Source organism: Syngnathus typhle, linkage group LG4, assembly GCF_033458585.1.
Source record: "Syngnathus typhle isolate RoL2023-S1 ecotype Sweden linkage group LG4, RoL_Styp_1.0, whole genome shotgun sequence".
Taxonomy (NCBI): domain Eukaryota; kingdom Metazoa; phylum Chordata; class Actinopteri; order Syngnathiformes; family Syngnathidae; genus Syngnathus; species Syngnathus typhle.
In genome coordinates, this window is record NC_083741.1 from 12,584,160 (window position 1) to 12,708,226 (window position 124,067).

A 124,067-nucleotide genomic window follows, 5' to 3' on the forward strand; every position below is an offset into this window, starting at 1 on the left:
CATCTCCAAATGGGGAGCTGCAGAAGGCACACTAAGACTGCCAGTTTAAAAATACAAGAAGTGAGCGAGGGGCGCTGTTATTTATGGTAATGTCGACACTTCTTTTTCCATCTGATGAGATGACAGGGTGGCTCATGGAACACAGCAGGTAATGAGAAGATATCTTCAGGGAAAAGTTTCATGTTACCGTTTGAAACGGTGACTAACAATTAGATGCATGAAAAGAAAATTCCACAAATGACATGCTACATACAAAAAGGGAACCTCGTTAACTGCCTGGTCAAAAATGTTGAAAAAACAATTGGTTTTAATATTTACTTCTCACTCTGCTGCTACCTTCAAAATAATGTTCTCATAGTTCATCGCATAACGCTGGATTTATACGGAATAATTTATGTGACGCAATTATGATTTCACTTTTCCCTATTTGACCCAGTTCTTAGATGAGTGAAGGCAATGTGAAAATAAAAAAAACACAGACAATAAAAAAAATGTTTCGGCTAAAACTCTAATGTCAACTAGATAACTGTCAATGTGACACAGCGGATAGATTGGACATAGCCTGTCAACAAAATGCTCCCATCAATGACATAATACATCTACCTAAACAACACAAATCAAAACTACCGTGAAAGTTGAGAGGTGAATTGGGAGATAAAAAACAAAATATGTCCGGATGTGGCCTGCGACATCATGACGAGGTTACCTTCAACGTATAGAAGGAAGAGCTAAACGGTATGTAAAGTTTCATTTCCCCAATGCCACTCGATTTAGTATTAGGCATGACATTTCTGGCACTTGCGCCTGCGGGTTGTTTCATGTGTAAATGTAAGGACAGCAAAATTGGATACGGGTGTCTTGCCTGTTGATGTAAATAGACAGTCCGAAATGACTGGATATCAGCACTCAATTTAGAACCGCACATTAAATGTCATGTAAATCCAGCCTTTCCTTTAAATACACAGTCTGCGTGCAGTTGTGCAGATAATGTAGTGGCTTCAGTGGCAAGGCCAGGCTTTTAGTGTCAAGAGATCATATTTCTGCCCAAGATCTTGGAAAAAAACATATCAGTATTCTGTTTCCGTGGCCATGTCTGGCAATGAAATGATGGATGTGTCTTCGAAGCTGCGCTCGGAAAAAGGAGCCTAAAGAAGGACGGGAGCAGAGAGCACAGCTCCGATCTCCATTTGTGCACAACAAAAACACAAGAGCGATCACTCATCTGGTCCTAGCGTCGATGACTGCATATGAATACCATATTGGTGTTGATGGATGTGTACGAGCGGATGGCAAATTGCAAAACATCGGTGCAAACTATTTGAAATAGTGCACCTTCTATTCAGCTTTAATGGGCCTTTGGATAGTAATGTTTTGCACTCTGTGGACCAAACCACACATCTGATAAATTATTCACAAAACCATTACCAAGTGAGTCATGTTGTGGTTGCACATCACGATAAATGTGTTTCTCTGTACATAATTGCAAGCATTTGTTATTGATGTAAACATTGAATTTGAATATTTATAAATATGTACATGTGCGCACTACTGAAATCACGATATGGCCGCTAAATGCGCTGCCTACACATAACTACATATTTGAGCGGCCAAAATATATCAAAGTTTTCAATGACTTGAATATCCACCCCGCAACAATGAGGCACTCTTATAAAGACAGGAGGACATAGCTTGCAAAGTAACGACGTCAGATAACCACTGCAGCGAACAAACAAGAGGCGAATCAAACTGCTTTAGCCACTGCTCACCGAAAAAAAAATAATAATCAGGAAAACTGGTGAAAACCAGTTGATTCCTATATGTCACCACAATTCCCATTTACATGCAGTAGTTCATACTCTGCACATGTTTTCAGCAACTATCTTTAAATTTTAAAATGTACTTACAGACAAATCTTTGAAATCAATTTACAGGGTCATACACGAAGGCAACTTTGCAGTTTACGTACGCTTGGCCTGAACATATTTGGATGCATTTGTCTGTCTGTACCTGAGGGTATCGTCTCTTGGTTAAAACAGAGGCAACATGTCACTCCAAATTGTTTTGATAAATATTTAAGTGCAGCAAAGCCCAACGGGCCCCGAGTGAGCCGAGACAACAAATGCTACAATGAGATAGAGAGAGATCGAGAGATCGAGAGAGAGAGAGAGAGAGAGAGAAGAGAAAGAAGAAAGAGCGGTAGTAAATATACAGATGAGACAAGAACCTTTATAGCAGGGCTCCAGCCAGCATTAAGTTATTCTCAGTTTGAAAACACAGCTTCATTATACATTCCACAGGGGGCATTAACTATGCATTTCATCTTAAAAATATCTTCTGCTTTGTGTTTTTCTGCATTTCAATACACAGTATTTGATTCAACCTGTTTTTGCCATTTTAATTACAAGTCTGGCTCATACCTGCCATTTGGTGTCAATCTGTACGAGTCCATATGCTCTTTAGCCAGTCTGCCCCAATCTTTCCCCCAGACCCATATCATGTTGCCTCCATGGAAATACAGAGCTTCTCCTTTGCTCTTTCACAAGTCACTGAGCCTAAAACTCAACTTCAAAAGTTGCGGCATTACTTTTCATTACATGACATGAGCTCATTACGCAGCTGCTTTTGTCCTCAAAAGTCATCTTACAATCAAACTACTTTGTCAAAAGTATGGAAGCAGCTGTGCATCAGGAAAAAAAAAGAAACATGATTTCCATACCACATCGCCCAGCACTAGAGTATTGTATTCTCCACCATGGAGCACATGGAACCATTCATTTTCTCTCACGTTATGGTCATTGCTCAACAACAAATGCTCTTTGAAATAACAATTGAGATCCTCATTTTGCTAGACTGAACAAAAGCCGACAATAAATCCAAAGTTGCATATAAAGATCATGAGATAAGTCTGAATAAATAAAGTAGCCCAATGGCGGTAGCTTGAATAATGGGTATGCAGGCAGTACAGAATGTGCAGAGGATAATGTTTTCAAATCTTTCAAATCCTAGCAGGTTTTCCCTTCCTTTTCTCTTTCCCATCTATTTCCCTTTATTTTACCAATGATAATGATCAAGGAGCTGCCTGCACAGAGGTATACAAATTCCAAGTCTAATTGTCTTCAGATCAATGGAACTGAGAAGGCACAAAGCATTTGCGGAAGCATGGCTTCCCACAGCCCTTAGTTTTAGCTACACAGCTCTAATTAACATCGCTCGATATTGAGCGTTACTTTAAGCAATGATAAACAACACTGGCTTTATCTCACTTACTCCTTTAATTGAATCAACAACCTAATTGACGTTTTTTTTTTTTAGTCTTGGTGAACAGGACATTCGATTTCTCCTCAAGTTAGATGCGACCTTGGTGTGTAGTACAATGTGATGACCTTGACTATCAAGAAGAAAAAAAAAGAGCTTCAGTGAGGATAAAGTAAAGGTTTGAGGGATACTGGCTAATGTGTACACACATTCATATGGAGGCATATTGCGGCCACACAGGATCAGTATTGCTCAATTATGTTCACGTTTGTTGTGATAACAATATTTTTCCAATGAGAACATGTATTTGGCTTATTCTAAATGAAGGACAAGCTTCAACCTGGGGTGTTGGGAGAAGACTAGACTGTAGCAGTGAGGCTGCCATACTCACAGGGGATGCAATGTTCAGACAGAATTTGGGTGTCAGGAGCCACAAATATGACTGAGCATAGTAAAGATGTGAGGGCTGAAGTGATAGTAAAGTCAAGGCACTGGAGATGAATTCTGACACTAGCACTTGTCACAAGTATAGCCAACTGGATACCTGCCGGATGTGTAAATGTAACGTTTAAAGCATTTATAGGTTTTACTGTGTATAATTTGTATAAACGCAAAGACAGATTTGGGTTAAAAGGGTTATAAATGAGAAATGTCTTTAACTCACCATGACGTCACATTCTTCTGTGTGGAAAAAGCCGAAGCAATCTCTTCCATGTCATTTCACCGATTGAAAAAATGGCATCTGGATGGAATTAATTATTTTCTTCCGGGGCATTATGGGAAGGCTTCTTTTCCTCTGCTGTAGTTCGGATGTTTGAAATGTCTGGCAAAAAGGTGATACCACATAAAATAAACTGCTTATAAGAGAGACGCAAGGCTAGCCATAATTTCAACAGGTAAGTTCATTTATATCCAGATACGAGGGAAATTCAGACAATAATGAATTCAGAAGGTATTAATAAATGAAATACCCTAATCTTGGTCATGGTAGATGTGTGAAGGCTTAGTTTACTAGCACAATTTGTAAATGAGCCTAGCCCACTGTGGAGTTCTTTTCACTGAGCAAGGATTGGAGATATCCATAGCATTTTTAGTATGACAGCACACAATTGAAATGACAAATGCGAGGGAACAAATGGAACAAGAAAACCTCTTATGTGAATTTCGGTGCATGGTCGAGGAGGTACAACATTTTGCTGTGCTTCCTTGCAGATCAAAACTTCCTGCAGCAAACTTGGCAGCCACAATTAATTAATCATCAGAGTCTTCAGAGATTCCAGTGAAAATAAGGGTCAGTGTCAGTAATTTCTCTCATGTCAAAGTGATTGATTATATAAAGAACTAATGCATCTTTCTACATATTAGCTCGATTAATTAATGCATTACACATAGATGGAATAGCATGTACCAATTTATGTAGCAGTCTTTGATTATGGGGAATCCAACAAGGCAAACCCATGAATCCAAATACAGAGTAATTGAACGTGCAATGTCTTAAAAGCTACAAATATTCCACACATAGAGGAAACGTGGAATTAAGTCATTTAGAAGTAAAAATAAAACACCCAATTGGTCATCTGGATCATGTGCCAAAAACTATATTGTCAGACCAAACCAAAACAAATTATAGTAGAACAAAACAATAAAATATGTTTAGTCAAGCTGAATCCAATCTCATTTTACAAAGTATAAACTACAGTTTATGCTTCATTTCCTCACTAAATTAAAGAGACATCAAGCTTAAAGTTTTGGTTTAAATATGCTGATGTTTTTTTGTCATGTTTTCCTCCCTCAAGTCTACAATTTGGGCTTTTAAGGGGCCCTTGCTTCCTTCCTCCCTTCAGTAAATGAATTTCTTTACGTCCTCGTTAACACTGCGCTAGAATTGCACTGCTCACAAAGAAGCAGATGTTTACCTTCTTCACGTTACAGGGAATTTCAAGAGCATATTTTTCTTGGATCCAACCTTCATTCAGTCAAGTAACTACAGCGTTACCCTGTTTATCATAAACTCAATAGCATAATTACCTAGGTCATGTTTTTCAACTTGACTCACTCTTTGTCAATTAGTCTGACCACAATGACTGAGGATTTACACATGCTGAGAAATATATTTTAGGGAGGAGATTGGAATTTCTTTTATCAATACTGTGAAACAGTGCAAAAATGACAAGATTATAATAAAATAAAAATAGTTAGGCATGCTACATAAAACAATTACAATGGAATTATTACCAACATCTACGGTACATACAGTACATTGCAACAACCTCACAAAAACGTTTGGCCTCATGTACAGAAGCCTTTTCAAATAGTGGATACAGTTGAAATGTTTCAAATTAATTATGTGAGTCTTTAAAGGCTCTTCTGCCCAATTCCCTTCAATATTCATTTAGGCCTACCGAGTGACGCCGACAAATGCGACTAGAAAAACAAAAACTACATTTGGCACCGCTTTGCTGGACCTCAAAAGATTTAGCACAGACTGCAACAAATTGATCACATAATACTTTTTTTCTTTTTTTTTTTTTTAACTACAAAAAACATGCCACGATTGTCAAGGAAGAATAAACAGGAAACACTAAAGGAGAGAGTGTTCACGGGCTATTCACTGACTGCACTCGTGCTTCTCAAAAGAAGATATTGTTCAAGTTTTGTTTTGTACTGTAGGCACAGGTACAAATGAACTTCTAAACATAGTTGAGTATTATAGCCGGCTGGCTCGGTCTTGATCGAAATGTTTTTTTCTTGAAAGAGCATACAAATTTTTGAATGGCAGTTACATCTTTCATGTTGCGGCGGCGTTCATCATGGAAAAAAATAGTGGCTATTCATTAAAACTAGAAGCAGAAGCTGACACATTGCACGAAAGTTCAGTGGGTTTCCCTCATGTTGCTCTGTATGGTGGGCCTTCAACTGAAAAGAATGAGAAACATAGACATCCTACATCAAGACATACTGTGTGTATGTTCTGGAAAAACAACAACAACATTGACTTGAATGAAGGTGTGGGTTCTTTCATTGCTTTGTAACATATAATTAACAAGCCTTTCATCGCCAATGACAGAAATACATATGTAACTGTTATTATTCATGTTGTATTCACTCACATGTGGTGGTTTACTAAACATTACAATAATCTGGTGATAGCGCAATCAAACATAAGGTATCCTTCTTAGGGAGCGGTCACCATTGATATAGTGCAGGTTATCGTTAGGGTGAGGAGTAATGGATGCATGTTGACACCCTATTGCAAGCCTGACCTTATATGCTCAAAAAAAAAACATCGCATGCACAAATTGGATGATGTGGTCTATGCCACATCTTTGTTGTTTAATTTGCTAAACTGTCGGCCTCTAATTCCCCTCAAGTGGCATCCGAGATCAAAACGCATCCACAATAACAACATCAGTGCCCATTAAACAAGTTCAGAGATGAAGTCTGGAAACCATTTGGGATTTCGTTTAACTACCTCAAATGCATTTCAATAGGAAACCTGAGCAAGACCATTTTCAAAGATTCCTTGATACACAAATAGAAACGGGGGCGCTGACTTTCACAGAGGCCAACCTTTAAACGTTTATATTTCGTCTCTGTGGTCTAGTAACTTTCTTTATGTTCTCAAGCCTCACCTTTAAACACACATCGGAGTCCCACAATAGTCTGTGAAATTGAAAGGTGGACCATTCGCTAGCTCGCTAAAGAATTTCTTGCTAAATCAAACCTCACCAAATTAGTTTCAGCTTACTTTGCTTTAGGATTTTCCCTCCAAATTGAAAAAGATGATTGCTATTTTTTACAAAATAAGTATCGTAATTTTCGGACTATAAGTCGCGGTTTTTTTCATCGTTTGGGTGGGGGGGGGCGACATACTCAGGAGCGACTTATATACATATATATGTGTTTTTTTTCACTTTTTTGGGCATTTTATGGCTGGTGCGACTTATACTCCGGTGCGACTTATAGTCCGAAAATTACGGTATATATATTTTTCCTCAAGTCAGGGAAATGCATTATAATGCATTTATGATTTAATACTGTGAAAACTGACATTTTTATTCTTGCGGCAAACATCCAAATTGCCGCGGACATAACTAACGGTAACCAATAAGTTATCAAGTAACTTTTGCAACACTGTTTGTTGCTGAATGTCACCTCATTCTTCAAAAGTAAGTCAAACTGAGCACAATCAATCATGGGAACTAATAGTTGAATGAACTCAGACTGCACAAATGCACTTCACGACACTTCTTATCTGCATTCTAAAGTTAAAACCAAAAGTTCAATGTAGTGAGTTGGGGCAACATTTTTACTCGTCCAATGGAATTTCCTAGTGCTTGGAGATTCCAACACCAAGGACGCAATTTAATTAAGCGAAGCTTCAAACACAATCTAAACAAACAGACAGCCACAAACAAGCAGCAAGTCCAATTACAGAAATGTTTATATGCAGGGCAAAGCAGCGTTTAACGACCAAAGAGTGAGTGGAAATGAAAAGAGGAAGAGGAGGAGAGTCTGGTTGCTTTGATCCATGTTTGGGAGATCCAACACAAACGCTGATGCCGATTTCAGCAGGGAGCCACAACAGACACACGGCTTCTTTCGGGACTTCAATTTTTAACCTTTACAAGTTAGACTCGAAATATCGCAGATGAATCACATCAGAAAGGACTGAAATTTTATCTTCCACCATGTACAAAATGTATTCAGAAAAAGATTTATTAGAATTAGATTAATTTTAGGATTTATTTTACAAGGTTTTAGGGAAAATACGTAGTTTAACAACAATACGTGTGTGCTCTCATGATTGCATTTTGTAACTTTCCAACTTCAAACTACCCAAAGATATTGGTGAAAGCGGCCCACCGTTCAAAGAGCCCAAGGGGCTTGACGGATTGCTGTGATTGGACGGCAGGGATGTGCGCTGTCTCCAGTTTGTGGAGGCAGACATACACAAGCCGCACCAAATGATTCCCTTTGAGGGAGCAGATGTGATGTGGTATTAGAGGGCAATATTTCAAATAAACGAAACAATAGCATCTTTTCTTTTTTTTTTGGAGGGGAGTTGATATTGGATTATCTTGAGCCAGTGGCCATGTCACTGCGTCTTCCTCCTCAGTAGAACAAATAAACAGAAAATACTGTAAAGAAATGGCCTCGAGATACCCACGTCCCCTCCACGTATTATTGACCCAACCAAAAGTATGTGTGAGTGGAGGGGGGGGGGGGGGGGGGGTTGTCACCCTTATTGGAGTGAGCAAGGAAAGTGAGTGTGTCAGTATATTGGGGCGCTCCCCTTGAAAATGTAGGCTAATTGAAGCATGAGGCATATTCATTCCAGATAAACCAACATTAATGAATATTTTCCCGCTGTCTAATTCAAATGCTATGCCTTGTAGATTTTAATGTGTGTATCTCTATTCGTGTGTGTGTGTGTATGCTTGAGTGTGTTGGGCCGCGGGAGCATTAGCCTATATTCGGCCTCATTACGACGAGTGTGTTGATGGGTTGGCAAGGTTAATGGCGATTCATAATCTGAGCACAGCTGCAACCCCCATGCTTTATTAGGCTAGAATGTGTGTGTACGTATAAGCATGTGTTTAATATTCATGTTAGCTTTTAGACATGACTTTTATGTGTGCTTTTCTCTCCTGTTTGCACGCCTCTTCATGCGCTCTGTAATCTGGTTTACAGGATACACACCACAGCCAAGCACATGGTCAATTTCCCCTCCTGGTCCTATCATTATCCAGAGGCGTAATCCTCCGTTATAATTCGAGAGACAGCTCCTGCCAGTCAGGGCGTGCTAACCGGTCAAATAAATCTCAGTGTGAAGCCCGGATTGGGTCGAGGCCCAGTGATGTCATGTATTTTCCTCATCTACAGTCAAAGATGTCCTTGAGGGTTGATTACCAATAAGGGTTGATGAAAAGGGCACACATGTGAAGAACATGTGCGCACACACATAGATGGGGTGATAATCTAAGAATGTTCATGCTTTGGATATTTCTCATAGGAGAGAAGCAATAGAACTTGATATACGTACTTTGCCATTGCCATATGTTGAATCCCATTAACTATTCTTGCAGGATCGTTTTTTACATACTAGGTGGATCGGAAAATTTCCAGGACTAGTGTTACAAAGGATATATTTCAAACTGAAATTAGTTCACAATCCCCTGAGCATCTGACAATTCCTGTCCGAGAAGAACATCGCTGTGCTGGAACAACCTCGGTAATGAGCGACCTCAATCCATTTCCCCCCCTCTTTTCCCAGCTCAAAGTGACCTGTTTGATAGATGTGAATGACATCAAGATGGCCATAATGACCGAGATGTGGCAGATACCCAAAGATTCTTTCCAGGAGGACTTGAAGGCATGGCAGAGAAGGCTGGAAAGGGTATTTCCAAGAGGGAAACTTTGTATTTGTATTTTTGTGACATATCTCGTTAATAAATGAATGAAAGTCACCTTGGTATATGGATTTATACATTAGATTTAGGTATTTCTTTTTGACATAACATGACATGTTTCAAATAGGATTAAAGATCCTTGTTTGATATAGGATTATCACAGTTATCCACAATTCAAATGATCCCTGTGGTTTAGATCTCCCACCACAGATAATCCGGTACAATCTGCTGTGACTTGAATATGTGCAGCCATATTAATTCCTACATGTGACATATGTTCCTAATATTAAGGACCTCAAATCGTATTTTCAAAGATCAATTTATACTGATAAAATGCATTTGCTTCAGACTTTTTTTCTGTAAGGGTTGAATGTATAACACTTTCTTGGCAGGAGAATCTGAGAAATACTTCCAATATTTTGGGTTACGTTTTTATCAGGTTTCCAATCACCAATGCGATGTTCGAATATTGTAACACATTTCTAGTCAAAGGTTATTTCAAGTCATTTAATTAGTTTCATCTCAATACGGCATATCAGAGTAACAGTTTTAAAAAGTTGGAACGTATCGGTAGTAGGTACAATACAATCACTCATTGATAAATTGGTAAATGTGGAATATGAACTAGGGATAAATATTAGGCTACATTTAATTATCCATTACTTGTTAGTTTGCATATAGAAAATGTGACTTCTGCCATATTGATAAGTATGGTAAACATTTTAATAATATGTCTGTGATTATGAGTAAACAGCATCCTGTTTATTCTGCAATAAAGGTAATTAAAAAGGAGCAGTCAGGCAACTATCCCAATTAAAATGTTCTAGAAGACAACGTGACAATGTAATTTAACAAGCCTCCACTTTTTTGTTGACAGGACTTGTAAGAAAATGAGAAAAACAAGTTGGAGTTATTTGATCTTCAAACTTAAGAAAATAACTTTTGAGCATGTTTCCATTCCACCTTCAACATCATAAAGGTTCTCTAGTGTGGACTGTATGACTCGATTCATATTTCCAAACGAAGCAGCAACTTCGACCTAGCTGTCTGGCAAAACAATATTGTATTGCAAGGACTAAAATGTAAACTTACCAAATGAATTTGTTTGACACGAGTGCATAAAATGTGGCGTGTCATAGCGTTCTGAATCACTGACACAATAGACTATTTCAATGGGGAGAAGGTTTATATGTCTCGTGCCAAAATATCAACCGTCCTTGTCGCTCTGTATAAAAACATTTTTAGCCTACAATCCACAACGACTTTGTAAAACGACGCAATTAAAGTCCCAAATGAATATGAGGGAAAAAATGGCAAAAGCCAGGTCTAAGAACAGTCTGAAGCATGCGGGAACCTCAGTAACTGTTAAACATGGACGGATTCGGTGGAATAAGAACTCTATCTCACACCTGCAGCTGACTCACAAAGATTTCAGTAAGTAATTAGTGAACAGAGTTGGAAACGTACGACTACTCTATGTGAGGCACACATTTCCCTTTTAAGTCAGCGGAGGTCATTAAAAATTGGAGCAAGCACATACAAGGCAAAGGCAAATGCAAAAAAAAGAAAAAGATAAGGAGCAAACTCGTCTTAATGCAACATCAATAGCAGGTCATTATAGAAAGTGTTGAATTTTCAGAAATGTCCACAGCTCTGCTTCTCGCCTTCTCGTGAGAAGGTATTTACAGTATAATACCAAGTGACATATAGAGGTCTCCTGAGCAGCAGTATGATTAGCTGGCTGCCTCAACTCTTGCCGTGCGTATATATCCATCTCGCTTTCATTAAATGAATAATCCACCCCTTCACTCACTTGAATGTAGAACCAGAGGAGGGGGGGAAAAATAAGAAAAGTTGTCTCCATTTTGGAGGGCAGAGTGACATAACAATAACGAGAGAGGAAGTTACTTCGGGGCGAAGAAGGAACATTTGAACTTTCATTTTCATATGGTTGGATTAGGTTAATCCTAAACATGGAGAGAAGATTTGACAAGTGCTTTGTGGGACTCAACAAGAATTAGGGCGTTTAACATACTGGGGTCTGGGGGCTCTTAGGAAATCATAGCGATTAGCCCATTTCCATATATTGCAGAGTATCATTGCCCATCAAAGGATTAGTTTGCTTTGAATGAGGTATAAATGATCTGGATGGATGGACATGGATAGTATATGGACTACAGCAATTCTATTTGCCCAAATCTTTTTTAGGAACAGCTTTTTGACCCAAATACTGTATGGGATTCTATGAAAGCATATATAATGGTAAATTTTCAAAAATAGAATGCAGTGGAGCTCAAGTAGAATTCAAAGTATATTTTAGGGAAAATATTATGTTAAACTTGAGCGATGATCTCTATCATGTGTATCAAAAGTTGAACTCTAGTTGTGAGTTTTGCATTTCCTCTGGTTTTTTTTGGGGCAATTAAAAAGATGGACTTCTATTGTTTATGACCTCATTTGGGACCACATTGTACCCGTTGTGAAAGATCAAGTCGCAAACACCAAAGGACTATTTTATAAAGTCATTCCAAAAAACGTTTCAACATGGTTGTGGTATAAGAAGAGCAGAAAAAGAATTGGTCATGGACATTACAGCTATAGGATGCTTTCATACTCGGACCCTTTCATTTCCCCTCAAGTGTGGGTTATTTGATCAGGCGTGTAGTAACCCAACCTAAAAGCTGCCCAAAACAATCAACCACCTCTTCTAGATCATTGCTTCCTAAACATTTTACACCAAGGATCACCTCAATAAATACTTAGCTCAGCAAGTACATTTGTAATGACCAACATTAACTATATTAGTGTAGTAGGCTTCAATTTTTATGGTCTGGCTTGCTATTGGTTGGTTTTGATGGAATCGGTTTTCCTCTCACCGTCTCATTTTCCCCGCTCTACTGGGATAACTCTGCTTCATTGTCCTTACAATGTAGCAATAAATTTGTAACATGGCAACGCTGTACCCTCTTCTACAATCCAGAAAGTATGCAGTGAGAAGATGGAATAGGCCATTGTATGAGAAGGGAGGTGGCAGCAGTTCAGGATCATAACAGATTAAGCACATTTTTAAGTGCATGAATTAAAATTAATTCCTTTAAATCAAATACTAAAACTTCATTGACGTTTGGGGGGCTCTGAAAATATCAGAGGATTCTGTGTTTGGGTGAGTCCACCTCTGGTGAAGGAACAAGGTATTAATCTTTGAGGTTCCATGATAATATTCAGTATGGTTAATCTCAGCGCTACATGTACCTTGGGGTAATAACTAAAACAGATCATATCAAAACAGTTTCTTTGACTTTGACTGTAATGAGGTGCTAATTAGAATGCCTAAAAGTAAAGAGTGTATGCAAACAAATGCTGCCATCATGGGATTATTTTGTTCTCATGGTGATGAGAAAAAAAATGTAGCAATGCAAATATGTTGACTCAAGGCAACCTGTGATACAAGATTAGTAGCTAGCCAGTCGCTAAATAACTACTCATTACTGAGTGCGGGTTGCTCAGAATTCCTGCCCGTGTGCAGTGAATCACCATCTGTTAATCTTGTCAAGACAAACAAACACAGATGTGGATATTAAAAAAAAAAAAAACTAGAACAGTACTCTTCAGCTTGACTCTTACGGTCGGTAAGAAAGGGCACAATATCATCATATTAAAAAATGTATACCAGAAAATCACTTTCCTGCAAGCCTATTCTCAGGAGTGTTTAGGATTCTAAAGAAAAGCGGTCTTATTTTGAGATGACTGCACTTCAAAAAGCTGAATATTCAATTGGTTTTATGAAAATAATGCAAATAAACCCTAATTATTGGTGAGTCGCACAGGAGCATGTTGTTCTCAGATAGTAAAATTTGAACATGATAGAGTCCTTAACTTTGTGTACAATGTCATATTAGATTCCCTTTCAGCACCAACAACTCCTGACCTACTTTTCAGACGACTTAATATGCTTTTTCTACTACCTATGCAATTATAGACAAATAATTAATCCAAACTCATTCCCACCATTCAGCTGCAGACTAATCATAAAATGCCATAATAATAATAGGACTGGTTTCCATATTTGCCCTTGTTATTAGTCCTTATTAAAATACACTCTATAGTCAGGCTAAATTTTCAATATGCAATTAGCCAGGAAGTAACATTCATGGCTAATGTGCTTACCAAAGAGAGAGGAATGTTCATGAGCTGATGTTCATCTAATGAATTCGGATGAGGCAGTCAGCGGGGGAGGTTGACTTCTTTCTCTGTGTGAGATGAGCCTTTCAGAAATTGAAGCTACAAGGAGATTCAGCAGCCCACAGTCATAAAAATAATTCATCCAAATTTAGTTAATGAACCTCCTCCCACATGTCCTATCTCTTTTGTCTTGCATTTCACCTCCACCATCGCTTTTCTTTTCGGCGCGCAATCGACATCTCCGACTAACTTGCGGAACCTCCCGCTTAATTGTCTTTGTCTGTTCCTCTCTGAGCCTCTTTCTTGCTATCTACCTCTTCATCATCTCCCCGCTCTTTCCCCTCGCCTCCGCTCCACCGGTGCTCCCACCTTAACACTAATTAGGGTAACATGAAATCATTAGGATAGCCATCACAATCTCTGCCACAGTAATTCCATAATCATTACCATGCCTCCCTCCCCTTCTTGCGGATACGACAGAGTCATCAGAAGGGCTGCACTACCTGGCTCCGTTTCCAAGACACAGCAATTAGTAAAGCCCCCTCGCCAAGGATCTATATCCAAGGTAAACAATGGAACTAATGCTTCTGTGTACCTCGACAAATTACCCCAAATAAAGCGTTTAGACTGGTCATCATTCTTAAGCCCTAGCTACAAAGCTGTATGGAATGAGATTGAATCGTTTCTCACAAAAATGGACTCAACTAGGATAGTATGGTGCAAATAATGAAACTCAAGCTAACATATATGACAACTGGGATCGATCACATGAAACCAAATGAGGATCCTGGGCAGTGCGGTAATATAAGAGCCCAAAAATTATGGAAGGTGAACAGGAGGATTGATCTTGGTTGTTAAATAAAAATAATATTAATTAAAAAAAAAAGGGGTGTGGGTCTGTCTTAAAAAAATGTGCACATTAAAATTAAAAATATTCAAAAGGTATGGACTGTTGTCTTCTAGTTATTGCTTGTTAATGACAGTGCTGGCCATCTTCAAGATTGGACTGAACACTAACCTGTACCTTAAAACCTTTAACTAAACTATACTTATGTCAGGCTATTGTTTGTTTTTGTTTTGTTCTCGTATATAGTATGTTTGCTTTCGCTTGATATTCATTTTGTATATAAATAACTTGAAATATGACAGAAAACAAGGGGGTGGGACTACATATGTGTTTGTCCTTCTTCCCATTGCTTTAAAATATGTCGACCATTTTGAACTATAACATCTATTGATTTTCCTTTTTTACTTCCAAACTTTTGACTTTTTTTGTGTGCTGTGTTTACATGTTCAAAAAATCAAAGTCAAAGTCAAAATGTAATGTCATACAAAATGAACAAACCAATTATGTGAACGATGGGTTGTTTCCTGTTGGAACTTTAGCGGTAATTGCTTGAGGTTTCAAGATGATGTAATTGCACAATTAATGCATGCCAAGTCGCGGTTGCTTGATTAGTGGTAATTAGTTGATTGCAAGGAGGAGATGCTGGGAGCAAAGCTCGCATGCAATGAGTGAATAACACTGCTTCTGTCAGTCAGAGATCAGACTAACGTGCTGTTGCATATGCAGGCAGAGATGACCCTTCTCCCTGCATGACTCCAGCCTGGCCATGATTCTGCATACATTATCCTTGAGTCCAGGCAGCCAGAACACCACAATTGAAAGAAGCTTGCCTTCACTGGCTCTGGGAAATTTCTTATAACCAAATTTACCTTTCCATAGGTGGCAAATTCAAAAACAACAGAGGAAGAATACTGCCAGCGAGGCCACAAAGGTTAGCTGCTTTGTGCATATCATGTACAAGGTGTCAGTGGCACACACATAAATAAACTCAATCATAAGAGCTTGATTGGAATTGGAAAATGTCCATGGTGGTCACTTTCTGTCTTTCAGGCTGCATGACTGCATTAAGGCACACTGCTAGCTCAACATCATTTTGCCCTTTTGTTGACCTCGTATGGCTCAAGTTGCTGCATGCTTGTCACATCATGTTTAGGTTGCCGGTTTCAAGGTCTGACATTCCTTTTGGGTCATGAGGCGTAATCCTAGTGTAAACAAAGCTTCTGCCTCTGATAAAAGATAGGAATTGATTGTTATTATCAAACAAATATTTATACGGTGACTTTGATGCTCATTGGCGTTCACATAGATTGATTGAGACAAAGACAAAGACAGAGACAGACACAGAGAGAGAGAGAGAGAGAGAGAGACACAGAGAGAGAGACAGAGAGAGAGAGAGACACAGAGAGAGAGAGACAGAGAGAGACGGAGAGAGAGACAGAGAGAGAGACAGAGAGAGAGACAGCGAGACAGACAGAGAAAGAGGGGTAAAATACATGAATATTTAATTGTGAGGGACGCTTGACCATGTATGGAAACAGTATTTATAATTGTGCCAGGGCCTGTTACATTAGAACCAACCCAGTATGAGTGCACCCCTAAAGTGGACCCATGAGACGCAAGAGCTTATAGCAACAGAAAACTAATTGACCTTCAACTTTTTCCACATTCATCTTTTCCATTTCTGTATCGTTTTTTAACCTATGATAAGTACGGGAGTGAGATTTGGCCCAAGGATGAGAGGAGGGGTTTCAATTTGAAAAGGAAGATGTGTAGTTTCCCCTTAGTGCTGACTATTTTTTCTTCAAAAGTGAAAAAAGTGAAAAGAAAACCTGCAATTTCCAGAAACCGCCACCACCAAAATCCAAAGTGAAATGAAAGCAAAGTGAAATTCACTAATAATTAAAAATTGGTTCATAATATATTTTCAAGATGAATTACAGAATAGAAAGACCAACAGACATTCATTCGGCAATCTCCCGAACAACAAATACAAGCATTTGAGATTCTGACAAAAGATTAGAAATGATCTCGCTGATCTTCTCGACAATGGCGGGACCCATACTAATGTGAATCAAACCACGCCAAAAACCTTGCCCGGTAGGGGTGGTGTTTGCAATCAGAAAATCTCCATGGACCAGGTGACACGCTCCTGGGCCAAATTAGCCGTCAAGATAATAAAATCAAGCATTCATGCTGACATACATTTGCCTCTTTTTGTCCTCTACGGTGCAATTTCTGTGACTCATCCCTCACGTCTCTGCATGCAGAAATCCACTTTCACCAAGGAGCAATGCTGTACATCAATATTTATGATCCAAAAGTTCCCATTGACCATTGCTGTGTTTGTGTGCGCACGCCTCACTGCAGTGCTTACATCAGGTAGGAGAGGATTAAAGGATGAAAGTGAAATAATGAAATGTGTTTTGTGACCTCCACAGGACAGAGAAGGGGATTTAGGCTTTATTCGGATGCCGTTTATATTATGCTAACTTAAAGAAAGGGAGTTACTGATCCCACTATTATTAGCTGGAAGCTTGAATAGGCGAATAGAAAGGCCTCGAGGCTGCACAGTACAGCATTTCCATTAACTTGAAAAGATATGACACTTTGATGGTCTGTGAGAAGAAACTGGTGACTACCACAAATAAGTATTAATAGAATTCAACACAACTATGCTCATTACCGTAAAATAGTTACAAGGACTATTTAGATAATGAAGGTTTCAGTTAGCTTTTGGTCAAAATACAAATTCTTGGATAGTATTTTTTAATATAAAATGTTCTGATCATTTTAAATGAAAAATTAAGATTTCATATTAGGCCACCAACCACCTAATGATTATGATTATTATCTGCCAATCAGTTTGTCAATTAATCAATGAGTCTGATGGAAAAAACAAATTGTCCTTTAATGCTCTATTCCTTCATTAAAAAAAGGACATTATTTCAAAATCACAGTGGTGAAAATGCACAAACAGGAATTATGACTCAGTAACTGGATTGGTCCATAGAGCATTTCAGAAAATAAGCAAAAGTATTGATCGTTGTTCCCCAAAGTAAAAGCAAATTTTTCATTTTGATTCTACAGCAAAATAATCAGTATGCAGTCGTAAAGGACTCCATCGATCAGAGAAAACTTACTGTATGGAACCTGGAATTCCAAGGAGTTGCGTGGACAATTTAAAATATTTATCTCAGTGATTGATTGTCAAAAGTACGTCGATTCATCTTACAATTTATGAGTTGCATCTCTTCAGTCGTCAAAATGTAACAAGTTAAAAGTTCCACATTGTGTCCCTACATCTGTGTTTTAACATGTTATCACAATGTGTTAATATGTTGAAGCATCGACACTCTAGTGGCACCTTGAGATTGGAGTTCCTTGTAGTAAATCAAATCATCTTTGCCCATTGAAACGAATGGAAATGCCATGAATCCATTCAATCCAAACAGATTAGCATATCTGTATGTACCTTTTGTTCTCCAGCATGACTGTGACAAATACTGTAAACCAGGCCATCTCTCCACCATCAGTCACCTCTCTATGTTCTTTAAAATGAATGGACAAAATTCCCCAAAAGAGTGAAATTCCCCAATTCACTTGCTGCTTCGTAATGGGTGGATGTATTAATACTTTTGTCCATGCAGTCATTAGAATTCCCCTCATACTTGAACTATGAACTAAAACAATAACAAGGTCAAGGAGGTTGAAGATAGTTTCCAGCTTGTTTTTGAAAGCAGTTTATCAAGACAGGCGAGATGATAATAAAAGCGACAAAGACTTAACCCTTTTTTAATCCAATACATTTGGACTGTTTCATTATGTGGTAGGCCAGTAACAAAAGGCAAAATGCAAAGCAAATGTCTCGGACCACCAGTAAGCTTTGCGGTGATGTATGCTTTGTTCAGTTGTTTACAGCACAGGAGTTGGGTAACAGAAGGCAATTTCCTGGAACAAGCCTGTTGTCAGACTTTCAAGTTGTCACTCTACATCAGAGATGACAAAACTGAGAAAATCCCACTCAATGCATCATTCTTTTGGGAGACAAGGGAATATTAGGTGCCTTACAAGTTATTCTCTGAATTTTTAAAAATGTGAAAAAATGCTCTCACTCTCTCTCTTTCCACACATTTTCAGTATATCCATAAATGGTGCACCAATCCACCTTCAATGGATGCAAGCACCAGAGGCTGTTGGTTCTTTCCTTCTTCTCCTCTTGCCATTAATTCCATGGGGAGGAGGAGAATTATTGATGCCAACTTGACCTGGCTGGTTTGCATATTCATGAGGAGATGGTGAAGAAGGGCGCAGCATGTTCCTGCTCTCTCTTCACCTCTTTCTGTCTGTCACCCAGTCGCCTTCTCCCCTTTCTACCAGACTCCCCAGTACACGATGAGGCTGACAGATAATAACCGCCCCCTCCTCACTCTTAAGTATTACTTTTGCCAGTCAGAACATGTAAAGTATTTGGCAGCTGTAGGCAGAAACACAATCTCTGTCTAATGAGCAACTTGATATGGTGCTTTTCTCCCAAGCTGCACCCTTTGAGAAAGCTGGTTTGAGCCTCAGTTCAAAACAAATATGTTTATTGGTTTAATGTCACTCTTTGGTGGCGGAAGCTCATCCTCATTCAAAATGGAAGTTAAGACGATAGTTTATCCTCAATCAGCATCAAATCAGATTTGAACAAGCAGAAATAAGGCGGCATTGTGGATGGATGACTGATTAGCCCATGCACCTCACAGTGCTGAGGTTGTGGGTCCGACCGTATAATAACGGAAAGATGTATAGCTAGTAGTGACGTTTCGTACCACCAATTTCTTCTTTTCTTCGTACTGCGGTAGGCCCATGTTTGTGGTAATCAAACAATGGTGAGAAAGATTTAAAATTTAACCACAGAATGGGACTTTTGGTTCATCCGAGTTGAAATTCAGTCTTCAGCTTGTTCTAATAAGAAAACTGATCACTTAAATTCCATTCCCTGAGGGTTCCATGAATTTTCTAATTACTATACACGGAGGTGGGCTCACAGGCCAAAAGAAAGAATGCAAAATTAGAGCGAATGAGTAAGAAGCAGTAGGAAGGGCATAAGGAAAGATTGTGTGACATTGCTTGGCATTGTCATGTGTGCAGATTGGAGGGGGAGGCAGCGGGCCGGGGGCTCAGTGTGATCCCAACTGAGGCCAGAGATCATGAGCTAACCTTGCTGCTTACTCACACACAAGCTAGATAACAGAGCATGCTGGAACAATGTTTTCGACTGTATTGTGAATTGGTATAATTGCATCCTATTTGTTCTGCACAAGCATCTGTCCATTCAAATGCAAATAATACATAATGTATATACCACTCTGAGAAGGAATAAATAACCATGAACCAGAGCTAATTGGGACATAACATTGGAGGATGGAGAAGGAGGCACCAACACTCTTGATGTGCCTCTAGAAACTCTAAAATCATACTTATTAAAAAAAAAAAATCATCATTAGATTTGTGTTACCCTCTCTCGACATCTGCATCCTGTTCACTTGTTGGATGTACACAACACAGTTCATGTAGCATAAACCAGATTTTGTTTGTCGTCAATGCAGTCCTCTGAGAGAGAGAGAAAAAGAGTGGAGTCTGATATTCTATCTATGGTGCATTCAAGGTAAATGTTTATCTTCTAAATTGGGAAAATTGTGAACACTTGCTTGGTAGGCATCATGGTTTGACTGATACCTTGATCAAATGAACCATATTACCAAATCACACAACAGGTCTTTTTAAAAACCTAATGAAATCAAGTGTGAAGACAGTTGTTGATAATATTCACCTTTGTATATGAAGACATGGAGTTTTCCCTCCATGCTTACTAATAATGGCTTATTCCACCTTTTATATTAAGTGCTTATTCTAGGGTCATTTTCTCAAATGTGAATTTGCATTACAGGCAGACAAACTTTCCAAGTTTGTTAAGTTGAGCAGACAAACAAGGTTGGAACGTCTCTTTCTCAAAGTCTGTTGGTTCTATGCGCTTAACTAGGTGTTATTTATATATTGCGAGGGTAACGCTTCGAATACCCTCCAGGAAAGTCTCCTCTCTTTGATTGTGCCTTCTGAGAAGTTTTTGCACATAACCTGTTGAAATTGGTATATAGTAGATCCCTTCTCCATCTGATGTGGTCAGAAAGGCACCACACAAAATAATTACTCTCAACCATGCCACTGTCTTTATACTTTGTAAGGTCACGGGGGGAGCTTGGGAATATCTCATTTCTCCTCGGATGAGAGGCAAGGATAACATGAGAGGGTTTCTGTCGATCAGATGGCTTTTACTGTTATTCTCTGTTTGCTTTTAGAATTTTCTGAGTGTTTTTATGACAATGAATTGAGCAAACATTCAAGCCACAATTGTTTCACCCAGTCACACCGAGGCATTTTCAGAGACACCCGCATACACTTGCAATGCCAAAAGGGATACTTTGTCATAGCGAAGCTGTCTATAATGACCCTTTAGAGATTTGTATCAGGCCTTTAGTGTCCTAATGAGTCTTAGTAACCCTCTGCTATCGGTTGATGTCCCTGCAATCAGCCCTTGTGTGTCTGAGTGGGTCTAAGGTTGCTGTGGGAGCTCCCTGTGCGTGCCTTCTTATTGCCATAGCCAGGATGGATGGTACCTCAATTGAATAAAGGGGCTCACCGCTGCACAAAACAGCCGACGTACTGAATTCACAATGAGGGCTGGATTTACACATCCCTTCTGTGAGTCTGAATTAGCATTTCTTACCCCTCGCGTTATGTGTGTTCATTTGCTTTCATCGCCAACTGGGACCTCTCCATAAATACTACAGGTGATAAATCCCCAAGCCCCCGAAGGGAAATATCAGTCTTGTTACCGGACAAATGGCCATGGTTTCAGGAACCGTGGCTTAGATTAAGAGTTTGTGAAAAAGGAAGGGAAATATGCTTTTGTCAAAGCTGGCAGATTGAACTTGCTTTTTAAACTAGGTAGCTGTGGCTGAAGAAATTTCCCTGCCTGATGGAACATGTTGAAGCAGAGGGAAAAGCGTGTAAGATAAGAAGATCTTTGATGTGCCAAGTTTAGGGGCAATGGAAAAAGAATTGGAAGACGCTCACCTTGCTTGATCTATATTCAAATTCCTGCCAACCTGAAACTTAAATCCTTGTTGATGGGTTACTGTCACTTGGAAAGAATGAGACAACAGTACCGTAATTTTCGGACTATAAGTCGCACCGGAGTATAAGTCGCACCAGCCATAAAATGCCCCAAAAAGTGAAAAGAGAAATATGTATATAAGTCGCTCCTGAGTATAAGTCGCCCCCCCACCCAAACTATTAAAAAAAACGCGACTTATAGTCCGAAAATTACGGTAAGTCCACAATTGCAGCCATTTTGCTTACATAGCTACTCAGATTCTGCAAAATAATACACACACACACACGCACACAAAAGCTTAATTACATGCTGCAACACAATGTCCGCTCTTGTAAAGCATTCCACTCTGATAGGGCAAAATGCTCTGATTTAAACCCCAATATTTCTCAAAGAATAAGCAAAAACTACAAATTAGTTATCAGAAGAAATACTTGGCTATCGCTGGGGCTATCTCTGCTCTTCAAGTAGAAGTTTTCTGCATTGAGATCTTTTACAAACAACTGACCAAGAGAATGAGGGGATCAATTTGTCTCAGTGTGTTTCTGGCGTGAATGAAGCCAAAAATTCCTTATCTCTTGAAAACACTGGAAGTCCCTGCTGGCTCTGGGAGAAGGGGCTCCTATTATTTCCCTCTGTAACAGTATTCACAATTCTAAAAGAATATAGTATTATAATGCACCAGCTGTGTGATTTGGTAACTTGGAAAAGCTGATGAGGGTGTCTCTTTTGTGTGTTTTGGAAACATAATGAGAACATTATGCAGAGTAAACAAGGGGACCAAGGACAGGTTGATGAAGTAAGCGTATCTGCATGGAGCCCATCCAAGGGACGTCAATGAGCTAGTGATGCACCAATCCCACACTTTTTAGACAAGGAACAAGTACTTACATTTAAGTAATCACCAAAACTGATACTTGATAATGCCGCCACGTTTTATTTTCTTCACATTGTTTGAAACACACAATGATGATCAGACATTGTCTATTATCTAAAGAATTTCAATATATATGTTAATTTCTTCAGTAATCTGTTTTCTAATCCTATATAGAAAAAAATAAACGCATTCACTTTCATTTACAAACTGCAGCAAACCACAGCCCACAAAGCTGTTACCTGGCCGCTAGTGTAAAGATGAATGGCAGCTGCGCAGTGAACCGCAAGCAGCATAAATTACAAGACACGCAAATAATGTACAAATAAACACAGAAATGTTATTGACTATGCCATTTCATCTGCACAACACACAACTGTAAACGAGTTCATCGTAGTTTCCATATGCTTGCGTCCAGAAATGTTCATTTTGAAGGCGACACAGACTACAGTTTTGAATCAACAAGAGCATGGTAAAACATAATAATAATAATAATAATAATAATAATAATAATAATAATAATAATAATAATAATAAGAATAATAATAATAATAATAATAATATCCCATGAATACGTATTGCCTTAAAAAACAACAACTAGACATGCTGACCAGAACGGGCGATGATGCACGCAAATATCTGTCAACCACAAGTTCTGGTGCTCTTTGCCACTCGAGACGTTCATCATCTTGTTCCCAGAGCATAATTTACAGTAGCCTAAAAGTGTTTGTCATATGTCCTTAAAGTCTCTGTAAATAGAAAAATGAGTATCTTCTAAAAAAGTGTGGTTAACATCTTTGCAAAATTTTAAAGATTTAAAAAGAAAAAGAGAATTTTACTTTATCGAGCATCTCTCATATGCCAACACATCTCTACAGTAAGGCGTTTTGAAGTAGCCTAAGTATATGTCTGACTTTTTTTGTTTCCTTGCTGTTCCAGCCAACAACTAGGCACTCTACAGCAGCAATGCCAGAAGACTATCCGAACGGGTTATGCATTTTCAGGGTAGAGACATATGTAGCTAGCTAGCCAACTGCACGTCGCAGCAGTGATTGATAACCACTGATGCAAATGAAGGCATGTCCAGACCTCAAGACTGGGCAACGTCCACAAAAACAAGCCTATATATCTTTCTCTCCTGGCACATTTTTAGCAATTATTTTCAAATGCATGTAGTAAATGTATTTCACAACTATTCTCTTATTCTTATAATTGTTATTATAGAGTTTTTAAAGTATCTTCACATGCACTAGCTTGACATGAATCATACTCGCAAAGTGCTGATGGTATCAACACCGATGCAGAAAACTCATACTACCTGTACATGGACTTTCATGTTGCACAGTTCAAAGCTTAGGTAGCACTCAGAGTCAAGCCTTGCCTTTTCCACAAGTATATTTTCTCTTTACCGCTTTTGCCCTTTCTTCCCGCCTGTAGATTTGTTATAGCTCAATCAGGCCTCACCCTGGCTCACAGGTAAGTCACCTTCATTTCTTCTTGTATCTCTTCCCACGCTGAGTGGACATTTGATTGCATGATGAAACCAAAGTGGTGCAAGTCGGGTGTCACTCTGACTTCTCACCCCCTCTTTGCTCTCCTGACTTGCTCGTGCACAGACTGAAGAACCACCAATCTGAAGCACCCAGAGATTGCGCAGGATTTGTGAGCGTGAAAGCAAGGAGAGAGTTCTGTGAAAGCTAAACAGAAAGACATTGATTAACTGGGTGAATTTAAATTCCGGGCACGATTTTTGACAAATTGTGTTTTTCTGTATGTGTCAGTCTATTATACTCTGCTCTTTGCTCATGACTTTTGAGCATTTGTTTGTTTTTATTGTATTTTTCCTGATTTTGCTCTGTGACTATTAGGCACTTGCGGGCATTAGGATGCCAAGTAAGTCACACATGAGATTTAGTCCCATTAAAAATTAATGTACAAAGATGAGAGACAGTATTTCCATTATGCTGGATGATCTTACCATCTATCACTGCTGTCATTGTGACTCATGCACTTTTTTTTAGTAATTCATTTGCTTTTGTCTGGTGTGGCTTTTTTTGTCTCTGTGCTTCAACATCCTGCTGGCTACAAGGACAACCTCTGAGGGTTGCAATTGAAAATGCCACAGGAGTACAGTTTCTGCATCTCCTTGCTGATTTCATTGACTTCTGCTTGTGATGTCTGGCAGCCCATCAATGCAAAGTAATTACAATGAGGCACTGTGGGGTTGAATAATTGATGTGTTTTTTGGAGCTGATGTATACTGAAAAAGCTATCTGCCCACAGTCCCGTCAGTAGTTTATCACAAAGTGAGAGAGGGGAGAGTGCAGCCAGACTGCCAATGCATAGCACTGTGATAATGATGCAGGTCTCGGCCTGTCAGCACAGGGAAGACTGGGACTGAGCTCCCAAGATGGTTACAGCTCAGCTATCAGCTTCTTGCCAAAGATCAATACCTTGAAGAGAAATGGTTTCATGCCAAAAAACAGCTCAACTTCCAAGACTGCCTCCTGTTTGCAGTGGTGGTTTGCAGCATTCTACTTGCTGCAAAGTCACTTCGCACGTAAAATCAAAGTCTAAGGGCTCTATTTTTGTAGACAAGCAGACAGGGCATGCAAACCGGTGCATCTTCATTTTCGTGCAGGTGCAAGCCTCTTTCCGTGTTTGGGAATTGTTTTAGCATGTTTTGGACATTCTGGGAGACCAAGGCTGTTTTCACCTGACAGTTTGGTGACTGAAAGAAGACAAGACTTTAGACCAGCTAAGTTGTGGCGGAGGTGCCACACGATGTTGGTCAATTTGACTGAGGTGCAGCCAGACGGATTTGGAGCGCTGCAGAAAATGTTGAGTGTGCATTGAACCCTGTGAATCATTGTAGAAATAAATTCATTGAATGCACTATATATATATATATATATATATATATATATATATATATATATATATATATATATATATATATATATATATATATATATATATATATATATATTTGAACAATCTCCTTGGGCTGTTCTGGTTGTACGAGAAGACAAGAAAAGAGAAAGATAAGACAGCTCTTGCCAAATGTTTAATTCCATATGTCCATATTATGTCCATATCATTCAAAACCAGACAGGAGTCACATCCTAGAGTTTTGCTACTGTCTACTATGATTTCTTTTGCTTTTCTCAAAGGCAATTAATCTCATTTTTTGTCTAGTTGCCCGATGCTGGCTTAGCCTCTTGGTCAGTGGGCCACTCTCTGTTCCCCATTCCTCCTTTTGCGCTATCGTGCTGCCATGCCTGCAAGCCCATAAGCCAAACTCCACACTGACACACTCACAAAGCATTCATTATTTACAAGCCAAAAAGGGAAGAATAACAGGCTCGGGACAAAGAGTAACACATATATGAAGTGCAAAAACTAGGGTAAAAAAATCTAGGGTAAAAGAAGTACGGTGGTTTGGGTGCTAATATTTCCATGGAAATATACAAGAGTAACATTCACTCCTTTGTCAAACCGAAATCAATACAAGCCTTTGAGATATTTTTGCAAGACAGTGTTTATTTTCTTTCGCTTTCTGTCCAAACCAGAATCCCTTGTACATTAATCTCTATCGTGCAACATTACATTTGGCTTTATTCTATTTAGTTTTTTTGCAACCACATGGTGCTTGCTCCCACAACTGGATGGCGCCTACAAGCTAGTGCACAGTGAGCCAAAAGTACTTTCTTTAGCTGCATGAGGAAATATTATGCATGTTCTCTAAACAAGAAATATGATTCAATGTGCAATGCAAATTATAAGCAAGCACAACTTTATAAATAACTGTTCGTTTATTATGGCAGCATTCAAAGGATCGTCACCCCTTTGCTGCTCACCTGCTTGTTTTCCAAAGCACATTAACTGGAGTCTCTGGGAGGATCTTCTCAACAAACCCTCCTTATTGCAAACAATACAAAGAAAAATATTTTTCTTTTTTTTTTTGTTCTGTTCATTAAAATGAAATTCAAGGGGCTCCATCTCGATATGACAAGAATACCAGCAGCTGGGATAGGCTCCAGCTCATCCATTACCCCGCACAGGATAAACGGTAGAAAATGGATGGATAGAAAAACTAGATGATCGTGCAATGACACAAGCCAAGTGGCTTGTTGCCAGTGGCAGCGCGCTTGGCAAATGGCAATGTCCAACATAGCTATTGATGTAGTGATGTGCAGCAGCCGACATCAAATTCAGCATTTTAGAAGTAAACAGGTTGTTTGAGCTAGATTATTTGATTGAAGGTGTCACCAACAGGACAAGCCTGCTCTCAATTGCAATATTTCATTTCAAACAAATAAAACAGGTTCTCATAAAACTAGTTGAGGGCAAGATGAGCACGGTGTTTGAAAGATAAATTCATGATCCATTATTTTTGTATTTTTGACATTGATGGTGCTTTAGACAAATCGTTCTACTTTTTCGTAGAATTCCAAACATTGCACTTAAAATGAATATTAGAATAACACAATTGCACAGAGAAACATAACAGCAAGTAGTCTTTAATTTAAATTCTTCTATAGAATATGTCATGAAAGTCAGTGGATTCAAACACTCTCAGTTTGTAATTCTCCTATTCAAAAGTTTGGGAAAATAAAGTTACATAAAGATGATCAAAATCTCTTCTTCAGACAGAAAGGTGCCATTTGCTGCACAAAATGATTATAAAGACAATTCCCCTTCTGTCCTACTTTAATTTAATGCTCTAGTGATGGAGGTCAATTTCACACACGTCAACCTTTGAACGTCTGGTTGCCTTCTCTTATCACCCAGAAAACGTTTATCATTAAGACCCACGATATTACTTTACAGAACGTGTGTAAGGACATGTTTCAAGGACATGTTTTGCTTTAAAATAATAGCTATTTTGAGCAGGACATCAACACATACACTTCTGCGCAAAAAAAAAGATCTTTCTTCAATGGCACCACAACTAAACAAACAATTTGACCATAAATGATCGAGAAATCAGGGAAAATGGTTACACATTAGCCTTCTTGTCTACTGCCTTCTTGTTGTGTGACGTGTCAATCAATTGCTTTTATCAAATTAACGGCAAATTTTTGGGAAGACTCAGATTTTGTGTCGCATGAAAGCTAGGTCATTGTCATTGATAAATATAATTTCAATTCATATCAGAGTTCCAGCCAGACTAGATGTAGCATAATGATGATTTTTACATTTAAGCCTTTGCTTTTATTTGTTTCTTTGCCAGTTTGTAAAAAAATGTTTTTAGAGGCGTAAAGAAGTAGGGGAACCGTTGGTTTAGTCACTCAGCGTGTCTGTGTGTTTCAGTATTGTGCAGCAAAACTTGTTGATAAGCTGACCAGATGTCTGTAGCGAGCGGAGCAGTCGACTTTGCCGAGGGCTGAAGCCTTGGAGGCAGCCTTTGACTACACCTTATCTTCTCACTCAAGGCACACGGGGCAAGTTTCAATCAAAGCAAATAGCCTCCCAGATGATTCCCTGTAACCCCGGTGAGCCAGCCTCTGGACTTTGGATCTATACAGTCCAGTCGTCTGTACGGAAAGTCATTTTCCCATGCAGCAGAAGTTGATGTGCTTTTGCAGAAGGCAAATGGTTTGTCAACAGCAGAGGGGAGCTCAACAAAAATTCACATTTTTAACTATGTGTGCTACCTTAATGAGGAAATAGGATAAAATATATATTTTTAAAACCATTTACTGTTGTGCATTACATAGTCTCATTATTTTCGCCAGGATATACTTTTTCCCACATTCCTGCCACTAATTGGAATATTTCATTTTATTCTTGCAGTATAATGTTCCTTTCAGGGTGGCCTTAACACTCATTTGTTAAGGCCACTGCGTGGATAGAATATTTTTTTTCCCAAATTTTCAAGTTTTGCTTACAATCCAAATCTTGCAGTTAATTAAAGGTGAGAACCTTTTAAGTAGCAATGACATGTTTTTGCTTTTAGTGTGGCCCTCATACGCCTTCATATAATCTACAGGCTTTTCTGGAAGAGGAGAAAACAGGAAAATGCAAACTCAATCTTCACTATTTAAAAAACACTTTGAGAAGCTTCACACTACACACATTATCATCACGGTTACTATGACAACAAAGGTCATAGAATACTATTAGTAGTGTTAAATTAATCCCAATGTAAATCCTAAAGCTCTTGTTACAACAATCCATCCATTATCCAAACCGCTTTGTTCTCACAAACAAGTGATTTCCAATCAACGTCATGAACAGAAAGGAAAAGTGACTCTATGAATCATTGTTTTATTTTGTGGAACATGCTCCGTAATGAGTTTGTGTCTTAATGAAAATTACAAATACTGGCATCTTATTTTGTTACAACCAGTTTGCAGCCCTTAGCTTAATGTCAGTCAGGTAATACTATTTGCAGACATGCAGCATGCAAACCTAATTGTATACTGTTGCACAGATGATAATATTTGTACTCTTTGGGTGAGAATATTTCAGTTTTAAGCCACCTGGGTAAACAGGCTATTGTCCATATCAATCATGTACAGTGACAGAGTGGTGGCCAACACAGAGTAGTATATTGACCAACACTGTGACAGAGATGAATGCATACACATACTGCCTCTTCTACACAGCCTCCCAGCCACACTCCACACAAACTTCTTTTTTTTCTTTTTCAGGTTCCACTTCAGGGTGTACCCCGCCTACCTCCCTAGGACAGATTCAGCACACCCGCAGTCCTCGTGAGAATAAGCGGTTGAGAAAATGGATGGACAGATATGATAAAATGATAAATCGATAAAACCATAGATTGATAGTAATATGTTTCATGTAAATACGTTAGAAATCCCTAACAATGACCAAAAAGTATAAATGGGCAGGTCATTAAATATTAATTTCAAATGAATGAACGGCTTTGGACAATGCAGACAAGGATGCCACTGTGGATGTGGGAGACTGAGACCATAACCCTGTTGGGTACCATTGTATTCTGAGGCCTGCAATAACAATTGCACATTGAACAATAGTCCTGCATGGCCTGCATTCACCCCCGAAAATTAAGCGAACCAAAAAAATATGCCATTAAATTCCGCAATGTTCTAAAAAGCACAACTCTACACTTTGCCTTTACTAAAATCAGAGGAGCAGCAAAGGTTAACCTGGCAATGCTTTATCGGCGATTGATATCGACAGTCACACAATGTTTCTGTCTTTTTCATATTCTTATTTCATATTTACTACAGTACATAAACTTTATAAATAACAATGAAACCAGAGCTTGGATTCAATAACTGAATGTAGGTATATAAATAAAGGTGCTGTTCCTGCTCCTGCCAGGGTTGCAGTGTTGTCAGCCAACCCTCCTGATGTGTCTTCAAAAGCCGAGTGTGTCATGATTATGCGCGATTGTTTGCTTGTTTGTTTGTTATAGTTTTTCAAAGTGGGTGCATTTAGTAAAGCGAGCAAATGCCTATTGAATTGAATCATACAATTTGCCGAAACCTGATTATTTAATCCCTATTTGATTACGTCATTATTGTATGTTTTTTAAAATACAATATTATAGAGAACTGTGTTTTCTTATTAAAGATATTTAACATTTTGTTCTTTTTTTACAGAAAATCGTATTGGATTAATGGCAGATCAGTTTATTTTAATGGGTAAATATGATTTTAAATCCATGGTCATGGAGGGAATTAAACTTGTATCTCTAGGTACTAATGTAGATATGTTCGCCTTTTCCAAGTGCCTTTAAAATGTGCCATTTTGCACAGTTTGTGTTTCTTAAACAACATACCAGGCTATAAACCGAGCAGTAAATATATGTGACTGCTTTTCCCTTTTCACTGTAAATGTGAATTCAGAGTGCAAGGAGGGAAGAAAATAAATATTTTAATGATAAATTAATCCCCCCTGGTGGGTGTGGAGCAAGATGAGTAAATCAAGTGAAAGCAAGTGTTAAATGCATCAGAGTAGAGCTCATATTTTATTGATGGCCCTTGACATTGCATGACCAGCCACACATTTACACTTACAAATCATAAAAACACACTTTCAGAAATATATGCAAGTACAGGCCCAATTTAAAACTACAGTCGGCAATGAACACTGTCATATTGAGGGCCAATGATAAATAACTTGTTTATTTGGAGTTGAGAAACTGTTTACACAGAAAGTGTTTAAATGTTCCCCATGTAGGTCCACTTCTAGTCACTGTCTACTGCAGCAGAAATTATCGAATTTTTGCTGTCTCACAACTTAGTTCTCATAGACCAGTAGAAAGTTTTCCTTTTTTTTTTAATTAAAGCTCATCTTACCTCCTTTGACTGAGTTCTTCTTAATTGGAATTTCAAATGAAGAGATTTTCACAATGTAGCTGAAGTCTTTCAGACACACAAAAACAATAACGAGGCTGAATGACACATTCTGCAGTCAATCAAAAAAAAGAGGGGGGGGGGGAGTGACAGCTTGAACGCTTGCTCAGCGATATTTCTACCCAGTTTACCATGATTTGACTGTCTACTCTGCAATGACCTTGAGGATAGGAATAAATAACATTTAGCTTTCTCTACTGCTAGTCGGTGGTCAGAACATAGAAAACCAAAGCTGTGTTCAAATTCACAGCCTGTGTCCTCCAAGGCCAGCTTGAAGGATGGGTCAATTACTAGAACTAATAAGTTAATTAATAACCCTTTTCAATATAAACTCCATTATATCTACTTTGATTTAAGATTTAAGATCAGGGGATGTTTGAGAATATTTGCCATTTTTCACATGTCCTGAATGTTGTTAGTCATCTAAATGTTGAACAGAGGGTGTGATTTACCGAAGTCAAATTCCTTGTTTGGCACGCTCAAACATGGCGAATAAAAACTCTTGAATCTTTGCAACCATACATTTAGCTTGCTAATATTGGATTTGTTTAAGTTTCCTTGTAAATCATTCACTGCCATTGAGACTATAGACGTCAAAAATCAATTTAAACTGCAATGGCAATGAATGAGTATAATATAATGAATGGCAATTTGTTTGGTTTTGATGGCCAGCTAGCGTCACTAATGTTGTAGTGCTTCATTCACCTCAGTTCTATGTAGGCAGCAAGCGTTTCATTCTCAATCAGTAAAAAATGTGGATGTCAGTGTGAAAGGTTATCTGTTTCTATATGTGCCCCGTGATTGACTGGCGACAGCTCTTGAGCATAGTCCGCCTTTCGCCCAAAGTCAGCTGAGATATATGACCCTGAACTAGATAAGCAGTATAGAAAATGGTTGGATGGGATTTAATCTATAATGGAACCTTACTGAGCATTTTGTTCAACTGTGCCGAGACTGCAACATGTCTTGAGAGCATGATTCACTAAGGTAGCCGGCGCTAAGTTGTGCATTGGCAAGAGTAGTAAAAGTAGTCGCGACTGCCGTATTTAAGAGTTAATTTTGACCATGAGGTAGTTCTGATTACCACGGAAAATTTGTGAAAGCACAATGAAGTTTGAAGTGTTAATGCAAGAGGCAAACTGGCAGGTCCGCAGACGAGACGCCACTGGAAGCGCCAAGGACTAAGCGGAGCCTCAGAGGGGATCGAGCCTTTTCTGTTGCCAGTCGTTCCCTCTGGAATGAGCAACAGTGCCCCACAGTGCAATTCCCACAAAAGCTAATTTTCACATTTGAAAATATTTTGTTGAATTACCTTATTATTGAGATTTGTTACCTTGAAAATTTGAGTTGACACACTTTTTTTCCAGTCGAGTTCAATTATGTAACATGTTTATGATATGATTGAAAGATTCATTCATCTTTATGTAATAAAACATTCAAGGTTGTAAGCAATAATTAAAACAGAGATAAGAGCTTTATGTAAATAATAACAGGCATGTGCGTACTCTTGTCGCTCTTTAATGAGACAACCACACTTAGACACTTGACAAAAGGACGGACATCCAAAATGGCAGCCCATGTTTGAACAAGTTAAATGCAAACATAGCCAACATATTCTTTGTTAGAACGACAATCCATTTACATTTTCGCCCAGACAACTAACCCCTCACATCCTACTTTGGCGCATTGACCCTGACCTTAGCTATGAACCACAAACCGCGTTGTGACCTTTTCATCAAATTGTTTGACTAGTCTGGATCTGCTTTTTGTCTCAGTGCAATCAGCATTAAGCGACTGTATGACAGGGAACGGCCCACACAATGAGACAAATTACACACAAACGCACAAATGTTGTTGTTACATGTTTTGTTAAGTGAGGGAAGCCACCGAGGCAAATTATGATGGATATCTTTGGTTTCTTTTGGAAAGGATGCTGTCAGATGTAAAATACCTGTCTGGGTCCTTACCGGATGTGCATGCCATTTTTCCATTTAAAATTATTTATGTCCCTGCTCCACATTCAGTACTTTGTCCACTTTACTGAAATGCATTCTGAACGAGCTGTGACAGAATGAGGTTTCGGACAAATAGAAATGTAGTGAGGCAGATTCCCAGCAACCCATTTCATCACTACCTTTGCTGACCCTCAGCGCACACGCGCTCAGACACACATAAACAGGACTGTGTTTGCCAGATCCCAAGTGTTGGGCACTGTCTGTTTGCAGAAGGCAGCCTGTTAAAGTGTCTGATTAGAGCTCTGTTTGAACAGAAAGAGGCAGCATCCTATCAGCGGACGACAGGGGCCAGCCAATGATCACCAGTGACTCATTTGCAGCAGGCCTGCTCTTCTAGGTGGTTCGCACCATGACATCATGGCTGATCGCACAAGGACGAACAGAAAGACTCAAAGACTGACGGCATAAAATGCGCATGTGAACCTGGGGGGGGGGGGTTCACGCGCCCACACAGCCAGCAGGTTTCCGCCCATAATGGATTTAGTGGTTCTCAGATGCATGTGATGGGACGCACACAAATTAGGCTGATTCGATTGGCAGTGACCTTCTCTCCGTGGAGCAGATGCAGGTCACTGCAGCTAACAGCTGGCAAGCAGGGAGCACACCGCCTCGATTTTTGTGCCTTTCCATCACCTGATATATAGTCTTCCAAAAAGCAAAGATTTTTCAATCACAAGAAATGATATAGAAATGAACAACAAAATAAAAATTGTGGAATTTGTCAGTGTAAAATCTTTAACTTGAGCCCGTCGTACGATAATAAGCACTAAAAAAGGTGATATTTTTCTTTTATTGTTTCATATGGCCATTGGACCGTGGACGTGGAACTTCGATTTGGTCATCAAAGTAAAAATGAAAGCAGTAGGCCATAAATGAAAGTTTATGTTCTCACTTGGTTTCGGCCTAGAAATACTGTCGACATTACCCATAGCAGCTGCATATGATTATGTAAACTTCTGAGCAATACTTTAAATTGAACCTGCCAGAGGTCTTAAAAATGCCTCGTTGGCTCTGTGAGACAATAAAGGTCATTGCCCACTGATATTTTACAGAAAGGAAGCTGTGATTTTTATTATGTACCTACGGAGGGGAAGCACTTAAAGGTGAGCAAGGAACCAAGACACTGATAACAAGGTTTGGTGAGATGAAAATGTCAAAGAAGAGAAAATTAGAAATGAACATGAGACTAAGTAGAAAAATTGCTATGTGGGTGGGTTTATTGTGTTTTTTAAGTTAGACAGTGGGTGGACTGACAGATTGACAGATAGACAGACAGACGAACAGACGGACGGATCATCTGGGAAAGCTGTGTACAATGCATTATGCAAAAGTTTCTGCAAAACTACTGTCTGCCTTTTCAGTCAAGGGTCGTTTAGTGTGTGCTGCCGACATGTGCGTTGGGAAGGATGATCCAGGACGTGTGGGCTTGGAATGACTTCTCCTTGACTGAACTCCCCCTTCTGTTCTAGAGGCCGGGAGTGTTCCCTAAACTCCTAAGTGAAGCAGAGACAGACAGTCTGTCTGTGGCAGAGGACGCTGGCCAGCTCTCAGGAATGACCCTTCACATTTCGACAGGCCCTTTCTTCCCCTCAACCCCTCAGCATGATTCTTAGCCCCATGGCCTTCTAGTCGCCACAAAGAAGCATATCCATAGCAAGTCGCCTCTCTGTCCAGTGTCCGCTGCTCTGCTCTATATTCCTTGTCACACATTCATCCCAGTTTATAGGGTTTTTCACTCCTTTGTTTCTTCCACAGTTTTTTAAACTGCCTGGTATCAGACTCCATGCACCTTATCCCACGATTTTTTTAAGTCTATATTCTTAATTTAAAATCAGTTTTTCCAGTGTATTTAATTGCCACTTTTGTCCTTTGAGTGTGTCTTCATAGTTTGTGATGTGCACAGAAAGATAGAGAACTAAGTTAATGGCTGATGGGAATCTTTTTGTTTTGTTCTTGTACAAACTGGATTAGAATACAATGAGACGAGGGAAAAGGCATCAGGAAAGAGTGAGCACATTGCTTTGTTCCATTGGGCACTTGAATATTCCTATTCAAGCAAACCGGCCCATCAGAGGCAAAAGTAGTCAGCATTTATTCACCTGTCATTTCAGGTATTATCCCTTCAAACATTGATAAAGTATGAAGAGCACCCTTACAACGAATTGTGCATTTGAACCACTGGACTGAACACAATCCATTGATTTGCAGTCTATCCAGGGTGCACTCCACTTCTCACCCAAAATGTGTTCGTTAGAAAACAAATGGATGTTGCGAACATCAAATGTAAGAGGGAGATTGTTTAAGACACTGAACTAGGAGAATGTGAAAATTCTTGTTTCTGTGCAAGAGACAGTAATCGGCTGGGTCTGGGGTCAGACGTTTATGAGGGGTTTGGGCAGTGCTTTCCCAAAACATGGCAGTGACTGTTCAAAAGCACTTGATCTAGAAACACAAGAGCAAGAAACAAATCATTTGCTTTTTCAACATTTAAATGCCTCGAGTGTTGTTTGTTGATTCACCAAATTCCCTGTCTCACCTTCTGTGTGTGGGCGGTGCACTTTAATAACGTGTAACACTGAGCGTTCAGATTTGTTCAGAGACAACGAGCAATAATAACTGTGATTCGATACTGCGAAATACCACACAGCAATCTCAACCGATTGACCTGGAATGATGTGAATAGTGTTGAATTTTTAATGCTGAAACAATGAAAAAACATTTTCTTCATCACCAGTTTATCTTATTTGTTGGGCGCCTTAAAAATATAATATACCGGTGTACCAAATGTATAAGTTGAAAGTTATACAATATCTGCTTATTAGTTAAAACAAATATGGGCATGTGATCAAATTGCTTTTAAAAAAAAGCTAAACTGGGTCATGTGCGCTAAAATTCGCCCTGACCCATTTACAGTAGCATTGGGTATTTAATAGCGCTGCTTGTCCCAAACAGTTGCATTTTTAAATATTTATTATTCCATTGGTATGGAACCATTCCATCACCCCCATTCCAGTAAAATATGGTTTTGTATTTTTATTCTAGCCTTTAACCTCTAAGTGCCCATAGAAAACCAGGACTGGGGCAGAAATGAACTGCGACTGCAAGGATCAGAATGGGAATATAGGTCATCCGGTCCTACAGATGAAAGATGCATAGCACTGCCTGCCGAGATAGGAGCAGGGTGGCAATGGGGTAAATATAGAGAGGCTCCCATCTCTTCAGCATGGGTTAAGATGTTAAGATGACCGCAGGGAGGAAGAAGACGAGGAGAAAAAAGGCATTTTTGTTGGGCGGGGATAAGGGCTTAGAGAACACAAGATATTTAGAGGACAGAAATATACATCACAAAAATATGAGCATGGGAGTATCAAAGGATTCAATTCCCTTAATGGTAAAGGGAAATACAAACAGCAGACAGCTGTTGCGAGAGCAACTGCAGCTCACACACAATGCGGTCCTCTGTCTGCTCGTGCCTGGCAGCGATCAGAGGGCCTGTCTAAAGATCACGCCCGCACCGCCGCTTTGTTTGCTTTAGAAGTTGACTTTTTGTGGTCTCGTTCAGCTCTCAAACCACCCGTTGTTCTTTGGTGCCAATGCCGTGTTTTAAATGCAAAGCGTGCTCATACGAAAGCTTAACTTGTTTATCCATATGCTAACAGGATTTAATCATTTACTGTTAATCCTCAATAGAAAAGCTCAGTGGACATTTCAACAAATGTTGCATTGAATCTGTGATAGGCTACTTGTTATTATTTGCTTAAAAGTACAAAAAAAATGTAAGGTGGGGAAAGAACAGATAATCCATTCAACTAATGTTGCCTTAAGTGGCTGCATCTCACTAGTGAATGGCACTTCTTTAGAGGAAGGATAACATAGGTTACATGACCATTATTATTTCACCTACCTTGTTAATCATCCATCCATTTCTCCACACTACACACCAAGACAGATCCTTCTGTTCAATTCTTCCAGCTTGCCATTCACCTGGGGCTCCACCCACTAATCCATCAGATTGAATTATCCACCCGCCTTTTCTACCATAATTTGATCATATCCACCAAATCCCCACATCTATTCATTCATTAGCCAGCATCCATCCACGCCTCCATCGACTATATGAGAGCATATGTGAATAAATAATAACGAATAAATGACTGTAAATTGAACCATCCACTCATCTTTCCATCTATCCATTTAACTCAGTCCTGGGAAGACATGCATATTCTCAGTGGCGAAGTGCAAAAGGAAAAATAAATTATATTTGCTGTTGTTTTTTCCACACAAGGAAATAAAATAACAGTGGTCATAATGTGTTTAAGAACTGCTGATGAAAATAAAATAAACTTGACCTCCGGAGCAGCTGTTCAAGTGAGACGCCTTACTAAAAAAATCCATCATCAGAGCACTCCGGGAAGAAAAGTGAATAGTGTCAGACTCCTTCCCCCAGTGATATGGATCTGGATTGCTAATATAGTGCCTACTGCCACGGAGACGCTAAATCACAATGCTTCCCACACCCTAACAAAGTGACCTCTTTGGGATGCAGACAGGTGTCTGCCTCTCCTCCCATGATGCAGACTCCAAACCAGAGTGACACACACATACACAATACAAACACACAAGGCTGCTTTCGGGTTACTAGGTCACTCTGACATGCACAGGTCAAGCTGTCAAGTCAGGCTTCATTAAAAGCCTGGGAGTCTGGAACATTTAATTAGCGTGAACCGTGTTAGGTAAGTGCGTAGGGGAGATGCACTGGGGCGAAATTAGGTCTGTGACAAGACCTCTTAGACCTCTTAGACTGGTAAAAAATTAAAGTCAGCCCACACTTGGCCTTCGCATACTTGCACGGATGTCATTGAATTGTTCTTAATGTTCAGAAAAAATTGTTGATCATGAAATTGCAGATACAGAAACACCCCCCTTCCAGACTACCCCCACATTAAGTGAACAGAAATATTTAAATACTCCATAGACAGTTTTTTAAATGAATTTATGACGCTTTTTACCATGTCTTTCAACTCTCTCTATAAAAAACAACATTGTTAAGAATAGTTGATACAGTGAAACCTAATGTTATGACTGGTGAGTGTACATGCTGGGTCCAAAATTGTCTTTAATGATGATTGACTACAGATGCAAGAGTCCCTGTGCCAACACAATGGAGGTTGATTCAATTTTATAATCATGAGCGCTACCTGTGGAGACTTGTTGGCCTTTTTTCAGCAATTTTTCGATCACAGCTCCAGCAAAACAGACAAATAACAATAATAATAGGAATAATTTAAAAGAAATCAATTTGCAGTAAATCATTCCTGCACTAGAATTTGTGGCAACATTTAATTAGATCTGAGTTGTGATATGCGCTCATAAGAGCTCATCTATTTTGGATCTTTTTTGGGCACGGCCTCACAGAAACGTATATCCCACGGTGGCTATTTTCCTAATTTGTTTTAAATTCAGACATTTGCGGAATGGCTCAATTCCAGTTCAGATGAAATAGTGTGTGTTGGGTGACGGGTAGATCTTTGGTTTGTGATCAACAGCATTTAGTGGTTGAGAACGACGCGAAATGAACTTGTTACGCCAAACATGAGTAAGGGTAGGGAATTGTTCTCATTTTATTGCTGTTTTTTTTAACATGTTTGCTGTGTTCCATCTCTACAAATTTGTTACGTTGGCATCATTGTAAATGCTCACATACACGTGTATTTATCTAATATGTTTGCTTCTTATAATTAATAATGTGGTAGAAAAAACTACTTATCCAGTGGTGTTCCTATCTTAAATGGTGGCCGTGTATAGACAAACAAGTATTGACATTATGCACTATTTAGATTCTTCACTTAATCCAATAAACGTGTATTTGGAATGTGCGAGAAGAGGTCCAAACACTGGGAGGGAATGCAAACTTCTTGGAGCAAGGATGAAACCCAGCTTCAAACATCCAACCTCGTAACTGTGAGGTGGATGTCCTCGCCACTCTTTGCCACTTTTGAAAAAAAAATATTCAGTACGAAAATTATCGATCATTACAAAAATATTAACTACTGGGCCTGTAAATATTCAAAACATTAAATCAATTGTTGTCATTCAAAGGTACACCTTGTAACTCTACCATTTAACTCCAATGGTGTTGTACAAGTGGCTTTATTACCACATTTGATGTGTCTGAGAGTGTAACACACAGCTCTCCAGAGATAACTTTGTATTTGGAAGTAGCTTGCCAGCCACCGTGTTGGATGACTGATCAGCTGTTTCGGAAACGGGGACAGGAGGCTATCAGGGATTTTACCTCCACAACAGCAAGCAGATGGTCTTGTGTGTGTGTGTGTGTGTGTGTATGCGTGTGTGTGTGTGTATACACATGCAAACACATACGGTCCATGCACACGTTGGCATCGAAATGAAATACAAATGACTGCAGGACCAGTTCAACACAGGAATGACGCAAAAGTAAAAGCATGCCGCATCTCGCTCGGATTTAAAGGCATGCAGGTTCCCCCTCTGGAGCTGTTTAACATCCAGCATGATTAGTTATGAACCCACTCGGTGCTCCACGGTGACACACACCACGGAGCTTCGCAGCATGAATGGATGCGCAACACTCACAAGTTACTTTGCCATGCTGCTGCTCATCCCTGCCCTGTTGCCAGCTGCTTTTCTGTCACACAAAATTACATGCAACCAGGTGCTGCTCCACAGCCCCACCCGCATAGACATAACACATTTGCTGAGACATGGCATAAATACATGCAGGTCCATGTACTTCTCTATGACCCTACCAACGTGTGACTCAGCTGCACATGCTTTTGTCACTGCTCATTACATCACAAAAACAGAATACAAAGTAAGCCACCGCGTGGATACATTTTCAACAGTTAGAGCTGGGAAATGTGGCCTAAAACACTTGACCTAATCAAACAGGACATGTCCCAAAATGAATTCCAATCCAAGAGCTGTATCATGAGTCTTTCCTTTACAAAGACAGCAAAGCTCATTTTGGAGTACTGCCATGAATTCTGAAAGTAACTTTTATCATGCTACTGTTCAGTGGGAAGATACGTATCACACATTACATCACATCATCCACAAGCTAAAGCTGGTGGATGTCTGTGACCCATTAAGCAGCTGATAAGCCTTGTGCATGTTTCATAACCTTGTCAGGTGGGAGGGAGTGCAAACTGTTCATATTGTTAACCTAATATGAAAGAAAAGAAAAGAAAAATTAAAAAAATGCAATGATTTAAAAAAAAAAAGATCTTTGATCCTTAAATGTGCTATCACAATAAAATGCTTTATAATTATTTTTAAAGGATATCTAAAACATTGTCATCTTTTAATCAAAGTAGTTTTGAAAAGTCTCGAATTTGGTTGGCTTCATTAAACTAGTACCCCCCTTTTCTGAGGTTTTGGCAGACGAAGCCACACAAATGAGTCAAACATGTTGCATCCCTGTTCCATTTTCATTTCTGTCACATTTTGATGTCAGAAAATGAAAGCAGCCATAAGAATTGATCAAATACACTAATGGATGCACATTAGCAGTGATGTTGTCATCCTTTATTGATGTTGCTTCCTATTTGGAGATGTGAATCCAAACTGGAAATGCCATCCACGTCCAATGGAATCAGATCAAACAAAACCAGCAACCATCATTACCAGCTACGGAGTAACCATCATTACCATCACAGCTACGGTTGCTGGCACCACTTTCCATTAACACAGCAGATACATATTTATCTGAATGGATCTTACTGATGTATTTTGAGATTGGAAGCAGTTTGTATAATTTTCAACCAAATCTGTCTTTGAATGTCAATGGGCAACAGTACGTATATATGCGAACTATAATCCAGCAGTGACTGGACATAAAGTTGGTAAGTATTTATTGAAAGTTGTTTTCCATTCTGCTGAATCTCATTTAAATGTTTTCTTCTCAATAGTCTCCTATGGGAAAATGGGGTAATTTATGCCTCGTGATTTGAAGTCTTCTGCTCTAGTTTTCAACATCATACACGGCAGCGCTGACTATCTTCGTAAGATTGGTGCCTTTGTGTGAATATGCACGCGTATTTATTTGTGCTTGCTGTCTGAAGGTGTCTTAATGCCTAAGGCAAGTTGGCACACTCAGCAGATGGGGGAGAAGGATCTCCTGTCTGTTGACAGTGCACTTAAATGCGTGTTTGGCTATAAGAATGTGTGTATACGCGTGTGCAAGCATGCACATGCATAAAACTTGACACTATCAACTTGCTTCGGAGAGTCGTAAACAAATCATAAATGAGTGAATCAATCCAGAGTTCATATCCAAAGGTGAGCAGGAAAAAGTGCATATGCCTGAGCTTTAGGTTTAATACATGGGTTGGATTTGAGAATACTATTATTGGCTGTTAAAAGGATCCATTTTACAAAGGTGCTTTGATGTACAAGAAGAAAATAAACCTACCCAGGTAAACAGAAGAAGAGTTATGTTTCAGGCTGAACTTTGTGGAGTAGGAGATGCAAATTCAAGGAAGCAAGGCAAAAGATATTTCCTTACAAAAACATAATGAAGGAAAACGAGGCACTTTGGAACAATCATAGCCTTAAATCCCCAGAATCTGATTCAAAATAACAAACAATTACACTCAGTGGAACAGGGAGGTGACTACTAACAGGGACTACAAACAAAAGCAATGGTCCAACAAAGACGGAATGGAAGCGGAGAACTCAATACAAACAAACTGCTGATAAACTCCATATTTTATTCTATTTTCAGATTTTCCCCTTCCTGTAAGTGTAATGACCTGGTGTCCTCATACTTTTAGTTGATATAGCGCAATACATTGGTGTCATTCACAGAGCATCAGAGACAGACAGCGCGAGACTGAGACGTCATACACTAGCAGAAAGGAACGACGTCTATCATAAATGTTTTATAAAGCTTTCAGGACTGTGCAGGATTTATCCAGAGGTATAATTTTAGCCGTTACAACCTCTACTTACTCTTCTTTTCGTTCCTTCCATCGACTGGTTTTAGTACAGTAGAAGCAACATCTCGAAAGGACAAAAGATAGCATCTACAGCAGAGCTATCGTTTGGCAATTCTTTTGCCAAATCTATTAACCCCACAAACCCCTCATCGAGACTTTCTGCTTGCCCCTCTGTTTCCTTATCAAAGAAAAGACCGGATTATCTCCCTGAAATTGTTCAGTTGTAAATATATTTAGACTTCTGTAATACATTGTTACATGAAAGGGAATGGCTTGTTTTTACATTACACAAGAGGATCGAGGACAGAGAGATACCGTTTCTATAGAGCTGCTGGCTCCTGAATTTTTCCCAAGGGGATCAATAAAGTATCTATCTATCTATCTATCTATCTATCTATCTATCTATCTATCTATCTATCTATCTATCTATCTATCTATCTATCTATCTATCTATCTATCTATCTATCTATCTATCTATCTATCTATCTATCTATCTATCTATCTATCTATCTATCTATCTATCTATCTATCTATCTATCTATCTATCTATCTATCTATCTATCTATCTATCTATCTATCTATCTATCTATCTATCTATCTATCTGTCTGGAAAATGGCAGGCAATGCACCCAATTAATACAGATTGCTTAGACCTTAGACAGAAGCAAGGAAAAGTCTGAGATATTCTAGCTAAAGGGATACCATGAATGAAGAAATTCTGTTCTTATTTGATTGATAGAACATCAGACAAAACTGCCACTATGGCATTGCTTTACTGCTTTCCTCTTTTGGCACAAGTCCACCACACCGGTAGTGGCCACCTCTATCTGAAAGGATATTAAATGGCCAAGCCATATTTAGAAGTTTAAAAGAAAAATGGTTTAGCAAAATGACATACTTGTATTCTTTTGAAACCAATTGTCTTGCAAGGTTAGAGGATGGTTGTCAAGGATCAGAAACATGGCTCATTTTCTAGTGTGTCTGTGTGTAGGTCCCAACCTAGTGTAATAATGTGTAGCAGAGCGTGCGCGACACAAAACAAACCCTTACAAACATAGAAACAGAAGAGATTATGAATAATTACCGTCGGCAGACCTTCATCTAGATCAAAACAAGTGGGAGACAAAAATGTGGTCCCATTCATGGCTAAGCATGTTTAATGCATGTTGAATTTAGTTAAATAAGTTGAATTTTGAAAAGGCAAATGTTTGGATTGGTAAGAGGATAAAGGCAAATTATTCCTTTTGTAAAGCGTTTGAAGTGTTTGTTTACATTGCTGCAAAAAGAATTGAATCAAACATTGAGTGTAATTAATAAAGGAATAGTCAGGTAGCCCACAACTGTGATGAGATGGATAATAATGTTTCTACAATCATATTGGACACTAAATTGGGACGACACTTGAACCACAGAATGGTAACTTCATATTTTCTATTTGATTAAAAATGTTTATCACGATTTCTATCACAGACCCAACAAGAGAATTCTCAAACATAATTTGATTATAAAGTCAACCAACCATTGAGGTGATCGGCAGTGATTTTTTTTTCTTATTGATCACCTCATCACATGATTTGCCCTTGAATACCGTAACACAGTTTCAAGGTCAACAGCCCATCAAAATAACTGTGAAAATCAAGGTGTAAATTTGACAGTTTGAGGGTGAGGAGGGCAGAATTCATGTCTAATGAGTGCCAAAAGGGGAATATTTGTCAGAAAACATTGCAGCACGAATGCTCAAAACAAGAAAAGATTATAAAAACATAACAGACATCTTTGTATTGCATATATAGTGCACATGGAATCCAGCGTACCAAAAGAAAATAATTAAAATTCCATCTTGGAGACAAGCATTGGAATGAAGCAATCAATACAGTCATAGTCCTCTAAAATGGCCAGACTTAACTTTTCCTACTCCCGTGGCTTTAGCTCATTAAATCATAGGGTACTTTGAAGGACAATAATAGCCCGACATGGACAAAAATGGAATGAAAACAGGAGATCAATAATGAAATGTCCCGGTCAATTCACACCAAAATGATTGGCCGTGGGTGACGTCAATACAGCCTGTTAATCTCTTACAAATAAAAGGCCGAGCTTTTCAATTTTATTTTTCTTATATATCACCCCACCTATGGTGGAAACACAAACCAGATCAGGGATTATCACAAAAGCACTGTATTACTTGGTGAAAACCTGACTAAAAATGTTTGCAGATGGGAATGTGAGCATTTCTGTCTCACTGTAACGCTTATCATGAAGCGGTTCAATTCAGTTCAAAGGTTGCCAAACAACAACAAGCTTTCATTGGTCCAGACATGTAGCTGGATGTTGATCAGTAACTGTCAAAAAAATGGTCTCGTCACTTCCATGTTACCACAGCGCACGGCACAAGTTTCACTCTGTTCAGCTGCTATTTCTCACACACCCCACAGTGGGAAAATCAGATCAGGTTTTAGTAATTCACACAAACCTTGGAGAATAGAAGTGAACTTTTATTGTGGGGGTTATTGTCCCCAAGTCAAGTCCCAGGATGACAACAGGATTGCTGCATGAGTATTACAGGTTGTGATGGACCTCAGAGTAGACACTGGTAGCTGGTACTGCTTTTCCAAAAACAAGCAAATGAGTTCAACCAACGACGTTGCTTGAATGTTTGTGTGGGTCCTTGTTTTCCAGGTGCGTGGGAAGGGCCTGCCCAAATTATAATAGCTTCATGCCAGCTAAGCATGCCAACTCTACATGTACTAGCTGGAGATAAGGTGATTGACAGTGGAGATCATTAAACCAGGAAGAAAAACAATTGTTCCCCTTCTCAGGCTGAATATGAATCATGAAACCAACTTGCATGTGCGAATGTGCAGACAGGATGCTTGGGAGAGGAGACTTGGTCTGTTGTTTGACATTGGCGCTCTCTTTTTCTGGCAGAACGCATTGGATCGGAAAGACTGAGGGTTTGGGATAATGGACCGTCGTTGCACAGTGCGTTGTCTGCCATTCCCTCAGACAGCCTCTCTTGCTAGTGCTACATGGCCCCTCTTTTCAACCCCAAGGAGCTGCTGGCCAGTGGCCAAGCATCACTGAGTGTATTTGAGTGCATGTGAATTGCTACACTGTTATTTGTGCATGTATTTTGTGTGGGAATATAGGAGGTACTTCTTAGCTAAGAGCCATGCTTATTAACACTCTTAAGTGCTCTCCATTTTCTATTGTTTTTCCACTCGGCTCCATACAGCATCTCCACAATCTTCTCACCAGGGCTGAGAGAAAACTAGGGATGGGACACAGGGAAGAGAAGTTGGAGCCACAAAGTAAACACAATTTCAGAAAGAACACGAGTTGAGCCCTCCTGCTGTCTCCCAGTAGTTGACTCTGCTTGATGCTGAGAGCAATCAATACACTCAAGTCAGAGCATCACCTCAGCTTGTCCCTCACGATCTGCAAACCTTTGAGTTAAACAAAAACCCTCAGCAATAGTAAGAATACAATACTGCCAGACAAACCTGGTGACATATATTTCAATGCTGCACATAAAACTTCACACATGACTGTGTCCCTCTGCAACTCCTTCTTTTTTGTGTGAAGGGATTTACAAGGATCCCTGACGTTTCTGGTTAAAAGCGACAGTTTGTCACACGAGCTCAGTCTAAGGCACATTAACTGCCTTTAAAACCTGCCACAAAGAGCCAAAAAAATATCTGCGGTCGGGTGAGACGTTATTCTAGCAGTTCCGCTTGGTTCAGCGTTGCATAGGAGTCAAAGTGTGTTAATGTGGTTGTGTAATGACACACCTGGGATGAGGAATAAAGAGGCCCATTGCTGCTGTCTGAGAAACAGAGGCACACAGACCAGAATACACTTCGGGGCACCATAAAAAGAAGACGGCCTCTTGCATTTTGTTGAAATACAGTTGAGGCAAAGCCACGATGTTGGTTTCCTTGAATCGACCATCCTTTCATGCATATCCTGTTTTAACCCTCCTCCTTTTCACCATCCTCTTTTGCTGCTCTCCATACTGTGTATTGTGCTGGGCATGGGTGGCCGTGTGCCATTTTGCCCTCTGGGCCCTCTTGTCTGATTAAAAAAGGGAGGTTATTGAGGCCATGACATCTGGCATGGTTGGGACACATACAAGAAACAATGGCGTATAGATTCTCCAGCACATAGCAAACAGAGGGAGACGGTCCGACTGGACCAAACTGAAAGAAGCCATACCAATGTAAGCAGGCCCAGCATTGCAGAGCGGAGCCCTTGAATGAGGGGTCCTGTTTGGTTTAATCCCGACTATGCACCCTGAACCCCTCGCGCACACAGATTTCACAGGCATTACGCAGGGCCACTGTTTGCACTGAGGCAACGCAACGCAGAGAGGTAAGCCACTGGGGATGCCAAAGGTTTAGATTTTCCCATGATGCCAACCACTCTCACAGGATAGAGGGCGAGTAACCAGGAAGGAATCTGGCCCTTTTCAACGGCAGCTGAAAAGAGAGCTGTGAAATTGTCAGAAATTTTGCTGGGTGTAAACAGAAGACTGAGGGGGGGACCTTGCCTGGACCAGACTAAACTGCTTCCCAAGACTCTTTCTCTGTTCCACTTTTCTTCAGTCTGTCTTAGACACCCCTCCATTTGTCACTGCTCAGCCCTGTCTTAAATTAATTTTCTCTCTGCCTGTTCCCCCTTCCCTGTGAACAAGTCCCATACTGTGAGGACACATTGACCTACTGTGAGGACATTTTAACACATGGCATTCATTTCTTTTTTCCAGTTTTTCTGAGTGACAGGGTTATTGTCAATACTCACTTACTACAAAATGCATATTTGGTCGCCCAAGTAAAGACCTCTAGTACACTGAGATTAAAGCGGACGTGAAGAAGGAAACACATTGTAAATTACTTATATTTTTACAATTGTATTTGACATGGGCATGAAATATGTGGCCCGCTTGATCTAATTAGAATCATGTACTGATATATATTAGCATGACCACGCAGGAATCTCCCTAAACATTTCAGTGGTTGCTAAGGGACTGCCTCAGCTTCTGTGAGTATGCCGCATGAATGAGGAGGGGGTTACTAATGTCCTCACCCACTGACCACACTCAACAGACTGCTCTTGTCTACTAAAAAACAACATTATTCTACTTCCTAAATACAATCAAACACAGCATGCAGCCTACACTGAAAAGCCTTAATACCCAACATGCTGTCAGATGTGTTTAAAGTGAAACGACAGAAAACTGCCCAAACACCTTCAAAATTATGTAATAGGGCGCACTAAATAACAGTTTCAAAAAGTGCCTATATTATGATGAGTTCTTTTTGTAGACATTGTGAGGTTAAAGGAAGAAAGAATAATCGGATGAAGGCTCTGCTAAAAGTTAATTTTATGTCAGATTAAAGATATTCTTGCATCTGCTGTTAAAGTGGGCCATTCTTTTTTTTTTTAATTTTCTAACAAACACTACCAACCAGTGTGGGAAATCACCGAATATTGTCAGTCATCAGCGATTGAGAATAAATATTTGCTGATATCTGGATCAGATATAATTGGAACTCAATGAAGTTAATTTTCCATAGCTAGCGCGATAAAAGGCTTTAATGAAAAGACTTTTAACCTCAAAATGAGTTGAACGCACACTTTATCACTGTTGCCTTCTATGCAACTTCCACGCTAACTGTAGCAGAAGGCACACTGCACCAATACTCAAACTTGGATGGTATACGTATACAGTAAATAGAACATAATAGTGTGACTGTTAGTGTAGTTTGTGCCATGGCAGCAGCGGGAGCATGATTAAAATAAGTAATTAAAAATAAAGATTATGAAATTGATTCAAACCACCAAGTCAAACCCCAATTGACTTGGTCTGATGGAATCATTTATATATGCAGATGTCCTTGTAGAGTAAACCAACAAATTAAGCATGCCAAAGAGAGAAGGATAAGAGGAAGAAGAATGCTGTTTTGGGAATGACTGCTACCTTTGCTCAGAAGTGTGTGCGTGCGTGTGTGTGTGTACATTAGTGTGTGCGTATGCAAAATCAGAGCAAGGAGTGATGTTATCGTGATGTAAAAATATAGACATATATAATCTAGAATTTCCTGCAACATTTTCCCAGGTCAGGTTCAAAAACAAATCATAGATATAAACTCTTCATTACAACAGTTGCATCCTTTGGGAAAAGCCCTTTTCTATTCCAGAATAACACGAGATAAGGTAAGATCCGAAAAGGTGCAATTTGATGAGTTTTGTATTTAAAAACTGGCCCAATCCCATCAAACACCTTGCGGATGATTCTAGAGTAGAGGGGTTCCTCTCTCAGGTCCAATGCCAGTGAGTTTCACACACTTTCTTCTACATGAACTGAAAACTTCCTTCAGACATACCCAAATATCACTAGTTATAAAAAATGTTTATGTTATAAAAGTCTAGAGTCAGTGATTGAAAGGCAATACTTTTGACAATCCCATGCCATTGCAATGAACTTTTTGGGAGGCAAAACTGTACTGCCAGAAAGTATTTCTTAATGACAAAATGTGGCTACTTGCCGAGAAATACATTCTGAAGTCATACCCAAGCTGTCAAACTAAGTCCTGAAAGTCAGTTAAAGGAATAAAAGGTCCTTCCCAAGCAGAGTTAGAGTTTCTGCTGTCGGGCCATTTCTCTGCAGAAGCTCCCTCATCCATCTCCTTGACAAACCTAATATTTTGTCCATTTGCTTCAAAACCTTTGTGCCAAATGAATGACACTAATAAATCTCTCTTCCGGTCAAAGCCAATGATGAGACAGCTACTGACTTTTAACCATGTTTACCATCAGAGACATCTACCAACCTTCCTAATTCGGGTTATGGCATGGCGCCCAGATCACTCACTTTAAATATATTTAATTCATCCGAACAAAATAATTAAGGGTGAATTCTGAGATGTGCACTCACAAAAGCTCTAAAAGCCTCGATGTGACAGTGATTTCTCGTGGGACTGTAGGCAAGGAAGAACAGCTTGAAGTTACTCATTACAAATCTTAAAAAGTACAACATGCTTGCACGAAGAACATTTTAAAGTGCTTCTGCCATTTTTGTAGCAAATGCTCAAGAAAATATCCTAAATGAAGTAGATGAATTTTATGTTTTAAAAGTGCTTTGATATCATGTCTCTCCATCTGGTGGAAGATTTGATTTGGGTCAGTTGTCATCTACTATATATATTCAAGACCTAAATATTATATACATGTCCTCATCCGATCAATAAATGATTTGCTCAGACAAACATTTGCACATGACCAAGTGCCATGGATCCAGAGGCACCACATAACCTCAGACAAAACAAAATTTTAGAAGCAGAATAAGGGAGACGACGAGATCAAATAGAATCAAATGGACATTTTGAAAACATGACTTCATTGCAAACTAGTGATTTCTGTAGCTGACCACAGAACAAGAACAGGAATTGTCTGATGAAACAATATATTCAGAATCTTTTTGATGGTACACTGCCGCGTAATAAGAAAATCGTAAATAGTCATGGAAACCATGAATCACTGACTCTCGTGGTCTGTAATATCGGTGGACCATGCAATGTTATGTTTGCCCTGACGTCAGAAAGAACGTTACTGTTCATAATTATGTACAGTGCTTGGACAATTATTGTGGACCTCATTCACTAACCTTGTATCCACGTTTTTTGTTATTTTTTTTTACTTATAAATCCAACAAGGTGAAGATAGTGTTCAATTGTAGACCAGTTAGTCAGAATTTGGTAATGACTTTGGGACAGTTTAAAAACTCCACGGATGAAGTTAAAAGTAAAATTACACATCTACATACTTTCCATGTATAGGATTAGTGTACGCCGACAGCGTTGTTTAAAGGTGTCACCCTCCTGCATTTGACACTTGTCCCTCCAGGCCCAGGACAGTGACCACATATGTACACTTTAATCCAGAAACAAATCTCCTGATATGGTTCTATCCTTATCTTTATCAGAAGAATGGTTGAAATAGCACTTCTTTTAAAAGCAGGCCTTAAGAGGCTTAGCTGCAGCAGTGCTTTAGCAGCCAAAAGGTCACTTTTGCAAATTGGGTTCATTAATCTTCTGGTGTATGCCAGCACCGATGGGACACTCTTCATACACAGGCACAGATTAAAATGGGAAAAGCACTCTTAGATTAGCCCATAAAAAAGAAACTCTTGGAATGATAAAGACACCTCAGAAGTTGAGACTTGGCTCTGTTAAGTCCAATTTTGGCTCATATCAAAGAGACACTGAAAGCTAGTGCTGTCACAAGAGAGGAAGCTGCAGGAGCCCAGAGTGGCATTCGGTATGATTACACCATCATAGATTATTACACTTAGGCATACTGTACCTCTGAACCAGTGCAACGGTGGAATCTCAATCTCTCTGTAAAATCCCCAGAAGTGAAAAGCATCTGCTCATGTGTCAACATGTGACAAGATCCCTTATCTGGTAGACTGTAGAAGAGGCACTAAAGTAGTCTGACTCCTTAAGGCACCGGTGTATTACCTGACCTGATATTTCTCCATTTAAGGAGGGGTAAGGGGTTAGGGTTAATCAGATGAGATCCCGAGTCTGTTTGGCAGACTGCATGCATCAACATCAACAGTGGAAAAGATTTTTGTAGAAGAAATGTCATCATGAAGCAGTCTCTTCCAGCCACTTGTATTCACAATAGCAAGGAAACAGCACATCAATCCAATTTGTTATTTATTTTCTTAGTGATTCTTTTGGGGTGAGGAAATGGAATAGTACAAATGCAACGCTTCTCACTTTCACAATTCCTCCAGAATATCAACTCCTTTTTTTTTTTAATCCACCAAGTATATGGGACACTTTAGCCATTAACATCTGGAAATATTTACAGTGCCTTTGTGCATTCAATTTGATCTCAAATTAATTCGGACATTAAACAAAGTTCTGTAAAAAATTATACATTTGACCTGATTTTGCATAATAATCCACTCTTTAGGAATAGCCACCTCCAGAGAGAGTCAGAGAAGCAAACTTAGATGCTTGATACTTCTATAATTTATTTAATCAAATAATTGTTAAGTACAGTTGTTCAAGTGTACAGCTTAAGACTCACTGAACCGGCAATAATTAGTGAGGATGTCGTGCTGTCTTTCATCGTCCTCATAAACCAGCTCTAGCACCAACAAATCTTAATTGCACAATAAAATAAAAGCACATGATCGTCATAGTGCTATGGCCACATTTTATATTGACTAGATGAGGATAACAAATATGTATTTCCGTTTTATTAACTCTCGTTTTCAACTCAAGTGGCACAATTAATGGTTGAATAAACCAGGCTCTCATAAACCTAATAAATATTTTAAAACAAACCCCCCGCATATTCCAGATAATGTTTTGTGTTTTCAGTCTGTATTCTGCCCCCCATGATGCTTACTAACAATGTTTCATTTTAAAACAAACCTTCCTCATATTCCAGATAATGTTTTGTTTTCAGTCTGTATTCTGCCCCCAAGATGCTTACTAACAATGTTTCATGAGTTATTCATAAATTCCATTCTCTCTTCAGTTTATTCTTTATGGCGTTATAACTCATGCCATGCCACGAATGGCCGACAACGGTCCCACAAGCCAATAAAAAAAAGTAAATTCTATAAAGTTACAAAATTCTATCTTAACATTTTTTTGTTTCTTTTAATTTTTTGTCTTGAGGTTGAGCCACACTTCTAAAATGGAAGTGCTGTAGCAAAAAGAAAACAAAAATCAGGCTGTGCAATGTCATTCATCACTCATAATGAAAATTCTATCATCAAGGAAAACTTTTAAAGTTGTTATGAAACAAAACTCATAACGCCTTTCCCGTAATGATCAGCCCGGATGCAAATGGGATTTGGAAATGCTTGCATCGCCACACGCACGCAAAAAGACAACATTCAAATTCAGAATTTCTATTTCATATTCTATCCATTGGGTGAGTAATGACGCCCGTTATTAAAGCGGGTAATTGTCTTACAGTGGTGCAGCGATATTGGATCCGGGAGGCTGTTCTGGCGACACAATCGGAGGCAACTGGATGTAAAGTCGCTGAGCGGTGAAATAGGGAGCAGGGCTGAGCACAGGCACAAAAGATGCTATCAGCACCAGCGGGAGATGCAAGCATTGTACTGCCTGACCTTTGTGAATGACACACGGCCCACCTGTTACCTAATCCTCCCCAGAGACTTGAAATGTCTCTGTCCGCTTGGCTCCTGCAACTAGACACAAAGTTTACTCCAAAATCTGATAAAAGCACTGCATAGAGTGATCCAAGCATCAAAGACAACAAGCAGTGGGCTACAAATACTGTACGTTGTAACCTTGGGGGAAAAGAAACTACTTCAGGACATCCAACAGTTGGTCCTGCTGAGGTTCTACACCAATCATATCGAAAGTCATACAAGCCCCCACTAGAGATGGCGGTCATGTTTTGGTGTCGTTTTGCAGGGTCCATTAGTTGATCTGTGGCTTTATACTACCCCTGAATAACCCATTGCCCTACTTTTACTAGTAGTTTCAGTTCAATGTAACCAGCCTGCTTGCCAAATTTTCCATTACGCCCTAGTCTGTATATTTGTAAATTGCTTAGCTGCACTTATGCTCGTGTTTCACATCTCATGTTTGCGTGTTTCTTTTCTCCAATAATATCTCTCTAATATATAATAAGTCACTATATTGAAAATGTCAGAACAGGAGAAGGAAATGCAATCAGTCAGTTAAAAATAACAATGTAGCACTAGTAACAAGTGTGATGCTGCTCCTAGCAAACAAATGCAGTTGTAATTAATGAGTTTGGATGCACTATAGCAACACTTAAATGCACTAAATGGATATTTTATCGAATTTTGCATTGTAATCCAACCTCCTACACTAGCCAGCGAGATAATAATGTTGCTGAATTGAATCTGTTATTCCACTTAAATATGCTGTCGGCAACCAAGCCCCCCCAAACACACACGCCAAGAACTAGACTACGGTAATGACAATGAAGCATCATCATGGAGAAATATCCACAGAGCATCACAACATAATGTACACATACACCAATTTTAGTAAACTGCCAATGACCCTGCTGCCTGTAGGCAATCATCATCAATCAATAGCAGACGAGGCTTTTCATTGCCTCTCCAGTTAAACAACAACAAACCTATCCTTCTTTTATAGCATCATTTAACTCTCAATTAACGCTGGTCCAGAAAACAACGTTAATCCACTTCCTGTCCAGCTGTGCACAGCATGTGGCCACGAAAGAAGGATGTGGACTCTGAGAGTCCTGTTAGGCAGCAGCCTGCTTCCCTGCCAACCAGCTGGTGTTATTGGATCTCTCCTGACCGGGCAACAAAGGTGATTGCTTAGTCAGGGCTTGCAATTGGGATAAAGGTTTCGTATCTTAAAAGCTACTTTTAACAGGACTCCTTAAATCGGCGGGCTCTCCCAGAAATATAGTCTAGTGACAGAAACACACATTTGTTATAGGAATAACTTAAAGGCGCACACACACCTAGTAAAAGATTATACAGCACATCCAAACCTAAAGAAGATCCGTCTTGTTGGTGTTTAGGAAATGGAGCCTCAAAACACTTTCGGGGCTGAAAACCATTATGCCTGTTGAGGCAAATCCAGCAGAAACACAAGTGTCAAAGCATCTGTGGCTGCAAACACAGCAACCAGGTGAGGCCAAAGAAAATGTGTATGCTTTTAAAAGTAATCATGGCACATGGGCACACTTGTTTGAAAAACTTGCAACAACTATTTTGGTCTTAAGAGTGAAAACAAACATGTTTTGTATTTTATCACGATAATAGTCAATTTATTGGCAGTTCTAATATATGCTAAGCCCTGCAGCATACATCCAAAGAAAGAAAGAATGAGGGAGATTATCAGTGTTGAAGATTACGATCTTGTCTGTGCAAAGATAATCAGAAGATAATCAGGTGTCAGTGACTTTTTTTGGATAGAATATAAAATAGAGCATAAAAAAATACATATGAATATGGTTTATTCATAATCTACCAGCATATAGATAAAGACTGCACAGTTTTCCAAACTTCCAGGAGTCGAGTTGTCTAAAAAGTGTCTCAGCTTTACCTCAGGCTCATCGTTCACATCAGGTCCTCCATCTATTGTCTCACGAAAGGCAGTCCATTACTGCATATTAGCAGCAGAGTGAGGCAGGGAGATAAGGAAGACTGATGATCAAACACTCAGACAAATCACCAGTGACAGAAACACACATTTGTTGCTCAGGATTTAACTTTGATCTCGCACTCTGCTGAGAGCCAACGTCTCAGCCTTTGAACCAGGGCTCTTAAGTGTAGGTCTCACACTCTCGTTTTATGGAGACCTATTTGCTCCTTCAAACTGGTCTAGTCTAGTCCAACTAAACTAACATTTCAGCATAATGATTAGGCTCCGTTTGCCCAATGCACCCTAGCAGCCACGACAGCTATGTTTCAGGCACAACATGGGATGGCCATGAGACAATGTGACAGGCGGTGAATGCGAGCTAAAGTGTCAAAAAGAGAAACCTAGTCAGCCATAGTGAAACGAGGTAAACACAACTATAGATGACAGGGTTACCATAGGGCGTTACCAAAACTTGGAAGCGGTCTGTGTAGATTCCCTGAAATTAGAGGTTCCTTTCAAGTTGTAACACGTTCTGCCGTGTTTGGTAAGTGTTTTGCCACGGTTCATACGGCAAGCTCGGGTATATGGTAGATATTTGGTTACATTCGATCACAATGTGTCCTGGCGTGTGACATTCTCGGTGAGGATACTGAGCTTTGCGTTTTACTACGGTCTGAGAAGGTACACACAAACTGAAAGGCATAAAAGCCGTCTGTTTATATGATTGCTATTCCTTCAGCAACAGTTATAACACCAGTGAAGAATAGACAGAATCAAATATCCACATATCCAGATCCAATATTAAAATATTTCTCAATGAAACTATTGTCTAAGCAGATGACATTATCGGGATAAATGTTTTTATTTGAGTGCAGTTAAGTATGTAAAGTAATTCAAAACTATAGCAAAATCATACACCATTATTGATTGTCATAATGTGGACCATTAGCGTCTTGTACGTACTTGTAACATGTAGGGAATCGTTTAAGGGCAAAGCCTCGTGCAACTTAAGAACTCTTTGTAATGTAGACCTTTCTTGAGAGCTTTTTGGGAAAAAACATGTTGTTGAATCAAGCTCGGTGTCTCAAGAATCAGGTGAGTTCACTTGTGCAGGTCATGTGTGAAAGAGGCTTAGCTGTTCAGCTCCACATATAAGAAGAATCCCACATCAACAAAAGATTAGCATCAACTATCCTCCGATCTTGCAATGTGTTTTAATGTCATACTTTTCTTTACATCCTCGCAAACATATGCACATACTCACGCTAGAAGATCTCTGAGTGAGATTGTTTTTTCAGGAGCGTAATAACAGATAAGTGGCTGCTGTGTGCCTAAGCTGTCAGCCATGGATCATCTCATTTCCTGACCGGACCGCCCCTGCCCCCTGTGTGTTATTACACAGCCTCGGATCATGTGACAGCGGAGGGAGATGACTGGAGCAACTAATTGAGACCGCTCTGTGTGTTGACTGGCCGAGAACAGTGGGGTGACTGTTTGGCAAGGCGGTTTGATACTCGATCCCGCTACCACAGAATGACTCTTTCAAACAATGACCCTGGCGAAACCATCAGATCTTGCCACCTAGCTGTCAACAGCTGTTCTTTTTAAGATTTGGGATTCCCCCTTATCCTGCAAGGGGACAACGGGTATGGAAGCTTTAGCACACCTGGCCCAGCATATCATGTGATTGGCGGACTATCACTTGTTCTGGACTTTTTGAAACTGTAGCACTGTTCACGAGTCACAAACCGTTCCCCCGACCCAGCATGCATTGACCTGTTTTGTTGATGATGCATGTTGCTCTGCCTGCAGTTTAACAACAAGAGTGCAGCTCAGAGCATCAACCAGTGTCTTTCTGGGGCATTGTGGACAGTGGAACAATGGAGAGGCCACCAGCAGCAGCTTAAGCCCACAGGTCCTCACACAGGAACAACTGTCAGCTACAATTTGCTCAGTGTAGAGTAGCCATGCTGTCACACAGCACTATTATTACGACACAGCCCTAGGTCACGCTGAGGCTCCAGGGCAAAACACGATAATCCAGAGTCATCACTTTCAACCCTGCCATATTACGGAGTACTGTACAGCCCTTCTGACGACTCAACATTGAAAAACACACTAATCCAATTTGCTAATAGTCTGTATACTTGAAATCTTTGAGCTTTGAATGACAGATAGGCCTTGATTTTCATCACCACTTCAACTGTGACCCTAATGCACACTGTCCTCACGTAGCGTAAACAATTAGTACATGTTCAGCAGCACTTGCATACACAATTCAAAATGCATTTCTTGCTGAAGCGGACAGTGGGGGGAGGGAGAAGGAGATATTCCATTTGCCACTGCCAAGGTCAGCAAACGCTACTTTTACTTTTTGAAATCTGAGATACACCATGCTTTTAAGGCTTTTGCTGCATCTCAGATGACACCCCCCAGCCACCAATAACGCAATAATCTTGACCACTCCTCAGGCAAGTCGCTGTCTGGTCATGAGTAATGCACAATGTGTGAAAATTGGTTATATGATCAGTGCCCTGAGGAGAATCGGCCCTCTTAGACAGGTGTCGAGGGGACCTACACTTACAGATCTGCAGAATGGCAAAAACATCTCAAATGTGTCTACCTAGAAACAGAGAGCCGTCAAATGAGAAAATAAGAACAATTGAGGGATGAGAGCTCAATCTCCATCATGTTACGGATTTGGGGACTATCAATATCAGTGTCGTGTGCAAGTGTAGGATTTGAGGCCATAATAACACAAATTGTCCTCCTCTGTTTCACGTTGAATTCACTTTCAGCAATCCACATTCATTTGATGAGTTGTATTTGTTCTTTGCCTCTTCTCTAAATTCCATCTCTTGTTTCGTTACTTGTTCCTTTTAGAGGGTGCATACTGTTACTCAACACAATGCACTGCTGACACGTTCATACTACAATTGGCTCTGAATCGGAAAAACAATCCAACAAGTTTAGCACAACAAGCAATGTTTTAGATCCTTTAACACAATACTCCGCCCAACAATATGTCACCACCGCTCCTTCTTTTCAGTCTCATCACAAACCGCTTTGTAGTCTTTCAAAACAAAGTTTAGTCTGTGATGCTTTTAGTGCTTGCAATGAAGGCCAAGACCAAAGAGGAGAAAAAAAAGCAACACATTCAGCGATAACCTCTGAATGTCATCATGCCTGCCGCTCCCTGGGTGGCAGTCAATCGCGTCTTTTATCACACACGCATTACGTGGAACAACTCGGTGACTTCTTGGTTGATGTCCACTGCGTGTTTGTCACCATTACATGTTGGGAAGTGAGTCTCCATGGATAGCGCCAGGATAGTAATTGAAGCCACCCATCCATTATCCTCTCCATCCAACCTTTGGAGCAAATGAGTGAATCAAATAATTGGAGGGAAGCGGCATAGAGGACAAGTCCACCTGCAGCCAGGATAATGTCTCCAATTTATGACCAACCCTCCTCCCTCTTTGTGACATTTCATCCTTTTTTCTTTCAAGCACTTGCTGTAGCCATTTGATACGACAAGAACAGGTTGCTGTTTTACAAGGGCTGCACGTATTAAAAACAACATGCTTGTAGCTCCGGCACATAAGTGATGGCAATTAGAGCAAAATTAGAGTTACAATTGTGATTCATTACAAAATTATCCTTGGCATGGAGCGTTCTGCGCCACCATAAAAACAATCACACCCTATTAGGAGCAACGTGGTGGTGCAGCTAGTTAGCATTCCAGACCCTGCTGATGTGAATTTGTTTATTTACAACTGGCTGGCTTTTGACTGCTCAACATTTGACAAGAACAAATTCAGAGTGATGCCAATTTTCTCCTGCATGATAAAAACAACGAGGCTTCTGTGGGTTCTCTCGGGGGACTGATCATGCAGTCAACCAGATATCAGAACACCCGTTAAAAGACACATACAGAGTCTTCTGAACACATTTGATTAGATTTGTAAATGACTTGAATTCCCACCAGAGTTGCCTTAAGGATTAAAAACATCTTCGAGTCAAACTCCAACTGTGGCTTCATCTTTGGATCATAGTACAAACTTGAACGTTAGGTAAATCCTTGTTGTTAAATCTTAGAAAAAACGTCATCTCAAAATATATAAGTGTCTGATAAATATGCTCCAGAGATGTGTCGGTTTAATGGAGGTATCATCCAGCCTTGATGTATTAGAGGCAAACAGCATATGAATCAGACAAGGAAACAGAGAGCGAATACGAATAAGGACAGGTCTCCTCCCGAAGCATTCTGCCAGCTTCCTATCATTTATTATGATGATCTATGGCTGCTCTTTACATCCTGACTTGATATTCAGGCTCATGTGAGGTGTGGATCATTAGGGAAAGCTTTTACCATTAATAAACCAGTGTTGTTTACATGACTAATACGCCAAGAGGCAATGAGGTTGAGGCATTTAGAGGAGGGCATTCATCTTCCCCACACCAGTTAACACCAATCACGAGCTATTGGTATTTACTGGGACTGGATAGACTTCTGTGTGACAGGTGATGTGAGTTGCAATTGTTTCAATCAGAGAAGCCACACAACTGTGAAGGTATCTGTTTGAAGAATCAAGAGACCTTCTTAGGACTCTTTGGTTAGGGAGTGAGCAGTTCTCATCACACTAACTAGCCAAGCTTTGGTAAATCAGCAAAAGAGAGTTATCAGTCTCTAGAGAAACTTAACTGAGACGTGTGAGGCCAGCAGTTCTTTAAAAAGTTATCCTTGGTTCCTTTGTTACCTTCTGGATGAGTCGCCACCGTGCCCTTTTCTGTAGTTTTGCCGGTTCTAAGAATATTCGCCACTGTTACATGCTTTCTGGACCCTCACCAGAGTTGTAAAGGTTTGGGAATTACTTTGTAACTCTTTTCAGACTGATAAATGCCCAATACTTTTACTCTCATCAAATTTAATTAAATCATGAAAATGTGTTGCAGCATTTTGAGTAATTTTGACCTACGGCATTTTGGCAGACAGGTTCTACTTAGCTGATTTCTTGACTGAAGCAGGCGTGGGTGTAGTCATAGCAGCCAGGGCTCATAGCAATTTTTTTTCATTCCATCAAGTTAATATGGGTGTGAGGGTCATTCACCAGGTGTGCGGGTGTGAGTCACTGACTAATTTGTTAGCGATTTTCTAGGTCGGGGGCACCAGGCCACTTTGTTGGGGGTGAGGCTGTAAAAAAAAGTGTTTTGAAAGCCAAAGTCCTGACAGACTGTAGCTGTATCAAATTGAGCTCTCTTTGATAAAAGCAAGAAAAGTACAAATCAACGATAAAAATCAACTGTTCTACCGTTTGCCAGCTCATTACTGTACATTTTCCATGGAGGTGGTCCCAATTCTTGAATGAATAAAAGCATTTCAAATCACACCTAGCACAAACAGTCACTTAGATATTTGACTAGTATGAATATTGTGTAAATTAGATTATATACGCGTTGCATCATGATGCAGCAAAACACTCATGAGATTTTGAGAAAGTGTTTTTGAAGTTGATCAACTGTAAATAAATACAATTGATGTATTGTGAATAAATGTGCACCAACCTTAGAGCTGTCTCATATATTTCTTCAGGGTTTGTCGACGCAATTCCAGTGTGTATTGATGCTCTGAAGCTTTTCTGGCAGCTTCTTTTGGCCCATGTGGTGTTTTTCCTTTCACTTGCAACCCAGCTATGCATCCCTAAACATTACACACATGCAGAGAAGATTTTCCACAAACCAGACCATATGCTGACAAATAAAGACGCTCAATAAAAGCATTTGGGCAAAGGTTAAAGTAACCAGATGCTTCATCTGTCCTTTAAAAAATTGTTGGGAGTGAACTTTACAACTGTGATGGGATAGTGATATAGAAGACAAGCCAATTCTTTTATTCCATTCCATGAATTGAAACCAGACTATTAACGGATTGCAATGTACGCTATAAAAGTTGGAGGAACAAACACAGTAAAACCTTCCCTGCTTATCTCAAGTTTGAATGAAAATCACGCAATCCTGTCTCCGTAGAAATGATTGTTCTGGAAGTCGACTGTCATTAGCATGACCAAATTTTATTTCTACAGGAGTTGAAAGAAATCAGTGTTTCAATTAGGCCACATGCATTGCAGTACAAGAGGTGTGTACGAGTTTCAAATTGTCCAATTCACTGCTTAGATCTGTTTCTGGATACCTGCAGGTTTCTTCCTTTGCTGTGATGTAATGGGTCAATCGATGGCTCACTGAAAAAGACCATATTGCCACCTAGCTTTGGGGAGGTGAACATAATTTGGCCAAAGATCAAGTTTTTACCATACGTACACCTATTCCCCCATAGGGACAGTGTAAGTGACACAGAACCAATATGTTTAGAATTGTGCGTAGATGCCGCAAAATGGCTGCAAAGCACTATTTTTTCATTTAAATGCAGCTCCACAACTCACTTCAGCATAATTTCTTGGCATCAAGATGCCACAAGATAGCGGAAAAGCTCTACTTTTATCGTTTTGGCCTGATCACAGAAACAGAGTAATAGTTTTGTTAGACTTGAAAACGAATTTGTGAATAGTACTGCATATGAATTTGCAAACCACAACTATTAAAGACTAGTTATTGCATTAATAATATTACTAGCGTATAGGAAAAACACAGTCAGCCTTGTACAATAAATAACACAGCGTGAGCTCTTATCTTATATGAGTGATTTTCCCGCCCTATATTTGTTCATTGTAATCAAGTGTTCAATGTAGAACAAACTCCTCTATGGTATGAATCTCTTTTCTTCCTCAGTCAGGTTCCTTGGCATGCACTTCATAGCCTGCAAATGCGACAGACAGCCCCATTGGTGTGGACTGGGACTCAGCCAGGTGAAAATCAGTGTAACTCAATTTGCATTCTTGTGGTACAACAATACCACAGAGTAGCTTCGACTATGCTCCTCGTTCAGTCATGTACAGAAAATATCATGCAAGCTTTATTACAAACATGGAAGGGATATGTCTGAATGATAGAGAGAAAAATCCATCAGGCTCCTACAAGATGCTAATATCTCTTTTGTGTTCGTGGGTGACAGATTGCAATTTTCTCATCGTTCTTGCTGTAATGGAGCAGAGCAAAGGAAAAGTGAGGTGAAAAAGATTTAAGCTATTTTTGAGTACAAGCTGACATTTAACTGAGATACGCAGTTACTTAGCTCGAATCATTGATGAGACTGGGATGTCTGTCCACTCTATGGATCACTGGGATTATTTTAGAAATGCTTCCATGCCTCAGTCCCAAGCAGGAAAGAGAGAAGCTTAACTTGTCATCCCTTTAGAGAACGATGTAATTAACAGGCTCTGATGAGTAGCTCAATCTCCACACACACACAGGAGGAGAGTGGCCTGGTTTTGGAGGAAAAGTGTGCATGTGTGTTTGAGAGCAAGGGACAGAGGGAGGGAAAAAAAAGAGCAACAGCAAACATTGCGACGTTCATTTGTCCTTGACAACAACCTTGTAGATTTTCCATGATAAGGCAAAGTATTTTTTAGTCATTATGTTTTCATAACATAACTTCAAGATGTTATGTGTCTGGAAAGCTTTATTGTCGTATTTATTTTTCCAGAATGCTTTGTACAAAGGTGAAGGACAAGATAAATGTAGCTCAGTCACTTGTTGGAGAGATGGCAAGGCGTGATGGAAGCTCTAACGTCACGACTCCTGTGTGGCAGGGAGCCCTGCCGCACTTCCTCCTATGCCCCTTGAGGATAAATATCCGATGTGATTATCTGCGTTATTTCGGTCCCCACTAGTGACGTTGTCTGGCAGCACAATTGGAAACATTAAAGCACAGGAGCAGAAAGGCGTATCTTGAATCCAAGATTGTGATGGGGTACTAACGCCTTTTACAATGCATGGCTACACAATGTTGGACTATTTTATTACCGGCAAAAAGACGTCATCAAGTGAATGTGGTGATGCATCACCGTGTGCGCTTGTGAAGGATCTATAATTCATGAGTTCTAGCTTATATAGAAAGTTGCAATGACAGCAGTGTGCTGGAAATCTTTACCTTTTAGTTTTAAGTAGCATTCATACTACCTGTTATTAAAGGAAATACTTTCCTATTTACAGACGTTTAAGTTAAGATCTTACATGGAGAATATTGTGTGAAAGATATGAGTTCACAATACATACAGTACACATTAGTTTATTACAATTATAATTCCTTTTTGACGAGGCAATATTGCTTTACTGTGACAAATTATAGGAGCATTACCCACACTGAATTTCATTAGATTTAGTTTTGGGCTCAAAACTTTCTTCTTCAATAACACCACCGAGCTGTTCTGTAAATTGTGGCACTCGGGCATGATGCATTTTCAGGGTGTAGGCTTAGCTACCTAGCGAGCTTACTGTACGCTATAATAGTTTTAGACATTTCCTCAAAATTCCAGAAAACTGTAATGGTAAAAAAGATACAAACACAATAACTCCCTAATTAAATATTCCATAGTTGTCAATCTTTTCACATGATTTCTAAAAAATTATCCTCAAACATGTTTTATGTGTTTAGATATTTAACAGGGTCTGTAAAACAACTGGATCCATTATCTTCTGCTGCAAAGGAGTAGTAAACAGATACAAAAATGTAAGGGCGACTGGATCAATGATTGTTTCAATAATTGGTTGACCTTTGACAAGCAGCACAGAATCGTGGGCAATTTAATCAAATACAAGACAGTGGGAATTCCTAATTAATTAGGTGTCACAAGGGGTGTGTGTGGTGGGGGGTGGGGGGTTCAAGGGCACTTGACAGTGCGAAGAAATCAAAAACAATACTCATCTTTCTAGTAATGTAGTTGGGGTTCTTGGGTCTTGAAACCTTGACTAATGCCCCCCACACACAGAAACTCTGAAACTCTCTGATGATACAATCTAATTAATTGGATGCTTAATTCATCCAAACTCATTTGAAATGTAAAAGAGACCATTAAACCAAACCATTTGTCAATATTGAGACAGTCCTGAGAGCACTTAGTGGGAGACTTAAAAAACACGTCGGGGACAGTTCTATGAAGCCTTCATATGAAGTCATCTTTAAGAAGCTTATAAACATTCAATAGGAGGAAAAAGAACGTGTGTAAATAAAGATTAACTTTGATCATTTACTGGTCATGCAAGCCATAAACAACCACCATGGCAATACTGATACGACAAGTGGTTGGCACAAATGTTCCGTGTACACAATGATTTGAAGTACACTAATTTTGCTTGCCAAGTACAGCAAACTTGTCTGATTTTGCTGGATTTGTTCCAACATTATCCATAACTACCCTTTCCTTTCTTTGTTAGCCATGAAGAACACTTTGATCTTGTGATTAGATGATAATCATCGTCCCTGTCTACAGTGATTTACGTTTATACATTTTTCAGCATGGTTGCCCAAACTTTCTGGTTTTTTGAACTGACTTTAAAAAGAGTAAATGAATAAAAAAATGTAAAAATGTCATCAGCTGATTTAGAATTCTATTTGTTTCCAATAAATAATTTGTCTTGGATCATAAGTGCTTGATTGCACTTAATGTGCACTTTGCTGGAGAAATGTTTTCAAGCTTATTATTTTGAGTTGATCACAGCCAAATTGGTCCTCAAATATTGTTGTGCGTTTTTGCAGACACTTGTCATTTTTAAAACAGAAACACCAAACTTGCTTCTAGACCCATTTTCCTTTTTTCAACCCTGTCAAAGCACCAATAAAACACAACAACCATCAAAACATTTCATTTCCAATTGAAAGTAATGTCAAGAAAACAGACCACAAGACAGCACAGCAAAAGATGAAACAGTGCTCAACAAAACAAGCATAAAACTATGGTGGATTTCTTCTTCTGTGTATCTTTTTTACCAACGCACATTCTGCTCAACCTCGCAAAGCTTACAAAAGCTTTGGTCAATTCAATTCAAGGCAGTCAACATATTGATCAGCCATTGAGCCGCCAGGTTCATCACTATCATATTGCAACTACAGTTTATGGATTGGAGAACTGGGAATTTTATGAAGAAGACAAAACAACACTTATTTTGAAAAGCCCAATCCAAGTGTTTTTGCAGTGATAACAGGCACAATGTGTGAACAGTATCCCAACGGCAGGTAAATGTACATATATGTCAAATTAAGCTTCTTTGGAATCCCCAGGGCTCTTTTTACATTTTCACTGTATTCATCATTGCTTTTGTTGCTTGCTGCCTTCCATGGGAGGAAGTCACCATCTAATCTTTTGAGAAGCCTCACTGTGCATTCTCATTGTACAGTAGATTTTCATTAACAATGTGAGGCAATGGTGCAACAGCACACAAAGATTAAGCAAGAGATGCAAGCCTCCTACTTCGGTCTTTGGATTTAAAGTCAAATAATAGTTTGGTGCTCTAGACATCATACTACAACTACACCTCAAAATACCACACATAATCAGTATTATAAATACTTGGTTATAGTCAAACCTTGGTATTCGTGGGGAACAGAAAACAGATTTAATTTTTTCCCCAAAACTCACCCAAAAATATGTGAATCTGCGCATGCCGAACAATTAGTTTAGAATGTTCGATTGTGTCACTGTAGTTTAACATGAATCTGTCTGGCATAAATGGTTATGATGTGTATGCTATCTATTTGTGTTCATGCGGGAACAGAAATAGAGATACCAAACCACTTTAATCCCCAGACCTTGTTAACTGTCCTCCACTATGACATTATCCTGTCTCGCGCAATTGACCTTCAAACATCTTAAGCCATTTCAACAGATTCCGAGTCCACTTTATCCCTCCTCACAGTTAGGAGGGTGCGGGTTCGATTCCACCTCCGGCCCTCCCTGTGTGGAGTTTGCATGCTCTCCCCGGGCCCGCGTGGGTTTTCTCCAGGTACTCCGGTTTCTTCCCACATCCCAAAAACATGCTTGGTAGGCCGATTGAAGACTCCAAATTGTCCCTAGGAGTGCGAGTGCAAACGGTTGTTTGTCTCTGTGTGCCCTGCGATTGGCTGGCAACCGGTTAAGGGTGTCCCCCGCCTGCTGCCCGATGACGGCTGGGATAGGCTCCAGCACGCCCGTGACCCCGTGGGGACTAAGCGGTTCAGAAAATGGATGGATGGATGGATGGTTGGGTTGGATGCTAATGGATGGGTGGATGCGCTTGGATGGATGGATGGATGGATGGATGGATGGATGGATGGATGGATGGATGGATGGATGGATGGATGGATGGATGGATGGATGGATGGATGGATGGATGGATGGATGGATGGACGGACGGACGGACGGACGGATAAAACTTTGCTCAAACTTTCCTCATTGTCCCCATTTCTGTTATGTGAAGAAGCAAAAAACTTGATGTCCTTGAGTTTGTCTATTGCTGCATCTCGCTAATTGCAAAACTTAATTTTTACCATCAGGAAGTACAAATTCTGCCCAAAACTTTTTTTTTGATGCTGTTTATGTTTCCCATACACACACGTACCCACACGGCGACACACTCGTTAGTCATTCTGTCATAAAAGCAATGTCAGCATGAACAATAACGGTGTCTTATCCAAAACAAGGCTTTTGTATGCAATTAAAAAAAGCGATGTTGGCAGGCAGAGCCTTTAACAATAGCTCTTGCGCACACAGACACACACGAGTAGGGACAGCGAACACTTCATTTAAATCAGCAGCACACAACTCATTTGGGTTTTTGCTGGAATACAGTGATAAAGCAACAAAATTAGCCTACCTAGCAGATAATCTGAAACACAAACAAACAATGAGGCAGTCAAGCAGCATGCAGGATGCTATTTGAAGAGGGACAAGAGATGGGGATGATCAGGAGTTTGCAAGGAGGAAGAGGAGGAGGAAAGGAGATTAGGCAGTAAAAACATCAATATTTGCTTGGTCACCCACACACTAATGATGTTGCTAGTAATGTATGCAGTATGTAAAGTATGATGAAAAAAAGTTTGGTGCAAGGACAGGGTAAAGGGTTTACGATCAGCTGGTGAAGATGTATGATTTAAATGTGTCCCCAAGTATTAATTGCTTATAGTCCATGTCTATTGAGCAACAACAAAAGAAACTCAACCATGAATTATGTTGCTTGCCAGCATATTTGACTCTTTTCACCTCTGTATCCATAGAGTAAATTAAAAATAGATTACAATATGACTTTCAAAAGCAACATAATTAATGAGATATGTAAACACAGTCTTATGTAATCATCACTATGTTCCGAAGCTTATCCAGCGAATGACCTCTCTCAAGGGGATGTCACAAAGAATGAGAGGTCTCAAGGAGAGAGAAGTTCTCTCTCTGTGAAACTTGGGAAAAAGAAACTTCAGAGGAACAGAAGAGTTGAATCGCAAAATAATGTCCGTGACGATCCAAAGGTACAGTAATTGTAGATTGCATTCCATTGTGTGATTATATTTATCTTCATCCTTTGAAATGTAGTTACAGAAAAAAGAAACACAGCTGAAGTCTTGATCTTAGATTCGTAACTTTGGCAAGATAAACAAGATTATTATTAAGTTACATTTTGCCCAGAGGTTGAAGCTGCAATTGTGTTTATTTGGATTGCGCTTTCACAGCGTATGAAATCTGCAAACAGACGTCTGACAGCACCACGCTGTAAACAAAGTGAAGCATCTGTCTGAAAACGTCTCGTCTGTTCAATGAACTAAGAGACAGCTACAAGGTGCTTTATTATAGTATATAACAATCATTCAAAGCAATTGATCGATCACAGGATAAAGATTAAATGCTTGTCACATCGATTATGAGCGACAGAAATGCCAACATGTTGGTAGATGGACAAGTTTAGGTATATCACAGCTAGCTTAAGTACAGATTTGGTATGAACATGAGTTTGTGTCGAAGTAGGTCATTAAAAAAGTCATAATTGTGAAAAAAATGAAAATAAAATGCGACTGTGAGGCAGTGTCTCGCGGCTTGTTTCTCAGATGTACATTACACCTCTAAATAGATTATTTTGCAAACACAAGGCCTCTCGCAGTCTTGGTTTTCTTGTTTTACAATTTGAGGTGTTAAAAAAGGAAAATAATGCTGTCAATGCGGAGAACACTATTTTGTCCAAATATCAATCCAAAGATTTAGTTTTAAAAATGTTCACTAATTTGGAGGACTCTTCTAATTTCCCATCCATATGATCTCTTGTTGCTCATCAATTCTCAAGCACACTGCTCAACCTGAGAGCAGATGGTTGCGAAATTCACACATCCAAGTGACACCATAGACAAATAGGGCAGTGAGCGTTCGGTGCCAGTGAATTTCAAGTTTCCATGACTCAACGCCACACTGACAGAAGGAGGGGTGGTTCCACTAATGGTTGTGCGAATGCATAATTAACAGACTGGTTGGCACCTGACAGCCTTCGAACCTCAGAGGTCACGGCGTCCTCTCCTTTTCGCCAGGCGCCAATCAGCCACTCTGGATTACCCGAGCACGTCCTTGTCCCAATAGCAGATTGCCCAGAGGACATCAGTCACATTATACTGCCTGGACTGGAGATGAGACTCGCACAAAGCAGCAGGAGCAGCAACAGAGATAGTTAGAGATGGAGTACTGGGGTGATAGCTCCCAATTGATTCTGGAATGTCACTGAGGACACATGGGACACAAAACAAAAGACAACCTTGTCTAACGATACAAGCTACCGCCCGCAGAGGCATCGCCCTGATGTTATGGATCAGAGAAGAATGATGGATACTTTCTCAATGGCCAATGGTTATGCAAAGCTGGACAGATTCATCTGTCTCCCAAAAAGGATTTGCTGAAGTAATTCTGCTGATAGGTGCATATGTGTTACTTTTAAATGTCAGCTCCTCACAGGTCATTTTAATTGTGTTTCTAGAAATGCCACAGCATGTGTCACCGGATTTAATTTAGCCCGGGAGTTCCATGGTATTTTGTTGAGACATGAGGTATATGTTTCCTCATAAATAAATAAAAAGTCAAATATGATATGAACTTTAGTTTGAGCAGCCCTCCCTAAACTCAAGTGGTAAGATTCAGCGCCTCCGTCATCACCATCACATTAGTTCTGCTGCGGGAACACTAAAGAGCTCTACGTCAGCAATACCTTCAGTTTGATGGAAGTTCTAAAGCTACTTCAGAGCCCTCACCAAACAAACCATTTGTTCCCACTCATTCTGCACCTCTAAATCTCTGGGCTCCTATTGACCTGGAACCGGGGCTCAGCACAATACTGAAAGACTCCTTTGAGAGGAGCAGTGCAGCAGGCAGCAGTAGGAGGGGTTTGAGTGTGGGGAAGCAGGGTTGGGACACTGCAAGTTGATGGTCCCTTAGCTCCTGATTCACTGCTCCTAGTGATAGGCCCTGGGAGATGAAAGACCCTCGCACTCTGTGAATTCAGCGCCAGACAGGTCCCACAAAACGAGATGTGCTAAGACTGGACCTCCTTTAAGAGCACAGAATGAATGCTTTCAACTGGCCAGCCGTGTTGTCTCGCCTCCGAAAGTTGCTGCTTGACTTTTTTCAAAGAGCTGAATGGAGTGGATAGTTGATATAGTTGGGCTTTCAATTAATGGCTTCATTTGGACGGTTTGGAGCTGGAATGAGATTGCAGGTTCAACATTTTATCATCACACTAACAATCACGTCCAGAGACAGATAGTGATATCAGAAGGCTGAAGTTAGACTCATTGTGTAACAATGAGCAGTTAGTTTACTGTCACTCCCAGTTGGAATTTAGTGTACTACTAAACATAGAATCGAGTACATGTTTTGTTTTTTTTTTCTAAACCAATGTTGCCTTAAGAATGGCCCCTATTAGCTGATTGCTAACACCATAGAACGTGTGATTGACTTACTAAAGGTTAGTACAGAGATTTGTGTTTTTACAACACTTTAAGCAACAAATAACTGAATAAATATGGTGGAACAACACCTGTAGACTGATAATATTAAGATATTTTATTTTTAAATTTATTATTATTTATATATTTATTTATATTTATTAATTATTATTATTATTATATTTTACTTGCTATATTTTGAGGGGAAATTGGACCTGATGATTGGCTTTTCCGTTCATTTCAGTAAGGAAAGATCATTTGAGGTAATAGCGTTTGATTTTAAGACCATGGTCCCAGAACGAATTAAACAACACCGCTGGATTTGTGCTTTTGCAGATGCAGACAGAAGTTCCATTCCAGCTCACAATCCGGTTTGGACATTCAACGTTGTTTTGAACTTAAGGAAACAAAGCGAAACAACTCAGTGCAGGCACCTCTGTTCCGCTAATTGCGATGTTGTTTGCTGGGTTGTACCATGCAAAATGTGCTTCATTCATAAATTGTCTCATGTAGACTATTAAAAGTGGATTTATTGGACAACATGCATCAAACAACACCATCTGTAGAGTATCTACACTTGCGCCGTTGCACAAACTGCGTTGATGGCCTGTGCAGGCCATTCTACACTACAAATTGGGAAAACAACACCACAAGGCAGGTTGTGTTTTTATTGTCACTTCTGTTCTGGCCCACAACCCCATTCTGGACTTGTCTTTTCCATCAGAATTTTAAAAAAAAAGGAAAATGGACCACACAACCCCCTACGACCTCTCTTGCCTTGTTTTCTTTTGTTCTTTCGCCAAGTCTTCTTTCTTGAACTTTTCTGTGCCTGCTTGTGAGTTTGATAAAATGTCACACTTGTTTTTCCACTTAAAAGTGCTTCTAATCCTTTAGAATGAATGCGGTTGGCTGGCCAGTCTGGATCAAGAAAACTCTTTTTCTACTTTGAAGATAGAGATGTGCCCTGGGACTGGCAAGCACTCTATAAGGTTGGTTGAAATGACATAAAATGAAATTTTGAGCTGTTTGCAATGAACACAGTCAAGTAAGACCCAGAGAAAATAATAAAATAAGTTTAAATGTTATAAATCTACAATAAGTGGAACACATGCCCAAGTGGAGGTCATGCAACTTCCCGCAACCTGTCACCAAAACAGGAGTCGCCAACCTTTTGGAAATTGAGAACTACCTCTTGGGTACAGATTAATGCGATTCATGCACACTTCTGAAATAATAAATTTAATCACATTACCAATAATTATATGTAATGACTAAAAATGTATGTGAAGACACTAAACGTATTGAATGATTTCTTAAAACGAAGGTGCAAACAGTATGCAACACTCGATTTCTATAAATCTCTGCAAGTGTTTAATTTTTCAAATTATGAATTCTACAACATTCTAAGAGGATCACAATACCCAACACTGATGAGTTAATTTTAGAACATGGGAGCAAAAGTTGTACCAGTTGAAGTGATTACAGCTGCCTCATGATATCACCACTATTTTTTTTTCTTGATGGGAAAATGTGACTTCGACTTAAGCTGGGCCATTTATTTGTCTGCAATCCACCCGTAGATCAATTGAGGTAAGGAATGTGTGAGAGGTTTGAGCAAAGGTCAATAATTAAGAATATACCTCAAAATTTTGGAAGGGCTACCAAGTTAAAAAAATAATGGTAAATTACATCTCACAATTATGTCAAAAGTTCAGATATCACACAGAATACATCATCAAAGGGTATTGCAAAACTTAATTTAAAAATATTAATTTCCGATTAAACCGTCCCAAAATAGAGATGATGAAATGTAGCGTAACTACTTTAGAACAAAGTTTCAATAAATTGCACATTAAGATATAAAGTTGATAGCTTGGATTTCATTTAACCATACAGGAAATTTGTTCCGACAACTTTATGAGACGACTGAAGTTTAAGATGATACTTCAAAACTTTTTACATTTTAACGGAGTAAGCAACAGGATGGCAGGTCAAGGAGATTGCAAAGCTTCCTCTGAGTTGCAGCTGTTGGAAAAAAAAGAAAATCCAAAAAGCTGTCATTATTCTCTTCAAGAAAAGTACTGTTTTAGGCAAGAAGCCAGACATGGAATACTTCCCAGTGCATTCTTAAGCAAACGTTTTAATGGTCTTGATGATAGTGTAGACGACAAGCTTGTTTGTCCACCACGTATGGCTCCAGTGAATATACTCGATGTTGTGTCGCGGGACCGCCAAGCTCTTATTTACTGACCGGTTCGGTGTGTGCAGTGGTAACACAGCTGCCACAGATCACTACACAGCTTTAATTATGTTATCAGTCAACTTCTAGTGTAAATATCCTCGAAAATGTATTGAGCCCGGCGGAAATGTGCACACATCACAAAATCACACTCGCAGCTGCAATGCATCCAGTTCTTCGGACGCCATCAATCACCATCCCTTTTCTGCTGTCAAGTGATATTTTTGTGATCAATATGTCTGAGGAGGTAGCCTGTGTTTGTTATTTACAATGTGCCAGGCCGGAAAAAGAACAAGGAAGTTGATAAAGGATGATATTGCAACTGCAGAGAAGAGTTTGAGGACAGATACTGTGGATAGTAAGTAAGGATGAATGGGAAGAAGAGAGATCAGTCATCAGATATAGTGGAAGCTTCTAAAGGATGCTCCAGGCAGAGATGCTCTGTCACTGCTTTAACATTTATCGCAAAGTACAGAGTCACACAGGAGCATATTGTGACACACTTTAGTATGAGGAGCAGTACTGTCAGGGTCAGTTTATCCAGGCTGTGTGTATAAAATATGGAGGAAGGTTGTGTCAGGCAGCCCCCCAAGCAATTGAGCCGGTATCTGGAGGATAAATAAACGTCTTGCACCTCAGGGAGTTCAGGTTTGTTTTCAAAGGACGCTCAAACCAACTTCGTTGTTTTGACTCCAAGAACCTGCCTGGGCTCATGCTGCAATAACAACTAGATATTGAGATATCTTTGACTATTTTCACTTCTACTATGGAGTAGCAAAACAGATGAAAGAGTCTAAGATGGGGGGGGGCTCCATTCAGAGTTTAATTTGCATTTTTTTGTGAAATACATAGATGCCTTGAGGGACGAGTGATTGCGTAGCTTAGATTTTTATGTCCATTTGCTTAATACTAACTGCCATAGACTACAAAGCTAATCAATAGCAATTATATTGCAGTGCTATAACCATTTAAGCAAGAAATAATTGAAGACAATTACAAATACTCAGATATATTCTTTATCCTCTGCAGAGAGTGACAAATATTGCGCTGAGGTGCTGACATGTAACAAAAAACGGTTTAACATTTGTCTTAATTATGTCGTTACACCATACCATTTTGTAATTACGATGTTTTTATATATTGCTATTTCGTCCTCTTTTCAAAAAGACCCCTTACATTTATTTTTTAATTTTTTGCTGGACCAGATTAAGCAATCAATTCAATAGAAAAAGAGTGTCTTGAGTTACGAGCACGACTGTGGGACAAATTAAACACAGATCTCAAGGCAAGACGGTATACATTACCTTTATGAAGGGAGGATGTTGAAATTCTGAATCTTTTTGCTGCACCCTCTAACATACACGTTCAGCTCTGTACATGCTTGGCTTCTGACCCTTGTGATTGCTGACTTCCTCACAGTGGAGACTTGATTGAAACTGTACATTTATCTTGCCCTTAATGGTGCATATATTTGTTCTAGTGGTGAGTTAGTTGATCTGTATCCAGTGCTTGAGTGTCAATGGCCCCGCTGGGGTGACAGAGTAATTACAATGTGTTTGACCCTCTCCCATCTTGCACTGTGCCGCCTAATTGTGGTTGTCGTCTCGACTTCCATTTAGCTTCAGATAAGAAACAACTGCTTGCAAGTGGGTGCAGCCTTGAGTGCCTTTCCACAAAGGCATATCCTGAAGATAAATGTGTTTACTAATAACTCCATTCAAGCCTTTCAGTGCCTGCTGACAGACTTACTGTCATCCACAAGCTCGGAGGTGGGATGTTTTATTGCCATTTTTTGACTGCTAAATACGGCACCATCTCGCAAGTGATGCACAGTGGTTTCAATCCAGTAATGTCCCAGATTTCATCATTAAAATACCTGAATTTGTGTATTTCCTGTTCGAGAAAGGAAAAAAGGCAGTAGGCTTTAAATGCCTCAAGCTACACAACATACATCCATCCATCCATTTTCTGTACCGCTTAGTCCCCACGGGGGTCGCGGGCGTGCTGGAGCCTATCCCAGCCGTCATCGGGCAGTGGGCAGGGGACACCCTGAACCGGTTGCCAGCCAATCGCAGGGCACACAAAGACAAACAACCAAACGCACTCGCACTCACACCTAGGGACAATTTGGAGTGCTCAATCGGCCTATACTGCAGAGAGCTGTTACTGTGCAGTTATGTAAATTGGTGTTCATTTTAAAAATTCTGACATAGAAGGTGAAAGAATCTGAATGTGATTAGATAAAGTGACTTAATAGATGGAGCGACTGAGCGAGTTTGTGTTTTGAGGTGCGGGCAGCAGGTCGACGACTGATTTTAAAAATGAAAAAAAAATCACAATGTTGACACAATGTTGACTTGAGTAAACATCTTGAGTAGTTTGTGGTTTCAATACAAATCCACCTCCAAAAGCAGCAGGGGATCGCCTGTCTTCCAGCTGAGGTCATTGTGGGTTAGTCGTTTGACCACAGCGTGCCGTGGTTTTGTAGTAGTTAGTCAAAGAGGTTAAACAGAGCTTGAGATAAGCAGTGATGTATGGCCGCAAAAGAATATAAAAACAGTTTCTTTGTCATTTGTCTGTTTGCTTCCCATGGCTAAACGTACTTGTTGATGGCTGCCAGAGATGCTGCTGATAAGAAATAATGTTATTTGTGTTATGCTGGAACATTGTAGTGCTTGTGATGATGAGAGGAAATTGACCACTGCATTTGTTCCCAAAATGGGTTCTACTTTCCAACTACTTCACTTTGAAATATTAAGCTGGAGCGAACAACATGTTTCATTTGGTTCAGGAAGTCCTCCTCTTTGCAAAGTGACAAACAAAAATGTTTGCAGGAAGAATTATGTTTTCTGATGGATCACCATGACCGTTGAGGTCTGGTAAGGAACAGAACACTAGGCTTTAGGGTTGGGAAAACATGGTGGCTTGGATTTTGTTATTATTGGATGGTATTTGACTGTGGTTGTCATGGTTATAGTAATAATTCAGTGTTATGTGAGACATTTAACATCACGGGAGGAAACAGAATGAAAATGATTAGTGACTCGTGTTAAAAAGTTTGTGTTTCTTTTAAACAAGACTGAGTCAAAAGTTATAATGACTCAATGTAGTAAATATAACACAGAGGTAAACTACACTGCAAATGGGACCGTTCCATCATCAACCCAACATGAAACCAGATGGTAGTTTTACATAACAAATACAGATAACAACAAAAGCTGCATTCGTCACATTTAAAGTTAGAGACACAGAGGATTTGTACAAGTTTCACTAGTGAAATATTTATCGCATTATGGGATCTGTTTTACACAAAGCTGTACCCATTGATATTGTGTGAAGACTCACCTGAAAAGATTTCATTCGTTTGAATCAGAAATTAGGAATATTTTGTATTGGTGTTTTTAGCCTACTCGAATCCACTTCAGAATATGTGAGGAAAGACAACATCTAACAGATCTGAGCAGTGGTGCACCAGAACTTGATCATATTTTGGGTGGGCGCGAAGCCGCAAACTCAATGTATATTTTGTTCATCTTGTGTTAAACTTCCAGGAGATAGCTCACCTGTTTTCTGGGTCTCATCATGTGACGTTCGCAAGCTGAGCTCCTTGACACGGTGATGTCATTTTCAGTTGACAGCAAGTCAAGCAAAAAGGCAGCCCCCTGTGATGAGATAAAACAGGTTGAGTTTTCTGTTTAATTCATATTCCGCAAACACAATATTACTACTGCTTGGTTTTGTTTCACATACAGATTGCAGAATTTTACGAACGAGCCAGAAAAAATATCCTTTGTTTTGACAGACTGTTTTTAGCATTTCATTTTGAAAAACCGTGTGATGAGCCACTTGTACTCCCCAAATGGAGACAAAAAAAACACACAACTCCAACCAGGTTGTCAAGATGTAAAACAGCATGAAACCGGTCACCTCAAAACAAGTCAACAAACAGCTTGTGTTGGTTTTGTTTTGTGGACAGTCGACTGTTTTTATGACTGGTAAGCCGACCCTGAATGTGTGTCCCGTCCATATCCTGAAGGGAAAAGTAGCGGTAGACCACTTGGCCTCACATGAAAGTCCTTTTGCTTGGACACTGGTGGGTTTATTGGTCACAGTTCAGAGCACTCTGTTTAGAAATAGTATACCAGTGTGTGTTCCTGTGTGAAGACTGCTTGAGTCATGCAAAGATGGCGGCATGCTTTTGCTTACAAAGATTGTGGAAATGAGACATCAAGAAGATCTGAGGTGAACAAGAGACACTTTGACACCTGCAAATTATGTGCGCCATAATGTCAGCCACAATATGGCCATGTATCTTAATTAGTGTTAGTTTTACCTTTCTGAGTAAAAATGCAACTTCCATTTCTATAATGCATTATGATCACAAAAACAAAGTCATCTAATATAACGAAACATTTGCTTCATAAAGGCAACAATTCCACTAAAAATAACCATCTGGATTCAATCAAAGGGAGGAAAAGTGACCCAAATTGTGGCGACTGAACCCACATGCACAAAATGACTCATCCACAACCGGAAAACGAAGTGGTATGAAGCTAACATGTCAAACTTTACTTAAACGTGATAGCTGTATCCCAAAACACGAATTTAACCATACCACACGTGCATTACTTTGTAAGACATATTGTAGCTCCACCGATGTACAATGTGGCTGCCATTGAATTCCTGGCTGACAAGCACTTCATTCAAATCTTGGCAAAGGAGAAAGTTTTCAAGATGCTTCACCCCCATCCCACCTCCACTACTACCTCAACCACTTCACTGGTGAATACTACATTGTAAGAAAATCAATGGTAGAGACAACAAAGGCAAAAGTGAAGATTTCTTTTACGTAGTGCACCTCACTACTTTTCTACCAAGATTACATGTTTTGAGGAACTTTCAGTTGTGTGTGAGGGTGTTTAGTTGGTTTCTTCTTTTCACATGGTAAACACATCACTGTCTTCTTATATTGACTTCATACAGATTTAACTGCAATCCACTGTGTTCACACATTCCTTTTTTGTGCACAGAAAAACTTAAATGCAACTCTATCAAGAAGAAACTCCCAAACAGAGTAGAAATACGGCAATATCGACTTTATTTACTGTATGTGCACTTAACTTTAAGGAGCCACACCCTGCTCTCCTCTTTATGGAGGGCCGTTATAGAGAGATAAGCCAAGAGAGTAGAGAAATACCGTCGTACGTTAACCTTGGACAAGAGGCCACATTTGTTTTTCTTTATGGCAGTGAACTAGATGAGAGAAGGAAGAAGACTGGTGCTCACATACTATGCTCCAGTCTTTCCCTGACAGAAACATAATTGTATGGGCTTAGGGTTCCTTCCCACTCGCTTCCTGCATGCTATAATTAGACGTGTGGTTTCTGGCAGCCTACACCGACTTTAGGAGGCCTATCTGTCTGTTCACTGATCTGGGGCCAGATTTAGAACTTCCCCTCTGGAGTACGATGAAGTTCTTGAAGGAGAGAGTTCAGATCCAACAATCTGTATGTCTCGGGTGGTATTTATCTGCAGCGTGGAACCTGCGAGCTGAGGGGGAGCCCGGGAGACTCCACATCAGCACTTGGCCCACAGTCATTAGGAAGGTAGAAGAGTGGTGAGAGAGCGTGAGTTGGAAAAACACTTAGCAGCCTTGTGGCCTCTGTAACACAGACCTGATCCAGCAGACCTCTTTGACCCTCTCTCCCATAACTCAAGCAACTCCCACATACACATGCACGCACACACTCATATAGTCATAAAGAGGGCACAACCGCCAAACCATTTGGCAAAATGTGAGCTGCAGCCGGGCATTCCCATGTATCCAGCGTGCATGTGTGCGCGCGCATGTGAGCAGGGTGGGGTTGAGACTTTTCTATAGAGCAAACGCAAACAGTCCATAAAGAGGCCCTGCCACTCTTCCATTTCAATGTAAATGAGGCTGACTCTGGCTGGGGGTTAAAGAACTCTCAAGGGGCCTAGCGACTAGCCCCGCTGGGGTCACATGCACACAAACCGCAACACACAACTACACAAGGCTACGCACAACAATCTAAGGCAGGAGGCCCAGATAAAGAGCTCAGAGAGCCTGTCAGAGTGTCAGCTCCCATTAGGCCAAAGGCGTGTGTGTGTATGTGCACGTGTATGTGCATGTGTGTGTGTGCGTGTAGGCAGGCGTACCATTTTTTCTGAAACATTGCATTCAGTGCACACGCTCTTTTTCTCACACACACATCCTTCCAGAGCCGCCCTGCCTAGCTGACATGCTGTTTGAGACGAGAGACACACAAAAGACAACGGAACCCGGGTGAAAAGACAAACATTTCCGACATCACACGCAGCGATGGCAAAAAAGAGAGGAAACAAAACACGGTCTAAATGATTCTCGATGGGAAGAGGTTAGGTTACAAAAAAGGGGATCCCAATATGAATAACCTCTCAGGAGAACAAGAAGGAAAACACACAACTGATGCTTTTTAGGTTTTAATTCTGAACATGACATGCAGCTCATTTTTCATGGCACTGTAAACTGCAATGTCACACATTATTAAACAGTGGTAACTTGAGAAGAGTGATCCTACTTGCAAGTTTTGTATGGCGGCAGTCAACTCAAATCAACTCACTTTACAATAAGAAGCAGTTTGGAAAAGACGCTTTTACGTCTAAAGATTTACTGTCAAAATAAACAAAATAAAGATAATCAATGATGTGTTTTTTTAAAAAGCCTTCTTAAAGTCAATACATATTCTAAAATTCCTTTTCAATGCTAATTACACATTTAGCGTCAATAGTCAAGATTGTAGAAGCAACCAATATTTCAACACAAATGGTGGAGCAACACAGGTAGACAAACAATACAACAATACTCATACCTCGTATATTCTTTATCCTCTGAAAATTTTACAGTAATATTGCATCTTAATAAAACATACTACCTCCTGGTGTCCAAGACAGGTCCACCAAAAGGAGTGCCACAAGAAAACGAGTTGGAATAAAGATGAATCATGATGCCCAAACCATTTTTTTATTTTCAGTTCAATTAGGCTATTACTCTAAGGTACAATTTTATAGAATGCTATTTTTCTCCCCACTTCCGCACCCCCTCATTAACCTCCACAAATTGTGAGCACAACTTGACATGCCGTTGCGATATAAACACAGAACAGAAAACACCGTACAACCAGAGGAGTGGCACTGACGATTTAGCAAGAAGGGGAGGCCTTCTGAGGAAACACAGAGTAAACAAGGAGGAGAAAAATAGTTTCGAGTTCAACCCAAACACGACTCCCTTGCTCGTGCCCTGACTCAGCTGAGCCAGGTGTGTGTTGCAACCTGAAGCTTTGACATGCTCAGGCAGCAATGCTGGCTTTTATCCTCCTAAGCCAGTTCTGTTCAGTGCAAGATGCACTGTTTTATTTGCCAAAGATGTGACATGAACTAAAAGTAACCGTTGGTGCCACACTATCCTGGCACTTTAAAACATGGGAGTGTAGTAGGATAATCCCTTGTTTAGTGTTGAAAATAGTTATGTTCAATCACATTCAATAGCTCACTCATGGGAAACATGGCTCAGCATTTGATTCGGCATCTCATCTTCAGACTTAAAACTTGTCCCTATTAGAAAGGCGGAACTCGACTGCAGTCCACTGATATGTTGCATGTAAACAAAACGCTCCATTATAAAAAAAAAAAGGTACGTTTCTGTGTTGCTGTTCAGGAGTTATAATGAATATCACGCTAAGTACTGCAATATACAAGCAGGTAAACACATCACTTGTTCACAAAGTGATGGCACAACCACTGTAGCAATTTTCCCACCTAGAACAGAACACATTTGAGTGAGCCCATTTACTGTAGTAAATATGTGCAGTAAGAATATGGAATAGTCCATTGCATGAGAATGGAGTGGAGAGGGCTCAAAACCATCATGTCATGGTGTGTTTTTGAATGTTACAACAATAATAAATGCTCATCACTAAGAAAATGTTGCCTTTGTCGGAACTCGCTTAACGGTAAGTCCGTGCTATTGCCATAAACTGTTGGACACACAAGCCAGATCTTTAGAAAATACAAAGCCAAAAGTTCAGACATCAAGAGGAGGTTTTCGGTAAATGCCAAAATGCAGCTGCAACCAAAACGACATCATCTACATCTACCTTTGTCTTACAATTCAAAACAAACTGCTCTCAAATAGGTGTGCAGATAACATTTGTGTCAGTCTGCTCGTTTCTGTATACCAACGTGGGACATAGTTTCAGTAGGTGTGCAAATAAAATCCTCCACGTGTTTTTAAAACTTTCCGAAAGCAACCCCTTGCTTCATATTTTATCCCTATGAGAACAACAAGGCAAAGAGAAGTCTTTGATGCAGAAATAACCTTCAAAAACAGAACACAACAATTCAGACTGGACTGTACTTGTTGGCGAAAGAGCCTATATTAAGACACACCTTGTAAACAAGTACAAAGCTTTATGTCCATACTGTAAACTGACAGGTGTTTCATCTAAAACACAGCTTTCACATGATTTAGGGGAACCCCAGCGACCCTGAAGCATTCATTCTGTCTTCAGTTGTCTAAGATTACTCACGCAAGTGACACACAGCGCAGTCCAACCTAACGTCTAATCACTCCTTGTGTTCAAAAGCCTCAAACCACAGCCCAGACCCCCTCAGGCAAGATTCATAAGTATACGGTCAGAATATTGGCATACAGTCACCCAGGTTACTCATTAGCGTTTGTCTCGTACTGTACATGTGTCTTCGTCACCGCGAAGCAGTTTGGCTCCGCATCAGTCACAGCCATGCATGTACAGGCAGGCTCAGACTGGCAGACGAAACAGAGGAAAGAAAGAAAAAAAAAAGAGACACGCAAGAGAAAGCAGCAATTATAGATTTGTTGATGACTTCATGCTCACGTAAGCCAGCAACTTGCACCCGTGTGATGCGATCAGTGGCCCACAAGTCTTTGTGGGATACACGAGTGCTCGGAGACAAGTTGAAGAGCCCCTCTTTTGGCAGCGCTTGCCAAGATAAAATATGGGTATTTTGGAGCGCACACTATTTATTTCTCCAAAACCCTGACCTCAAGATCACATATCCTGAAATAAAAGTTGGCAAGCGTCCTCATAAAATGGACTTCTTCAATTTAAACCATAGAAAGCTCTGCCAATTTGGAAGCACAACACACCAACTACTGTACAGCATGCCCCGAGGAAAAAACACATCCTGCAGCTAGAATAAAATCTTATTATTTGGAAAGTCTTTGAAATTAAAAGACTAAAATGGAGCAAGATAAAAACAATTTCCAAATGTTATAAATCTATTATGAGGCACAACTTGCGACTTTTGGCGACTGTGCATTTCTTGAAAGGCATATTTGGCATTCCCATGTCAAAAATGAGCAAATTATAGCCTTACATCTTGAGACAAATTTGGATGATTAACCCTGCAAACCTCTCGCTGTCCTCACTTTGGGCTCTTTTCGTCCCACGTTAAATTCTCTTGTCACGCACTACCCCGCAACTCAAGGACTGGCTTCCATTTAGTTCTTTTTGTATCAAGGTCAACGCTACTGCTGCTAGAAAATGCAAAGTCAGCAAGATTTAACTTGTTAAGAAACAAGACAGCTCAGAGCATTTGATGCCGGCCTTGCCCCCTTCTTGCCAATAAATTACAAGAATTTTTTCGAGGATCACTGTTGCACTATTTCAATGCAGCCATGGTTTTAAATAAGATTTGGTCTGATGCTAGGGAGGGGACTAAATTGACTAGATGACCTTCCTTAACTACAGGGAAAATACATTAAAAATGCTGGTTTGTTTTCCTTTCTGGATGACTCTGGATTTCGAGCAGAACGGGTTACTATTACCCAATGTTGAGTTGATTATTTTTGACCCAGCAGATAAGGTTGAAGATTGGATTTGTGCAGGGAGGAGCTGATCACCATTCTAGGAATTATGCCCTGACATTGAAAATAAATGTCATCCAACATTCCAACCACAGTGAGTGATTTTCTGTAGTGAACCCTGACGGGCAAAAGATGTCTTTTTTGAAATTGTGGGCCACCTGGGAGCCTAAACATTTTTTTTGTTACCGTAGCTTTGACTCATCATCTACATTGTTTCTGCATTAAAACCCAGAGAAAGTATGTTTTCAAGCAAAAATCGAATGTTTATTTTTAGATAATCCTTATATGTATTTTAACACTTAATGAGGCAATAACAACTCTGTAAACAAACCGGACAAAAAGAGGGACAGATGCACTTGAGGCCCGGCAGAACTGCTTCACATTTACGTACACACGTCACATGTAAACAACGTAATAAAGCATCTGCAGTTTACTGTTGTAAAATATTAGCAGATTCCACATGCAAGTAAATTATGAGTTATGAACTTGGTCACAGAGCAAATTAAACTTGTAGGTGAAGGTAGCACTGTACTAACATTGCAACTTTATTAGTCTGTGCGTTAATCACATTGTTCTTCTGGCAAATGCTACACACTAAATCAACTGCACATCTGGTGGTTGTCATTCTCAGTGCTCAATAAATGAATTTATTTGTTCGTATGCATATCCACTAATAATAAGACTTTGACAGTTTCTGTCTACTGAGCAACCATTGAAGTAATTAGCTGAATTTCAAATAGCATAAAACTTTGGACGAGTACAGAGATATTAAAATAGAAGCAGAGAGCAGTGAGAGGGAAAAAAGCATCATTTCCAAGTGCAAGGCTCATTGGTGTGACTTATCACCTGCTGGTATCTGAGGCTGCAGCTAAATGACCCTACTTATTCCACAATAGCAGCAGGATGGAGACAGAATTAACAGACACACACTTAAACGTGTCTCTTTCAGATACACACACACACATGCACACATACGTATATAAAATACATGATGGCCATAAGTGATTTGTCTTAGTCTGAAACAATGTTTCCAATTTTATCACCTTACTAAACAAAGATGAGGGTGAAATGATACATGAAGAAGTGATGGAGAGAGTGGATGAGGCATAAACGTGAAGTGCAAGTGAAAAATTCATTAATCTCGAGGAATTGGCACAGAGGAGGAGCTCAGCGGGGGGTGAAACTTTAGTTAACATGCAAGATCGCACTTGTCTATAGCCCCAGGTAGGACAGAACCAAACCGCCGAGCCACTTCAGCACTCCATCCTGCAGGAAAATTGCAGAGAAAGGGTTTTTGGTGGAAGCTATTAATTATCATACAGCCTAATACTTTGCTGGAAAGTCGAGAAAAAAAAAAGAAAACTTCAGAAGGGAATGAGAGAATGTAATCAAAGCTAAAGTTTCTCTTTTTGGTCTTTTGGGCAAACACCTCCGAGTGTGTATACTGATGTTATCCATGCAGGTCATAGGTCAAGTCCAACTGTGCTGTTTTGACTCTGAGACCCAGTGTGTTCGCTCTGCTTCCTCTCTTCTAATCCCTACCAGCTGTGTGTGTATGTACACATGTGTCTGATGCTTTAATGTGTGTGTGTGAAGCTAAACTCAACCTAGAAACAGGAGACCGAGTTGGGTGATGTTGCCCTAACCAGAACGAAAACTACCAACCTGTGGGGCACTTAGACAATTATCTACTCACTGGCAGATGGAGGACATAAATGTATTGGAATATTCATATTCAGTGGACACACACACACAAAATCAATCCTATTAAAACCATAGCCCTTAATAGAGTTCCGTTAAATTAGCTCTCTGAGCAAAACACAAATGGCCACTTCAAAGTAGAGAGCGCATTGAGAGGCCACACGATTTTCACCGGGATACAATTTAGACTGAATAAATCCAGGCTCCATTTTCAGCCAGTCCCAACAACTGTTTTTTTTTTTCTTTTTAAGGTCACCTGATACACTGCCCCCCCTTCCCTTTTTTGGGGAGACACACTTGAAGAGCAGCATGCGTGGGAGGGGGCTGGTAAATGGACTTGTTTTGGAGGACTATGAGAGGGGTCAGACACCAGGCGTGCACATCTGTCCTGCCACAACAGGATTGTCTCCAGTGTGGCGTTGTGTTTGTACGGATGAGTGTGCCTGGTAAATAAAGGTCTTGCTGTTACATATATATCTTAATACAGAGATAGTTTGATTTGACCGTGAAAATGTATTGGAATGCCATTATTCCAGTTCAGGCCTTAAATAAAGAGTATTGTACAAAATTGCATGGTTTTATAAAGTGCAATTACGTTGGGAAAAGCTGAATATTCCAACATGAACCGAGTTGTGTGCCTTTAAATGTGCTGTAAATGAGTTTGTGACATATGCAACATGGCCGGTTAGTCTTGTCGAGCATATGTCTGCCTGTGAAATTTGGCATACTTTAGCTGTTTGTCTGGTTCTGCTGTTCAATCAACAGGTGAAAGGGCATCAGTGAATATTGCGCTGTTTTTCCACGCTTCACTCGAGCGTCACTCGAGCTTCACTCGAGCGGCTGGCACGCAACACAAAAAGGGGAAAGAAAAGAATGAACCCTTAAAATCCAAAAAGCTCTTCAATTGGGGCGTCACTGCTGTTTTGATTTTGCCATTGTCACTGATTTTGACACTGTGTCCCATCAAGCATCCGACAACTATATTATTCGTAATCCACCCCTTGATGCTATTACTTTGTCTGTTGCGACCCAATCCAACTCCACTGAAGCTGTCAGGTATTTTTAAATTCATACAACGGTATATACGTAGACTCCAATGATCATGCATGCTAAAACAAGAATACATAAATACCCAAAGCTAATTTTTCAAACATGACATCAACCTCCTTGCTTCAAGTCCTTGCTCATCAGAGTCATGTCTCAGTTTTCCGAGATACGTTTCTAAGATGTAGGCTAGCTGCTCTGTAGTGTCTCTTCACAAGCGCTTATCTAGACCCCAACTTGACATGAAAGTAAAAATGGAAGAAATCTTCCATTCTTAAACTGCACTGCATCCAATCTAATGCCATCTAGTTCTAATCGTTCCCCTTATCCTGTGAGACTGTGTGACACCAAAGCTGCAGCGTAAGCACATTCGAGCTGATCAAAACGTGCAGCTTGAAATCTGGAAAGAATTAACCCTGTGACGTCTGGCTGCAAAACTAGGTGTGCAATCGGTGTAAGAGGGAGAGATTTCCCTGTTGGCGCGTGCTAATTAGGCCAGAGTAAGTAGGGCCTGCTAGAGCTTGTCTGAAGGCTGACCTGGAGAGACGGGATTACCTTTTCCAGCTGCTCTCACCCATACTGGCTCTCCAGATGCATCCTTATTAATGGACAGGTGGCACAGAGTGGATCTATCCCTCACTGCAACTGGGCTTCTATGATAATGAATGTGTTTCACAACCGGCTGGACAAACAAAAGAAGTCACAGAAATCCAGCACTGGAAGAAAACTAAACCTATTAAATGCTGGCATACACTTCCCAGCCATAACTTTAGAAACACCTACACTCACCAAAAAGATCCAATAGAAAAGCTGCATTGTGTGAAAACAAAAGATACCCTCGTGCTGACTCCCAAAGGTATGTTGATAGTATTGGCAATTTGGGAGCAGAGAGTTGAACTAAACTTTCACTTGGCCTAGTAAGAGACTAGAAAGCCGCCTTCAAAGAAGTTAAAAAAAAAAAAAAAAAGACACTTTGATTGGCCAGGATTAAATTTGGCTGTGACCACTCCAACAGTGGCTCATCCCTCCCTTTTGCAGATCAGCCGGTTTGTTTGAGAAATTACCAGCCCGCCTATGTGCAGATATGCACCACGCAGGATTTACTATGTCGGTCACAAAATTACAAACTTGAGGCTTATAAAATAGAGCAGATGTACCTGGCCTGTGGCTTTACATGCGGAATAAGCATCGGTCTTATTCCTAAGCGCAGTGGGTTAAAAGTAGTTAATAAAAATGAATTCCCCAAAAAACTACAATTGAAAAAACATTTTTGTTATCAGAATAAAATAAAAAACGTTTTTTTTTTAATTAACTGTAACTACATCTTATGTTTATAAAGCTAACTATAACTATAGTGAAATTATCCTTATGGTTTGTGGCGGTCTTTGTCAATATCATACATGAGCTTTCAGAGTTCATTTTTGAAGCCGTACAGAAGAGTTGTAATTGACTTGAGTTTATTGAACAAAATTAAATTAAATACTAAAACATCATTCCTAAACTAAATTGAAGCATAATTAGTCAAATAAAATAGCAAACCTACGGTAAAAGCAAACTGAATTTACAAAGAACCATCAACACAAATACAAATCTATGATAAGCCTGATCATGTGCCAAGGGATCATGTGTCTGATGCAAGCAGGGATGATGTGGGTGTGTGTAGAAACATTGCTCTGCAGTTGAAAGCATCTGCATGCAGATGAGCAACTGATGTGGGTGTGATAAAGATGGTCCAGTGAATTCCTGCATCCTGGTCTGCCTTTTACGTCCCAGCACTTCGTACTGACATGCATACGTGATCATTCTTGTCATTTCCTCTCTCACTCACACACACGCACACACACGCCCTTTCCCCCAGCTAGATTTGCACGGACACCTGGGCTAACTCTTGAAAACAGTGAATTTTCTTAGGGCTAGAGGCTAAAAATCCTGATAAAACAAAGGTGAATTGTGAATTTGACACACCACAAAGCAGTGTGTTAAAAATCCTGCCAAATACAATTGATAAAAGTTCTATGATATTGAACTTTTGAATCCAACACATTTGCATTTGATTCAGAACTTTAGCATTTTGTTTATTTATTTAACTTTAAGTCCAATACATTTTAATTAAATCATTATCCTTATTACTTTTTCACACTGTGCATAATGTAATAGTGGCTTACCATTTTACCAAATACGTACGTATACCTTTTAGGAATGAAGCGCGATGCATTTTTTAGGGGGTACTGTTGTAAAACCTTTGAGAACCAATGTACTCAAGAATTCCGGTTAGTTAAGGATGATGAGAAAATGCATCTTGAAAATGTAGGCTAATCAAACCAGCTGAAGAAAAAATCTCATGAACAAATAAAATAGCGCAAACTACAAAGTCTCCAATATGGGTGTTTACACATTTGTGTTTGTTTTTTTCTCCACAAAAGTTTGTTGGCCACCCCTGGGGAGCTGAAAAGATGCCATTTGTAGCATTTAATGTGTTTTGCTGACATGAAACATTTGCTGGCCCCAGCTTGTACAAAAGTCCCTGGATAAAGGGCTTTTGCCTTAAATCCCAGATAGCCTCCCAACTCCAAGGCGGACTTAACTGGGGACTGGCAGCCTGCATGGGAGGTGGGATCTTTTTTTTTTTGTGCCTGAGCTTTTGGACTGGAGCTTGGGGTTGGCGAAGGGGGTAGGTAAATATTTGGGTCAGCAGTAGAGGTATAAGTGTGCTACCCTTGGCAGGCTATGAGACCATTTGGAGTCAGCACGAGGGCTGAGCAGTAACAAATTCCTTCGGATTTGGAATGAGCTGCGTTGGCCAGGCTCGCTGTAAAGATTAAGTATCATTTAGGAGACAGTACGATTTTTGAGTGTGTGTGCAGTTGCCTGTTGGGGGGGCCCAATGACTGACACTGTGCAGCTGCCCTCTGACTTTTGTACTTGTGCATGCGTCAAATGCTACGCCCGCTGGTAAGGTCGGAGAATGCAAACGGCGCCACCCTGTGCAACGAGCCCCTAGCCACACAGCTGCTCACCATACTGTCACCGACACACACCGCACCTGTTTGCATGTGTTTTTGTGTCAGCGCATGCCATGTGTGTGCCAGCGCCATGACACACCGGAATAGACCAAACGTGAGAGCGTGTGAACAGAGCAACCTTTGGGCCGGTTCCTTTCCTGGTGACACTTTAACCCCTTATATCCTTCTCCACCCTCGACCAAGTCATATCCTTCCTTCCTGAAAATGTCGACTACTCTGTCAGCTCATTAGCTTCATCCCTTGCACTGTGACATGCATAATCTGCTCCAGTCTTAAGCGCTCATTAATGGAGCTACACTGATGGTTTAAGCAGATATATTATGGGATTGATACTGTAATAAGAGGCTCAGGAAAACAGGGAAATTCTTTGTCATTTGAAGTTAGCCCAGTGAATTGGCCCACATTAAAACCCTGTAAAATGAATTTGAATTTGTTTTCATGAAACAATAAGTGGAATACAGTGGAACCTCAAGTTACAAACTTGATTGGATCTGAGCACGATTGTAACCTGAACTGTTCATAAATCGAAGTAATATTTCCCATTGAAAGGAATGGAAATGCAATTCTTCTGTTATATTTCTTTGATTTATATCTTCCAATTAGATATGAATGGCAGTACGTGGCCGCTTTATTGTCAATTGTGAGTGCGTGTACATCAGAAAGAAAGGCCGAAGAGTGGCGAGAGGATTAAAAAAAAAGTCAAACTGAGCTTTTCCTGTTGGCATGGACACACACTGTAGAGTGCCTCATTGTCACAGCGTGACCTGGTCTATTCCAGCTATCGAAGGCTTCAAGTAGTTATATGGATGTGTGGTGGATGTGTAAGACCCCTTGATCCAACTACAGCACGCCGTTAACCACCGAGCAATGTCTACATCCATCGTTCCTGCTTGTGACTTGCGCGCCCTGTTGTGGAGTGAAAAGCCCCTTGTTGACCCAGTGGGATATACTCCAACCACATGAGGCTTTCAGCAGATATATTTTTGTGACTCAAAAAGTAAGGGATATGCAAGTATACATAACACTGAGCTAGACAAGGCAGCCTCCATGTTTCTTTATGGTTTGGTTTGGGTTAGGGTTAGGCTGAAGTGATCTTAATTGGTGGGAATATTGTTATAATGGGGTCAAGACGGCACTGCATTATGAGCACATCGTTATCCATTTCATGAATAGGACGGGGTAACAGTCAGCTCACATCCTGGAGCATATCTGGTTCTTTCTGCCATGTGTGCTTGAGGATGGCCAGGCAGATTAAAACATTTAGGCGGCAGATGAAATGGGATCAATAAATAATGAGTTGGAAATGTCATGTGTGTCACTTTATCATCAGCAGTTCACGTTGATGTGGTCGCTTATCGCTGGCTGCAAATTACTCACAGCACTAGCTATGAATAAGATTAGCGTTCCAATTTTCCCAGAGAAAACCCCAATAAATAAAATTACTATACTGCACAATTTATTTTGAACATTTCCATGCATCGCGTTGAGTAAACGTGACAGTCAGCAGAATTGCATCAAAGTAATGTAGATTTGGTCATTTCCTCAAATTCAGCGCGGAAAACATATGACTAGATTCTCTCCTCCCCTTATCAGCAAAACGGTTTCATTAAAAAAAAGGAGGCGTGAACAGCAATGTGCGTGGACAGAGCACAGGTCATTTCACAACTAAATATAGTTATATCTCAGCACTATAGCTTGGATGATTATCACATTGGCAGCAAAGAAACGTGTCACCTTTCAATGACCTCTGTTGATGAATATATTTTCATAAAGAGGATAAGCAGTCAAATGCACAATCTGCAGGATAAACGTTACTGTGACAGTTTGACAGTCATTCGGTGCAGTTACCCTTTTGCAATGAGATTGTGGACCATTTTCAATGTGTCCTTTACTGTGACGCTCGCAAGACGTTTGTTAAATAGAAACTAGACACTGTTTCATTTGACGTTATTATGAGCTCCACTCAGCCACGTCTCCGCCAGGCTATGCGTAGGTCCAGTTTCAATTTCCAAATGATTATCATAAGCATTGTGGTTCAGCATTGTTAGCCTTTATTGCCTAACATTGGCATGTAAACATTTTATTTCATTACAATTGCTCCATTAACATCATTATATCTATTTACCGATTGACCAGAAGAAAGCACAGTGGAGAAAGTGTCTCATCGTGCTATTTAAACAAACTGCTTGGGGGTTCCAGTAATCCAGAAGGCTGGGTTTCAGAAATCAGTGGCCAGATTTTTGACATGGGTGGCCTCTGCGGGTTTGACCGTGTTGGGGATTTAGAGAAAAGCTTTGCATGTAGACTGGAGGACCAGAGGAGCCTCTCAACAGGACAGCGCAGTCAGGTGACAAATGGTGCCTGAGGCCAGCCAAGTGCCAGAAATGGCCTCTTAATCAATCAGAGGTCACTCGGGAGGCTCGGTCCAGACTTCTCCCACCCTGGGAGTCAGCCATCTGATGGAACACTCATTGCCAAAGCATGTTGCACAATCTTTTCTTCGAGTTGCTGTACCACTGCTCCTGCAATTGTCATTAGGCCCATTTCTACCAAATGGTACCGACTATCACTTGGAATGGAAACTAACCTCGGGTATGCAGATGAGATGCGGTGACTCTTTCACCCCAATCAACTGATTGCAAGGCTGTGGTGGAAAAAGTCAAACAACCCAGGTTCTTTTGATATCCTTTCAAAGATTTGGAAATGGAAGTGCATCCATCCTAAATAAATCTTCCCGCATGGTGGAAATGGTTGTTGTTGTTTTTTTAATAAAATTGGCTATTTTCACAACTTTGACTAAATATATGATTTTCCGTACAATATTAATCATAAGGACGACACGTTGTACCACTTGTAACATATTAACAAAATGTTGTCCTGGCATGCATAAAACACTGCTTACAGTCAGATTTATTGTTAGGTCATTATTACACTGATTCATTTACAATGTATATGCTTCAGTGGAACCTCAATGTATTGGACTAATTCATTCATTCATTGATCTTCTGAACTGCTTTATCCTCACAAGGGTCATGGGCATGCAGGAAACTATCCCAGCAGTCAGTGTCGGGGTACACCCTGAACTGGTCGCCAGCCAATCGCAGGGCACACAAAGACAAACAAGCATTCACACTCACACCTACGAACAATTTGGAGTGGTCGATCGGCCAACCATGCATGTTTCTTGGGGAGAACATGCAATCAAAGCCTCCAACTCTGAACTGTGAAGTAAAAATCTTGGAACTGTATGAAATGTTTTAAACTTGATACAACTTCATCTCACTGGTGCTTGGGGGAGAGGGGTCATTCAAACTGCCACTTTCGTGCGCTTTCTTTTTTATCTTCATTACAATTACTGTAGATTCAATAGAACAGGGCTTGACAAAAAACCCAGCTGTACATTGTACCAAAAATAGCATGTTTGAGAGACGTGTACAAGTACTACAAGATGAGAACTTGCTCCAGCAAACAACAGGGATGGATACGCTGACACGCTCTTTTTGAACAGCGTGTAAATGGCGATGCTAATATAACATTCAGCCCCTGCTTGCATGGCTGCCACATATGTCCAATCATTGTCAAGTCGCCCCAGCCAACATGGCCGTCACATAGATACGTTTGCGCTTGTCTACTGAATATCAATGACTAACGCAGCATAAACCGGAAAGGTGTGTCCCTGTCTCTGTCGGTTGTTTGTGCCACAGTGCCGGTTACTTGTGCAGAGGCCAAATGAGGCCATTTGCAGCCAATTCTGGAACTAAGATGGTGCGCATCACTCAGCAAACCAGATCACATACACAATGAAGGAACCCGAAAACGCAAGGGGGGGGGGGATTTGGTGGGAACCTCATCAGTAGTTGAGGCGAAGACGCATTCAACTCTTTCTTACAGATGAGCTACTGCCCCCACTAATTTTATTACCAAGGCATTTCATTACAATTGAGAGTACCCTTAACCTGCCATGTCCACTGATGATCTGCTGGGAAATAGTTGCAATAAAATCTTTCCCCCTGAGGTGCACTGGCCTCGAGCATGTAACCCCCATCCTTAACACATGGCCATCTGCACTAGCATTTCTGGCAGTAAATAAGGGCGTGTTGCACAGGCCAGCCCAACCTAAGGCCAAGCCCTTTGCATTCTCCTCTACAACCAGAGGCCCACCCTGCACACCCCCTGGGGTTCACCGACACACGGCGAGCTCCCAAGGGAAACGTGAGGCTCTGGCGGTAGCATGGCATGTGTTCTTTATCTCCAGCCCCCTCACTTGCCCTACCATGTTCCATGCACATCCCTTTATTCGCCCACTGCCATCTATCCATCAACCTTCCGACCATATCTAACATGAAGAAATTAATTTGTCCAGACCAACCAGTGTTCAACACTTTCACTTGACTGTCCCACTGCTGTGATTACCTCAAAACATTACATTGTACAAGAATGATTGTAGTAATATTAGGACTGATGTTAAAGTAGGGAAGGGAGCACTGGCATGACTACTTAAAAGCCACTGATATTGAGTCACGTTGCCATTACACCCCCAGTAATACTGTCAATCCACAGGAAAATGGGCAGATCAATACAGCCATCAATCACTGGACACCCATCAATCCATATATCGATTCACCCATCGTGACTCTCAGTCCTGGCGTCCGCACAAACATTGAACACATTGATTGGTCCGCCACTACGACTCGTGAAGCTTCATGCTGATTCAGTACTCAACAAGGGTACAGAAATGGCACAGAGGTAACCCAGGACTTAAGGGAGCATTGACAGAAAGTGGATTAAAAACCAAAGAAATACAATGATTCAACACAAGTGGGAGACAGAACTGATAATCTTATTCAAAAATAGAGGAAGAAGGTGGAACAAGTCGGGGACAAAGACATGCAAGAAGTGTCAAACTCGGATCAGGGGGGGATCAGCAGTGCAAACTAGTGTTTCCTCTGCAAGCATTCAGATGCAGATGCAACTTTCACAGCTCACAATGGAGGCTGTCCGGAGTGTGGGGGAGTATGTGCATTGGCGATGATCGTGCACGCAAAAAGGCTTCTCACACATCTGCTAACTTGCATTTCTGATGGGGGTGCAAATAGGCCTCCGTTGTGCCACCACACAAACCTGGCTGGAGTGACCCGAAGCCTCCGATGATAACATCACACACACTGGAGCACCCTCATTGTTGTTGTTTACACGCATGATGCCTGACGACTATGTAAATGCAGCAGACAATAGAATATTCATCATCACAATGTTGACAGTATAACAAAGTGTTTATTTTCATGCGCTGCTGTTGTCCTTTACCAAGGACAAATTCAAACACTTTCAAGATGAATGTTCAATCATTTCTCGTGGAGGTAGTAAATTCAATTTTTTTGTTTTGTTTTACCAGCTCTGCACATACTTAATATAACAAATAATTTCATTTTATCTCCAAAAAGTCATGGTGGGTACAATAGAAAACACAAATTTTACTTGATTCTAGAGGTAGATGTAATAATGTCGAGCATTTTATTCATTACAAATTCACTGTAAAATTTAAAGGAAGTGGAGCAATTTTTCAATTTTATTTATTTTGGAGGGGTATCAGGCACCACATCAAGACTGATACAATAACAGTTTTGTAGCACTACAATCACAATAACGAACCGTAAAAAAGAAAGTAATAGCTCTCCAGCAACTGGAAACGACACTCTTCATGATAGGAGAATATATTCATTAGTTTGCTTTTTCGATGGTTGGATGGAAGGATGGGTGGGTGGACGGACGGACGGATGGATGGACCCAGATGCCAAAGGTATTCAAACTCTGTACCTCGGTAGTTTTGCCAAATGCCTTTACTTGTGCTTTAAACAAGAAAAGATAGTGTTGAACTGAGAAGCTCCCGTAGTTTTGTGGTGTGTCTAATCAAAAAAAACATTAATTAGCTTCTGATAAGAACTGAAAAAAAACCCCCACATCTTACCGCTGTTTTTTCAGATTGGATGAAGATTTCTGTTTTTGCTTAGGCTTTGTTGAGGCTGGCGCAAGGCACAACATGTTTGCCACAAATCATTTGCGTTCCTAATAACATTAAAAACGCTCTTAATGGAGGGGGGTGGAGATATTTTTCCCAGAATCTGTTGCCGTTAAATGGTTGTCATCCTTATTTTGGCCCAAACCTTTCCTACTACATTTTGAAAATATAATTTTGTCACTTTCATGGTGCTTTGCTAAATACAGGAAGGGCTTAGCCCTATCTCTTTAAACTCTTTAAACTTTTTAACTCTTTAAACTCTGACTTTAAAGTCAGAATTCTGAGAATAAAGTCAGAATTCTAAGAATAAAGTCAGAATTCTGACTTTAAAGTCAGAAAGTGGGAATTCTGACTTCTGACTTTATTCTCAGAATTCTGACTTTAAAGTCGGAATTCTGATCGGAATTCTGACTTTAAAGTCAAAATTCTGAGAACAAAGTCAGAATTGTGAGAAAAAAACTCAGAATCCTGTCACCCCTTGTTTTTTTTTCTTCACTAGCCCTAATCCTCTTCCGTATGCTTGAGCCTCAAATAGGCTGAAATAAGTTTTAACTAGGAGCGGTTGCTGACTTCAAGTATGGGAGGAGGGGGGTGCAATATGGGGTCACACAAGAGGGAGGAGGGATGTACCTCCCACCCCCACCCGCTTTCCCTCTCTCTCCGCCTCTGTGGCTCTTGGAAAGAGAGGAAGGAAGCCAGGAGCGAGGCAGAGAGGTCCAAAAGCGAGCGGGGAGGGAGCTGGATGGTGGGGGAGGGACTGGAGCAAGAGCGCTCCTTATTGGCGGGCCGTGGATCTCTCCCTTGATCGAGCTTGGGTCAAATTACACCATTTGCCGTGTCTTCTTAGTTTGTTTTTCTCTCAGCCAGGGGAAGTTGGAGCGACGCGCGATATATCGCCTCCTTTTTCCCCCCCTGGAATTACTGCATATGGATACGCAATAATAAAGCATTCAGATGAGGTGAGTTGTTTTTGCAAAAATGCATGCACCTATTTCTTCACTTTATTGCAGAGTGAAAGTCAAATTAGTAAACGGGAGAGGCTGTGGAAATAGAAATAATGCCCGTGTGTGCAAACAATTGTTTTACTGTGAAGGTTATATATATTAGGACAGATTTTATTATTATTATTATTATTATTATTATTATTATGGCTGGCTTTGAACTGTAACCGCTCGGTTCCGTTTGCACGCGCTTTCTTTATTGGGAACATTCACTTATATGACTCTTTTTTTTGGATGTCACTGATTTTCCCCTTCTTTTTAAAGGGCTGAATAAATTACGAGTATTTAACTGAATCACTCCCGAGTTGAGAAGTCTGCGTCGCGCGTCTTGATATTCTTAAACATCAGTGAGTTGGGGCGTTTAACCTCTTGATGTAATTATTCCATTATTATTAATGTATAAATGCGTCCAGAGTTACCGGAGGCGCTGCTGCGTGGGGTGTGTGAGGAAGGGGACGACACCCTAGTTACTTCCACAGAAGAGTGCGACGGTCGCGGATCTGCTTTGAGCATCAGTCGTCACTACCAAAGGGGCCTCGGAACCAGGACGAAAGAGTCCCAAAAAGAGGTTTAGATGAAGCGAGCGGAGCGGAGAAACTGGATTTAAAACAATAAAATGTGTCCAGATGGAATTTAATATAAGGAGAAAAAAAAGATTTTTTCTTAAATGGATTACCAGAGGAATAATCGGACATTTGGGCAGATTGCTCCGTTTATGATCTTAAAGTAGGTTACGTTGCAAATTAAAATAAAAAAAGACTGTGTCATTTTTCTTCTGTCTGTAGTTAAGATTAAAGTCAAATTTTGTTTCTTTTATCCGTTACATCTCTTTGATGGAGTACACATACGTCATTATGTTGTCAAAGGGACTGGGAGTGTTTAACAATGTCACAGTACCCAATTCAGTTGTTTTTACTTATTATTTTCATATTGAATAATTGAGGTGTCCCAATTGAACACTAGCACCCTCTGGTTGGCAGTGATACTTTTATCTCTCCGGTCGTTTATTTCTCTTTACGGTGCCTTGTTTTAATTGAACGCATCGCACTTCTCTATGGCTGTCGGATAATAGAAAAGCTCCCTCACCGTTGTTTCTCCTCTTGTGTCCCCCTCCTCTTTGTTGTCTTTTGTACCCAGTCCCACATGTGGACACTAAAGGCTTGTGAAAAGATTTACCACGGATGGAACTTTGAATGCCTTTACACCCTAGTCTCCACAATACAAGCGTTTGTGGCTGCACTGATGCATGAATAGATTGTGTTCTTAAAAATAATAGAAAATAACCCCTCCTAAACTAGGAACATTACCACTCTGTGCATAAAATGAATTTTATGCACAGAGTGGTAATGTTCCTAGAAACGTAGAAAATAAATCTATATACAGTGTTGGCCATATTTGTTTAACATGCATGTTGGTGATTTTGAGTGGATTGAGGATTGGTGTGAATGCTAAATTATCTGTGACAATCTGCCATTTGCAGGAATTAAGGCTAGGATATGAGCCAAGTAGCTTATTCTAAATTGATGTGAGCACCTGAGATGCTGAAATTGCTGAAAAAGTCGTATTTTCTTCCTGTTGCGGTAATTCCATGTCAGGAAAAAAAATGTTACCGTGGTTTTGACTACAAACTTGATGTTGGCCAAAGCCTTACCAGGGTTGAACATCCGGACCAGCTGTGGGTAGGCCGACAGCTCGGCTCGTTGTTGGCCTCCGGGTCAGAATTCAGCGACCAGAACAACTGCAGTTAACCTCCAATACAGCCAGCTGCAACCCGGAACAGCCACCATTAAACCCTTGCGTTCTGTGTTAACGACCTCATAGATGCTCCAAATGGCAGCTTGAAATCAGAATCATTCAATGTTTAGAGGACCGAGTGTTAAAAGTTCAACGAATCAACATGTTTATATGGTTTGCTTTGTTCCTTCAAAGTCCCTTTTGGTAGCCCCCCAAATGTGCTCTCCTGAACATAGCTAGAGCTAGTGACCGGGGGTGGGGCACCATTGTATTGGTGTGGCCAAAGCCCCCCTTTGTTTCCTGGTCACACCTGCAGCTAGGACCTTTTGTGCACACTACTGCTGTGTGCAACCTTTCTCCTGTTTCACTCTTCCTCTTGCCAAGTTTCACAAGAAAGAGGTTAGAGGTAGTCTACTTCAGACTTGCATTCTCAAACGTCTCCAAAGTGAATCCAGGTGGTAGTAACAGCTTAGGGTCACTGGGACTGGTTTGAATATATACATAATAATCACTCTCGGGGCAATAATGTGATCATCTGGCCAGTTGTCTTGTGAGGCTGCATCTGGACCCGCTTCCTTATTTACGCTGTATGAAGCTATGCCTCCCAATAAACCCAACGAGGTGTTACTACCGAATGTCTTGCAGTATTTGTGGCCTCCAAGCTCTCGGCCAAAGATGTGTCTCTCCGTCAGTAGTTGTTGATGTTTGAAGTAGACAATAAACCTCAACAAAGCGGTGCATTCTTTTGCTGTTGCAAGTAAAGCCTATTTAGGATTGAAAGTGCTTGTGGCAAAGCAGTCGGCCAATGGGAAACCACCTTGGGATGCAGCTTCAGATGTACAAGCGCTACATCCTTTTGACAGATTTATATTTTAATTATTGGCTTGGATACTGCCACTGCTTCACGTGGGTAACTTTGAGAAAAGTTTTAGAAATTGTTTGAGAAATATCAGATGCTAATGACTTTGTTGGGAAGTTTGGCATAGCTCAGGCTGACAACAGGCATATCCTGTTCGCGCTTGTATTCTTGTGCCAGTGTTTATTTTGACGGCCGAGGATGATTTCACTTGGAAGGGTTTAAATTGCTCCAATCGGACCCGTAAGCAGACTATTTGCCGAAGTGGTGCCTGAAAATTTCCTGCTGGGTTTATATGAATTTAGAATTGAGGCACGAAACATCACGCACCGTTGTTGTTTGCCACTGCAGTTTTTTCATTTTTTTTAATGAGCACCAAATCGGACTTCCCTGCAAAATGGAACCCAGCGGCGCGGTCTAAGAGAGGTGGCGGCTGACATATGCCAGCGAAAGCGCAGCTCACAGAGCGCATATGTGTTAATCTGTCATTTTAGGCTCGTAACACTAAATCCTCAGATTTAACTACCAGAATTGGGCTGTAGACCTCGAGACCCCCACCCCCCCTGTTAAACACCATGACTTTGTGCCAACAATATCAGCGGCAAAATGCGTGGTTGTGGGACATTTGAAAAGTCTGTAATAACAGAGGTAGAGCGAGGCAAGGCTGAGTTGCGTGACAAGCTCAGCGTCTCTGGGCTTGTTTGAGGCCTATATGTACATGCACACCACACACACTAACTGGAGGACAGGAACCAAAGAGTGCAAAGGAATAGTCAATAGAAAACATTCTGGGCTCGCCGGAGATTTCAAAGTAATTTTAGATGGCTGACCTCTGGGTGTCTTCTGTTTCAGTTTTACATAAAAAGAAAGCCATTGCCGCTACGGTAAGGCTGTAATGGTGCTGAGTTATAGTTAATTTCCTGTTTAATTGCATTTTTAGCAATAAACTCGGAGAAAGTATGACTTCTGTGTTTCCCCAAGCTTGGCTTTGATGCAAAGCCAACTGCCCGTCTAAAAGGGCCATAGAATTGATATACTCTATGTATATCTCACTTTAGTTACCTTTCGCACACTACCTCCGCTTGCTCTTGTTGTGCATTTGGCATCTATTCCTGTCTCGGGTTTTGGCGTGAGAGCATTTGTTGGTGAGCACATCTCCGAGGTAGTAAAAGAACACTAGATGCTTTTAACAAACACCAGTGCCTCCACTCTAATAGAGGTCTATCGTCACTTCTCTTTCAGACAATGTTGCTTTGTCGCTATTGATCTGTCGGCCGGCATGGAGATTCACAGTGAAAAGAAATGCTCCAGCATTGTGTGTTAGTTAGATGTACACCAGCCCATTTGACCCAAGACAATTTCTCCATTTTGTCAAAAACATCAAACTACTCTTGTCACTGTTAAGTAGACTGATGATGATGGAGCACAGCCCGATTCAGGTCTAGCATTACTCATAATGACTTTGCTGTTTGGAAGGTCGCAGCGTCCCACTGAGCGCTGAATTGCCGCCATTACGCACCGTGAATGACTAAAACACACTTGTAGAGCGGTCCATTTCAGCTTCACTCGAATCTCTCCCAGGTGACACGGTATAAGTTACCATACTGCAATTGGATTATCAGTGCTTGGAAAAGTGCAGTCGCTTAATATCAACATGGACTGTTGGAGGCAGCTGATGACTCAAACACGGTGGAAAAAGCTGGCATGCAGATGTTTTGTTGGCCTCTGTCTACTTTTACACCGATTTGCTCCTCGGGCACTGAATGTAAGTATAAAGTGGGCAAATTTAGAGAGGTTTCCACACATGACTGTGGGGAAACAGAGATTTGGTCTGCCCCGCTTCCTGTGTGGATCAATCAAAGCACTAATGGCCTAGCTCTGACAGACTGGAGCAGGTGTGCTTTGGAGCTAATAGAAAAATGAATCATTACTGTTTGTGCGCATGTGTGCACATGCATCGTTGGTCTTTGAGATACATTATGTGAGAGCATGATGATGTATGTGCTCCCAGTGTGCGCATCCCAGCATGCTTCCAACTAATCTATGCTTTGGCCTGTGTGACGTCTCCCAGTAAATTGTTTATATCCGTTCAGGCTTTGCCCACATGAATAATTTGTTTGCCTTATAAATATTTGAAATGTACACCAATCATTTAGAGCCACAGCCTCCCTCTAAAGTCCTCCTACACACATTTCGTACACATGAATACGACCTGCAATACATTACATCCATCCGGTGTATTATATCTACATTAGGACATATTGGGTGTGTGTGTGGCGGGGAGTAGTGCACCCTTTCTAATTACACCAATGTCAAAACAAGTGAGCGTGGCTTTGTCCTCATAACACAAAGATGGAGTGAATCACTGCAGTGCAATAAAGCGCTTTGGCCCCAAGGAGAGACTGCAGCAGTAAGAGCTAACAGAGCGCTAATAGAAGTCAGCTAAGGTCGCATGTGATGGCGCACTGGTGATGGTGATGAAGTTGCAATGAGCTGATCAGCAATGAGCTTGGCCCCGAACAAACCAATCAGAGCACAGATGTACAGAAGCAGCAGGGCCCGCCGTGCTTCGGGCAGAGAGGACTTCCGTTCCAGCGAACACACACTGAGACACCGCGCCGGACTTTTGGCTGACCTTCTGTTAGTTAGCAGATGCAGGCAGAGCGAGAATGGGAAATTTCTTGCTCTGCCACCCTCCAATACTCGAGAGGCCAATGTGTGTATTATGCTTGAACACCCACCAGTCACAATACATGAGCTTTATCAAATATACTCGATCAATTTGATATAATTGCAGACTCAAGGTCCAAACAAAACCAACAAAATAGAGTCACAAGATGCAAACATGTCAAGTTAAGGACAGAGCCTTGGTGTGAAAAGCAATAATCTGCGTGTAACTGCCCACCTAAATAAAATAAAAATATTTGCCTTGTATACTACAAGAGAGCAGCAAAGCACATATTTCTATTAGACAAGGCTGTGGCCTCACTAAAAGAAGTTCATAGTGCCAAAACAATATTTTTACAGTCAACATGACTGTCGCCTAGTACAACACAGCAATCATTTTTTTTATACTAATAGCAAATAATTTAGCTTGGGGGTTCACTGTACAGATATAGCCAGCAGAATAATAAATAATGATCCGTTTTGATCGCCTGAGAAGTATTTATTTGACAATATATTAAGTTTAGAGCAAAATCTATTTCAGGATGTCTTCATCTTTTATCTAGGGTAGATGGTGTGCTGTACGTCTCCAACTGAATAACAGGATTTTTTTTTTGTGTGCATGTCTCCAGGTAACATCTCCACTAGTGAGAAACAGGAAGTGGAAGTGAGCAGCCATGGGCCACAGAGCTGCACTTCTGCTCGGTGAGCTGCTGCTGCTTCTAACAGCTTCACGCACTCTCCTCGCAGTCAGCTTCCCCGAGGACATTGCACCCCTGGATGTCGTTGACGCACACTGTGAGTTCACACGCACACAAACACACAATCTCAGCAGAGATGGGTCGCGATTACAATGACTGCAAAATCGCTAAGAACGCAAGACAAGAGAAAAACTCCAATGTGATGTTGCCGTCCTTATTTTATTCACGGTAAGAGTATACCGTCTATAGATCCGCCGCATTAAGTGTTTTTTGTTTCAATTAGCCAGCTCTAATTAGAGACATACTGCTCAAACATTACTAAGGACTAAACATTTTATCACTGAATAAGAAACTTGCTCAAATTGAATTCAGTAAGTGTTATTTGTACGTCGAGTGGCACTCATTGGAGTGCAGCGCGCTATCAAAGTTGAGCCATCTCATTGTCATTACAGTCTATGCATTTAAACACTGCAGAATTGGACAAAAAGATAATCTTCCTTAGCCCCTAACCCAACGCTTTGTGCATTGTGAAAGATTTTGAAAACAGAACATCACTGACTGCCATAATAACATTGTTCTTATTTCATGAGCATGTTTGAGTTATTGAAAGTGTTGGTCTGGAGGCCTATTTTATTGCATGGTAAAAAAAAACTATCAGCAAGTCCGCCAATACACCAGCCCAACATTCAAATCAATGAGTCGCATTGAATATGGATTTATGCAGACACATGCCAAAATGAGCATTTGCATCAAATTTACCAAGCAATCTGTGCGCGCGGTTGCGTTTGCAGTTTCACGGCGGTACCCCGTGTTCAGAGGCAGGCCCTCTGGTAACGAGTCGCAGCATCGCCTTGACTTTCAGCTGATGACCAAGATACAAGACACGCTCTTCATCGCTGGCAGGTATACTGAACACCGGCAGATTCTCCTTCACATATCTCCCTCCCCGCACACATTCACTCACTTGCATCTTGGCAGGTAAACAGTGGCGCTAGAGGGAGGGGGGAGATGGGGGGTGGCTCTTAGTGTTATTGGATCCGTGGCTGGTATGCCGCCATCTGAGGTATACGGTCGCTATCGATCCAGCAAAAGCATCTATCAACCTCGCCTGATGCTCTGTCAGAGACTTCTTGGCATCTCTACATGTCGTTTTAGTATTTATGAGCATTGGGATTAATCTTACCACCAGCCACTAGTATTGTAGCAAGAAATCACCTTGACATCTATAATATAAAAGCCCCCAAACTCCACGCCTTCCCCCACTACTGCAATCACAACCATATGTATTACTGGGATAAGGTAAATCACACTGCCACTTGTGGGTGCTCGCATGTTTGCTCAAAGGGAGGGTTATTATTGTTCCCAGTTGGGTGTTCAGCATTTGTCATAACTGGCAGATCATCAAAACAAAAAGTGACGTCGTGCAAAGTACAGAAGACATACAGGTTTTAAAGCCTGTTGAACCAAAAACCATCTTCACTGAGGATTAATTGTCTTTCATGCAAACAACAGAAGACATTTGATTATTTTGCTCATTGTCGCCAACTGAGGAGAGCTGCTCAAAACTGAAGATCTCATGTTACCATAAAACCAAAGGTTGTGTTTGGGACGCGAGCGAGTTACATCCGAATCAACAACAGATGTGATTTTCTTAGAATGAGCTCAACTCTAAACAAAAAACAACCATGAAAACAATGTAGATGAGCCTATTACCATGGATCCTTCTCCCTGCAATTGGACACAAATGAAAAACAAGGTTTAGCTGTGGCCCTGCTAATAGTAGAGGACATTTTGTGCAAATTGTCACTCCAATAATATTTGAGTCTTTAATAAAAGTCCCAAGATTTCTATTTTATTTTATTTTTTTTGCTTTATACTGCTGCATCACTGACATTTTGTGCACTGCTGCTGTTCACAGAGATCAGGTGTACCTTGTAAGTTTGAGAGAATCCTACAGGAATGAGATCATCCCTTACCGGGTAAGATTCTTGCCACAAGCTACTCATTTAAACCACAAATGCGCACACGCACAAACACAGCCATTCATCACAAACTAGGCTGGTTGTAAATTGAGAGAGTTGAAAGTAGAGACGTGTGTGCGTGTGCGTGTGTGTGTGTGCGGGCGTACATTCCTGTTTGTGCACATGCATTTGGCACGCAGAGATACTATGTGTGTGTGTTAATGCTTCACATTTTGGCTCCACAGAAGCTGACATGGCGGTCGGGCCAGGCAGACAAAGAGATGTGTGCCGTCAAGGGAAAACACAGAGTAAGTACAACTATAATTCAGCCTCACAACTGTACCTTTAGTGCTACTTAATTACTAAAATAATAATAATAAAACCTTCAACACACTCTTTGTGCGTTCATAGGATGAGTGCCATAACTTCATCAAAGTGCTGGTTCCCAGAAATGACGATCTGGTCTTCATCTGTGGCACCAATGGCTTTAACCCCATGTGCAGATACTACAGGGTCAGTATACATGTTAATATATTCATCCGTCCCTTGTGATGTTTTTTTTTCTGTTTTGACTTTTGAGTGCAAAGTTTGGATGCAAACACTGTACGGTAGCAGTGAACTGAACTCTCTTCATAACGAGCAGCAAGTCAAGTCCAGTCAAGTTTATTTGTATAGCCCTAAATCACAAGCAGGCTCAAAGGGCTTCAAATAGACAAAAATTGACAATTATTCTCAAAGCATCCCCTGATCTTAAGCTCCCAAAAGGGTAAGGAAAAACTAAAAAAAAAAAACTGCCAGGGGAAAATGAGAAACCTTGAGAAGGAACCACAGATGGAAGGATCCCCCTTTCAGGATCACCAGGTTGAAATGGATGCAGCAGTTTGGCAGACTGAATTAGTGAGAGGTTCTACAAAGAAGCTTTGAGTCTTTTATTGACATTCAAAGTTTAATGTCAAACTAAACATTAAATAAATAGAATTACATAACTAAACATGAAAGAAATCCCATTTAAGACAAACCATTTAAACACAAATGGTGACACAACACATAATACGCCTTCCTGTCTTTTTTCTTTATCCTCTGCAATGGCTGACCAATATTACCGTTAAGTAATTTAATGACTTTATCATCACTGTACATTTTTTATAAAATACGATATTATAAAGTGTTATTTTCCTTGAAGAAATTCTATACTACACAATGTATAAAGTGACCAGGAGGTGGAAGGTAACTCAAAAAGTCAAGTTACCACTGTAACGTGAGATTTTCAACGCATTCTACAGGATTGTTTGACCATTTTCTTCCCCATATTTGCTCTGCTGTCTTTGTTGAATGTGTGCGCTCGTTCCTTCCCTCAGCTGGATAACCTGGAGTTGGATGGTGAAGAGATCAATGGGCTGGCACGGTGCCCATTCGACTCCAAGCAAACCAACGTTGCCCTTTTTGCAGGTGAGGGTCAAAAGCACAGCCGCCTACACGCTGGCACACCAGAGACTTTCTACACAAGAGCTAATGTGTTCCTAGTTATGCTCTCATGATTACCTCTGTGTTTTTGCTGCGGTACAAATACGCCTGCAGCTAAAGCAAGTCGGGCTAATTAAAGCTTTTAGATGAGGGGGGGGGGGGGAAGTAGCATACGAAGAGTGTTGTAGGCCAGCTTCAATTGAGTGCGTTTCTTGTTTGTCTTGTTTCGTAGAGGGGAAACTGTATTCCGCCACGGTGGCTGACTTTCAGGCCAGCGATTCTGTCATTTACCGAAGTATGGGCGATGGATCCGCCTTGAGGACCATCAAATATGACTCCAAGTGGCTTAAAGGTAAGAAAGGCTCTTTCGGCACATCTTCAGTTGAGTCCTCTCCGGCGATACCGTGGCACGACATGGTGTGCGTCGGAGCTGGCGAGTTTGCGATAGAGAGCTCTCCTGTCTTGCCAAACTCCTCGGGGGATATGGCCTGCTCCCTCTCAGGCAATCTAGGTCACACCCAGTCATATACAGCCTTGTACAAATCCCTGAAATATTCAACACGCACACTGGTGGTGACGATGCAAAAATACTCTCTCAACTCTCTGCGTCTGTTTCTCCCTCAGAACCTCATTTCCTGCACGCAGCCGAGTATGGGAATTATGTGTACTTTTTCTACCGAGAGATTGCAGTGGAGCACAGCAATCTGGGCAAGGTAAGAACAGTCTAAAGGTGGCATTTGAGTGCACTGCATTTTGCGAACAGATGCTGTATCCCGAAGAAAAAAAAAAAAGGCTGAAAGCTCCCCAATCGCATTCATTCATTTGTGGCAGTCCCCGTTCATGCGATGACAGTACACCTCATTACAATACAGCTGAATTTTCAACGGTCTGGCTTTTCTGGGAATGTTTGCCTGATGTAAAACCATTACACAGCAAGAGGATTTGTCTTCCAGAGAATGCGCAATCTGTATCGGGCTCTCTGTCCAAGCTAATGGAAGGGCACTAGGATGTTCTCTGTTCAATGCCAGCGTCAGGGTTGACCACGGCCCATCCTGAGCTGGTCTGGCTGAGCTTGCTAGCCTGAAGGCCAACATCCTCCATCAGTTTCCACTTTTCAACCCTATTAGTACTGGAGTGACATTTCTACTTTGATCGGGGTTATCCAATTATCACAAGTCCTAGATAATTTGCTAATATGTGTATGTCACTACGAATAATGGCGAAGCTGTGAGGGAGATGAGCTATTTCTGGACTTTGCTACGAGTTCTTTATTGAATTCGAACGTGTCTCCAGCCTTTTTAAAATCAAACAGCTGGAACTCGCAACTTTCTGTCATATGGCGTGAAAAACAGAAGGCAAGGCAATTAGAACCAACAACAACATTGGTGTAACACATGTCAAATGCAGGCCTTCAAAATAAAATCACACCAGTATGGTAACAGTTGAACCACACTTTTATTGGCTCTGTGGTGGGTTATTCAGCGGTCACACGCAAACTATTATGTGCTTGTCTATTGAGTGTGTTTGCTAAATAACCCACCATAGGGCGGAAGAAAGTGGATTGAGTGTTATCAAACTGGTGTCCGTTAATTTTGAATTTTGGACTTTAGACTGCAAACCGTTGTCTGTTAATTTTGAAGGTTGGACTTTAGACTGCATGTCGCATGGTTTATTATTTTATCAGGAGTTGTTTTTCTTTCACTTGTGTTTATGATTAAGCTTTGCTGCAGTAACAAAAACAGTACAGCAATCTAGCTTGATGGAAAAAGGTGAAGGAATGGCACGAAATGGCTTCCTCTCTGCATTCATGCAATCGATCACACATCACTTGTTTCCATTAGGCCAGCCATTTGTGATGTGCTTTCTAATGTGTGGCCTCAGTCAGGGCGAGCAATTTCCACACAAAACCGTGAGACCTAAATACAAGTGTGTATTCTGGCCGTCCGTGCTGAGCTGCAACAGAATGCAGAGATGCATTATTTAGTGCAGTGAAAATGTTTTCAGCGAGGAATTCCACTTCCTCCAGCCTCTATCCTAGCTTAAACTCTCACTCCCTTTTAGGTGGTCTACTCTCGCGTCGCCCGGATCTGCAAAAACGACATCGGCGGGTCGCAGCGCGTTCTCGACAATTATTGGACATCTTTTGTTAAGGCGAGACTGAACTGCTCCGTGCCGGGGGATTCCTTCTTCTACTTTGACGTGCTTCAGTCCATTACTGACATCATCAACATCAACGGCGTCCCGTCTGTGGTGGGCGTGTTCACCACTCAGTTGAACAGGTGGGCTATGACTCTTTATAGCTGATGGATGGACTAATTTCAAGGATGGCAGAAGGCTCTACCGAGGTGAAGTACGGCCATTTAATCATCGTGCTTCTTCTCCGCAGTATTCCAGGGTCAGCCGTGTGTGCTTTTTCCATGGCCGACATCGAGAAAGTCTTCCGTGGTCGATTTAAAGAGCAAAAGACCGCCGACTCCATATGGACGCCGTTCCCAGAGGAGAAACTTCCTAAACCTCGGTAAGGATCTTTCGAACCCGCTGAAAATATTGATGTGACATTCAAAATGGGATGTAATAAGTGTGGCCTTTCTGTGACTCCCAACTCGGCAGCTGAAAAGCAGTCATTTTTTTCAACCAGCGTAACTAAATACGTTATAGTGGTAAAAGAGGTTATTAGCCGCGACCCAGCACACACATTCACCATCTGCCGATGATTAAATATTTAAGGTGACATAATTATCTGACGATGCAGTTTGAACCTGTTTGTCACACGTATATAGTCTGCTATTTCTAAGCATGCCCCGCCTGCGTCCAAGACAAAAACAAAATCCACAAAGCACCTCATTTCCCTGGTGAATCATTGATGGAGGATAACCATGCATATTATGCATATTTAATGTTTCCTGCTGAGGCCTTTTTTGTGATCTAATAAGCACCTGCTCCCCAACCCTTTCATTTCACTTTCTATTCACTTGACTGCACATGATGATCAGCCCCCATGGAGCGCAATGATCACATGGGCTGCTTTTTGACCTTTTGCCCTCTGTGTATGTGAACCCTCCATTTTAGACCCGGGTGCTGCGCAGGTTACGGTCCAGCTGCATCCTTTAAGAGCTCCATCGAGTTCCCGGATGAAACCTTACAGTTCATCAAGTCACACCCTCTAATGGACACGGCTGTGCCTTCGATGGAGGACGAGCCCTGGTACACCAAGACGCGTGTCAGGTAAATAACCGAAATGTCGTAACTTTGCATTATAAACACGATGGTCTTATTTAGGTCGGGTTGGTAACAGTAACGAAGAACTCTACACAGGCCAAATATGATGTCTATTTTAATTCCATTTAAAAGTTACTGTGCATGCTATATTGATGATTCTCCAAAAATACTTGACTCCTACACGAAAGCAATTGTCAGGCTGGTGATAGTGGCATCATTATCAAGATTTTTTTTTTATACCGATATGCATGCATCCCCAAAATACATGGATGAAATGTGTTGTAGGTACAGGCTGACTGCGCTGGCAGTGGACAACGAAGCGGGCCCGCACAAGAACTACACAGTGGTTTTCATCGGTTCAGAGTCAGGAGTCGTGCTCAAGGTTTTGGCCAAGACTTCGTCCATGTCCCTGAATGACAGTCTGCTTCTGGAGGAGATAGACGTCTTTAACAAGGCCAAGTAAGCCATCATGCACTTTTCACCCGCTCTGTCTGCTTTTGTTTTCTTCTCTCTTTCTCTTCTCCATCTGCCTCACGGCTGACGAGTCAGCAAATATTAACTGGCGCTTCCTCATGCTGATGGCAGCGTCTGTCAGATTTCTGCGTATGCAACGCTTGTTTTTCCCCCAATCGTTAATTTGTGGATTTGCGCATCATTTGCAAATGTCAAAAGTTAAAGACCTGATAAGCTGTGAGAGAAAGATTTATCCACCTCGTGATTACGTTTTTACTGAAAGAGTAGACATTAATCTGATGAACCCTTTTTTTGCTCCACTTTCAAGGTGCTTGTCTAATCACGACGATGATAAGCGTGTCCTATCACTGCACGTGGACAAAGACGCACATAGCCTGTACGTTGCCTTTTCAACTTGCGTCATTCGAATTCCCCTGAGTCGCTGCGAAAGGCATTCTTCCTGCCACAAGTAAGTGATGCCCCTAATGCACACTTAAATTTGCTTTTTGCAGTTTTGCACCTTTGCCTTTTCCTTTTGTTCGGTACGTCGTAAATGGAAGGATAACAACTTTGCCCTCGATACGGGGGTTAATGTTCAGCAAACCACAAATGATTTCTGTGCCGTTCCCAGAATGATGAAACGGTTCCGTGTTATGTGTGCGTGTGCTTGTGTGTGTGTGCGTGTGTGTTTTGGACTAGGTCTTGCATTGCATTACGTGATCCCTATTGTGGATGGAGGCCTCAAGGAGCCTGCGAGAGGATACAGCCCGGTCTTTTGTGAGTTCAAGCTCCAGATTTATCGCAAAATGTCTTAATTAAAGTCGAGATGATAGAAATTCTCATTTGTCTCTTTGTCAGGACGGGCTATGAGCAGGATATTGAATTAGGAAACACTAGCCACTTGGGAGACTGTCAGGGTAAGAGTCATCTTCATACCACTTCATGCGTATATCCTCTGACACACGCTGACGCACACACACCTGAGCAAACAATAGAAACTCATCTGCACACTCACACCAGCATTCACTCCACTAACTTGTCCCGACATACTTGTAAGTCTATGTTTAGTATTAACACACATCTACATACAGCGAGTACATGGCTACTTGTAACTAATGCCTCAAACATGCACATTCAAGGGTCATGCTCAGCCGGTGCAAGTGGTAGAGGTTTTGGTTTCAATAGTAAGTGATGGCCATTGCTGATTTTCTTTTGAAATAGCTGCCTTGCCAAATGTACCAACTGACCATGACCCAAGCTGAACCTCGGTATTGATCAGAACCAGAGGACCTTCTTTAGAAAGATAATGAGTGCTTCGTATATTTCTTTCAGTCGCACTCAAGAGATTTTATTATTTTTAACTTCTGAGTTCCCTGAATAATGTACTGTGCTTTTTAATTCTTTTAGCATTTTTGGGCACTACATCAGCGCCAGATTACAAATCATTTGGCAACCCCACCTCTGGTTAGTTTGATCTTTTACTCAAATAGTTTATTTTCCCTTGAGTTCAGCATCTCTACTAGCCCTGTCTTGGCACCGCTCATTCATTGTCATGTTTTGACACCTTCCGTGAATGCAAAAGTCACCTGCTCCATTTTAACCGTCACAAACAAAACCCATTTGTCAGGTCACATGACTGACGGCTTCACTTCGCACTCATCACTTTTTGTCCTGATCACTCCCCCAGGCATGCTCACCCACCAAAGCATCAGCATCCGTACTGTTCTGTCCCAGCTCCTCTTTGAAACTCTGTATCCTCTCTTTTGACCCAACCAAATGTTTAGAATAGAAATGTCAACGCCGTGATTTACTCCAACTAACTTTTCAAATTCCCATTGCCCATGTCTACTAATTGGGATGATGACAATATGCTTTACAAACCATTTGTTAACAGTTTGTTTGTCACCACAGACGTGGAGTTTTCATCAGCACCAGTCACTGTCCCGCCCAGTGGGCCCATACCTCCCCCAGTACTCATTCCCACTCAGAGCCCCAGTTCTGGGCCCGTTCCAGAGCTCTACGGCTCGGGCTTTGTGCTGCAGGATGACCCGGCCACCTCTCATTCTTTAGACTCTCTCCCAGGGGGGCAAGAGGGTAAGGCCCGCAGGGAGCCAGCCAGCATGCCGCATTGATCTGATAGCTGCCGACCACTGACAATGCACGCTGAGGCTCACGTGTGCAAACGCTCATACCTGCACCCTGGCAGCTATCTCGAGTAGATTCAAGTGCATTCGTTTTCTCTTACTCACATTTCACTACTGCTTTTCCTCTTTTCTTAAAATGAACCTTCTCCATTTCTTTTCAGTCTTTCATTGATTTGAGCTGAAAATAGACTAGCTAGCTTTAGCCCTCGTAATAGTTTACTCTAGCTGGGAGATGATTGGCTGGGCCTGAACTGCTGCAACCCAATGGTGGCCGCACAGTGGGTGAACTAACTCTTTCAATGTCTGTGGTTACTAACAAACCTCCCGTAGAGCATCGACTATTTCAGCCAGTGGAACAGAAACATCGCTCCTATTGCTCCTCTGATCTACTTCCTACTGGATGATTTCTTGGTCGAAACGGTTTATTCAGCTTCCAGATCAGCGAACCCTTTGGTGCGCATGGATCCGGGAAACCAATCCTGTTTTCTTGAATTAACAAATCTCCAATGTGGATAGTGGAATCTATATGGATGGCTAACTACCTCTACCAATAATCATATTTTCTTCATCTATTCTACTTGCAAATGACTGGGTACATTGTTTGAGGAGAGATCTGAGAGAAGCAACTCCTGCACGGTTGTGTTTGAGCACAAACATGCACATGTCTGCTGGTGAATTGAGGCTTGGGGCAGGGGATGCTTCACTGACCACTTGACTTATTTTAGCAGGAGGTTAACCCGCCTTTTTTATTTGTTTGTAGGTGTGTGGGATATCCAAGCAAGTGAAACCAGCCAGATGGTCCACATGAACATCCTGATCACCTGCGTGTTTGGTGCTTTTCTCATGGGCGCTCTACTAGCTGGCCTGATTGTCTTTTGCAATCGGGAATCATTCATGCGAAAACAACGGCGTGTCCACAAGGATGCGGAATCGGCTCCATCCTGCTCGGACTCCCCTGGAAGTTTTGTCAAGCTCAATGGCCTCTTCGACAGTCCTGTAAAGGTACAGTCCTTTACTGTGTATACAATGGTGCCTTGAGATTAGTGACAATATGAGGCATCCAACCCAGTCATATATTCTTTATCCTTTGCTGATAACAACAAAGATTAGTGATGTATTGATGTACTGACAGGAGTCGAGACATCTTAATGAACCGTATAGCCGTCCATCTGTCTGTCTGACAATTCGAAAAGATGAGTATAGTGTTTTGAGTTACAAGCATCGCCATGAAATGAATTGAATCCACATCTCAAGCCCCCAAGGAGGAGTCAAAACACTTAGGAGTTCTAGTGAAATACGCTAACTGTTTTATTGTTGATGTACACAGGAGTACCAGACCAATGTGGATTCCCCTAAGCTGTACACCAACTTGCTGAGTAAAGACCTGAAAACACCCAACGGCGACACCAAGACCATGATCCTGCGGGACGGTTGTCCGCCTCCTGAATTGGCCGCTCTGCCAACACCCGAGTCTACCCCTGTTCTTCAGCAGAAAAGCTTGCAGCCCATTAAAAACCAGTGGGAGAGGGATCACAAGAAGATCAGTGGTCACCGCAAAGAATCCAATTCGACGGCCAAGAGTCCCCAATTTCTCCTTCCTTCACCCGGTCCCCCCAAATCCAACCCCCACCACCCCCATCTGGCCCTGGGACATTCTCACATCCCGAGTGCAGTCGTCCTGCCCAATGCCACACATGACCACCCGTACCTTGACAATGGAGACGACACTCTGCCACATCCTTCTGATAAGAAGCTGAAGAATCCGGAAACGAAAGGAAGTAGGAAAGACCAGAAGCGGTCAGTGGACGCGAGAAATACACTAAACGACCTTCTAAAACATCTCAATGACTCCGTGGCCAACCCTAAGGCCATTCTTCACGAGGGATCGGGGCCACGCTCTCGACAACACCTCACACTGGAACCCATGGAGGAACTAACGGAACTACCTCCTAGGGTGCCAAGTCGCGAGGCCTCTTTGTACTCTCCTTCCTCCTCCCTGCCCAGGCACAGCCCCACCAAGAGGGTGGACGTCCCTTTGTGCACCAGTCCCACCACACCAACGGGCAGCCTAAGCATGGGTGGAACCTTGGAGAGGCAAAGAGGGGGCTATCAGCTCCAACGGAGTGCTTCTCACAGGCACTCCCTGTCCACCTCAACCAATGGGGTGACTATGGGGGTATCGGTGTCTCGCCAGCACAGTATGAACAGAGGGGCATACATGCCTCCAACTCCCCCCTCCAGACTAGATTCCCATGTTGGAATGATGGGGGCTGGAATGCACTCGCCCAACCCTCCCTCTTTATCCCGGCAAAGCAGCTACAGTGGGCATGGCTCACTTCCTCGTACAGGACTTAAAAGGACCCCATCGCTAAAGCCAGATGTGCCCCCGAAACCTAATGGCTTTGCGCCACAGACTCCACAGATGCGAGTGGTCAATAAGTACAGCTATTAGAAGACCACCAATGCTTGGACGTGAGCTCTTTGCCTTGACAGTTATAGCTTTGAGCCCGGACGGCTCGGCTATGGATTGGGTTGACCCCAGTGTGCGTCTGTGTATCAACCTGAGGTGTGTTCCCCTTTAAGTGATATGCACATTTACTCACGCTTCAGTTAAAAGGGAAAAATCACACGTACGGCCAAAGATACTCCTCCGATGTTTTTCATGATCTTGATTTCCATCCTGCATGTCATACGGTGGACGTCTGTGCTTTGGTGTCACCCGTTTTCTAATGTAGGTACACGGACTGGGACACCGGTGACCACAGTGTCTGTCAGTGTGTGAGGTACCAGGTTGGAAAGAGTGGAATACTTGAAGAATGGATCTCATTTTTCACTGCCTTTGAGCACTGTCTTCCCACTAATGTGAACTGATCTGAGAGGTAGGCCATGTTTTTGTGTGGAAGGTTGCGCAAGGCAGCGGAGACTGAGTAAACCCAATACTGTAATTGTTGGGTTCAAATATAATGACAGAGACAGCAGGCAAACAAAACAGTGTAAATGATGACGTATGTTTTGGCCGTGTGTGTTTGCATCTGTTTTGGTTGATGGGCAGTGGCTGACCATGGGTTAAGCCTCCACACGTCAATAGCAGGTGCCATGCAGACGACGCACCTTAAAATCCATCTAAATTCTCAGACCTAAGTCACTGTCTCGCTGAAATGTGTTGGAAATCGCTATGGTCTCATATGACCTGATTTTAAACTAAGCCTGAACCATTGTGTCGTTTTTACAGAGGTGATAGGGTTGAGCTATTTTTAAAATGGTCACACTGGGTTGTATTCTGGGACTAGGACTCTTATCCTCCTCAATACATTTGCTGCTACTGGTTTTAGGCATAGCTGTGTGAGTTTGATGCATACATATAGTAGTGTGGGATGACCCTCATATGGGCACATCATTTGTTTTCATGCAAAGAGTAGCCAATAGGTACCATTTCAAAAACCAAACACACTGTAAAGACAGATCCTTTTCTTGATTTCTAACCTCTACTCGTAATCTTTTTCTTTATGTAGCAGGAACACATATTTATCATTCAACTGAATTAATAACACCAGTGAGCCCCGTCGTGTATGAATTGGACAATTTCTCCAATACTAAAACGAAACATTTTCTTTTCCGACAACCAGGACATTGGTTACTTGGAGTAATACAGGTATGGTTTGCTCATTTTACCTTCAGTGTTGGTTCTAATGCCCGTGTTATTAGTACAACTTCCCTGCGAGTGGCCAGTGTACAATCAACACATGTCCAGATAAGTCATGCTGGGAATGACAAGTTTGTGTATATACTTAAATACTATAAATAAGGAGTAAGCATATTTTTAGGCAAGTGAACATGAATCTGTGCATTGTGTGCCTTATTCTCAAAATTATCCATTACAGTACAGTACATTATTGGCAATGTCAATGGTTCTTATACGGTTTTGTCATTTACCATATGAATTGTTTTATAGGCCAAAAAGTGTTTCAAATTAACAACCTAATCATAAGTGACGGACATTCCACTTGTGACTGGGTCATACATAGGCAAAAGTTTTAAAAAGGATGGGCATTGCTGGCGTTGACTACGTATTAATCTGCCACACAGCGAATGTATTTTTGACAGCGGGATGTAGGCTGTTTTGACCTTGCACTGTGGACCAGTCGGTTCAATTCAGCTCTCCCCGCCCATGGCCATTCACGCCGTCACCGTTAGAATTGGTTGTGGTTATGCAGATGATCAAATTTAATTCCGATTTTATCGGCCAGCAGGGATAACTTGAGGAATGATTTCACTTCACAATCGACATGGGTGACACCTAACTTAAGTTATCAGCTGCCTGTTTAGCCCAAAGCCACATTTTGTTTACAAGGAAAGATTGTATGTAAAGATTTACTTCCTGCCTGTCATCTAAGCAGTATTTGGGCTCTTCTTTTTTGTGTGTGTGCGGGTGCGCGTGTGTGTGTGTTACATTTGCGACATACATGAAACATACATTCAACATCCACTGCTTAACTGCCTTGTACATTGCAATATGAATTCCTTTTTCAGTTGCAATCTAAATTGAAGCCTTTAAAATTCAGTCGAAGCTCTTTTTATGTGCAGAACTGTCTTGGTCATGTCATTTAGATTTAAATGCTGTGCAACATGGCCATGCAAAGCCAGGCGTATATATTGGTTCTCCAGAGTATTTGAGCGTGTAGATAATGTTTTAAAGATGTACTGTGAAAGTGTAAATAGTAATGGTCTTTGTTTCATATTTTTTGTTGATTTTTTTTTTAACACGGCATGTATAGTTGAAATAAAACATTACTGCACAGAAATATAATGGAGTGGTTTGTTAATTTTTGCTTTGATTGGTTAGCACCACAAGGTTAGGGAGTATGAAAAACTTGGGTCTTTATAGTACAAGGACGAACAGCAGAGTTGATGCAAGTCCTGAATGCACATTGCCCCATCAGAGCCATCAAGAGTCCTTCGAATGATTACGACTCACTTCAGACTATTTTTAGAGCGGCGTTGTTTTGAACTTCGGGGCAAGCGGAGGCTCAACCACACCAGAAAGCATGTGGGAAAGTTTCCAAAATAGAATGTTCTTGCAGACACTAAACATCTGGACTAACTACCGCTCGAAGCAAAAGATCTAAGCCACTAATGAGCTGCGGAGGAATGCATACACACCAGCACATGCATACATTTAAATGGATGCAGCATAAACATCCAGAAAATGATACGACGTCAAAGTACAGCTGTGGACAAATAAACTGTCGACAACAAAGGAGAAATAGAAGATAATGGGATGAAAATCTCAAGTGGTTCAGTGTGGGAAATTGTGTTGGAAGTGATAACCATCACATACCGTACTCCCATGAGATTGACGATATACAGTACTCAACCGTACTTCTAAAGCACTTAATAAATACAACAAAGGTCTAACAAGTACCGTGCAAGATAAATATCAGACGACAAATGGTTGTTTTCTTATCAAAATATACTTAATTACCAACAAAACCTGCCCCTTAGACAAAGTCGCACTGTTAAGAAAATCCACAGATTTTATATATTTGAAGTAAACTGCATATGTTGCATCAAAATTTGCAGAAATGTTCAAGGTTAAAAGTGGAAAGCAAATGATGCGATATAGAGGAAATAATCTAATTGTTTTCATGGATAAAAATGTTTTGTGGGCAAGATTATGCAAAAAAAAAAAAACATTGGAAACTGGAGGCAAAGGCCAAGGAAGAACTCAATACATTTTGGTGCACTTCCATGCATCTATCAAAGTGGTACATCCCAAATATGCTACAATGGGAATAGACTGAGTCCAGTTTATATTTGTAGTCTTGTTCTTTTAATTTGCAGCAGACAAAAGGCAGAGCAAAGCTATTAATTATGACATTGGGTTTATGCAAATGAGACAATGTTAGCAAAGAGCAATTAGTGTGAAAAGAAAAATGGGATTTAGCTTACTTTTCTAACTTCACACAACAAAGAAGCCAGTTGTCACTTGAGTGATGTCTTTACGGCAGCCAACAAATGAGCATATCTTAGCAAAACAGAAAACACCCACATATTCACAGTTAGACATTGGTGGATTCATCTATTTGTAGATTTCCTTTTGGAAAACATACTGGAAGAAAAACTCCAACTGTGCTGTGTTGTCACCATGTGGCATTTTTATGCCAAGGAACTATATGACAGTGACGTGAAGTGCTTCATTTAGACACAAATACTGGTTTGCAAACCATCTTGTGGCATCTGTGGGCATTTGTAAATCTTTTTAGGAAATGAGCTAAATACTATGGGAGGAGCTTTTTGCTATTCACAGCAGGTTGACTGTATATAATAGCAGGGGAACCTGTACACTGTAAAATCACATTACAGGCGAGACAAATTTGCTGTTAAAGACCCTGTATAATGAATTCAGATGTGTATCAGAGTACATTTGTTAGAAGATAATTGCTGAAAATGTGCAAAGACTGAGAACAACATATTGTAGGACTGAATTGTAGACCTCTACCCTGTTAATTAAAAAAAAATCCCTATTTCGGTTTTCCAGATTTTATGGGTGTGGCTCAAACAGGGCCCAGTGACACATTGTTTGCATGAGCAATTAGCCCATGCAATTGCAACGTGCAATTAGCTAGCTAGCTGCGTCTCCAATCCAAAAATGCATCTTCCCCTTGGGCAGGCCGCTGGTGTGTCCGCTTTAGAACGCCTCGTCGTCCGGACGTGGAAAAGCCCCGCGATGACCCAGCCACCGAATCCTTTAAGCGGATATATTTTTTCACTATCACACGAGCTGTGTGTGTTAAGTGCAAAACATGGGAAAAAGAAGCGGGCGTGCTCTTACTAATCTGCACAGAAAGAAAAGGGTGGCGTTGTAGCTTTTGGCTCATTGCTCTCACTAGAATGCTGACACAAGTGCTCCTTCATTTGCTTTCAGTGGGGCCGCTTGTGCACACAACTTAGCTTCTCTCTCTTTCGCGCTCTCTTGCTTTCTCTTTCTGACACACACACATACAGGAAACACACTCCCCTCTGGGTGTTCCAACACAGGCTGGGGTGTGATTTGCTTGGCAATGGGGGACAACAAAGAGGTGCCTCTTGCTATTCTGATGTACATCCCATCCCCTCAATTTATCAGATGGTCTCTTTCAATTAGTGAAGGCAAATCAAACACTGCCAGTGATTCTGTAGTTGTTTTATTAATTTGTCCAGCCGCCTGGCCACACTTGGTCTCATTACCAGCACAGACTGTCCTAGTCCAAAAAAATAAAGCATCATTTGTTGACTCTAAAATAAACTATGGGAATACTTAAAGCATTTTTTTAGCACTACAGAGCAGAAGAATCCAAAATGAACTATTGAGTAGTCACATGTATGGATTTATTGCAGGTATTTTGAGGCCTTTTTATGAACCCCGGCAACATATGTGCAGGACACACTGTGCCTGTCTCCGTCAGTCGTCAGTGAAATGGGTGAAAGGTCCGTCAGTGCCAGACTGAAAGATTCCTCGGTACTTGACCCGGTTGGAGACACTGACATAGGAAAATCCACTTCGGTCAGTGCTTGGTCTATTATTTTCGGGAAGTCTTTAATGGTCTATAATCAGCAAAATGTCCATTCCGTCAGTCTCCCTCTTTAAACAGCTTGGTCATTCATCTGGATACTCAAGATGGATAAGCAAATTGCTGATGTTATAATTTGCGGCAACAAATCTAAGACCACACACAGGCTCTTGCATCAATCTATTGATTTTCTACAACACTTGCCCCTATTAGGGTCGCGGATGAGCTAGAGCCTATCCCGGCTGACTGGGGGCGAGGGTCAATCGCATCACAACAATATACACACCAAATGTATAACATGCTAGCAGACTGGGAGTGATTTGGACCATTTCTGTTGATTAACTTTCACCACTATCCCTCTTTAGAAATGTATGAATGGTTGTTAGACTAATAGCTAGCTATCAGTACTTCCTGTCTTCTTTTCTTAAAAGCCCAGAGGTGAGACCAGCAATTACACACACTCACTGATGGAGAGGTGCTTAGAGAGCAAATGCATGTGCTCGCTCTAATGCATTAAAGCTTGACAGTGTCCAGGCATTGGTTAATTTGAAGGGATAATTAAACGACAGGCAGCAGTAAGCCAAGTTTCTGGTATGAAAAAAAACAAGTTCTCGAGTGCCTCCACAGATACCAGACAATTGAACTGAAGCTATTGCTTTGACAGTTTGTTTAGAGGAATGAAGGGACAAATGTAATTTCAAGCGCACATGCAAAGGCAGAAATGCTCTAACCAATGAAGTCTAATGGAGTAAAGGGACATTTCCGATGCATTGAATGTATTGAAGCTCAGCCAGGCTGTGCAATCGGCCGTATTCTTGCAAAGGAATAAAAAAAAAAAAAAAACTGTGGATGAACACAACAAGGCTATTTGCATTCAATAAGGTAATGTTGTTGACTCCCCCTGCAGTCAATGCTCCCAGATAACCTGCAGAAAATAACATGACTGCTGCTTTTATGCCTACACCTGCTATTTATCAGGACATTAATGTTATTATTCAGGTGGAATTTTAAAAATTGATATAGTGCATTGTATTTTAAAGTGAGTTCCAGAGGTCAATATTAAATGTAGAATCCAATGAAAAGTGCAGTAATGCTTTGCCCTCACAGCAAACTGTGAGTCATTTGGAATAGAAATGTTATGTTCAGTTTTTCTACATATTTTAGGTCTAGCGTAGAGGATTGGATTGTCCAGGTTTGTTAGATAAAAGCTTAAAAAGTAAACATTCCGGTTGTAATAGAGGATGTCATTACAATCAAAATGAATCCATAAATCTATCATAAAGAATGACTTCAATTGTGTCGGATTGTATAATCATGTCTTGAATCTATGATTTTATTCTTTTCAATTCAAAACAGAAGATGAGATTAAAAGATTTTTCGGAGACTCATTCTCAAAATATAACTAGATAATATAATATAATATAAATAGAATTATTTTAAAATGCCTTCTGCCAGCCGGTCTCGATCATTAAAGCAAAACTGCATTATGTAAAGAGTGGTGACCTCCAAAGAGATATGCAAGGCTGCTTCCATCTAATCACAACTAGAAAAACTTTATTCACTAAAAAGAGACACTGCTCATCACGTACTTTGAACAAATCAGACCAACCAGTAGAGTAAAATGCAATGACCCCAATGCCCGTTTTTGGGCAATGGGGTGTGTATTTACATAAAACCTCTTGAAGATAAACAATATCCATGATGGGTTAATTGACATTTAATTGAGTGTTGCATGTTCAGCTTTCTAATGAATGGACTGTGCACCAAGTCAGTGACGCAGCGATGTACTTATTACAAATTAGTTTCCAGTTAACTTCCTGCTCTTATCACAACACTGGGAGAATGAAAAGACAGAAAAATCCATCCAGTAAAATAGTAAGTCAAACGGGAGCAGTATTTTCCATTTTCCATTTTCATTAAACAGTTGGTAGGACATTTTTCAAACGCGGAGGAATCTGACTGCTTTGTTAGAGCTGTGAGTAACATGAATAAAATGCCTTTAATGTCTGAAGAAATAAATTTGCTGATCACTGCAAGATCGGAAGATTACGTCACAGTGGCGTCGGCAATCGAGCTTGGGAGACCATTCATAGAGTGTATTTTTATCTATTGCTTTGAAAGATTGACTCAGATTTCATTGCCAATATTTTGCAAAAATGTGGCCCGTTAACATCTCTGATCACTCGGACTAAATCATACATTAACACGCAGAGAGATGCATTTGGAAATGTACTGACTGTCTTCCAGCTTTGCGATGCGTGGCATCAATCCTACCAACAACGGACCAGTGTGAAAGATTCAGATAAAGCATCAGCAGAAGAAAGTAAGATGACAATCTATTCAAGCCGCTTCTTTAAGATGCAGACACACGGCTTCAGCACCAGCACACAAAGGGGTTTATCTCCAAGATTTAATTTGCTGTAAGACTGTTTTTTGGGGTGGAAAAGCATGAGAGTCGGTGCAAGAAGAAACAGGCTGAGCAAACATTCAATCACTCACAGGGACAGTCTGAGAGATGTTAAGGTGAAGGATTTGGAAGGAGCACTGTTAATCTGCATGAAAGCTACATGGCCATCCAGTTACATTGTTTAGAAAAAAACAACTTCATTCTCTTCAAGTCTGTTCTTATTCCTTCCACTCTCACCCACTGTGAAGCCTTTAGAACCTTTAGAGTGCGGGTGTTCCGGGAGCTTTGTTGGTTAACCGACGGATTATCCAGAGTCCTGAGGCCTAGCGTACTATTACAGTGCTTTGTCATTGCGAAATCACATCTTCCCAGACACGCACGTCGGGCCACACCCTCTCACAAACCCAAAGGGGGTGAAGGGAATATGCACGTTTCAGCAGACGAGTCCTCATTACCTGCGGGCCCCGGAGCCTGGGAGAGCCCCTTCGTTGTCAAACACAAACATGCGCACATCGGCCCGCCTTAGGGCGAATTGTGAGTCGGGATGAGCGGGACTCTGTTATAATGATAAAAAGATTTCATCACTAGGCGCAATAGCCTTTGCGAGACCTGGTTAATTACAGTTCAGGGTGAATTATAAAATCCAATGAAACTACAAAATGTGCCACAGACATGTAAAAGATGCAACTACATGTGCTAATTGTTTAAGTCCTCCTTATTCTTTGTCATGTACTCAAAGTTCATATTCGTCAACTGAAATTCAACCATTTCAAGAGATTCTCGCCTCTTTCAGCTCAATTAATGGAACCATCAGCGTCTGCAATACATGTTGGCTGGCAGTATCTTATTTACATTTCAGGAAGCCTCTAAAATGATGATGGGGGGTGTTGTAATTCCCGATCCTCATGATAGTTTAGTGCACGCACGTCACAGACCACTATTACGACACCTGCAAACTGTTTCAAATTGCAAAGTAAATGCAAATGCACTCTATAATCTCTTACATGGAAATCTTTTCAGACGTAATCATACATTGAGAGGAAATTCATGACTCCTGGTGGTTTCATTGATGAACTCATCCACAGGCGCATTCATTCCTGTGTTTAACTATTAATCCCCATTCATCACTATGTCATTATGACTTTGTGTTCTGCTCACTTGATGGATACACAGTAGCTACATTGCTATATTCATTTCTTTCCCAAGTGATTAATTAATATGTGAGCAAATTAGCTGAATTATTTTACAACAAATTATACTTCAAGGCCACTACACTTGCTAAGGTTTGATGACTTGGTTTCCACTCAATTTACATGTACGTAGTATTACACATGGGTGCATTCAGACGGCTAATGTAATACCATTAGGGCCATTCTAATAAAAATACTGGTCTTTCTTTATTCAAAGACTAAAATGGAATGACATGTGCATGAGAGAACTGCATTTAATTCAGTAATTGGGAATAAAAATTGACATTATATTGTCAACCTTTGTTGAAAAGCTATCGGGATATGCTGTGATTTGCTATGTAAAGTTCGAATACAGTAACCAAAGCAGTTTAACAACAACACGGCTTGTTTTGCTGTGTTGGGTAGTGTGTGTATTTTGTGTTCAGGCTAATTGCATAACTCGTCGACGCTGTGGGTAATACATGTGAGACCATATCATGTTGCACTGAAACCACATTATTTGCCATGTGATGCACAGCAATAAATACCAGTCGGAGCACTGAACTTCAAATCTCCTGGGTGTAAGAATACACTGATGTTTTGGGACAATTTTAAATTGGATCCAAAATAATTGTTTTGTAACATATGTCATTTAATTGTATTTTCAAAAACCCACTTCCTGTGCCTCGGAGCGAATGCCACGTCAACGGTGACCACACATTTACCAAGACCGGGAGGCAGCGCCGAGGAAGTTACACGCGTTATGTGGATGGATTTTGGATGCCTGGGCAAAAGTATCGGCCTCATATGGTTTTTAAAAAACTGTCCTTTCATTAGCCATTCAGCACTGCAAAAACATGTCACCTCCGCAAACACCGCAAGCTAAACATATCTCCTTCCTGACATAAAACATAATTCCTTGACATCAATTACTACTTTCCTACTGAACTAGGATTATGGCACCATCTTGAGGCAATAATGCAAAGAACACCCAAAACAACATGAATGGGTGAATTCATATAAAGCAAAGTGCAAATAGGCAGGAGGTTGCTGAACTCTCACCATATGGAACTTCTTCAGTCTGCTAGAAAATGCTTTTATTCCACTGAAAAAGATTGGAATTATTGTCCTTGGTTGTTTGTGTGCGTCAAAATAGCTTATTTGGCACCGTTGTAAGTGCTCTGCTCTTTTTGCCCCGGTTAGCAAAAACATTGAATGTTGCCTGGCTCTGACACCGGCTAACGACATAAAGTTAGCTGTCCCCTGCTTTAGTGTCAGAGCAAATTAATTCTCCCTACAAATCAATGGCCTCATGCCCTATACACATTGGCACAGAGCGCCGGTTTACAAGCATGCTGCTGCATCAGCCGCCTCGTTTTCTGCCGCTGTGGCATCCTCGAAACGACCTTGTTTATCAATCAGATAAGCATGCCGAGGCCAATAGAAACAGGACCAACGCTTATGTTTCCCCTGTTTTTTTTCTCCTTCTAGATACAAACAAAAAGGTGCCCTTGCTCCCCTCCACACTGTCCAGATCAATAGCAAATAGGTGTCACACTGAGCGGATAAGCTGGCTCTCGCACGTCCTATCCTGACTGAACACAGTCTTTTTATGTCGCTAAGGCACACGTCCAGTCCGGGGAGATTGGAAGACGGTGGCTGCAGGAAATGGAAAAGTCAGGCCACAGGGTGACGGAAGAGAGACGATGGCACGAAAAGAAGGGAAGAGATGAATGCCAAGATGTTGCACACCAACCTCGACTCTTTCCAGCAAGCAGAATTCTTATTCAGGGCAAAAACACATCAGCAAAGATCCAATAGCCTGGGATGAACAAATATAGCACAGCACCAAAAACTGCTGGCCAGAGTACAAACCCACATGTAGCCTAATTTATTTATAACAGGGTTCCTAAGCAAGAAAGAAAAGTATGGAATTTAAAATCATAAACTCCCGGGTCTATAAAAGTATAGAAAATGGGAACAATTGTACTAGCAATAGAACAACCATCTTAGTGGAATTTCCTAAAAAAAAACTGTCCTTTGCACTTCCATCGCCTCTAAATTCTACAATAAAAGCTAAACTCACGAGAATTTACAACAATTGATGATTAAACTGCTATTCTTACTGCGCTCTTCTCATGAATAGTATTTAATTTTCACTATTTTAGTGAAGTTTTTAAATACTTGCTCTCCTGATTGTTTGGGAAGATCAGTTGATAATGTACAACTCTTCAGACATCTCAAGTAGTTCCTCATTACAAATCATTACAATGTTCCAAATGAATGCACCATTAGCTGAGCTATAACCTGGACATTATTTAGCAACAGGATGCCATATAAAGAATCAGAATGGTACACACGTATTTACCCCAATGGAACCAATTGTTTGATTTTGTCTAAATCAAAGGAGGTTTTTGTTGGTTTGTTTTGCAGCAGAAATTGGGGAGCCTTGGCCTCGTCTGTCACGTTTTTAACACCATAAAGTGGCTTTCCAGCTCATTTCTATTAAAAACCGACCACGCTGTAATAAACACAATACCAAAATAATTGTACATTTCCAATGACATTAATGCTCACTTGTAATTGAGACTGTCACAGAAGCATTCATTTAAAACTAAGTGTATTATTATGGCTGCAGTTGTGTGCGTATCACAAAGAAGAACCACATTGCCAAATGCTGCACTGCGGTTAAATGATGTAATGGTGTGTGTGGTGACAACACGTGTTTCCACATGGCTCACTCATGAATGGTAATCTCTTTTGCGTGTGATCGCTTCCCCATATAACGTGACGTAGCGTGGTATACATCATGGGCTCGGAAAGAGCTAGAAAAAGTATTAAAACATGAATATGTGATTATCAGTGTACAATATTCGACCGGCATCACAGAATGCACCATGTTCTTCTGTAACTCTTTGGGGGGGGATACAACCAAGGCCAACAAAACTAAACATTTAAAATCGACATTACACTTGCGCAATCTGCCCTTAAACAAGCTTCTCTTTACTTTTTCTCCACTTCAAAATCAGGAACAGCACCGCGCTGCCACAGGTCTTTCTTTCCTTGTGAATCAGCGCGCATCAAGTGCTTCAAAAATACGTCCATGGGAGAAAATCACCAAGAACCTTGCATAAAGTCTGTTTTTCAGTGCTTTTCTTGCAATTATGACTCGTCAGAGAAGTAGCCTTTGCTTAGCGGCTCCACCTCTGCATGATATGGAGAGTTAAAAGGCTGTCATGTGGCCTTAGGAGCACTTCAAACAGGCCAAAGCAGTGTGAGCCGCAGCACTAGTGACAGCTACACACAGGGGGTCAACGACTTTCAATGTGTGTGCGTATGAGCCGACGTGGTACATGCGTTTTGTTGCAAAGGTGCATGTGCGCTTGTGCGTCGATACGTGTGTGTTTACGTGTGTGTGCGTGTAGAGTTAGAGAGGGCCTATTAAAAAGCTGCCTGAGGAGAAGGCTTTCAGCAGAGAATCCATGGGGGCAGAGAGGATGGCGAGGCCATTGTGTGTCACAGTCCCATCCTGAGAGCTGGAATTAAAGTCTTTCTCCTCTACTCAGCTGGAAGAGTCTGTACCACCACCGACCCCGTGTTCAATTAGAGCGGCCCTGGAGAAAGAGGAGAAGCTTCGACACGAGTTACTAGGATGACTGATGAGGAGAAGACAAGTGAGAAAATAATCATCATTGAAGGGAAAAGAAAGACAATGAACTTGGGGAGTGGGGATTTGACTATAGATTCCT

At 40.8% G+C, this 124,067-nt stretch overlaps 1 protein-coding gene and 1 long non-coding RNA gene across 7 annotated transcripts; one reads left to right on the forward strand and one right to left on the reverse strand.

Moving 5' to 3' along the window:
* Positions 1-3,933: 3,933 nt before the first annotated feature.
* On the reverse strand, positions 3,934-78,450 carry LOC133153231 (uncharacterized). The gene is made up of 4 exons (XR_009714274.1): positions 78,240-78,450; positions 74,868-74,966; positions 59,789-59,924; positions 3,934-4,078 (listed from the first exon to the last, which is right to left on the reverse strand). It is a non-coding gene; the product is annotated as an uncharacterized LOC133153231 (long non-coding RNA).
* Positions 78,451-93,781: 15,331 nt separating this feature from the next.
* On the forward strand, positions 93,782-114,003 carry sema6dl (sema domain, transmembrane domain (TM), and cytoplasmic domain, (semaphorin) 6D, like). Of its 6 annotated transcripts, XM_061276241.1 has the most exons (20): positions 93,784-93,954; positions 99,883-100,048; positions 100,743-100,854; positions 101,870-101,930; positions 102,158-102,220; positions 102,324-102,425; positions 103,271-103,361; positions 103,609-103,728; positions 104,001-104,089; positions 105,438-105,655; positions 105,763-105,894; positions 106,446-106,601; positions 106,881-107,054; positions 107,377-107,517; positions 107,748-107,825; positions 107,907-107,965; positions 108,456-108,512; positions 108,960-109,142; positions 109,953-110,194; positions 110,520-114,003. In XM_061276241.1, exons 2-20 carry the CDS (start codon positions 99,928-99,930, stop codon positions 111,642-111,644), a joined length of 3,324 nt encoding a protein of 1,107 aa, XP_061132225.1. In that variant the 5' UTR covers positions 93,784-93,954; positions 99,883-99,927; the 3' UTR covers positions 111,645-114,003. The 6 variants fall into 6 exon arrangements, with proteins under 6 accessions (XP_061132229.1, XP_061132230.1, XP_061132225.1 ...); XM_061276243.1 differs by lacking the exon at positions 108,960-109,142; XM_061276242.1 differs by lacking the exon at positions 108,456-108,512 and having other exon boundaries at positions 93,785-93,954.
* Positions 114,004-124,067: the final 10,064 nt, after the last annotated feature.

Coding starts and splice junctions, on each gene's coding strand:
- sema6dl (XM_061276241.1), top strand. CDS start 99,928: ATGGGCCACAGAGCTGCACTTCTGCTCGGTGAGCTGCTGCTGCTTCTA. Junction 102,221..102,323: donor CCGTCAAGGGAAAACACAGA/GTAAGTACAACT, acceptor GTGCGTTCATAG/GATGAGTGCCATAACTTCAT. Junction 107,826..107,906: donor AGGATACAGCCCGGTCTTTT/GTGAGTTCAAGC, acceptor TCTCTTTGTCAG/GACGGGCTATGAGCAGGATA.